Consider the following 144179-nt stretch of genomic DNA (forward strand, 5'->3'; position numbering starts at 1 on the left):
CCTGTGCCTTGAACTTGAAAGGGAATAACCAATGCTGAACCTGCTACTTCCTGGTTCTCGCTAATCTCACAGCCCCATGGGGGGCCCTCTCAAGTGCGAGAACATTCTACGATCTACTAGAACAGCCCAGAGTTTTGCACTCTGGTGAATAAATTAGACTGTTGTACCTGCATTCACCAAAAGGGGTCACTGTTCAGCTCAACACACAGTGTGACCAAGCCTTCAACCACACATATTCAAGGGAATACGTGGAGCATGGCCCACTCTGGAAGCCACACCCCCTAGTTACTGAATAAGTCAGCTTTTTGCAGCATGCATACTGTACAAGTGAGTACAGTTACCAAAGATTTTGAACAATGTCTTTATGAAGAGCATGACAGCGGATTACCAGTCCAAGGAGATGGACCACGCCCTGCACCTGCCATCAACGGCCAGTGCTACAGCTGCTCGTCACAAAAGACAAGGATGCAGAACTAATGTCAACTATGTGGCCCCACTCACAGAACCACATGACATTACATCCCAAGCTAGCTGCATCCTGGGCTACACAGGACACCACCTACAAGGTTCGTGAAATGTTAAAAGAACTGCCCACTCATGTAAACGAGCGCTCAAGACGGTGCCATGTACACACCAAATGGCACCTGCGCTTCACCACATGCCTGATTTACCCTTGCTGAACGGAGTTCCATCTGAAAGCTGGACTTGCCAAACACTGCCTTAAACACTGGTCTAAACTGACAGCGTGACCAGAACGAAAGGAGGGTAACCAAGCACCAGCAGAACATGGCTCTTACCACAGCCTGAGTTCAGACGGCACCACCACAACATCGCCAGGGCCAGCAATGAGACCCCAACCTTGTCCTACACCGCTCACCAGTACTTCAATGAAAGACCCCGGAGTGTGACACCAGCCTTTGCCCAGCAATCACTGCAGAACATGTGAAGGCCAGAGAGCATGCTGCACCCGGCAAGATTCACAACAGGAAAGTGAAGTGAGTAACAAGATTTGGTATCATAACTTTGCCCAGCTACTTGAGACGGTTGGGGATATGTAGACAACACCCCTCCCCATGACACAGGACTACAGGCATTTGCGTGGAAGCCAACATTCCATCCCACCTGCTGCTTCATCCATGACTGCTGCGGTGCATCTCTGTGGAGACAGGACCCACCCTAACCAACCTGTTGCCAGAACCAGCAAACAGGTGCAGGGGTGCTCTCCCTTGATGTCTAAGCAGGATCGAAAAGATGAAAGGTACCCAATAAAAAGACAATGCCTGACCACTCGGGAGCATTCTCTGCCTGTATGTCGAGATCCTGTGGACCAATAGGAACCTCCAGTGATCCCACCATCATGATCCAACTATCCATCGTCAGCTGAAGTTTACATTCGCACTTCCTCTTCCGAAAGGGGGGATATGTAGTGTCTGGATCAAGCCATTCAACCTCTCACTCCCTTTTGTCTAGGTATTAAGATAACATCTTCAAAGACCATAGCAGACCTAGCTCCATGGGGTCTGGTTTTAGGGTTTAAACTCTCAAAGATAGTGTGATAACCATTTGGTTTCCCTGTAGGATGTTTACGACTCATAGACTTCAAAGCGTAAGTAATTAAGTCTGTGTATCATCTCTAACTTACCATCTGAGGCTAACCAGAGAAATTTCTATGACAAATAGGAACTTATGTGATTTAAACTATCCTTTTTGTAAATCTATCTAAATGTCTAGGTTGTGTGTTGTCGCTCGTGCTATTTTATATACTCTGTATTTGTTAGATATGCAAGTTTTGATTCAGGGTTCATTTGACGTATTCATACGTTCACAGTTCAATGCCTTGCATGTTTCATATGTAACTACACATCTTTGAATTCCCTATATGATGAGCTATGTTATAAAAAACATAGCACACATCATACTATGCCCATAACTAAGTTTAGGTATTAAACGCAAACTGACCAAACTGTCAGAGCTATGCAAATGAGGTGCCATGAGAAACAAAGGATCTTTCTTAGGCCCCCTTTTCACTTTCATGGCATTGGCCCGCAGACCATCTGGGGGCAGGGCAGGTATGCATTTAAAACACCATCACCGAACCATGTTTCAGTGGACTTTTTGGAATCAACAAAGGAAAAGAAAGAGGACGAGAAGACACTCCAAGGGACTCCCCTCTGGGGAGTCCGTTTAGGCCATGGAACTTTGGACTCAGAACCCAAACTCAGCGTTTCAACAGGACTGCATTCTGAAACCATTCAAGATTTCCATCAACGCGCATACAGATATTGGTCCAACAACAATATTGCAAGTATCCGTTTCTAAATATAGATTAGCTGCGTTAAGATCGTGCCTCTTTGTTAAAGATGATTTTAATGGTTTTCAGACATGTTTTACCTGCCTCGCGGCCATGCCCTCTCACTTTCTCTCTCTCTCTCTCTGCGCATCCTAGCGCATTTGTGTTTAATGTATTTGTTTGTCTTCATTTTGTTTACCATGTAGAGTAGAGTTTAATAAAAACCCATAAAGGCATTTGTGATGGGTTCTCTTTGTTCACGCTCACAAACTTGGTCACTTAAACTGTGTTTCGATCTATGCTACCTCTGCTCTTAAATTTTGTTTGGTAAAGTCACGTTACTTATGGTCATGAGATAACGTTAGTGTATAAATCATTGATGCATTTGCTGGACGAATACATATAGGATTTGTATCACTATACTGCTAATCAGAATTGTAAAATATGTATGTGTAATGACGATTATTATACATATTTGCCTTTGAGCTAAACTAATTCCTTGACTGAATTTGACGTTTTAACAACTCATTTCATATATGTTTGATCTTGATAGATCTGGTGGAGAATCTTATTTGATGAGTAAACTCATCCGTAATTTAACAAGCAGCTAAAAACGCTACAACAGTATTGAGTTGATTTCTTCCGATGCTTTCAGTACTTTCATTTTTGGTTGTTGTGAAAACCTTTGTTGGAAAAAAACATATAAAAAACTGTAAGTGTTGCATTGAGCTTCACAGAATGCTAACTGATGAACTGAATAAATAACAGTGAAAATGTGTGTGTATATATATATAATTATATATAACATAATTTTTATCCCGTTAAATAAAAAGCAAAAAGCCCTTCAAAATGGAAATAAAATCTCTTTATTGTTCAATAGTTAAAGGGATAGTTTAACCAAAAACGAAAGACATTTACTCGTCCCCGAGTTGTTCCAAATCTATATAAATGTCTTTGGTCTGATCATATTTAGAAGAATGTGTATAACCAAAAACTTCTTGGACCCTATTGAATACCATAGAAAGAAATTAACATTTTTGTTCTGTTGAACAATACACTGTTTGGTTACAGCATTCTTTGAAAATATATTTCTCTGTGTTCAGTCAAACAAAGAAATTTGTACAAGTTTGGAAAAACCGGAGAGTGATTAATACATGATCAAGCTTTCAATATAGGGCGAACTCTCTCTAAGAGCAACATTTGTTTTTTAAATTGAAAAATAAATCGTACAGACATGTACAGACATGTACAGACATGTACAGACATGTACAGACATGTACGGACAGCAATGACACACACAAGACAATGAAACATAAGGACTCTTTAAAGGGAACAAACACAGGATAATTGTTAGGGACCAGGTGCTGAGGATTAAACACTAATGGGAAGGTAACAAGGAAACGAGATGGCGGGAAATACTGACGAGACATGGAGAGAGAGTGAGAGGATTTCTAACGTCAAACCTCTAACTCCACGAGGTACCTTAGACTATGTCATGGCTCCCCCCCAGGACCAAGAATAAACAAGACAAGATGGCAAAACCATGACACAGAGTAACAGATTCATCTAGTGAAGCAGTTTTCACTGAAGGATTTTGAGTTACTGTGATCTGGGATTTACAGACTGAAAATAAATCAGATTTAAATGTGAAATCCATTTTTTTTTAAGATTCAGATGTGATGTACAGTTAATAAAAACAAACATTTTCAGTCATGTTTTGTAAATGCATACTGTTGAAAAATACACTATTTGGTTACAGCATTCTTCGAAAATATATTTCTCTGTGTTCAGTCGAACAAAGAAATTTGTACAAGTTTAGAAAACCTAGAGAGTGAGTAATAAAAGCTGTTGTGAGTTGAATGAATATATAGTGTGTTTGCACTAGAGGTCAGTATAAAGCAGATAAACTCATCACATCATGCGAGAAGATGGTCTGAAACACTGTTACACAGATATTATGATACAATATAGTTCAGAGAAACATCTTTTGAGACTATACACACGCGGTGAAAACAAACAGGTACAGAACACTTCAAGGTCTTTAATATGAATGTATTTAATAGAAAGCACAGCATCAGATACTGTAAACCATCTCAGAGACTTTCTGGGACACATTTCATCACACATGTGTTGTGTCATGTACATTCAGATCAGTGAAGAGAACAGATATGACACAGAGGAACACTGACAGCTGTTCTCAGAACAGCCCGATATTGAGTCTCAGTTTACATCACACAGAGTCACGGGGTCAGTTCTGACATACATCATACAGCAGACGAAGAAAATATCAAATCTGATGCTGCTGTACAGTACATACTACTGGACAGATACATACGTCCATCACTCCAAAATATATACAAGAGTCCATGCGTCCACAATATACATATAATACAATAAATATCATTGAAAACATCCAGAAAGCATTCGCAATACAGCACTGATGGGCAACATCTGCAAACTAAACACGTGTTTGTTCTCTCATTGCTGGACTACAGAATTATATTTATTTATATCTATTGGGATAAAAACACTACATTCATATTAAAGCATCATTTATTTACGCATAATTTACTCAAATAATTGAAGAGAACTTAAATTAGATATTGGTTTGTCATGAGGGGGTTTATTTTCTCGTCTGGATACAACATTCCAACAAGATCACCATAGTTACACACCAGACAATACAAGTAACCAGTAACTAAACTGGGACTTACTCTACAGGTGATCAAATCTTCACATCATTTATCCATTAGGAGTTCATTGTGAAATTGAGATTTATAAACTGTATTTATGTTCTGATGGTCACATACAGAATGACAGAGATCAGGAGTGGTCTTTGTTTAATGTTTAAGATGGTTGGGTTTGGTTTTGTGGTTGCTAGGATACAGGCTGAGGGTCAAAAGCAGGTCCACCTCTTGATATGATATGGTCTATTATTCAATGACAGGCAACTGTCTTAAAGTTTACGAGGAATGGTGATGGGAGTAAGATTAAAGGGTCACATTCACCCTAAAGTAATATTTAAAAAGACAAACTATTTGTATTTTGAATGAAGTAATTGAACTTTACTATTACTTTAAGACAATGATGTAAACCATCCAATATCAAAAGAATGCATTTAGAAATCTGCATGAAGTAAAAGCAGCAGCAGAAATACTGATTTATCGCTTTCTAAACGTTAAGAATAAAATAAAAGACCATGAGAATATTTCTCTGTATAGGCAATTAAGAAGTGATGAAATATCCTCCAAAAAATTATTGTATTTTGCTAAAAAAAAAAAATTCAACAGCCCTGAAATGTTTTCTTTTTTTTGCAAAGCATATATTTTTATTTCATGGATTTGAAATATCAGCCAGACATTCTGTGAATTTCCGTGATATAGTAAATAATTATGTTTATTAGCATTTCTTAAGAGTTTTAATTGATTAAACTTCCATCAAAGTTTAAAGTGAAAGTTTACATTAAATCCACAGCATCACACATTCAAGACATTTGTTTTTAATATCGTCATTCTTCTTACAAACATGTGTGTCTGCACACGCTGCCCAACAGCTAAAAAAAGAAACTCCGATACATGAACAAGAAAAGTCATTTCCATTTATAACATATTTTCCAGTTTTATGTTAGATAATGAAATAATTTTGTTCAGTTACAAGCAAGTTAAACATCAGCAGTTGAGTTTGTCCATGTTAAATCAGTGATGAATCGTCTCAAATTCCACCATAGCTTCCTCTTCACATCTGGAAGTTTTTAAAACATAATAAAGATCCTGAAACATCATTCATTCACACTGAGTAACACCATAAAATCATCTCAAAATCTAAATACAGAAATAAAAGAAGAAATTTAACAAAAGATTTAATATATTTATTTGATTTTGAGATGACACCCACAGGAAAGACGTTCAATCGAACAACTTAATACAAAGACTGCTTATGAGAGATACAAAACAAAAAAAACCGACACAAACTACCAGATTTCATTTCACGAAATCATTGGAAACATCAGAATCTGCCACAATAAAATAAATATTGTATGAAACTTACAAATATCTGTTTAGATGGTAATCTAAACTCAATTATTAAAACTTTGAACTCAATTATTCTCAAGTTTTACTCTCCTTGTACATGCATCTCAAACCTTTCGGAGGGAATCAGGACAGTTCTGTTGGACTCTTTGTGACATCACTTCCTGAAGAAGCTTAACATTTAAAAGCATCTTATTCCTGTTTCAAAACAAACACTTCCTGAAACATTCAAGATATAATAAATACATCCATACACTGCATACGGCATGTTTACAGTAATGTTCAGCAGGTGTTTTTATAAGCAGCACAAAAAATACTTAAAATATACAACCATGACAAAAAAATAACAAACATATCAAGTAATAATTCTCTAAAGTCTTTTGTCATAAAGCTGCCGAAGAGCCGTCATGACACAGTGAGCAGATCCACAGTGATTCTAAAGGCATGAACGACAGCAAACACGTTGAGATGTTACACGCACTAAACTGATTTTAGTCAACATTTCCAGCCGGATGGAGCTCAGAAAACATCTTGTTTATACATTTACAGAATATGACTTGCAGGTCAGTTATCACCATTTTTATCAACATATCTGTCGATGCACAAATACCAAAAAAATTCAGGATTGAATTTAAAATCCAGTTCTTCCATGCATCATATGTTCAGAATGACTCCAGACATATTCACATGACGTTCCTTTAGCATGTGTGAAATATATGTTTCACAATAAATCTGCATGAAATACAGTTGTGGCTAGAAGGGATACAGCTACGGCCGGAAGTGATGCAAAATCTGGCCATAAAATGACATTAACTAACGCCTTCACCTCCCTCAATCCTAAACCTAACCTTACAATAAGAATGAAATAGTAATTAACTGTTGTCAGCGAGATAAATATTATGCGGTATTGAAGTGAGCATGCCCAGTGGATGTACCTGTATCGCTTTCAGCCACAAGCATTAAAATAGCCCTTGAGGAACTGCAACGTTCTGAAACAGTCAAAAACAACAGCTCACATCTGCTAGTCTGACAACCAAACCAAAGGAAAATAATTCAAACTGCAAAAAATAAATGTTGTTAAGCAGGTCGTGCATAAATGTGATGGAATACACTTGTTGTCTCCAATGTCTTTACTGGAAATGTTAAAAGCCGACTACATAAACAACATCAAATAAACACATCAACATCTGAGTCAATCATGATTTTACTGTCAGTTTCCAGTGAGGATCTGTGACGTTTGTCTCTCTATCGCCATCTGTGCTTGAAAAAAAAATTGCAGACTACTTTGTGTAGTCAAAAGACATCAAACTGACTTTTCCAACAAAATCCCACACAACAGCTCAGAGCATAAATCATTATCATACGCTTACTGTGGTTTTTATATATACTTGCTCAATATCTGATTTTGTTTAATTTAATTCTCTCAAAATCCTACTTTTTTGCATGTTTAATGTTTGACTCAAAGGAGATATTTGTTTATCTTTGCACGATACTGCAAAACAATTATGGTTAACTTTTCTGCTCAGTTGAATGTAAAATCTCGGTCCTAAATCAAAACCATTTGAAAAGCAACCGGTCTAAGGTGGATCAGACAGAGCTCACGTGATACTGGTCCACATCATCAAATCTTATTCCAATGACTATAAACTATAGTACACTTACACTTGTAATAAACAAAATGACTTATTGCAGCTATACAGTTTGAACGATACTGAAGCGATATTCTTGTGTTTCGTGTTTTTGACAAAGCAGATTTCATGCATGTTATCGGTCGACTGCTGGAGTTCATGTGAATACATTATATGCTCAACATGCTAACACAAGCGCACTAGAGGAGAGCTCAAGACGAACATTGTGTAGCGTTAAACTGAACCTACAATGAACAGCACAACTTATTTAGCACGTTAGCACGCAGCTCTGTGAATACAAGTGTCACGGGAACGAAGACCTTATGTAACACCAAAGTATGATGTTGTGTTGCTTTTCACAGGCAGATTATTGCATACGCTAAGAGGTCTAACAGCCACACAATGCACTTGTAACCAGACAAACACACGTTACAAAAACACCCATCAGATGAAGTCCACACGACAAGAAAAGGCGAATGGATTCACTGTCAGCAGGTGTGTGGATGTTGGGTATCAGTCTTGCGTATACAAATAAAACTAACGTTTGCAGTTCTAATCCATTTGTGTGACTGACTTTCACCTCTGGATTTGTACACAAAATGTGCAACTTTACTAGCGCTTTGCATTTCACTAGATCCAGTGAGGTGCATTAGCAGTAAAGCGACATCCTGCTGCGCCGCATGGCCTCGCTGATCAGGTAGGCGGGGCTAACCTCCGGTTCCTCCGTCATAACCACGATGTTCTGCCACTCACCACACTGATTGGACTTTTTAATGGTGTCCACCACACAAAGAGCGTAAAGACAATCCTCAAATGTGGCGGCCATCGTAAGTGGCCGGCCATCCCACGTGCGCCTGTCATCCTGATCCTGGAAGGCCTGCCGTATCGCCTGAACCATGCAGATGGTGCCGGTGAGGTACGGAGATGGAATATCTCGGAACGCCTTGTCCGGTAAAGATGCGTTTCCCACAGGAGTGTCGTCTTTTAGCAAGAGCACCTTCCCACTCTCACCGTCATTCTTTTGACCGTACAAGTCCGTCCCAGACACCGTCAGCCTGCCGGCTGTTCCCACGACCACCACCTCCTGTCTGAACTCACCCGGGACGTTAAAGTTGAGCGTGACGGTGCAGCAGGCGCCTCCGTCCAACACCATCTGAAAGGTGCAGAAGTCGTCGCTGGTGATCTGCCGGATGCCTTGGATGTGGTCAGTCTGCTTGACGAAAGTCTTAAGGAAGCCGTGAACTTTGGCCGCTCGCCGTCCGGTCACAAACGTCAGCAGGTCGATGATGTAGCTGCCCACCGAGTGAAGGCCTCCTCCGCCCATCAGGTCGTCACAGCTCCAGTTATATTTCTTGCCGAGAAGGCTGCCGGCATGCACCTGTGCCTCGCACACCAACAGCTCCCCCACGTAACCTTCCTCCAACAACTCCTTCATGCGGACGAAGGCGGGAAGGAAGCGCAGCACGTTACCCATGATGCTGAGCAGTTTAGGGTAGTACTGCGCCGCTGACATCATGCGGAAGGCGTCCAACGGTGTGGCCGTCCGGTCACATATGACATTTTTTCCAATACCTAGGAGAGTGAAAGAGAGTTAGATGTGGCGTTCATATATCAGTTTATTTTCCACTATGACAAAGCTAAGATTACAGACATCTGTCAGCAGAGGCAAGATATGATTTATTTTTTTAACAGGTCACAGCAGGAGAAGAAGTGGTGTTTTCTCTCTCATCGCACTTCTTCTACAGCCCTGTAGATGGCAAACTTTTACACAATATGAATTACTAGTTTCATAAGTGATGGTTCACTGAAAAATAGGAAAACAACATATTAAGAATGTGACAGATGAGCTCTCATGATAAATAAATATAACTTATGTTGTTGGATATAATCAAACTGCATGAGGTGCATATATTTGCAACAAACTGCATTAGATACACATTTATAACTGTGGAGAGTTGAGACACTGCCAGTTCAATTAAACTGGTTTAACTGGTTTATAAATGACCAGTAGTGGGTCTGGAATGTCTCTTATTCCACATAACCTGTTCCTGAAGGGCCTGATCGATGAAGAATCCAGAGATAATATCTCACACTTAACTCTCAAAGACAGCACCAGTGTCTGAAAATAAATCTATCTGACCCATTTATAGTAAATCATGTCTGCTCCAGTAGAGATAACATTTTTAGTTCAAGACAAACATCTTCAGTATTTATCTGATGTGTTTACAAGTACAATTTCAAATGTTTAATACATGATAGATAAATACAGAATACATCTCAGCCTATGAGCAATTTTAATATATTCGTGTTTGAATGATTGTTTATTTATCATTGGTCGATGTATCTTAGATGCCTGTTGGGCAGCTCAACACAGAGCAGAAGCAGACAGACACTTGTGATCTCACTCTCGATCTTCTTTGACAAGAGCCACTGCAGTAAAGTCTAAGTCCACACAAAGTTAGTTAATCCCCCATAAGAGAAATTTACAGAGCCCTAGATACTGAACACTACAGAAAAGCTTTGTGTTCACTATTACTGCTGACTAACTAGAAGAACATGAAAAAGTTTTAGCTTTAGTTTGAAAACAGCTTTTACATAAACAATGGTTTGTACTAGATTCGAATTTGAGGACGATAGTGAAGATAAAGATTCATAGCTATAGTCTTTTAATTGGAGTGTTTATTTGTATGATTTTCTGTAGCGGTCATGAGGTGGTACATGGAACAACTAATTTGTACTTTATCTGAAAAGTATGAGTAAGACTGTACTATAACAAATATGAACAAATTTCATAATCAAGGAAGAGTAACGCCCAACTAACAACACAATCACTCAGAGACCTCCAACCATAACAATACAGTTGGAGACGGAGAGACCGAGAGCGAGAGATTAGTGTGTGAGGATAGCAAGGCTTTGCATTTTCTCTCTCTCTGGGGATTTGAACGGTCCTACAAATGCACGTTATACTCGTACAAACACACAACACGTCCTTTACAATATTACATTAACAGAGTTCTGTACAATTTCTTTAAATAGTGAACTGGCGAAGACTGCATGAGCTGCGTTTCAATATTTGATATTTGACAAGTCAATACTGCACATTTGCTTTGTATTTTTACTGGTGTTTGCATGCAATCATTTCTAAAATAAACATTTGAAATTTTAAGAATCTGTTACACATCTCATCCTGCACTCTTTATACTTCAGATGCGAGAGAGATGCAAGACAGAGATTTGGTTCAGGACTCAGACTTATAAACATCACACTAGCATCCCCCAGCAACCAGTGCACCCCTAGCAACCATTGCAGTAAAAACACAACACTTTAGCAACCATATAGCAACATCCTGCCAACTAATAAAGACAAACATATTTCAAACATAAAATTCAACACAAAATTGTATTATTAATATTTACAAAGATTACATCTTTAAACAGTAGCATTCAACATTTATATAACCTTTGTAATTAAATGGAAATGAATTTGAAGACAATTGCCTGGTTATTTTTAAGGAGACCTAAATCATTGTTTGAAATGAACATTTAAGGAAATTAATTAAACTGATAAATAAACAGATGAAATGTGGTTAGAAAAATAGGCTGTCATAAAAGTAAAATATTGTCCCTAAAGATACATTTCAGCAGGTCAATACTGGCTCTTAATAAAATAAGTTGCTTATCAAGTTCCATTCCATTTTCTACCGCTTATCCGAACTACCTCGGGTCACGGGGAGCCTGTGCCTATCTCAGGAGTGCTTATCAAGTTAACAAATTTAAATATTGCTTTCTGCAGAGATGTGGATGAATCAGGTATGATTGAGAATCCTGTGCATCACTGAGTGATAAACCTTTGAGTGGTGATTCATTCATTCACAATGTAAGAGCATCACATCAGAGTTTACAGTAGAGAGACGTCTCTTCTGAAAGCCATTACTGAGACTGAATTACAAATCACTGGAGAGACTGTACACCAACCCAAACTATCCATCACACGCGCGCGCGTGCGCGCAAACAAACACACACACGCACACAAACGTTCACTCGGTTCAGCTTGTATTCCATTCCATGTAGTTAGTGAGACACAGTCTAGTTTGTTTTCCTCGTGACACACAAAACAATAAACTGAATCTACGTCATATAAATAAAGTCAAACAACAAAAATATCACGATATCCATCTGTGATGTTATCAATCACAATACTCCACACATAGGCCAGAACAAACACCTCTCAAACAACAACAACAATACAACAATAAATCCACTGTTTACCTGCTCACTCCTTTATATACACAAACGACACAGAGGTTTTTTTCAGTGGAACACAAAAGAAGATATTTTGAGAAGTGTCTCTGCGGTTTTGTGTTCATACAATGAAAGTCAACGGGGTTCAGAGTTGTTTGATTATCGACATTCTTCCAAATAACATCATTTGTGTTCCCGACAGAAGAAAGAAACTCATACACAGAGTTGAAATGACACGAGAATAAATAAATAATGATAGATATCTCATTTTTAGCTTAACTACCCCTTTAAATCTTTCAAACTACTTGCAACAGAGCGGAGAGATGTGGACGTTTCTGCTGACTGAAGCTCGGAGTCAATCAACATCCGAGAGTCTGTCTCCATCACTACACAACACAGAAACCACACACTTTTACACACATCATAACTATGTTAAGTGTTCTCTGTCACTTAACTACATGTAAAAACATTCATTTGTGTGTAATCCTGGAGATGAAAAACACAAGAAAATTATTTGGTTGGCATTCATCTCACAGTGTCTGGAATGTTTACCACAGTCTAACCTTCATCTTAATTAAACAACACGCCGATTATACAGCATTAAAACACACGCCAGGCATACAGAGAGACGTGCAGATATATTCATAAATCATACAAATTCAGCGTTCCTTTGTAGCCCTTTATCATGCAAATGCACAGATGGTGGGCGGACACAATTAACTGCGTGTGCATTCACTGTGAACCGTCCCTTTCTAATTCATCCACCATTATACCTGTCAAAACAATTACAAGATGTCTTATGGGGATTTGATGAATATGACTCCATCATTCTGCCTCTTAAATGTGTTGTTTTGTTATTGTAAGAATAGGAAACATGTCTTATAATAACCAGGCAATAATTGAGACACACAGAAATAATATTCATCTCGTCTTCAATCAAGTAGATGATGATGTTTTCATACAGGATCCTTGATTCAATAGATGCATTTTCTCTTGGTGCAGCTCTGGTACAGATAATTATTCATTAATCAAACATCATGTGTGTTTTCATGCAAACCTTCATCTTATCTCTGGTCAAAGGTCACTGTGAGCCTGAATGTTGTCTTTAGATTGGCAGCTCTAAACTTTATTGCAAAGTGCCTAAATTCAAAACTCTAGGCTTAGGAAGTGTGTTTTAGGTCTTGACTAAAGAAATCATACACCTTTTGTTATCATTTCAATTTTTGATCTAGTTTGGAATATTCTTTGTTGGGTATAACAGCACACGGTAGATTTTAGACACGTCTGGAAAGTTTGTACAAGACTTATTTCGGGGAACCATCTCCCGGTCCCAGTCTGCTGACAATGGTGAAATAACATATAACCTGTTTACAAGAAAGACCCGGAAGAGCACATATCCCACAATGCAAACTGCTTCATACTTATTAACTGGAATAGTTGTATAGGGTCGAAAAAGCTAAATCAAAACATTTACTCCCAAGAAATAAAAAACATGCGAATTGATTTAAATTTCTACACTATAAAGAGGTGTTAACTCTTCTACTCTGAACCAGGGACTGCATTGCATGAACGGAGATCTTATAATATTAAAAAAAAAAATTTTTTACTTGTTCCCCATTGAATAAAACTTGAAAGTAACAGAATAAAACAAAAATGTTTCTCATATTGGCTGCTGTGTCATTGTGTCATTTTTATTGGCACGTCGTGTTAAAACTGGCCGACCAATGAGATTGGCGTTTTTGTTCACTTTCCTGGTGCTGCTGAAGTTACAGAAAAACACGACTTGGTGGCACTCGAACACAAAACGGTCTTGCCGAGCACACATTGACGAAGAGGAAACAAGACGAATTCTTCTTCTGTATGACAAGCGAGTGTCAGAAGCATAAGGTTTCACAGTGCCACCTTGTGTACCGGGGCATCTATGATTTTCATTAAGGGTCATCTATGTCATGGAGTTTGCATGTTCACTCAGCTCATTTCTAGCGAATATTGTTTGTGTATGAACGCCGGAAAACGTCTGGAAAAACCCTGGCAACAAGCGTATGCGATTATCGTCCCGGTGTGTACGAGCTTTTAGGCTCATAAATATATTGATGTTGTTCTAAAATCATAGGCCGTCACAAACATTTGTATGATATTTTATCTATTAGTGCACATGACCCTTTCCGTTGACTTGTTGTAAATGTCAGGGACGTTTGGTCTGTTCATACACCTCAGATCGGAAGTAATGTAAGGCTGATGTAGAGATCCGCCAGCTGCTCTTTTACCGCAAAGCCCCGCTCGCTTTAAAATAGTATTATAGTATTATTTTATTTTAGTTTTTGTTGCTCTAGTCGAACCACCGCGGATGTATGTCATTATATATAGTTCCCGCCTACTATTGATAGAATTGCGAGAACTTCACTCTTCTCCCCCAAACAATGTACCTTGTGTGCGCTGTTCGCGGTAGACCGATCGCTGCAGACTAGACCATCTGACCAATCAGATTAGAGTAGGCTGCCAGGAAGGAAGGGATTAGACAGATGATTCGCTAAACCAATCATTTGAGAGTCAGTTAAGAAGTAAGGTAAGAAAAACTGCCTATTATATCAAAATAATAGTGTTTGTACACCTATATATACACATTAACTTGTTGTTGGACACTCCATAAACAAAAATAGGACCTTAAAAATAAACATACAAACAAAAAGAATCTAAACCCTAACAAACTCAAGGCAGTGCAATAATGCTTTTCCGAATGAATGAAACATATTGAAACGTATTATTATTTTACATAAAACAAACTAAAAAGTATAACGCCCATATACGGTTAGAGTGAGAAGAGGAAGGATGTTATCAGATGTTGTGGGGTGAATGAGGTTTGACCGTCTTGCCATATTAAGACAATGAAAGCAAAACAAGGCTTGACTCACTGCCTGCAGATTGCATTAGCATCACCGAACACTTCCTGTCTCCCATATCCTGTGACATCATCACACTACAGAGAACAGGATGTAGTAGTCACAGACCACAGGAAGTGAGAATGTACTTGGCTTTTCTAACGAAGTAAGAATACGATTAAAAATACACCACTCTTTCAGCAATTACATTCTCATCTCATAAAGCCACCTAAAACAGATGAGAATCACATGAAGATGAAAGCTGAAGCATCACAGATCCTGTTTAACTCAGGAATGCTCACTTGTCAAAGTTAGGAGACATCAGACTGAAAGAGCTCCGCCAAGCGATTCATTTGAGCCAACAAAGAGAATTTCACAGAACCTCCGAGACTCTCTCTCTCTCTCTCTCTCTCTCGCAAGCCATTAGCATGTAAATAGTGATTTGGAAGGTTAAGCGTGGTGTCCGTGGACTTCCTGAACAAATGCTGGCATTCAGGGGCCATATAGAAAGAGAAGCATCACTCAGTCTCCGGAGTCCTCAGACGGGCTGTCAGCTCTGGTTTTCAAACAATCAACCGTAGCGTGAAGGTCTCTGCCCTTTTAAAACCAAAGACATTGACTGATTTACATTATGGTGTGTCAAGTTCGAAACCAAACTTTCCATGTGTATGTTTATGTATTTTACTGTTGATTCTACTGCAGGGTTTTTCATGCATAGAGAAATTGGACCCGACTTCGTCAAATGTCGTGCCGCCTCAGACTCTCGCCAAATTTTGTTGGGTGTCTTCACAAGAAATGCTGCGTGCATTTTCAGACTGTCATTTGTAACTGCAGTTGCACCATTATGCTGTTTTGTTATCAGCACACTGAGGCGCTAAAAAGAGTTGCAGAACAAGAGCTTTTGTTTTGCATCCAAGTACATCATTGAAATGTCTTTAGCTGTGCAGTTGGATTGTTAAATCAGATATACTGTACACAGCAAATTCACCAGTATGAACGCACATTGCGTTAAGAAAGACCGCAAAGGAATCATTCATTTAAACAGATTACACAAGGACTTTTCAGTCCCCAGAGAATATAAGAGATGATTGAATCATTTAAAGTGAACCACAGAGAACGCAAGATGTCAATGAGCTAGTTAGACTGGTTAATTCAGTTGGCTATAGTGGGCTGAAAAGGATTTTTTGGCAAATGACTGTTTGCTTGAATAAAATTAATGTTTTATATAACTTATAATTGTTATTTTCATCTAGTTTTACTAGAACTTTTAATGTGTCAAAGTCACTTTGGTTAAGCCACTTTAAGGTACAGTAGGCCTACGTGTGTATACAAGATCAGGATGGCACCACCACCGCCTCATTTTGAGCCAGCAAAAACACTGTACTATCAGTGTATTTATGTATATATCTATCGCTTATGAATATTGCACGCTGCATTATTTATATAAGGTATACCGTTTTAAAGTGTTTTGTGTATTATATTTGCAGAAATTGGAAAAAAGTATTGTTCTTAAATGTGCAAGGTCCGGAACACGCACCTAAGCTTTATAAAAAATATTCACCTGTAGTCACAGTAAAAGTTAAGTTCCAAAACCAAACCAAATGCATTTCATGTACATTCATTTACTGTACTCTAAAATAAGAGAAAAGCATAACAAAACAAAACAAGTATTTAGAATTCTCTTTTATTTAACAGTCACTGTATTGTGCACATTTATATAACAGCATGTCTATGTTTGGTTAGAACAACAACAAAATATCTAAACTTGATCTGTTTCAGTCTGATCTGTTTTCCTTCTCGTTTAAAAACAAACCCGTCCATACGAAAAAACAAAAAAACCCTTTAAAGCGCTGTCAAAAGCATACTTAACCAACGGGTGGCGATAAAACCCTAACCATGAAGCAGTGTTGGCCAATCAGAAGCCTGGGATCTGTCGTCAAACAAAGGAGATAGTGGCACACATTCCAATGTCATACGCCATATCTCTGGTTTCATCGTCTACACGACAAACACTGAAACAGGAGTTTCTAAAAATCTTCACCCTCAGAAGAGTTTTCATAAAAGTGTGGTTTCAGTGACCGAGTACTGGGTTTGTGTGTCTGGACAGTCAGACCAGTTTTGGAAAATACATGTGTTTGTGTGGATATTTTGCTCCTGTATGACATACCACTTTATTGCTCCCTGAACTCTCTGCTAGTTTCTTTGGATACAAGCGTCTGCTAAATTAATAAATGTTATAAGTTCACCGCTGTGAATCGGTTTTGGATGTAAAATAACAGATTTTCGTTACATTAAACCAAAGACCATCTACAAACCAATTTCATTACAGCATTCCATAGCTGTACATAAAAGAAACTGCTTAAGGTTTGAGTAAGAACAATTCCAAGGATGACAGCGCTCCAGTTGCTCAAATGCAGTCCAGCAGGACAAACAGGAACATCATACTGTGACCGCACGTGTCACATGAATCTCCAATCATTACTTTAAAAACACTTCTGTCACAACGGCCAGTCTCATTAGTTCTGATCGATCCGAGATCACCACAAACTCACATTCCAGCTCCGGGCAGCACATTATCTCTACCAACACACCATACAAAGTAAACAGACTGTGATAACAGCCGCCTGGCACCTTCAGATGAGCTAGAGTGGTGTGTCATGATACTTTCATTTCTACAAGTGCCTCATGATTTTCATTGAGAAAGAGCCATCGCACATCTCTTTAAAAGGACAGTTCACCCAAAAATGAATGACTCAATTTCTAGTTGTTCCAAACACATATACATTTCTTTGTTTGATTGAAGACAGAGAAAGATATTTGGACGAATGCTTGTAACCAAACAGTTCTCTGAACTCATTTTACTGCTATAGAAGAAAAAGGACATCGGTAGTTAAAAGTGACCCAGAATTGTCTGCTGTCCTATATTCTACAAAATATCTTCTTTTGTGTTCAACAGAACAAAATCATAAAGTCATTTTTCCTACAATGATAGTCAATGGGGTCCAAGAACTGTTTAGTTAGAAGCATATTTGCAATTTCCCATATGTGATATTTCTCCTGAGAAAGGATGGCAAAAACCTCACAAATATCTCCATCAGTTTCAGAAGACATCTAATCAATGTCTCAAAAATAATTTGCAGCTAAAGTTTACATGTTTACTTAAAGCCAAAGACTAACAACAGTCTTTTACCACGTTTATTGACATTATACAACACGAGCAATGTAAACTTTGGTCTGTTTATCATATTTAGTTACAGATTAAATAACATTCACCAAGAACAATCACGTTTAGTCTGTTTTACAAGAAGGTGTTAAAAATACAAGGTAAACAGGTTGTGTTTTCATCAGAGGCGTGTGGAAACTCGTGTGACGTGTGTATTTCGACACCCTACACACATACAAGAACATTTACATTTATGGACTGGGCAAACACTTTTGACTCATAGTGTATTTAAGCCATCTTTCAACATCACAAAGTGGATGATGCCATTGTCTGAGTAAACTTCATAGTTTAGGAAAATTAAGTTTAATACAAATTCTGGACCAATTTTTCCCCCCGGCCTCATATGATTCATTACTTTTTCTTCCATGGAACACAAAAGAAGATATTTTGAGAAATGTCTCAGTGGGTCAATGGGGTTCAGTTTGTGTTCTACTGAAAAAACTCATAAAGGTTTGAAATGACATTAGGTTGTTTAAACAATAAATCTTTTTCCATTTTTGCTACTTATAAAAATATCTGTATTCATAAAGAAAAGCTACATAAGAATGTATTAAATACACTGATGTTCTGATTTGGGTCAATAAGTAGTCACCTAGCAACACCCTAGCAACCACCCAGAACTGCTATCAATTGCTCAGCAACATGCTTAAAAGGAATACTTCCCAAAAATGAGAAGGCTGTTACCATTTTCCCCCCACAAAATCGTTCCAAACCTCCAAACACACAGGAAGAAATTTGGAAGAATGTCAGTTCTCACCCACAATTTAGTGCCATGGCAGGGAAAATAATTACTATGGGAGTCAATGAGGGGTGAGATTTGACAATCTTCCAGATATCTTCCTCTGTGTTCAACAGAACAAAGACATTTTTACACGTTTGGAACAATATGAGGGAGAGTAAATGATGGCAGATTTTTTTATTTTCGGATGAATTATCCCTTTGGGGCCACCATTACACATAACATCATAGAAACACATGGCAAGTAGTCACCAAAGGAAGCTGACAGGAACGTCCTGACAGAGAGGATAATGATCCAGTCACATGATGAGCTTATTTTAGGATCATGTTCTTGAACCTCAACAGTGAATAATTCTCATACTCACGGGTTATTTTTGACTGTTATTAGACACCTGCATGTTTCAGTCTGTGTGTGCGTCTCTACTGACACGACAACAGACCCAGACACACAAACAAGAAGACAAACCTGAGATGTTTACATTCAGCCTAAAGATTAACCAGATTAGATGAAGGGTGTAGATATCAATCACTGCTTTACCTTGCAGACGTTTCTCCTGTAATTCCTTAAAAATGAGTCTGTGAGAGTTCAGTGGTGTATGTCGACCAAACCTGAGCACAGTCTGAATCTTTTCTCAGGAGAGACGTCTGAGACACCAACAAAACCTCGATTTAATCTCTCAAATGTCTTTCGCTTCATGTCTCAGCAGGACTGTGTATGATGATGAGGTTTTCTCACTGTGCTGGGCTTCGACCAGTCGCATGTTTTTGGGTTAGTGAATCATGAGAAGATAATGCAATAGTGTGCACGCTGATGCACGTCAGTCTGTGTTCTGATGCTGCGCTCGGATCTGAAGCCGCACCTAAAACCTGCAGCTGACAGCAACAAGCCAACACAAGACAAGATGCATCTGTGTGTGTCTATGTGTGCAAGCGTATCTGTGTGTCATCGCATGCATGAAATGTATGTTTGTGCTTGCAAGCATGCGAGTGTGGATGCATGAAAGTGAGTGTGTGTGCGTGTGTCTATGTAACTCACCCAATGTCTTGACGGCGATCTGTTTCGTGAGCGGCGGTGGCAGGTTTATACACACCAGGTCCACGTCCTGATGCAGCAGCACGTCATCGATGCGGTTAGTGTAGAAGGGCACGTTCATCTCGCGCGCGAGCTCCTCCGCCTCTTCCTGCGTGCGACCCCACAGCGCTTTCACCGCGAAGCCCTCACTCTTCAGCAGGGGAATGATGACCCGAGCCGTCAGACTGGTACCGAACACACCCACCCCGGGTAACATTTCTGCCACGGCCTAACGGTTACACACCTGATGTCACCCTACGGCTGCGGGTTCGAACCCCTCGAGGGCGGATCCATCGCATCCCTGATCGAAACACCTCAAGTCGACCCAGAACCCGTCATGCATGCAGTCTACGTCTGACCAACGTCAAATTAATATGACTGATTTGATAAGTGTATACTCAAATAAAAGCACATTCACGTCATTATCATCATCATCCACCTGCAGAGACGCTCGTCTCTAAACGACTCCGGTCTGTGAACACGCGACAATATAAAATCACACTCACAAAATCATTCCTGTCCGCATCACAATCTGTGCGACGCGCGACCCTCGCGTCGCGTCGCCTCCGTATCATCCAGATGGACGCGAGCGCATTTCTCCTGAGGTAAACCGATGATGTGACGTGTCCACAGAAGCGCGAAAAACGGCCCCGTCGCGTTATATATCCTAATGATGTTTTCAAAAGGGTCGCTTTGGTGTCTCCGAGGAGCGTCGTAGCATCTCAGCACCGCTCGATATCAATATATCGCAATCATCTACTGCGGCCGGTGCACGAGTTCCGCCCTCCCCGTTAACTCCTTCACGACCGTAGAGCGAAGCGGCCAATCGTACTATGGCAACGGCATCGCGCATGAATTTTAATAGCGTGTCGTGACGTAGGGTCAATAGATGTGTCTGATTTGCGATGGTAAATGGGCGCTGGGTCAGCTAGTAAATCATTCGTTGGTGAAGGCGTGGCTTATGAATATTAATTAGGGGACGTCCAATAGGGTTACGTAGCGATGAATGAGGAAATAAATATTTTCAGGCGAGCCTTTGCTGTAGTAGGATTCGATGGAGCAGCTCGTTCGATCGTAGCAAGTGACCGCAGTGAAATTACTCTTTATTTTAAATAAAAATAAAAGTTTTATAATGAAGTGGATGATAACTAAAGACACACAGTCGATGTATCAAATTGAATAATAAATGAAACTGCAGTGATGAGTTATATGGTGAACACTGACGGTAACACACACTGAACAGCATTACAAATTAAAGTACATTTTTAGTTATTGCTTTTTTTCGGATTGTAATACAAGTTTATATAGAATATTTCTTTGATCTGTTTTTCCTAAGGATAGTTTTAACTAACACTGTAGGGAATCTGTAGTGAAAACTGGTGTGAGTCAACGATCGGATGGAAAATGCAATAACAGCGAGTCAATAACTGTCCAGTATCTGCTGCTGGTGTTGTGTTTGTGGCTCATGGCAGTGATGAGGATGATGAAGATTATTGATCACCTGACGGACTGTTTGCATTTCACATTGATTCTAAAACTCACTGCGATGCACTTTAGCCCTTGAACCCTCTAATATTGACTCACCAAATAGTTGAAAGTCCTTCAGGGTTTGATTATAGATTAGACGATTCTTTACTGAAACCCTTACATTCAGCTACAAACACTACGGTCAGAACGTAAGACACACTTTGTTTTAATGATACAAAACATATGTAGGATTTGAATTAGCCAGCAGCTGTAAAACATACATTAAATCTCTTTCAATACTTTCATAGAAAAAATGATTTACTATATTCTGATCATTGCGCGATTCGGTTTCTCACAGTGATGTATATTTCATATAGCTTTGATTAGCGGTGGTAAATAGTAATAAAACAGTGGTGTTAGTGATATGTGCGGATATGCATAGGCTTCTCTCTCTCTCTCTCTCTCTCTCTCTCTCTCTCTCGCTCTCTCTCTCGCAATCTCTCTCTCTCTCTCTCTCTCTCTCTCTCTCTCGCTCTCGCAATCTCTCTCTCTCTCTCTCTCTCTCTCTCTCTCTCTCTCTCTCTCTCTCTCTCTCTCTCTCTCTCTCTCTCTCTCTCTCTGTGTGTTTATAATGATTTAATGAGACCCTCGTGGTGCTGATGTTGACCGTGTTGTGGATCATGTGATGTGCGTGTGGAGCAGACTGTAAACACACAGGGAACAGATTCAGATGCTATAACAAATTTGTTCTCTGGACTAAATTAATCTTTTCCCACAGCGTTCACAAACAATTTGAATTTTAACACACTTCAGTGTGATTTTACACTAGATGACACTGGATTTTAAACAGGAGGGAGTCTCTCACACACATTAAAATACATCAAACAATATGAGCCAGTAAAGGAAAGAAGGTTGTGTGTAAGTTCTGGGCCGGGTTCACATTACTTGTTCATGTGTGGTGAAAGCAAACGAACTAAAGAACAAATATTGACTTGATTTATGATCCTTGACTTCATGCTATCAACAGTCAATACATGGATTTGAATAGAAAGTCTTTACATTGGAGACAGTGACATCTGCTGTGTGTAAACTGTGGGAAATGATCAGATTTAGCGCCACCTTCTGTTGCAAAGCTCAAATCAAAATATTGTTCAGTTTAAACAAAACACTCAGAGGCTCAGATTTAATGCAGCACTTTTATTTAAATGACTCGGAGGCACAATTTTAACTTCAATGGAGATCTTTCACTACACACTCATGAGTAACATCCACCCACAGTCTGTGTTTAAAACTGTAAAGTGTCCTATACTGTGACCACGGGTAAAGTGCTTTTCATACAGGGCAGATCCCAGATCAGTTTCCCTTTAACAAAACCTGACCCGACACCAGACTTACAGCACTCAATTATCAGACATTTCCCACACATACGGGACACATGACGTGTATTCCCACCCAATACAATGTGAGGTTTTTACACAACGTGGGGACTTTCCATACACATGACTAGACTCTGACTTTAACGCTTTTCAATGGTATTTTCTATTTCTTAACCCACATAAACATTTCTGAATTCTTACATTTTCAAATAAGGACCATTAGCAGTCCCCACAATGTACAATATAGTGTCTATACATGCACGCAAGTACACACATGTATGTTTCATTATCTCCGTGGGGACAGTCCATAGGTGTAATAAGTTGTATACTGTACAAACTGTATATTTCATACCTTAAACCAACAATCATAGAAAACTTTTTGCATTTTTAGATTTTTTAAAATGATCGTTCTGTACAATTTATTTGCTTTTGTGCCCGTGGGGACCTCAATTTTGGTCCCCACAGTGACATGGGTCCCCATGAGTTGGTGTGCATTCAGGTTTAGGTCCCCACTAACATATAAAAAACCAAGTCCACAAACACATGGTCTTTCTAAAAAAACACGTGGCATTGTGAAATAGTTTAAACTCTCATTTCAAAACACGATGTGGGCCTGTCACACAAATCATCGTGAAGTAAGACGTGTTTGTTTCTTTACAACAAACTTGTCTTGGTTTAAATGACACTCTGATGACTATAAGATCATCCTATCTGCACATCTACAGGCAAATGAAGGTCATCTATCACCGATCAAACAAAACATTGCTGGACACGATACGGTCAAAAGCATTTGGACATCCAACCACTAGATTTTTAAGGTGATTCATTTGATGAATCGGTGTTGTGTATGAGGCATTATCTTACTGGAACACAACAGAGTTCATCATCTCCACAGAACTCTCTAGACATTCACTGTCTGACATCAAAGATTTGTTTTCTCTGACATCAGGAGACCTGATCAAACGTATCAGAAGATGACGTCCACCCGCTTGAGGCCGTAGTGCATATTTAATGATTTACAGTTTAAATTGTAAAAAGGAAGAGATTTAAACAAATGAGTCAGACAGCTCCTTTTACAACTTGAATGATGTAAATAAAGAAGAACGGAACGTAAAATGTACAGAATAAACAACAAACATGTCATACATTTCACAATATCTTTTAAAGGGCAACACTTACATTCAATAATAGCAGGACAGCATAGAAACTACACCCATAAACACCACATCCTGTAATCTAACCGTCTGAAGAATCACTCCTATGTCTGTGATGTTACACACACAAAACACAATGTTGAGGTAAGAGAACACTGCACTGCTCACAGGGGTTTCAAGGAAACTCTCTCCAACATGAGGTTGGATTGCATCTGAACCCTGAGGGCATCTGTCAGACCCCAACAGAAATCTGAATATTTTTAAAACGGACTGTATGTGAAAAATATGAGCGCTACGTGTATTCAAACAGCTCTTAGCTGGCTGTGTATCAATTTCTCAGTGCATTTATTTTTGGCACCCACCTCCCTGTGAGTTATCAGATGAAGATGAGGATGTTGAGGGTTGATCTAGTTTTACTTTCATTACTGATACTGATACCTGATACGTCTTACAGACGTTCTGTACATAAAATGTTGAAGGATTTTTCTGCCAATATAAATTAATCTCCATCTAAAAATTATAATGTAGTGTGTGTGTGCTACCCCACACATGTCAGCTTCATCTCAGTTTTACACTGACAGTTGTTTTTGATCGATGCTTTACAATATCATGCCTGGTTGGGACACGCCAGGACTAAAAAACATAAAAGGTTTTTATTTTTCTAAAAGTGTGCTACATTGTCATTATAAACTTGTTTCTTATTAATGTGGTTTGCACTTAATATTATGATTCCATGCTAATATTTGTCATTGAGTGCACTGTACATAGTGTTTATAGATTACAGAGTGTGGTAGTTCATTTCTTTAGCCAACATGAAAAATAGACTAAAGTGCATATAAAATTAATAAGATTTCAAGTGGACTAAAGCCCTAAATCACCTGCAGGTCACCTGCAGAGGTCATCAGTGGGTTACGTGCAGAGGTCATGTGTGGGTCACGTGCAGAGATTATGTTGGGTCACCTGCAGAGGTCATATAGGAGTCACCTGAAGAGGTCATGTGTGGGTCACGTGCAGAGATTATGTTGGGTCACCTGCAGAGGTCATATAGGGGTCACCTGAAGAGGTCATGTGTGGGTCACGTGTAGAGATTATGTTGGGTCACCTGCAGAGGTCATATAGGGGTCACTTGAAGAGGTCATGTGTGGGTCACGTGCAGAGATTATGTTGGGTCACCTGCAGAGGTCATATAGGGGTCACCTGAAGAGGTCATGTGTGGGTCACGTGCAGAGATTATGTTGGGTCACCTGCAGAGGTCATATAGGGGTCACCTGAAGAGGTCATGTGTGGGTCACGTGTAGAGATTATGTTGGGTCACCTGCAGAGGTCTTTCTGGGTCACGTGCAGAGATTATGTTGGGTCCCCTGCAGAGGTCATATAGGGGTCACCTGCAGAGGCCATGTGTGGGTCACATGCAGAGATTATGTTGGGTCCCCTGCAGAGGTCATATAGGGGTCACTTGAAGAGGTCATGTGTGGGTCACGTGCAGAGATTATGTTGGGTCACCTGCAGAGGTCATATAGGGGTCACCTGAAGAGGTCATGTGTGGGTCACGTGCAGAGATTATGTTGGGTCACCTGCAGAGGTTGCTGGGTTCACCAGATGAGGAGATGTGTTGGGTTCACATGCAGAGGTCATTAAATTCTGTATGCAGATCAATACAGACAGTAAATGTTGTTCGAGCTGATGGGGAAAAACACATTTATTGCTGTGAGGATGAGACGATGTTCAGTGCTGGTCAATCATACACACTACAGCTGTGCCCTCGCCTCTTATGATACAATTTTCAAAACAAACAAATAAATGTGCAAATCCAGCTGAACTCAAAAAGACAAACTTATCTCTGTGATTTCTCTGAACACAGTAAATGTTTTTTGATAAGACAACAGCATGTGAAATGTGATGGCTTTTATCCTTTTGTTAAACAGTTCAGCTAATATAATACAAAACTCTCGATTTTTTACTGTAGGTCAGCGAAGCCTTCATAACATTTCAAGTTATTGCACATTTCATATAATTGAGTATATTCAGTAACGTAACACATTCAGCATCTTCACAAAAGACTATGAGCCAAAACTTTCCCTTCTGAACAAGAACCAAGTCTTTCACATCTGGTATATGAATCAGTCATTTTGCAAAAAAAAAGAAAGATAGAACATTATTGAGAATAGATATAGTGGATGTAGAACATGGGGAACCGTATGCAAATAAAAATGAGGGACAGGTTCTTAATGGAGACCTGCCCAGGATGTTTTATGGATAAGTCGGGTATCATAGTTGTGATGTTTATCATCAGACGTGATGAACAGATGAAATGGCTTTTAAAACAATCCTGCGAGTGTGACTCGGCACAGCAGCTGTTAAAAACATTGTGAACTGAATTTCAGCCCAATAAAACAAACTTTGGATATAAAACTAAAACCAGCAAATTGTGTGTGCATTGTGCAGAGTTATCGACATCTTCGTAAAACCAACCAGACAGTATGTGGACATATTGCCACGTGCAGATTTTACACAATGAACAGACATAAAAACCTAGCATAGACTGTACAAACAAACAACAGAAAACAAAAGGAAACTGAGTCAATGAGCATAAATGAGCGGTTCGGTACGTGGCGTTTTGCGGGCTTCTCAACACGCGTGTGCACAGTCTCCGTTTCCACACGAGCTTCACGTTCTCCTCCCCAGGGCCAAAAAACGCCATCGTCCTCTATTAAACTCACAGCCGGGCGTAATGCCACTATAAAAGCCAGCATTGGGATTTCCACCACGCCCGAAAAAAGAAACAGAATTCCTGCCAGTACTGCGCTGGGCATCACGTGACTTTATGAATATATGGTGATGACCTCTTGGCCACCTCCACGCACCAACAGGACCCGGTTGAGACCCTCCATCATCACCTCCAGGAACTCCATGTCTGAGACGCAGCAGTCAAAGATCAACAACATACAAACACTTCAGAGTAACGCTCTGTCTATTGGGCACAAACTCATCTTAGCATTTGACACATGTGTATATCTGTTTGCGATGTGAAGGATACAGTTCTCATCTCCTTCTTGGTTTTTCGGAGGTCCGGGCATGTTGAGGAGCACCAGGTGAGCGTCCTGTGACTTACACACCACCACTTCATTCAGTTTCACAGCGGTGTGCATGCAACGCACGTTAGACTGCTTTCTGTTTCACAGACACACAAGACAACACACATTACAACAGTTTCAATTCAACATTACTGAAGATTTATAGGCTCTACTTTTCTATGGATTACTCACTTGTGTGTTCAACATAACTTACTACATGAACAACACAACTATAGTAATGACATCACCGCTATAAGATGCTTAACAGCTTTTTTATGAAATGTAAGCTTTGCCATGCTCTTTTTTTATAATATTTACAGATGATAATTATAGCGAAGTTTTAATTCAAGCATAATTAACATGATACAATGGTTATAAAATGAAGCATTTATGAAGTTAGTGTGACAAGACATGCACGGCAGTATTCACACATGCCTGTAACAAAAGCACAAATAACAAAAACAACTCAATGTAAACTTGTGCTTTACAGCGCCACCTGCTGCCACTTTGACTTCATTACACACATCCACCCTTCAGTGCGGTCATAAACAAATTATAAAGAAAATGGAACACAGAATAAACTCACTTAATTGTCAATGTGTTATGATCAAATAAAATATGTTTTTGATGTTGCACAACAGGTGAAACGCTCTTGACAGCACAAGCTTTGCTGCGTGAGATGCCCCACATATACTGGACAAACACACAAATTTATACAAACACACAAACATATGCATGAATAATCCATCGGTATAAAGGGTTAACTGGACAGTTACATTTACACAGACACACGCACACGCAGGCAAAGACACGTGCACATCTACGCACACACACACAGCGACACACACACAGCGACACACACACAGCGACACACACACAGCGACACACACACAGCGACACACACACAGCGACACACACACAGCGACACACACACAGCGACACACACCTGCGACACACACACAGCGACACACACACAGCGACACACACACAGCGACACGGCTACAATACAGAGAAATGTGACTTACAGACTCTCCCACTCACTAGAAGGAGAAAAACAAGACAGAACAACAGAGACGAGCTTAGATGCTTCTTCAGACTGACCAACACACTAACATTGTGAACATGAAACACAAAATACTGCAGTATACTTTGTATATACTAAAGTATACTGATAGCAAAATTACTAGATAGTATAATATTTCTTGACTTTACTAAAAGAAAATATTGAAGTATACTACAGTATTTACTACAGTGTAATAACTTAGTATATTACTTCACTAATTCAATAGTGTTTTTTTTTACGTGATTTTTATACAGCCAGAGAAGAAGAGACCATTCCCAATTTTCATTTCAAATCATCATTGCTAGATGTATTGTGGTCATTTCAGTCCAGTGTATGTTGAATTTCAACAAAATCAAACCTCAGGAGTGACAAAGTCATCCAGCAGCAATGTGAAAGACAGTATGACAAGACACTTGAAAACTGTGATCAAAATAGGTGTTATCACATAAAATATACTTAATAAACTTTTCTTAATACATGTTGAAATATGACGTATGTGTTAAAAGTGAATCTGAACTTGTTCTCTTTGCAATTTTTGAGGTCTGAAAAAACACAGAGGATCCTCTGTAGTTTCTCAAGCTGACATTTTCTCCAAACGTATGCAAATAGAAGCAATATTTTTATTTGAAATTTGGTTAAAAATATTGTTTGTAGTTCTCAGAATGAAACAATAATGATCATTTTACCTTAACACATAACAATAAATAGAAGATTCTGAAACACTGGAATGGTGCTCTAAAGTGGTCTCTTCCTTAATTCCGCGGCTGTATACAGATAGATTTCATTTTCATATAATAAAAGTACAATTAAATAAATTCACAATGCAAAAAATATTAGTCAATTGTAAAACACATGTACTTTCTTCATGCCGAATAAAATTATGGTTTAAATTGTTTTCATGTATGAGTAGTCACATGATGTAGACGTGACTGTTAGTGATGATGATGATGTACTGTGATCATGCCTCACTGTCACATCAACATTATCATTATCACAGCACACACATGCACAAGGTGTCTAAATACCCAGCAGCCTCTGGGGTTTCATCTGAACATGCACACTATAATACACATCCCACACAAACTGAATCAAGACTTTGTGTAGAAATAAAATCTTGTTTTTAAACTCGTATTCAACAGAACCTCTAATACCATCTACAGTGTGTAGACTTACGGCTTCATGTTGAAAAGGTCCCGGACTGCCATGCTTGCAATGGCCTCTCGGTTTCGGTTGCGTTCGGTGAAGTACTTCTCTTTGGTCCAGGTCATTTGGACACGTTCAGGCGTCGTGTCAGCCTTGTCGTTCAACGCTGAGTGAGACGCTGTGTTTCTGTCATGTATGAGCTGGGCCTGTGGTCATCAGACACAAATCAATTTTCTTACTCTATATTAAAAGCACCCCATGATGGTCAGGTGCACATATATATCAAATGACATTTTAATGATAAAAATACAATTATTTAATACATTTAAAGAAGGTTTCAAAACATCTGGAGGTCGACATATTAGAGAACATGTCCAGTTAATGTTTTAGTTTGTGTACTTTACATGCAACTCTATTAGTCTACATGCATGATGAAGCATTCATTCACAAATAAACCGTATGGCTGTTAAACTACGTCAGATGAAGGTGGGGTCACGTAGGGTCACAGAGGTCACATGACACATGCATGATGGGAGGAGGTTTCTGGAACACACCAGTACAGGTACAGAGCTAAAACATCAGTGTGATACACAGGAATGACTCTGTACGTGTAGGTGTGAAATTCAGTCCGCTGGTCTTGAGTTCTCTACCTCATCTGGGCTAGCGTCATCTAGCTGGCTGCTCTGGTTATGAACGCCCGAGCTGTGAGCGTCGCTTTGCTTCTTCCGTCGAATGGAGCTACGCGATTCATCGGTGATGCTTTGAATCTGAGAGGTTTGTCCCCAATAGCAGCAGAAATAAAAGAGGGACCACACGTCACAAACCCGTAGTGCTGGATCAGGGGTCCGCGGCCCTTTCACAGTCCTAACAATTGATCTCATGCTTTCTTTGAAATAAATAACGAGTAATGCCAAAGGTCTGAATGATGATGGTTGATTTTAAAACATGAACATTTCAATTTTCTGTTGAAATTTGTATCACTATTTTGTATTAATAAAGATGCTGTAGACACACATCATGACTCCAGATGGATTGCAAACATCATCCCCATGAACTTGATGATTTATTATCAACATTAAAATAACAATATTTTAACTTCAAACTAAATGTTTTGAACTAAATAGATTTACACAGAAAACATTGACATATATAAACAAGATGCACACATGAGTTCCTAAAAACTACACGTGTGAGAGAAATACTGGTTTAAAACACAGCAGTCTCTCATTAAAACTTCATGCCATTCATGTGCAGAGTAAAGCAATGAATGTGAATGTAAAGCACACGTCACCTCTCGTTCTCTCTCCGTCCGCGACAGCTGCATCTGTTTGAGCATCTGTGAGCGCTGCTCCATCACCAGAGTCTTCTCATATGTGAATGCTGAGATGTCACTTTCGTGCTGGACACACAGATGACACATGACTTGACCGTAAAACAAACTCATGACATCATTACACAACACATGACATCGCAGCTCACCATCTCCACCACCTCCACCTCAGCATTCAGCCGGAGGTGATAGAGGAACATCTGCAGGTCTTTCTTCATCTGGATGCTGTTGTCGTCCATCTGAGCCACTGTGAAGATGCGCATCTTACATTTCTTCCACACCTGCGAGACAAGAAATATAGTTTTGAAAGTTTTAAGATTTGGTTAAATGCTCCACATTAATCAGTACATGGAAACTAAACTAAAGCGTAATGATCAATGACATAACACACCTTGTGTTGCCGCAGCAGGAACGGAAGCAGCATTAACATTCCCCCGTCATGGACGATCCACCAGACGTCGATGGTTCCCTCTGTGAGACGCTCTTGATGAGGAAAACTGTCTATGTTTTTGGCCACCAGCAGGGCCTGATGGGCAGCCGTGGTCTCTCGAATCGTCTCTAATAGAACAAGAAGTTCATATTAAAATCCTTTCCAAGATACAGCCTTTTATTTTCAGGTGAGATTCGAACCTATGAAGCTCTTCCATGATTGCGGGTCATTAGACTGTTTCCAGGACGCAGGCCAAGCCATCAGAACGCTGTTGTGTTTCATCCCCCCGAGACCGGCTGATTGGATGAGATGAGAGATGCCGTCACGCAGGTTGGACGACGCCACGACGTGACAGAAACCTTTGGTCTTCTCGGCCGTCATGGCAGATTTAATGTTCTGTGGTGGTGGAATCAATTTAAACATTCCATTAATTAACATAATTGAGATTCTAAACTGTAGTTCGTATTGGTGCCACTAGATGTCAGTGTGACATTAATAACTGCATTGAGCTCATTTATATCTCAGTGTTTTGGGGAATATGAAGTACACTACTGACGAGTTTGACTCTTTATTTAGAATAACTTTTATTATTTAACTATCTTTAATTTTTAAAGATAGTTTATAATAGATTAAAATAGCTTCTTTATCACTTTTCTTCAATTGTAAACGGTTTACGAGTCTATATGCACCACGCATATTAAGATTATTTTGTCAATTTCTTACTTGTTCTGCTCTTTTGGCCTCCGTCTCTTTGGTCAGGTAAGTTCCCTCCAGCACTGAGCCCACGATGGTCAAACCTTTACCAGCCTTCAGTTGTGTGGTGAAGGACAGAAGACGTGGATGTTTCACAGAGAGCTCAGAGTCCAGATTCAGCAGAACCAACAGCTGAGGCCTGCAAACACAACAACACAACCTTAACATGACAGAACCTCAGATTCTCAAAACCTTACACTCTTAAAAAAGGCTTCACATTACCATTGAAGTACAGTGAATTGTTCCGTAAAGAACCTTTAACATGTTTCACAAATGTCCTCTTTCCTTCTTTGTTGGGTTCTAAAAATGAAACCGTTGGTACTTTGGGAAACCAAACATTTTCTATTGGTGCACCTTTAATTAAGAGTGTAGAACCTCATAACATCAAAATCTCAGAACCTCAGGACAAGATCCCCTCAAAAAATATCATTCTTACTAAGCGCTCTGTCTTCTTTTTAGCAAAAATATCTAAAACTTCTCAAATCATTATACAATAACTTGACAAGAAAAGTGACCTCAGATATATATAGTCTTGTTTTATGAAAAACAATATACAAATTAAGTACGTTTATGGTAAAAACAAGCTAAAAAATCTGCCAATGGGGAGGGGAAAAATGAAGTTTATTTAGTTTGACCTTTTTCTCAAGTATTCAAGGTACCTAATTTTTCTCACCCCATTGACAGATTTAGTTTTTACCATAAACTTACTTCATTCTTATGTTTTTTTCCTTAACAACAGACTAAATATCTTAAGTCACTTTTCTTGATTTCTGCATCTTGATATTTGTAGTACCAAACAAGATACAAACACTTAGTAAGAATGATATCTTTTGCAGTGATTATCAGATTGGATTGAATTAAAAAAAATTGTCATATATGTTCATTTGTTTAAAGAAACATACATTAAACAATAATAAGAGCAGTTCTTTCAGAAAACTAAAGACGGTAATGTTTAATGCTTTAAGACTGAAGCTGATAAAGAGATTCTCCTTTCTGAAATGAAACTGTCAGTGTATTTTTGAGGATTAAAGGATTAAACACAACAGTGATAAGTGAGATGCTTTTATGTGAATGATGTTAACCTGACTATAAAGTTCAGATCAGGATCACCATCATCATCATCATTGTTTAACAGAGGTTATTCCAATACACTCACGATCTGTTTATATAAACTCACACTGAGAAATTTAATGAGACGTGACACAAACACTATCACTGAACATCGATCGATTACCAAAAATCACAGATGAACTTTAAACCCCTTTCAGAAGATTAAAAAAGATCAACTACTGATGATACTCTCTCTGGATGATCCCGCTGGTAAAAGATGGCAGTATTTAAAGACACACACGGAGACGACTAAAGCTAGCCAACGATGATATAAACGTGAGGATTTTGTATCACGTGAATATATTACTGTGAATCTTCTGTGTTTATCTGCATTTCTGAATAATGTTTGTGTGTTAAGATCAGACACAGAAATGCTCCTCACCTCCAGTTTTTGGTGTGTGGCGGCGCCTCCTCCAGTCGTATGAGAGCATAGCGAGCGGCATTGAGAGACACACCCCGGATCCCATCACCCCATTCCTTCTCCGCCCTGCACACGTCACACATTCAGTGAGTGAGATTAAAGCTGATCTGTAATCCGCTTAACAGACAGCTCTTACCCGCGGTACTCGATGTATTTGTAGATGCATCCAGCGATGAGCATGGCCACCAGAGCGTAGTACCAGGACGAGATGAACATCAGAGCCAGACATAAACTCATGCCCAGAAACGACAGAGCCCTGTGAGAACAGCAAGAGTACAGTTTACTGATGCGCAAACCAAAAAAAGGTTCATTTTGATTTCATCTTGACTTTAAGAAGCTCTTGTTGAGTTAGTGAGAAACACAGTGAGGAGACACAGATGAGAGGAGATTTCTGAGCCTGGAACTCAGCGTCTTTGTATCATGTTTCCTCCGAGACATTCAGGACTCTATATTGAATCTGTTCAGTTAAAGGGGTGATATGGGTCATACAAGGGTTTTTCTGTGTCTTAGGTGTGTTAGAAATTGCCCATGCATGTATTGGACAAGTAAAATTGCAAAAATTAAAACGTTGGAACAAAAGATGCATTCTATCCAGTGTTGGGTAAGTTACTCTGAAAAAGAAATGAATTACTAGTTACTAATGACAAATACTTTCTATATCCTACATCATCCTTGATCGTCACATTAAGTGATTCAAGGATGGACATGAAATGGCTTATTTACTTTATTCAAATAAATATTATTAAACTGCATTTATTATTACTATTATTTACTGGCCAAAGTATTACAAATGTGAGAATTATATATTAAAGCACGGATTTTAAAGTTAGACTTTGAATTTTGATGTCAATTCCACTATTGCACTCACATACTGTATATTACACAAAGTATTTTGTTTAATTACATCAAAATTAACTGTAATTAAATTACAGCAACTATTTACTTAGTTACTAGTGGAAAATACCGCGCTTTTGAACCTTAAATTGTGTTTACACATTGAATTACATCTAAAACAATCAAATATATTCATTTTAGCCGTGTCATATGACCTCTTTAAAGTCCCACACACGCTCCAGAGAGTTACTCCAGCAACACGATCAGATGAAATGAGCCGTAACAGATCACAGGTTCACATAAGATCAGACTCCATTTGTATTATTAAACTGTCAAAATGCTTCATCTTTACAAATAAAAGTTTGCTTAACCATCCGATTTGATCTACTTTAGGTTTTGTAAACAATAATTTTAACAATTTAATACAATTTGTAAGAGATCTCTTTAAAATCTCAATTATTTCTTTTTAGACATCAATGAGATTAAATGAAGAGCAAAATGCAAGTCTCATCTGCGTCTCACATATATCTCCAGAGTAAAAGAGTCCGAAATCTGACAAATGTCTCTGTTGGCATCTCTTGTGAAACTTTAATGAAAAATGTGTCAAACTGAGCTCAGATGTGTCAAATCTGCAATCCAAAATCAATATTATTTAAGAACTCAATATCAACTCAAACATTTCTCATCAGATTTACTCAAATCCAGATTATTTCACTTCTACATTCTACATTCATTTACACCTCCAGACGTGAGCAATTTTATAAGAAACATCTGAGACTAAAGTGAGACTTTAAAAAACAAGGAAAGAACCATCCCGTTATACTCGGAGATAACAAAGTCAGACATAAGAATGGATCATAATGAGAGCAGGAATGTGTTTCAGGAAAGTGTATCGCTTCATTTTGTCAAAGTACTCTGTATATCTCACCAGTGATAGTATTTGAAGCGTGGTCTCCAGTTTGGTGTCCTCAACAGCGTCTGCAGAGCACACGCCAGGTTCACAAACAGATAACACATCAGAAAAAACCTGAAGAGAGAGAAGAATCCCATGAACACAGTGTGTTTCACCACGGTGAGTGTAAAACAGCATCACATGAGTCTTACATTGAGAGGATGGGAGCGACGGCATCTAGAGAGGCTATGAGAATCCCGCTCTCACAGATGAGAGCCGTCAGGAGAAGAGCCCAGGTGGGTTCTCCGTTTGCTTTACCGTGGCCAAACACCTAAGGAACGGTCACATGACAATCAGGTTATCACGGTAAAGAGATGCATGACTGAGTGATGCTTAAGTTGAGCGTTTAGATCAGACCTCCAGGAAAGGCACTATGCCGTCTCGAGCGATGGCCTGAAGCAGACGGGGGGCGCCGGTAAGACTCTGAAGCCCCGCCCCACAGCAGGAGAAGAACGAACCAATCACGATCACCCACGGCGAAGGCCAAGACAGAGTGCCGATCACCAGGTTCCCTTTCACTGAGTCTCCAAACCTAAGATGATGTGTAGAGTATGAACACAAACAAACACGCACAGCATTCCAAAACCAGGTCAACTTGCATAAAACAGACATCTTTTGTGTTTACACAACACATGCCCTCAGATATTCTATTAAGTGTTCGTTGGCTAAATCGAGGAAACTGTTGCACAATTTCATATAAATGGCCTGTAAAAGTGTTTCCACAGAAACTGAATGTTACGTAAAGTGTTTTTTCCTCAGTGTTCATTCAGGTGGAAATGAGAAACAGTGAGTGCTCACTTGTCTCGGAGCACCACACCCTCGATGCAGGCGCCAAACAACACCACACAGGAAAGATCTAAGTTACATGCTAAGGAAAACTTAATTTCATGAAGACATTTAAAGTTACATGGTTGATGTACTTAAGAAAACCTCATCTGAAATGATTGAATTAGAGTTGCATTTAAAGGTGTGATGGATGTTGAGCAGGAAGGCGTCAGGTCTGGAGGAAGGATACAGATGATGGTGGTGGTTACTATAGCGAGGATGGTTCCGATGGGGATGGAGCGCTGAGCGTCTCTCAGGTCTCCGGACCGGTTTGATCCTGCCATGATACCTACAGAGCACGAGAGGACAGAGTCAGCACATCTGTTTGCTTTCAATGAGATGAAAAACTGAAGAAGAACTTACATCAGGATTCAATCATTTGAACTTTTACTGCAGGTCTAACCAAGCTTGAAAATATACTGTACTACATGTATTAAAAAAAGTTACTAAAGCATTGAATTAAGAATAGCATTGAACAATACAATTTAGACATTGAAGAGCTATATTGTACAAATGCACAAATGCAAAGATTTATGTGTAAAGACGCTGTAAACTCTTTCTAAAGTTCACTGCCACATTATTTCACTAAAGTTCCTGACACACGCTGATAACACAGTGAACTATGAAACTCAATCGGTCTGTTTACAGAGTGTTCACACGGACCCTACTGAGCTCAATATTACAACAGATTATAAAAGATGGACAAAGAAAAACCGGGAGAGGCACAGAGGGAAAGAACATTAAGAGATCAAGAGAAAGAAAGAAACTAAAAAACAAAAACGTAAAAAACAAAGAAACAAGCCTCTGTTTACAATGTATTTTGTAATATATATATATGTTTTATATTTATTATATATAAATGTAGCTTATGTAAATTGTATGTATTACATAATATAGTATATTGTTTAAAAAAGTGAATCAGTTCATCAGTTGAATGAATGTATGAAAGAAAGAAAGAAAGAAAGAAAGAAAAAAAGAAAGAAAAAAAAAAAAGAAAAAAAGAAAGAAAAAAAGAAAAAAAGAAAGAAAAAAAAGAAAAAAAAGAAAGAAAGGAAAAAAGAAAAAGAAAGATAGATAGATAGATAGATAGAAATAATGAATGAATGAATGAAAGAACGAATGAAAGATAGATAGGATGTTGCTGTACCTGTGACGGAGGGGAAGTAGATTCCCACGAGCAGTGTGAAGAAAGTGGTGATGTCATTGACCACATACGGCATGTAGATGTCCTGTGATGTGTCACTGGCCGTCTCTGCCTCTAAGGGTTTCTCCACCAGCATCGCAGCAGGGCCGTAACTGCTCCACATGTTCTCTGTGGAACACACAACAATCTGCATTCAAACGCCACATGTATTTTCAGTTTCAGTCATATGTGTGTTTGAGACTCGTCCGACCTGAAATAACTCCGCTGGTGAGTCCAGGGATGCCCGGAATCTCTGTGACATTATTGAGAGTGAAGTATTCATTACAGCTGGCGTTGAGCTCCGGCCCTTCACAGAAGAGCGACCAGAGCTTTGTGGTCACCGTCACGTTGTTTATTATGTCTGTTTTCAAGCACTTGTCAAAGTCGTGGTTCTGAAGCGTGCGGTTGCCCAGCAAACAGACTCTGAAAAAGACAAAAGAGGATTTTGAAACATGCATAGAAGTCTGAGTTTATTGTCAGGAGAATTGTGGTGATTGAAAAGCTTTTTGCTGAGGATGTTTTGGTCCAACAAAAAGCGCTCAAAGCAAATAAAATCCATCAAGAATTTTGTTTTGTTTAAATAAGCAATATCCTGGGATATCCAGGATAACTTAAATAAGTTTTTTTAAACGTGTTAAAGAATGGCTTACAAACACTTTTCTGAACACTTTTAAAAGCAAAAGAGTGAAACGGCTGAGTAGAAATCTAATGTACTGGATTTTAAAAGGAAAGAAATTGATTTTATTTTAGTAAAAAAATACCATTTTTATACCATATATGAATATATTTTTTATACCATTTTTTATGTTTTGAAAAAAAAAAAAACTTACAGCAGCTAAAAAGTTCAACGTCTTCTCTCTGACTTACGGGAAAACGGGCGGCTCAAAGATGGTTTTGATGACACCGGCGTAGATGGCCAGGATGGAGAGCACCACGCAGGCGAGAAACACCAGAGCCAGTTTATTAACATATTTCACCCCCACAAACACCACCAGAGACATGAGCGTCAGACAACACGTGCCATAAACACGCATGTTATTCAGCATGGCCTCGGCCTGCAGCTCTTTATCTTCTGTTTTAAAGATGGCAGCGCTGGGAAATATATACGTCTGTGACACAACAGTCAAACAACGTGTTAGAAAAAAATGACCAATCATGGACAGATTGTGATCTAAGACACAACACTCACCAGCAGAATCTCAATCGTACCGAGGATGTACATGGCCCCAGCAAACGTAGTGCCCAAATAGAAACAGAGACCCACCGCACCTCCAAACTCAGGACCCAGAGATCTGGAGATCATGTAGTATGAACCTCCAGCTTCAGAGAGAACACACAAGAACATCATCATACTGTAACATAAGTGAACACATTAAACTTCCCATGAGAAGGATTTACCTGGAACAACACCGTTTGTAGCAATGGCACTCATTGATATGGCTGTTAACATTGTCTGAAAACAATACAAAATAAATTTATTAGAACAAGTGAATCTGCAAAATAAAAGTCATCTATTATAATCAAAATCATTATTTTTTATTTTATGTTTTCAAAGTGAAACAGATTACAAGGCCAATCGCAGGGTTTTTAGGTTTCTTGCATCTTTCTGTTTTTATGGTGCATGTGTCATCATATAAAAAGTCTGATTTCTGATAGGATGACTTTAGTAAGGTCAGGGAAATAAAACTCCAATAATAGTGTTTTCCTTCTCATTTTCCAGGAACGTTTGGTGTTTGTAAAGGTCAACAGCATCTGTGTGTGTGTGTTATGTAAGCCGATGGCTGTGTTTAAGTGTCCTTGAGCTTCACGTCCACAGTAAATCCCTGCGTCTCTTTCTCTGGACGCGACTCACTGTACATGTAACACTATCAGGCTCAAAATAAAGCTCAACTGAGTGATCTTTACTCACCATGACACATTATATTCCTTATTCTGAATAATCAGCCCTCATTTTATTATAACCGTAATAACTGAAAAACTTTGTAATAAAAAAGGTTTCTTTTTTAAACATTTAATAAAATTATTATTTCAACAATATAACAATATTTATTAGTAAATATGGTCATTTCTAAATTAAACAGATTAATTATACATCAATTATTGTATATACTGTAAATGTGAATAATGCAAGCATTCAATATGTACATATGTAAAAAAAAAAGCTTTTTGCAATTTTGCTTCATACATAGAAAATATTATTATAAAACCATTTGTTATATTATTATATTTATATTGTCTCCAAATTTATCTTCTGCTAAATGCCTAAATGTAAATGTGTGTTATGTAAGTATATGATCTACAATATATATATATGTATATATAAGTCCTAAAATGAATATATAAGTCCTAAAACACTTATACTGCTGTTCTTAATTTGATCTTTAAATACATATGTATAATAAACAGATAAAGATGGTGGTCCAACTTTCCTTTCATAAGTGCAACTTAACACTGAAATATTATTTCTAGTTGTATATCAAAACAGTACTATGAAGTAAAATCTTGCGCTGAAATCTCGATTCTCTTCATCTTAAAAATAAATAAAAGGAACTTCTCAATCTGTGACTGCAACACAAGAATCACAGGAATAATTGATTGACAGCAGGAAGTGAAGGTGGAGGTGAATCAGACGTCTGATCCCACGGTCGGATGTGATTTCTAAATAAGTGCCTTGTTGTAACGTCACAAACCCAAACCATTAACACATGACCATTCACATTAACACGCAAACATCAGCCAGTCTGTGTTCACAAACTCCACTTAAGATCTGATCTCTGATTATTTCAGTCGGATCTGAACTGCTTTCAAGGGTCAGAAATAATGAAACACCAAACTGAAAGAATGAAAGGACCCAAATAATGGGAAACTCACACACGAACAGCACATGGACACAATTATAAAGGACTCCAGGATTCCTGCCGTCCCCACAATCCACGTCATTCGCAGGAACAGAATCACTCCCAGGATATTTTGCAGACAGGGCAGGTAAACTCCGATAAACGTCCCCATCTGTGGACTCTGCAGATGAGAGACAAACACTGAAGCATTAGTAAAAACATCACAGAACTGCATATTTGACAGCAAAAATTCCCAATCACGGACTCTTTTCAAAAGACGATCATGATGTGCTAAAATCACTGAGATAAAAAGTACAAAACATCCATCGAAATAAAAACAAAAGCAGCTTCACACATCTTGAAAACTCATAGGTGCATACCGCTAGATGCCCACAGTACTCTGTTCATTTAATGAACTCCTGAATCCTAAGCTCCCGAGTTTCAGTAGTGATCGAGTCACTACAAGAGAACCAAATGATGTCTGCTTATAAATACTGCAGTTGAAAAAACACTATTTGAGCATCTCAGACCTGATGGAGTAATGAAAGGGCATCGCCTTCTCTCATTGGTCCGTCTCACTCACTGGCCAATCACAGATGGCCGCTGAATGATGAGTAGACATCGGAGACTGTGGTTGTTGTGGTTGCTGTTTGGCACTGGTTTAAGAAAATTCACTTACTGTCAGCAATAACCACAAAATATAATGTAGAAGACGTCCTCTGGGCTTACAATAGAAATCTTCTGCATTTAAAATGTGTCAATGTTTTCAGAGGGCACTACTTTATGGATCCAATTATATTTATATTCATACTAAAACCCACAGAACTTCAGTTCTGATGTCACAGGGGACCTTTAAATATTGAATAATCCTTGTTTAATATCTATTGTTTTCTCTGACAACTGTTATGGAACATTGGCAAAGGATTGGGACTTCTATTCTGAAATGGTTTCAGATCATAATGAAACATTCCAAAGATTATAACCTGCATTCATTTCCTCTATAGACGGACAACACAAGCCAGAGGAACGTAAAGAACGCAGTTTGTTTTAGATGAAAGTGCCGAGATATTGCCACAAGCATCACACAGACAAACATGTCTTATATTACGATATCATCATGTCTGTCTTCAAGATCTCTTCACTATAGCCATTCATTTCTTTATATATACCCCGCTACCTTGACAGTTTTCTTCTTGGCACCCTCGTCGTCATCAGCTTCCTCGTGTTCTCTGACACCCTGCGTGAGGTTTGTGTAGTTGGCCAGTTTGTTGAGGAGCGACGACACCATGGGATTGCTGTCCATCTCCTCCTGAAAGAGTAAAAGGTAACCTGGGTCACTAAAAACTGCCAATAAAAATGTGTGTCACAGCAAAAATACAACATAAAAGGACATAATAACAGTTCAGTCTGAACAGACTTGATACAAACATAGATTCTGTGATTCTGAAATGCATTCATGTGTGGTCAAGAGAACAGAGTTGAGCTATGCTTTAAAAAATAGGTTGAAAATAACAACACATTCGGTTGAGTTTAAGAGCATTTTTGAAAACTTGAAGAATAAATAGAAGTGTAGAAAAAAGAAAACATATATAGAAAAGTAGAAAAGTTTCACCAGGTCATGATGAGAGTTATTATAGTTTTGATTTAAGTTTTATTTATATTTTAAAGGGGCTTTTATTTTTAGATTTTTTGTGAATCTTTTAGCAATTTTGGTAAGATTTTGTCCTTTTATAAATTATCGGTTTCGTGTTTTGTGTTGCTACAGAAGATTAATACATTTTTATTTTATTTATTTTTATTTATTAATATAATTGTAGTGCTTTAAACTTTTTGACAATTGTTTGCTTTAGATCAAATCATTTTTAAGGTCAATATTTTTTTATTTAAATAAACACTAACATTGTAGTAAACTAAAATGACCTTATGTAAAACAAAAACTGTACACATAAGTTTGTACATATCTATTTTTGTTTTCTTTCAAAACTTCCATGGCGATTTTAAAAGAAACAGAATGTACCTCAAAAAGTGCCATGTTTTTCCCATCATAGAGGTTTCCTTTCTCATCATCAGTGTTATTGATGAAGGGACTGCTTTCCCTCGGGTTTCCAGCACCTACACAGACAACAAGGCACAGTGAGAAACACATCAACCCCTACAAACATCCACCATGGCCTTACTGCAGTTATTGTTGAATGTTTTTTAAGTAGCACAACCAAAAATGTACAACAATTTCACTGTAGTAGCAATCAGATAATCAGTCTGCCAACTCTTTTACTATAATAAACCATGGTCAAATGTTCTAAGTGAATAGACAGATCGAGCGATGGATAAACTGATAAAGTGATGGAGGATAACTGAAGGACAGTGAATAAAAGACAAATGGATGTGTAAGATGTTTATGATTCATTGTTCATTTCTGGCTAAATTAGAAGTCTGGTTGTTTCAGATGGAGTTAAGCTACAGTTTCATCAGTCGTAATGATTTTTCTATATTTGGAACAAAGTGGAATCAATATGGTCTCTTTGGTTCATCGGTTAAACCCCAGTGATGTTCAGAGTGTCCAGGAGAATCAGATTCAGACCTGCTAGAAAACCTAAAGAGTACAGCTTCACATTTGCTTATAATAGAAGTAAAATTACAGTGTTTTTAAATAAACGCAGCTCCAGAAGACCTGCTGTTTATCTTCATATGGCAGTCCTTATTCACCACTTTAGTCCTGTCATTTCAGCAGTAAAATTCATCAACTCATGTTCCAAAAGCATAAACAAAACATTGTTGAGTAAAGTCCAAGGGTACATGAGATGGGCCATTTTAAAAGGCCGGCAACTCTAAATCAATGATGTGAGCGTTCACATGTGTGCACTAACACGGTCATACAAACACAGTAACACATTCGTCTTTCTTTATGACGGATACATGCTGCTAATAAACCGTAAAGGAGACGTCACAGATTTCACAGATATATAAACACAGATGCCTCCTTAGCGGCTGTTTGTTTGGTCGTTATACGCAAGTCGGTTTAACTCTAGCTCTACACATGTGTAAACAAAATATCAAATAATACATGATATTGTCTTGACACAAACATAACACAATACAAGACAAGGGTGTTTGACAGACACTGGTTGAAATCTCACCACTCAATGGTTTTTATTCTCTTTTATTTTGGGTGTCGACAGCAATGAACACGATTTGCTAGTGCGTTCAAATATGACATCTACAAATATATATCTATGAAGCTTTTCACTTAAAAACATCAAACTGAGACACAAGCTGTGTGTTCTAAAAGCCTTGAGCAAACATTTCCAGTATTAGAGTTTCAATCTGTTGAAGAGTCACAGGTCAGCCAAACCTGAACTACATCAACTTTTGCAGCTAAATTGACATGCAGTATTTCCCAATATTGCACAATATTACAAAATGAACAACAGTCAGCGGGTTAAGGAGTCATGAGATGAGGATGAGACAAAACACTTATGAGACAATCCCCCAGAAACGAAAAATACATTCAGATATAGCATATTCAAGCATCCCTGTAGAAAAGAGAGCTCATGTTGACATACACTGATTTGGTTTCAAAAAAGAATCTTGATAGACCCGCTCATGAAAGTCTGGACATTTCAAAATGGAAATAAGACATTATAGAATATCATTGACATGTACATGTGTGAGATGGCGATACAGTACAGTGAAATCTCCGGAGACGTGATCCACTTTCATGTACACGGGACAGAAAATGACCTGAATTACAGCGCTGCTTATATCATGCTCGCATCATTTAACTGTTCAACACAAAGCGTTCACTTCGAGAGGAGAGCTAGTGAATGCAACACTGAATATTTGGCTACAGTTTTTTGCTGACATCTTCACATTACTCTGCCAATCGCTCTGAAAATATGTGCAGCCGTGCCATTATCTGATCTGACAGAACAGCCATTTCATTCATCACTGACCAAAACACACATCACAACATCCAGCAATAACAGACACATGCTGTGCTTTATCTCTTCAGTGTGAAATCAATGCAGGAAAGAGAGAAAAGTTGAGGATCACTCTGTTTCAAAGACGGCAGGAGCAGATGGATATCACAGCACCAGCCAAACTTCCCAACAAGACCAGAGTTCATCCAATAAGCAGTGGCACTGCTGTCCTTGACCTTTCCATGTATAAACTCCAGCCAGTGTTACAAACGGTCTAATTGTAGACATCATGTCAAGATCAAACAAAGCTATAATCTCACCAATGACTGCTAACTGTCGAGCTGAACCAGACGCCACACCATTGGTTTAATACCAATGAAGTGTTTTAAAAGGATTCCTCTCTTTTAAAATCATGTACAGACAAAAATCTATAGATAGACGTGTGATGGGAAATCATGTTCTCAAACAGGACCGACTCCAGACAGTGTGAACATACCAGAAAACACTCTACTATAGTAAATACCAAAGTATACTAAACTGTAGTGTAAAATAGCATAAAGTGGATGTCCTTCCGAAACCTCGGATGTCCAAACTTGCTTTTTTTTCAGGAAATGGAAAAAACACTGGACTTTTTAAATGATTAAACGCGGTGTCCTCAAAGTTGACAAGCACTTCTTAATACGTTTTATTGGTTAAAAATGTGCGCAAAACCCAGTGACAAACATGAAGGGTGACTAATAATAATGATTTATACTTGTTAGACTTATTACTACACTTTAGTATTCTGCAATGTTAACTGTGCTGACTGTTGTATTGTACTTTAATATTGACTATAGTGAGGTTCAAAGACACTACATCATAAAGTTGACTACAGATTACAAAAGTATCCGAAATCCTCAAAAATATCCCATGGTTGGTTTTGGAAATTAAAAGGAAAATAACTTCCAATCCAATATTTCTGGACCTGACAGACAGAAATGTGCAGGTGCTTAAAACACACTTTACTATTCACACATCAGATAAGGGACTATATCAGCCATTTCCTTCCTAGGAAAATAAACCATCTCATGTTGAAGACCTGAGAGTGAAAGGTTTTAAATGAACGCTTCAGGTAGGGCATTAACAGGTATGTACTGTCTCTATGGTAATAAATGGACACATACTCTATTTATATCAGTTAATCTCTCTCTTGTCTCTCTCTCTCTCGCTCGCTCGCTCTGATCTGTAAGCTGACTACAGTAGCCGTGTTTTAGCACGACAAGAGACGGAGGCACAGAGAGTCACTTCAATCCCTTTATCCAAGAACGGATGTCAAGAAATTAAAAGAACCAAAGTCAGACAAAGCAAATAAGGCCTGACATGAGCAAATGCAACACAGCTGTTCGCAGACCTCAAAAATTCACAAGAGCTCAGATCAGAACAGTTATTTTTTGTTTGCATTTCATCTAGAATATTGCTTTTAGAGTAACAATATTAAAAACCCAAATCATCTCATCCCAGCTGTTCCATAATCTCTGACAAAATGTGCCGTTCATGTCGATGATGATGAAACAACTGCTTACATTCTTTTAAACATCACTTACAGTGTGTGGAACTCAGGTAATATAACAGAAAGACAAACACAGATGAGATCTCAATTATTTCTAGACTGAGATTAAATGAAGAGCAAATGGAAATTTTTCCTGTGTCGCTGTATTTCTCCTGAGATAAAAAAATAAGCAAACTAAACTCAGATATGTTAAATCTACACTCCAAAGTCAATATTATTGAAGACCTCAATATGAACTCAAACATTTCTGATCGAAAGTACTCAAATCCAGATTATTTGACGTCTACAATCTGCATTCATTTAGACCTCCAGACTCTTCATGTGTTACAACAATCCCACTCTCATTTGTTTCTCTTTTCACCTCTCCTGAAAAAACATCTGAGACTAAGCTGATACTTAAATGAAACACAACAGAGAACTCCAATCTCCCGTAGCTACGAAAAAGCAATAACATCTGAGCAATAACATTCTCCTCCAGGTGAGAACATTACAATTACAAAGTATTGAATTTCAGCCACCTGTGAAGTTCCAGAAAGTTTTAGAACCGAACAAAAGCCAACAATTAAAACTGCAAAATAAAGTTCCATCAAAGCATCTATTAAAAAACAAAGCTCTTCCTGTAGCCACCGTGAATCAAAAACCACAAATCCAGGACACCCAGCATCCCTCCAGACCCTTACCCTGTGGACGGGAGTTTGTCCCCGGCTCCATGCTGATGGAGAGAGAGAGGGTGAGGCGCTCGACGGGGGTCTCCCCTGGTACCTGAGGCAGAGACCACACTACGCTAGCGTGCGCTCTGACGATCAGCGTCTGTGACAGTGCCAATGAAACGACACACAGACGTCAGTCCCTGAGCGCTTGATCCCTACACTAAACCTCTCACCCGCACGAGGGGGAGGAGAGAGAGAGAGAGAGAGAGAGAGAGAGAGAGAGATATTAAGGTGTTTGAATGGACTGATGAAGACAATGAGATAAAGCAGAGACCCAATCACGTGCAAATGAGAGAAATACCAAAACAGACAGAATGATGAAAAATATTTTGAGTGATAATGAAAATCATTTTATTTGCTTTAGAGTTTTACATTGGACATCAAGTCTGGTGTCCAAACGCAGGTATACTTTAATTGTCATTTATTAGCTGTAATTGACCAATCACAATGGAGCTCCACACAGCTGTTTTATAGTGAACAGGTTGGACAAAATTTACTGCACAAAATGAAGATTCAAAACATCTCGAAGTGCACAATTTCTTTAATTCCACTCTGATCATTAATGTATTGACTATTGATAGTTTAGTGTCTCTTCTCTAGCACGTGAACCAGACAGTAATCACTTAACCAGATTAACCAAATCCCGTCCTTTTATACTACAGACGTAGCAGAACCGGTAGTACAGCCAACGGGGGACAAAAAACTAAAACTGACCAACAAACAGACCCAAATATAGTCTGTTCATGTATAAGATGTGTCATGAGAAATTGAACATACAGTGTACGATATTTCAGAGGCAAAACAAAATTTGTTTTTAAATATTGTAGTCAGAGTTGTAATACCATGTTTCATTTTCCTTCCAAGCGGTAGAATGGGAGTGAATGGGCGTCAACTTTTTGAAGCTCCAAAAAGGACATCCATCCATCAAAGCACGGCTCCATGGTCTTATAGTTCTTCTGAAGAGAATCCATGCAAAATATCCCTTTTGACAGCGCTTTGTTGATATCTAGCTTCCGTTATGTTTTCCCTCGGCTGTGCGTGAGCCAGAGGCTTGTTTTTCCCTCAAATAATGTGAAGAAAGCTCCCGCACAGAGGAGACAGCATCCTATTAGAACAAAACGGAAAATGCCGCGTTCATCACCGGATCTCACCTCATTTGCCGAAAAAAAAACAAGCCTCTTGTCTCTGAAACAAACGCATGGATTCGCTTCAGAAGACCTTTGTTAAAACCACAGAGCCGTGTCGAGCCGTTCTTTGATGGATGGATGCACTTTTTGGAGCAAAAAAAATTGCCCCCATTCTACTGCTTGGAAGAAAAACCATATGTGGAATTAAAACTTTCGAGAATAAAGTCATATTCAATCAGAATGCCTTGAGGGTGAGTAAAACATGGGGAAATTGTGTTTTGCCACTGAAATATCCCTTTAAACCCAGAGCCCTAAAACAATGTCAAGTAATATAGTCTGACACAAATCTGTATATAAACTTAGATTTTTTCCTGCTAGCAGTGCTAAAACTGAGTGATGCTCTGCTGTGTGATGCTGAGCGACGTTAAAGCCTTTGTGCTCAAGAAGTGCTCATTATGTAACAGAGCATTCTGGGATTGCGGGGGCAGAGTGGGGGGGTTAAGCAATCTGACACACTCACTTAAGAACACTTAAAACACGCAATGACTGACGTATTATAAATGTAAAGTGATGCACGTGTGATAAGGTTTCTAATGCCGACAGGACATTGTGTAGTACCACCCCAAAACATCAATATCTGTAAAACTCTCATTAATAATTTGTACTTTCCATAGATACTTCGCAGAAAATATTTCTTAATATGTTTTATCTTTTTTAGTAGTACAATTATTATCTAAAAAGTCTGAGAAACAACATGACTGGGGATACGGGCTTATTGCCTCTTTACCAGGAAAAAAAACAGGAAGGAATTTCTGTCACACACTGATGTGATTTCTGAAGAGAACGCTGGGAAATGCAGGGCAGGCAATGGTCATCATCAAGGGGATTTAGCCTGAGGACAAGCGCCGAGAGTTCGATCGGTCTAGAAATCATTATTTCTATTGGTCACAAGCTCTCCATCACTCTCACTTCCTCTGACCGAGCAGAGAAACAGGAAGCAGGAAGTCATTTAATGCAAAGTCTACATAATACAAATCAGTCACAGTCTCATAGAAAGGCTTTATGACACTTCTTAGCATTTTAACGACCAGGGTTCAATGAAAGCCAAAACAACAACATTGTGTCTCATCAAGAGTTTCACCAGCAGAGGGGGCCGGTGAGTCAATGACATCTGGTATACATCATCTAAAGTACTCTACTTTAAGTAGTACACAGGAATTCCTTATACACTCAAAAAATGCTGCGTTGTTTTCAACCCAGCGTTGGGTCAAAAAGGGACAAACCCGACCGTTGGGTTAAATTAACCCAGAAAATCGTTCTATTTGACCCAAAAATGGGGTAAAACAAGCCAACATGAGTTAATTCATAACACAACCGTTGTGTTCATCCACTTTGAAAGCAGCGCTGGGTTTAAAATAACCCACATTTTTTTAAATGTAAAGCTTGGACGTTCCATACTACAAAATCAAACGTCTCTTAGAAGAACCAAGCATATCAATCCAAATGCAAGACTGGCATAAAGTGAGTTTTCTTTTCTTCCCGATCATTCAGAAGCAGGTAAGAGAGTTTTTAATTGAGTCCAGAAGCAGCTGTTTCTCATGGTGTGAATTCTGTGCGTCAGCCAGACCTATAAAACACTTTTCATCTTGATGTAATGGGAGCAGTGAATCAGCACAGCGGGACTAACAAGAAGATTAAAACACAGGCTACTGACAGAGAATGAGAAAATTACCAAGAACAACGTCAACTTTATGAGTGATTTACTGAGTTGAGAGCTTCAACTTTAGCGCTCAGTTTCTGGGGAGTTCAGGGTTAAAAATGACATACGTGTTCACAAAAATGCTGTTAATCTCAGCACGACCGGCCATGACCAGGACTAAGATGCATTGTATATAAACAAAAACACTTAACTTTACAAAACAATGATGCTTTGTGAGCGCAGTACATTACAAACAATAGATCAATAGACCAGTTCAATTATTAAACAACTACTAATATGTGATAATATCAATTATTAATGGATCCACAAGCTTCATAATCACTCATGCCAAATATTTGGGGTTTCTTAACAATTTGTGCTCCAGACATGAATAATACAAGTCAGGTGAAGAGTTAAGCACCACTCACATCATCTTCATAAACGTGACGACAAAACCTGTCTTAAGTAGTACAGGAACATTTTTAGAAATAGCCAAAAATAGAATATAAGGGTCAAAATTACAGGAACATTTTTTTCTATTATGTCAAAAATCATAAGGATATTAAATAAAGATTGTGTTCCATGAAGATATTTTGTAAATTTCCTACCCTAAATATATCCAAACTTTATTTTTGCGAGTAATATGCTATGCTAAGGACTTCATTTGGACAACTTTAAAGGCTATTTTCTAAATATTTTGATTGTTTTGCACACTCAGATTCCAGATTTTCAAATAGTTGTAGTGATTTATAAATATTCACACATGTAATTTGGTTTGCTTGTTTTTTTTTGGTAAGGCTCAAGAAAATAAAATATTCAGGAAGCTACCATTAGGAAAAAAAACTATTAATTTAAAATTCATTTATTTCATGCTATGTGTAGTTTAAATGTATTAACATATTTCCTGAAATGACTTACAGATATACAATTATAATTTCTTTTATTTGGAGAACTATTTATACACAATGCACATTTCTTCACATTAAGCCTGTTTAAATAAAAATGTGTTCTAGTGTCACTTTTGATATCGACTTTATGATTCTTTAATTAAAATCAATCTTTCAATGCAAGATATTTAAAGTTTACCTAAAGCATGCTTGCAATAGCTCCACTTTAGCACAACCAAATACACTTAAATACATTTTAAGATGGACTTCAGCAATATTTCTGCACATTTAGAGTATATTACGTTTAGCAGACTTTAAGTATACCAATTAAGTATACCACAAATACAATCTTGTGTATTTTCATTAAGTACGTAAGATGTAAATAGATTTGCAGTTTACATAGCATGAAATATATGTATTTCTGTAGTAGAGTAGGCGGGGCGAGACCGTGGTTCGATACCGGTGAGTAATTGTGAATTAGCGCCAGCTGTGCGCACACCGGTCTCGAATCACGTAGGAGATTGGGAGCATATAAAAGGAACGAGCGACCGGACCGTCGAAGAGAGAGGACCGGGCCCGAACTTATGTTAAGTTTATATTTATGTTCTTGTGTTTTGTATTTATGTTTTGTTCGCCGGCTGTTATTGTTTCGGTTATTAAATGTTTAAAATGTCTTCCGGTTCCCGACTCCTTCCTTCCCTTTTATGGAGATTTGTTACATTGACCAATTGTGCGAACAGATGGCGCTAATTCACAATTACTCACCGGACTCGAACCACGGTCTCGCCCCGCCTACTCTACTACAATTTCAAATAAACTTTATTATATTTATTTTTCACTAGGGACATCACAAAACATTCATCATAAAGCTGACCAATCAATGTTGTGATGTTATCATTACGGTCAGTGTTAAAATGCCATTATTGTTAAGTTAACGCTAAACAAACAAGGAGAAAATGCATAATTGTTTTGTTTCCGGACCAAGAGAATCAAACTTGAAACTGTAAAACACACAACAGAGCACATTATAACCAAACTCAGATGATTAACACAATGAAAATTTGGGTCGGTACAGACAGAAGACTTCATCAAATGACCCTTGAGCAGAAACAGAGGTCAAATTCAACATGTCTTATTTATAGGTTTATTGTGCACCGTTGTTAAGCTTAAGCTCTCACAAATTAAGTCATTCTAGCATCTCAATGGAATGTTTAACTATTTCTTTGAGCGGATTCAAGAGAAAGAACACCAGAAAAAGAGAAAGTGGTGCTACGGGATGTGGAGTCATCAGGTCACTGTGCCAGAATGAAAGGGAAACACACACACAGCGTCTTATCAACCGTAGCACATGTTGGGCCGAGCAGAGGACACAGCCGTGACAGGAAACAGGAAGTTTAATGTATGAAGAGTGACAACAGATGTAAGAGCTCCACATCAAATCTCCTGTACGCTTTTCATTTACTTGAAGAATACATTCATCTTTGCTGTTTGGCCATGTGAACAGGGTGTGCTGATAAAGTCCACACACCGGTGTATTTTTACATGTTTCACATCTGGTTGAGGTTACAGGGAACGGGGGAGTGATCGACATTTCTGTGACATGATGAGGAGGTGTATGGATCTATTAATGTTGTAATGAAGCCAGAAAACAAAACTCACCATACAAAATCAAGCAGGATAAAAAACTTAAGAACAAGAATCATGCCACCAACAATGATGTTGAATATCAACAGGGTCATTTCTGCTCAAATTTCACAAAACTTCACAATTTCATTTAGAAAACCTGCAGGATTTAAATAATAATATGATAAGTGATCATGATGTTTGCCATATTAATGTCAGATTTAAAACTGATTTTGAATATGTGTCGAGCACCTGACAATTCAAATACATGCAAATTATTAAAAGCCTAACATTGACGATAGTCTCGTCACAATTCATCTGCTCTATTACATAACAAGTGATTATTCTTTCTTTCAAAGGTAAGAATCTTATTTATGCACAAATGAAGATTAAACATCTATACTTGGTAGATCACATTACTTCAGGTACATACGATTTAAGGTATACAGTGTACGATTTAACAATGTATCTTTCTAAATATAATTATTTCCTCAAACAGCAAACTCTGTCTTTTTCAATTTCTATATGACTAACACACATTTGCTAGAAAGCAAGAATTCACAGAGTGGTTTGTCCATTCTTTTCATCACGGACGGTAGGCTGCTCGATCATGGGTAAAATGATAATCACGATTATTTAGCTCAAACTTTTGATCACTATTATTTAATTTGACTTCAGCATATTTATAAGGCCTATACTTCACAGCCAACGAATAATCTGCTGCCATTGAACTTCTTCAGCAGTTTTTTTCAAAGCACGCAATAAATTATCTAAACACTCAACCACAAAAATGAACATTTGTGACCTTAGGAATGAAATCTTGCTACTCCATTTTTGATTTCTTGTTCTTTTGTTTATAAATCATTGGTCACCCTCATGTTTGTCTTTAGGTTTTGTAAAAAAAGTAGAAAAATAGTAGAAATGCAGTGAAACATGATGTGTTTTGTTTGTCCTGTAAAGTGGCAGGGCAAGATAAAAGCTCGGGAGTTTTGTGCTTGCTTTTATATCACACCGATTATGCTCAATTAATTGTGGGAAACATAAATCGTTATCACAATTAAATCACGATTAATAGTGCAGCACCAACAGATGGTCATGGATCAGTAACAGGGAGGACATGTGTAAAAAATGAAGCACGCTTCATCTGTCTATGGGAAACTGACCTTTGGGTTGAAAAGACAATATGACTTTCTCTTCCACTGCCCAAAACTCACATTTAGATACAAAACATCTGAATCGTAAAATATAAAGGGGTTTTAAAGATACAGTGTTTCATTTTTGTGCCATTTAAAGCTGAAAGCAAAAATAGACTGGTGTCTAGTTACATTTCAGAGAACATGCCAGTAACAAAAACTGTACAAACATCCATAATCAAGCAGTTTTTGGAGGGATAAAACGAAAAATCACTGTTTTGAAGTCATAAGAAACAATCTTTTAGTGACTCTCACAGACTGTTGTGTTCTTTGTGTAAATACTGAATCACTCAAAAAGGGGATGTTTTTAATAAACTTCACTCCTGCTGCTGAATCAGCGAAAAGTTCTACAGAAAGCAATCTTCTCAAACCAGTTTTTCTGCTATAAGCCAATATCAGTTCAGATGCCAACTTGGCCACTGGCATTGTTTTCTACTGCGTTGCCATCTCCCTTTCTTCTTCGATTTGCTTGCAATTCTGAACATAGCGTTTCAATCAAACTCTATTTACTGATGAACTCTATAATCCAAACAAAAGTCCACGCAAGTGTGTTTATTCAGTTCGACTCTAACAAGAGCTAAAAGCTTTGAGCACATACAGCAGATGCCGAGACGGTTTACAGTTACCCTGTTATTCGATTTCAGCTCGTCTTTTTCATGGGTGGAGCTGTGGAATAATTGAATACAGCTGTCAGACTCAGCGCTTTATCCCAGTAATATGTAATCAGGCAGAAACTCAAGCAGTGCAAGACCTTTTCTTATCTTTAAGGAGGCTTTTGTGGTTACGGTGTGGACGGCAGTTTCCCAGCAACCCTTTCGTCTGAAATCCGTTTTATTTGGACACCACCGACTGCGGTCTGTAAAGTACAGAACGAAATAACTACAACAAACTACTCCTTTCCTAAGATTTGGATGAATTTCAAGGGTGGGGTCTCAACTCCCACCATAGGGGACCAACAGGAAGGCAGGAACAGGACGGATCAATATCATTGACTGGAATCTCATTCTCTCTACAAGTCGCTGGAGAGAGCGGGCAGAAAAACAGCCATTTCACAACTTACAGCTTACATAAGCTTTTCTGTTTTCTGTTCCTATACAGAGTCTGTCAAGTTTCAGCTTTCCTGTAGCGCAGTAGTAAGAGCATTGCGTTATAAACGCAAGGTTGTGGGTTCCATCACAGGGGATTACACTTATTTCGAAAACAAAATGTATAGGAAAAATGCAATGCAAGTCGAATAAAAGCGTCTGTCAAATGCATAAATGTGAATGTAGATGTAAATTTTGGCCGTAATTGCAAACCATGGAAGAAATTAGCAGGAGAAAAGAGTGTCAGAGAGAAACTACAACAGTGAGAAATGGCTGTTGGAACGCTCACTTGGAGAAGTTCATTGGCTGATGAGCTCATCGACCTGTTATCAATAAACTGCAAACTACTCTAGATCTGACTGATAGTCTATTATATTTAACATATTTCTTTCTTCTAAACTGTTTCAATTACAGTACAGTTAAAACACTGCATAACAGCAGACCCCCAAAAATGACGCGTTGTTAAAAAAGGACAAATCGGACCATTGGTTTAAATTAACCTACTATAAGAGTGATTTCAAATGGTAAATTCAAAATATTGAATGTAAGGGATACAAACAAAGGTGTAAGTGACGCTCATATAACGTCTGTCTGATGGAGATAATGAAATTCAACAGTGTCAATAAACTCAGAAATAACCACATTATAAGTATCACACATGTAATAAACAGACAACTGCTGACTGCATTAAGTGTTTCCAAAAATGTGTCAAATAACCGGCATGTGAATGCGAGCAGAAGCAAAGAACAAAATGAATCACTCCCACATTAGTTTGTCTTCATGCTTCGATCACACGTGTGTGAAAAGAGAAAAGAATGAGAGGGCGTGTTCACAGCGTGCAGACGGAAAGAGAGATAAAGACAAACTACAGACTGCTTTGGTTAACCCGAGGCACAACACTACACATCCAGCTGGATTGTTTGGATACACACACCAGATTCCCAAATATACCCTGAGGACACAGCAGCTCACCTACGGCTTGTTCATCCTCCTCCTTCAGAACGCTGTTTTCATCCGCGTCTTCTTGAGCGCACCTTCTAACATCATCAACGGGAACCACAGTGAAGCTGGTGGGCATTTTCTCACCATGCGTCTCAGAGCGAGACCAGTTCTTATCTCTGTCTGTCTCACCCTCCCGCCGTGGCTTGTTCGAGTTGAGGTTCGAAGTTCTCAGTCGCGCTGATATCTCACAGACACCGGCTTGCACATGTGACCAGACCTGCTCCAAATAAGGAGGCAGCACCGCCCCTGTGGGCCGGCCTCAGCCGTCTCCTCCTCTCGCCTGAGGCTGTATGATCCTCCACAGACACAACAAGACACCAGATAAAGGAAGCTACTGATTAAAAACTTCCAGTGACTCCCTTTAAGCCTGTTTCAGAATAGTTTAAACTAGAAACGATATAGTTAGAGTAGAATACAGTTAATCCTTCTTGTTTCTACAACTAAACTAATTTCAAGAAAGAAAAACAGAGTCACATGATAAAGGGAATATATTTACAGTATTCATCCTCATGTTGTTTAAAACTTGTTTGAGTCTCTTTTTACTGTGTAACACAAAAACACAAAACGTTGGAGACAGACGGTCTCAGTCACCATTTACTTCCATGGCATTTCTTCTTTAGATAAAGAAAGTGAATGGTGACTGAGATTAGAAATCTGTGAGTAAACTGTTCCTTATTTTTTCACTTACTAAGAATAAAATATTATTGCACTTTATGTATGATAATAAAATTTATGTAACAGAAAGAATCCCATTACAAAAGAACCACTGTGTTCACGTTTCAAGAAGTCAAACCATCAATGGCTTCCTGACACAAACAATTGACTCTTCACATTAAACTTGAATATTTTAGCATGATGCTTGAAGTAACGGTGGCAGTAAACAGGTTTGACATCTGACACGCCTGTAATTGCACTCGCTCCTGTACAAAGCGCAAAAACAAGACGGAGAAGAATACAGAAGGCTTTTATCCAACAGCAAAACTTACAGACGCCTCATTTATTGAAGGAATGCACATTCAGATCAACAATGAGATGTGACATAAGATTGAGTAACCAGTGACTGTGATTGTTGTGTTACATGCAGTTCAATGACATGCCTGATGCCTGTTGCCAGCGTGAACGTTCTAGATTCACATAAGTGTCGTTCTGGATTTCACACTGGAATTCAGACATTCCTCATGTTACGCAACAGAGGTGTTTGTTTTCTTTCTTTTCCAGGGAACACCTGTAGCAGTCTTTTTGTGCATCATGTCTTTTTAAAAATGAACAATTTGTTCTCTGTAACTTTACATGTCATCTGTTCTTCATAAAGAAATATCTTAACAATGTTTCAAACTATGTTCAAATTTGCTCAAAGACACAAAAATATGCAATCCACACCCATCTTCAAATTCTAAATATCTGAAGAGCATTTATCATTGAGGATTAACCCAATTTACAATCAATGGTGTAAATGATTATCTTATCTGAAAGCAGCTTAAGGCATCGGCTGGTTCTGTCAATATGGCATGTGAAGCGGGATGCATCAATCCTGATACGACAACAACCATAGATAAACACATATCACATAATAGCTCAAGGACACATTAAGACAAATTGAATAGGTAATGAATGAAATAAAAATAGATTTTTTGCTTCATAGATAAACCTGAAGGATTGTTATTCATCTGCCAGTCTGATCTCATAGAAACTAGTCAGCCTCTCCATGTGAAAATATGTGAAATATTTTAATCGATGTTGGATGAGTTTAATAGGGTTTAGCGCCACAGAACATCAGCAGATAAGACATTTGTGTTGTTATCATTAATGTTTATTCCACATTTCTCATGGTCAACATGACATGCAGGACATTCAGTCAACCAAAGAGAAGCAGGATGCAGCAGGTTTATCTGAAAGTGCTCTCGTGAGGTAACACACACAAAGCATGCACTTGTGTCCTGCCCGGCCTTCTGGGAGTCGAGCACTTGAGATTCAATTACACCGCAGTGCTCTGAGCAGACAGACCTCTGAACACCCCCCCCCCACACCCCATCCCATCACCCTGCTAGAGGACTCACCGGTCAAAACCATCAGGTCAGAGAGATAAAAATAACAAACTGAGAAGTGAGCCAAAAACACAGGGATTACACTGATGCAGTGTTCTTTCAGCCATTATTGCTCCAAATAACACTCAAAAATGTTTAACGCCAAACAAAATGGAAAGCCCTTTTAAAGCAGCCAAGAGTTGAGTTTAAGAAATAGCCCATTGAAAAGATGCATTGATTATTTACTACCTCTAATAACCTTCCAAATCTGGATTTGAATCTGCATTAAAAGAATCGTGACAAAAGTCTTCATCAATGTCTAAAATGAAACTCCCATATGGCCTCAGAACATTTATGCATTTGACAGACATGTTTATCTAAAGCATTCAATCTATACATTTTTAGTATATGTTTGCTTTTTAATGACATTAAAACGAGTACAAATTACAGAATATTCCTTTAGTAATAGTCAAGTTTTGTGTACCTACTGGTGCTCAATGCAGGCTTCACATGCTTGGCTGAACACATTACAGCCCAAAGAAGAAAGATTTCTGCTCTGTTATCTGCATAAGACATGAGGAATTTCCAATTACGAAGGACTTTGCTTGTTGTTCTTAAATACTCTGTGTCCATCTTTTCTGATCCGAAAAGGTCCAAACAAGACCAGCCTGCTTAAGGTTAACCCCACACACAAACTGAGCAAAAAGAAGAAGTTCATTGTTTGCCATCATGATCTCAAACATAAAAATGCAGTTAGTCTGAGAATTTAAAATGCTGGAGCAGAGCTTCCCTATCCTTGCATAAAATTATTTGAATATTGTAATATAAAAAAGTTGAACTGCAGGATTTCCCTCTGTCATCAAACATGACATCACGTATATCTGCATACAGTAGGATAACTGTCATTATATGTTTTGTGTGCTTTTGAAAGCATAAAATGGACTGTTAACACACACCACAGAGCCTTGCAACACCGATACAGAGCAATCAACCAAACAACATTATTCTTAAAGTAATGACAATGATGAAATGAAAACATGCATTTTTATGCCTTAAGATATAACTCAAAATAATTCCCTCAAGTGTCCATGATCATTTAACACTAAAATGACCAAAAGGCGTTTCCAGTTCCAGCTTCCTCCAAATGAAAACAAAAACAGATCTGTAGACTGTAGACTTCCAACTGTGTTCTTATATACAGCTAAGCCTTTTGTTTCCTGTGCTTTGAAAAGCTTGATGATGCCACAAACAATTAACACACAATGCAAAAAATAAAAATCACACAATCCCTCATCACAATTCAAACATAACCGCACAAGAGGTCTTAGAGGGGTCATGACCACATTTGCAAACATGACCTATGCAAAACTGCCGGCCACAATGCTACTGTGCTAAGGTTACTAAGGCATTGGCAATGGTTGCTAGGGTGTTCTAGCTGATTGCCTTTGCAAACACCTCTAATGAAATATCAGAACAAAGTCGATTGAGCGTAACTCAAGTATTTATCAACGCCATGCAGAATGATCAAGTGAGTCATTACATAACAAGTGTATTTGATATTTAAAGTGTAACACACATTCTATCAAATATATCTTATCAAACTAATATAGTCATGAAACATTTTTAATTGAAAAATGGCAAACACAACATATACATTATACATTACTCTGCTGCCACCTTGTGATGGCGTCCGGTGAAACAAGCTGGACTCATCTCACATCTTCGAAATCATTTCTAGATGAAATTCTGTCCTTCTTCCTCAACATGACAGTTTATTACGATTGATTATATTCTGCCCTCCATGCTACAGTAACAACACTGTGGAGTGAGACTACAAAGTGGACATGAACACTCATTTCCTGGCATCATGACATAATGCTGAATCAACTTTCCACTCACTACTGTGTTTTTACACAAAGATTCTTTAGACCTGCAGTAATATTTCCACAGGAAGCTATAATGAGCAAAACAGACTCATTTGTTCCGGTTATTCTAGACACATTTAATCAGACTGGGAATGTTTGTTGGGGAGATCATATTTAACACACTTTTATAAACAGACAGCAGCAGACACAGGAGAAATCTCACAAAGGTACGCATGACACCAGAGGAATTTACAACAATCCATACAGTCGTATAAAACAATTACTGAAAACTACATCCCAGTCAACAGATGGACGCTGACATTCATTGGCAGCTTTAAGCAGGTGATGACAGATCTCAAATATCACAGCAGATGCTCAGATCAGCTGTCTGTCATTCAAGACAGGATCAGGTGACACTTTTGTTATTTTCTATAGCTAAAGACGCACAGCTCAAACGAAACATCTCCAAGAGTTTTGTCGGATCCTTGTGAATGCGAGATGTTTCTTGGGATGGTACGCTGGGAAAAAGCTGAAGGTCAAACAGCCCAACAGTGCCAACATCTAAAGCTTATCTCCATTATTGTAAAGCGTTATCACCTTAGATTTAATAACCGCAGTCAACAACAGACATGACTCACAAATCTGTTATTAGCATGGACACAAAGTATTTGGCTATGTACCAAAACCTAGTGAGCTCCCTACATAGTCATCTTCCTTCTAAGGCAACATCTTACCAGTCAGAGAATACCACAAGTGAAATGCACTAGATCAACACACTATCCTTGTAGTCTGAGAAAAGACCGTAAGTCATATGGGTTTGGGAACATCATGAGGGCGACTGAATCAGTTTTGTTTGAACAAGCCCTTTAAGAAGGAGACCTGCAGCTGATGGTGCTTCTCGAGTTTCAACAAATACAAATGAAGAAATAGTGCCAAGCAGATCTTGACAGCAAATGTTTATTTAGCAATATAACACACCACCTGTTTCTTTTAGTGCCTCAGTGATGCTTCAGAGACGGAACGTGCTGACATGAAAGAGTCATGAGCCAAGATCACGCTGCTCTTTATCACGGGTTTCACGAGTCTGGAAACTCCCCACAATGGACAAAAAGAGGAACCAGAATTGAATCTCAGTTTATTCTCACACGAGAATGAACACAGATCAGATGAGTTGACTCAATCTGTCATCCAAGGGCTCCAAACTAAAGGTGAAGAGACACAAAACACACCCAGTGGTGAAGAGATGGAGCAGTACATCTGTTCCAAAACACCATGAACACTTGTCTTTATATAGACCAAAACGTTTCAACACTGAAAACAACAAAAATCAGTGAGGTAACAAAATCACTGGACTGTTTTTTTCTAGATAAAAGTGAAAAGACAAAACTGACTTAAATTCTGGACCTTTGACCGTGAGAGGTGGGCCGTTCAAACCACCCTACAGATGTGGAAAGAGACACTGGAGTGAATGGTGAATTAGTACCCAAAAGGAATCAACAATCTGTTAAATGGGATTTGCTAGGTTTTTTTTGAGAACATAAACTAAACAATCATAATCCATGACTTTTGTGTAGTCACCAAATTACATCAATGTGCATATGCAAATACAAAAATATCTAACTAAAGTCGCCTCAAAATCATAGAAAATAAATGAATAAAACCAACCTGCAGGCAGTATAGGCTACTAATTGTCACAATAATTTTGCTTCCAACTTTTGGAACTGCTTTTGGCTCCTTTTGCCGCCTTATAATGCTGCCTATGTAAGCACTTCACTACAGTTTGAAAGAGCGCTTGAGTAAACAAAGCAACCATCTGAACACAAGCACTGGAAGAAATTTATGATGCCAATTAGAGCAATAAAGTCACAAACAACTCCTTGACTTTAAAATGATCAGCGCCGAAAGGCAAACAAACTGGATGATGTGCATCTCATTCACATGCGAGGAGAGGAAAATATTTGCAGTAAACTGGAAACGCTGTTGTGCAAGAACAGCCTGTCGCTGTTGTTATGAACAGTTTGCAGACACAAATATACGTGTTAAGGACGTGTTTGTCGAGTCAGCTGTACACAGTATCCTGATGAAGAAATGCCCTAAATAAAAATTCCCTCTTCTCGGTTTCACACTCTCAAACCCTCATTGAAGACCACCCTCCATCACACGGCCTCCATCAGGCAACAGTATAGCACATGTCAAAACAGAGGTCACACGACCACATTCATCCAACCAGACCTTCACATCTACTGAATTATATGTTGACATCATGAACTTGTTCAAACGACCCCACAGAGCAGATACCAGTAAAGCTCACATTACCTCACCAGTAACATGTGTAGCCTGAGAAAATGAACATAACACACTTTCAAGAATATCTTCTCTGCCGGGTTTTGCTAAATCAGCACTATGAAGCCTGAGAAAATATATCATGATGTGATATTTACTTAAAGTACAAGAGCAGTGTCATATGGCCAACAAAACAATTTTGTGTACTTTAATACATCAAACCAAACCTGTACAACTTTCTTCTGTAAAACACAAAAGAAGATGTTTTGAAGAATGTTGATAACCAAACAACACTAAACCCAACTAATTTCCATTGAACACAAACCCACTGATACAGTCTCAAAATATCTTCTTTTGTGATTCAGAGTCAGGTTTTGAATGACATGAGGGTTTATTATTTTTGCGTGAACTACCCTTTTCCAGACAAACTGGATTTATATTATTATTTAATATACAGTGGGCAATCTACATTTAACTTCCAAAACAATTAAAGCAATTTTTCATTTTATAAGTAAAGCTTAAACAAAGATCAGGGTTTGAGAGTAAAGTCCAAAAGTATTAATGAATAAGACAGTATTGTTCTGGGCCATGAGAGCTTTGCCACATACTGTATGAATAGTGATGTTCTTCACTCCTTTAATGAGTGTGTAACCCAATCCAATGCTTGCCATACCCAACACTCCCTGGCCCAACCATCTGGAAGACGACTCTCATTTGCACTTTTCCAACAGCGGGGCATTTCACACGCTAACGGATGACACTAATGTTTCAACAGATCTCAAAAACAACTCTATCCCATCAAACTTTGTTAAACCCATTAGAAAGATATCTTTATTAACACTAAAAATAACTATTAAACAAGATGTTGAGCTTCGATTTTTTTACTGTATTAAATTACCTGAAGTAAGTGCCAACTCCTGATCATCTTAAGACCTTCATAAGTTTAACAGGAGATCGTCTCTCACAATTACACTACTTTAGACTTCTTAACAGACTATATGAGCAGCTAATGTAGACACTCAAGAAGACACTTCGGTTTTAAGAGCGCTTCGATAAGGGCAATGCTAAATTTAATGAGGGCACATTAAAGCTTTCATATCATTCAAAGATAAAACATGACACCGGTTATTACAACCCTAAAAGACTTAATTTGGTTAGGTTTTTCCCTTCATCCACATGCATGTAGACTCATTAGTTTATATTACTCAAATTCAGACATTTTAAATAAAGAACTTTATATACAAACATGCATCCAATCCATTATTATTTCTTTTCAAAAAGTGTTTTCAGAGGCAGTCTATTAGATGTCTAACCCTGGAAACAAACAGATGTGTCATGGCTAATAATGAAGACAGCTGAGCATGGAGACCCATGAGATTCCAATCACGCAAACCCCTAAAATTATATCTGAAAAACAATATGAGCTTCATGTCCCATTACACACTGTCCTCTCATTGAGTCTGTGTAAAGATAATGAATATACAATCAATCACATAATCAAATTATAATTAGAGTAAATATCCATAAAATTTACTTGAAGGTTTAATTTTAAACATCCATAATGAATATTTGACATAGAGGAAAAAACATTTGAGGTTAACGATGTACAATCTTAATAATAGAATTTAACTGAGCGGCACAATAAGCCATCAAACAATATTTATATTCATTTTAAAACCGTCTGTCGATATATTCCTGTAAGAAAACATGTAAATCAGCTCGTATGTTAAAGGAGAGAAGAAAATTGACCTGAGAGATTTAAAGCTCCTCAGAGAGATGTAGCGCGTTAAAACAAACCGCCTGAATAAATAACACACTTCTACATTAACTTTCTAATTGATCAGATCAAATATATTTTGCTTCACGTTCTCACTGAATAAACTGACTGACAGGCGCGCGCGTCCTTCATTTACAGTGGCCTCGTGCTAGTTTTGAGCGCAATAATGAAGACTCGACAGTGTCAGTCGCGTGTCTTCCTGGTTATTTAGCGTCTCACCGAATCTGTTGGGCTCTCTGCTGTACTCGAGGATGGACACTGATCCCCGCCGTTCGTCTTTACCGGCACAGGTGTCCAAAAACACGGAATCTCCGTCAACTCTTTTTTCACCTGCGCGCGCGTCGCCGCGGTCCACCGGCACGACCATAAATCTCTCGCTCATGTCGGTCATCCGTGGGTCGGACCTGTCCGGTCTCTCTTAAACTTTAGGGATCAGACGCCTTACACCCGTGATTCATTGCCGATAATCCGTTAGTTTGTGTGAGTGTGTGTGCGCGCGTGTTATGCGCGTCCATGTACCGTAGAGCGCGCTCGTTGGCTGACATCTAAAGGGGATCATATAGATACATACAGGTAAATACTATACATTCTGTACACTATAGAAGACACAATTAAACGGTTGGAGTGAAATAATATACATAATATATCAGCTCTACTTTAATCTTATCTGTCTATCTAATCACAAACCCAATTTTTGAAGCTTAATTACGCGGCTAATTTTTGAAAGTTATTAGTGTTGTATAGGGTTAGTAATTTGACTAATGTAAACATTGAGGCCTATTCTTGAATTGACCTGTTGTTTAATGAACAGATGTGAAAGGATTTACTTGTATTTATTAGTTTTATCGAATTTCCACATGGGCCTGTGGCTTTATTAACATCCACTTTCTGTTTTCTTTTTTTCTGTTTAGTTTTTTCTCTCATAGAAACTGATGAGTAACAGATATACGATTTTGAAAAACCTATTCTCACTCTATTTAAATAGTTGCATTGGATAATTGATACTGGCTCAGATGTGTAAATCTCACACAGGACACATTATTTTCACAATGTCACATTATGCATGTCATGAATTTATGATGTTAATGAAAAGCGCTGCAAATATTTATCTCATCTCAGTCTTGAATGTTTAGCCAGTCTTATTAAACACAGCAGCTTCATCTCATTGTTAGTCAAGCAGAGATGCAGATCAGCAACAGCTCAGTTTTCTCTTCAATGGAATCAGGTAAGACACATTGTGAGATTACTTTGTTAACATTTAGATTTTTTAAAATTGTTTTGTATTTTTAAGTGTTGTTTCAATTTGTTGCAAGCTTGTTTGCATTAACTGTTCAATCTCTAAGGCTTTTGTCTCAGCTGCTGTGGGTTATTTTAAGACATGGACAAAGTGGGACGGGATGCTTCACATGCCGCCAGTGACCGAACACAAACACACATGGGGGTTGATATTATGCCTGTCTGGTTATGACACAAAATGAACCTCACTAATATAAATGTAAGGTTCAGCCTTCCTTTACGCAGTGATTTAATTTGGTTTATATTCTCAATAGGTAGCAAAACATTTTGCTTTTGTTTGTAAAAAGTCTTATAACATTGATATATAGAGAACTGTTTCTATGTGTGATTTACCTGACTGTCGTTTTGAAACAGTGAGATCACAACAGCAATGCACTAAATCAATAAATACATGAGGCCCAAAAGTGTCATGAATGATAAAGATTTAGAAGATATACTTCTGAAATCAGAAAAATGCAGTTTCTCTTCAGTCGGTCTCTCGACGTTGTGTTGAGAGACAGACTGGGGTTTGATCTTGAGAACCTATCATCTCAGAGAGGAATTTCTAAACGCCAATGGGATTGGCGAATGGCACGTCCACGCCAGTCTCCGCCCCGTACATACGGGTATAAAAGGAAGATGGCGGCGGTCATTCACTTACCTTTTTTTTCTTCGGAACCTGTGCAATTCATGTTGCAGAATTTCATTCTTCGAGAGTGTTTTTCTTCTCCTGCTGGCACGACGCAGAAGCAGCGGATCCCTTTGTGTGAAGACGGCCTTCCCCTCGACATCGTGGCAGTTTAACACAGAGCCTTACCTAAAAGAGCATTTTCCTACAGCTGTGAGCATGTCTCGCAGCTGTGTCCTTGATTGCGGCAGACTCATCCACGAGTCAGACGGCCATGAAGCCTGCGTCACATGTTTGGGTGTCAAGCATGCTGAAGCAAGTTTCGTTGATACGACATGTTCTGTCTGCGAGGATATGTCTATGTGTTGCGGTCACGGCTGGCAACGTTCTTCGGGACTGTTGCCGCCAGCCTGCTTGCTTCTCAGACAAGTTCGACTGCCGCTTCGGCGCAATCGACCGCCTCGACGAGCAGTGGGGGTGATATGGGGACCGCTATGGATGTCGCTCCACCAGCTCCGGCTCGGTGGACCGCCCATACCCCAGTTCGCTCACCTGGTGTGTCCCCGATGGACGGCGGTAGACCGTTCCATAGCGGGAAGGCACGTAAGCGGGATGAGGATAAAATCTCTGTCGTGGCATCAGACAGCTGCCTACTGGCATCTGACGCGGACGATCTCTCCGAGCTCCCGCCCACAAGCGGTAGAGCTTGTGATGGGATCGACCCGGAGATGTCGGCCATGCTAGCCCGGGCAGACTTGAGCATCGGGTTGCAGTGCGTTACACCGCCCTCTCCGAAGCGCTCCCAGCTGGATGAATGGTTTCAGGGGTTGGGTCACGGTGAAAAACCGCGAGCCACCCCGGTGCCGTTCTTCCCGGAGGTGCATGAGGAGCTCACGAGGTTGTGGAATGTACCCTTTAAGGCATGTTCCACACTCATGAGCTCTACAGCTGTGACTTCCCGGAATGGCGGAGCGGCCCAAGGCTGTGATGGGGATTGACTTAGACTCCTGTCCAGAGCGTGTAGGCTCTCTTCGACACTAGTTTCGAAGGCTTATAACGCTGCTGGACAGGCTGCTTCGTCCCTGCACGCCTTGGCGATCCTCCAGGTCTTTCAGGCTAAAGTCGTGGGTGAGATGCGCACTGCCGCTGACCTTGCGCTCCGGCGACGAAGGGGCACTGGGTCGGTCGATGTCCACTATGGTGGCCCAAGAGAGGCATCTGTGGCTGAACCTTGCGCAGATGAGCGAGGTGGACGCGCCCATCTCGCAAGCAGGGCTGTTCGGTGCAGAAGCAGACAGAGGCAATACAGCAGATATTGCCTCGCCGCGGCGTTACCACCCACAGGGCGTCACGTTAACAAGCGCCGCCTGCTTCCCAGCAGCCCCGCCCCTCTGCAGTAGTCCCTCCGGTTCCAGGGTTCCTCCATCCCAGAGGACGGCCCGCCCGAGACGCAGACCTACGCGGAGGAGAGCGACCTCCCCGTCAGCAGTCCGCAAGGAAGGACTCCCAGCGGCCCTGAGGGGACAAATCCTGGGGAAACATCGGGCCCGACTTCGACCATTCCATCGCCGAGTGAACGAGACGCTGCCTGCCGTGTCTCCACCAAGTCCGAGCCCTTTTCAGGGCCCGGCCCCCACCTCCTCATTGAGTTGTTTTCCCTGGGTTTCCCTCTTCCACAGCACCCTCAGGCACGCAGGGGTGTGGATGGATTGCACGGATGACCACAACCTCCACACGACGTTGCGTCGACCAGCGCCACAAGACAGGTACGTCAGCAGAGCCGTCAACCTCCCAGGGACCTCCCCCGGTGCAAGGTGACCGCTCTGCCAGCCACCGAACCAACCCTCCCAGGTGCGGTGAAGGAGAACGTCCCTCTAACACCGCTGGCAAGGTTCTTGGGTGCGTGAACGAACACCAGCCCTTCACGGTGGTTAAACCGGACGATCCGTCTCTGTTATGCGATCCATTTCGCCAAGCACCCCCCGAAGTTCCGGGGCATTCTGTACTCCTCAGTACGGGTAGAGAATGCCCCCGTACTTCGGAGAGAGGCGGCGAAACGTGCGATCGAGGCCGTCCCCATGGCCGAGATGTCCTCCGGGTTCTACAGCCCGTACTTCATCGTGCCCAAAAAAGGAGGAGGATTGCGCCCTATTCTGGATCTACCCGTCCTGAACAGGTACTTGCTCAAGCTATTCATCATTAAGATTGGTTCGTGGCAATCGACCTGAAGAATGCGTACTTTCACGTCTCTATTCTTCCTCGACACCGACTGTGTCTACGGCTCGCGTTCGAGGGGAAGGCGTATCAGTACAGAGTCCTGCCCTTCGGTCTGGCCCTGACTAGAACTAGACTCTGTCCGCATGTCGGCGCAGCTCACTACAGTAGGTGCTACACGGTCTGACACTGGTCAGGCAGGCTACAGCGGTCCCACTGAAACTTTTTCAGAGGCTCCTGGGGCACATAGCGTCCTCGGCCGAGGTAACCCCGCTCGGGTTGATGCACATGCGACCGCTACAGCACTGGCTTCAGAGTCAGGTTCCGAGGACGGCGTGGCACCTCAGCACAAGGCGGATTACGATCACGCCTCAGTGCCGACGTACCCTCATCCCCTGGGCAAGTCTGTCATTTTTACGAGCTGTAATTCTGCTCGGGCAGGTGTCGAGATTCGTCGTGATTACGACAGACCCTGCGGGGATGGGGGGGCAGTGTGCAACTGGCACGCAAAAGCGGGGCGGTGGACGGGCCCCCGACTGCGATGGCATATAAATTGCATAGAGTTGCTGGAAGTCCTTCTAGCGCTAAGGAGGTTACAGCCCCTAGTGCAGGACAGACACCTGCTAGTCCGGTCGGACAGCACGTCTGCCGTGGCGTACATCAATCACCAGGGCAGCAGGCTAGAGAGTCATCTCTCCCCATCCACTATTAAAGTGTATGTAGCCACTATTGCCGCTCATCACGATCTTATGGAGAGTAAGTCTCTTGGTCAGCACGACCTGGTCATTAGGTTCCTCAAGGGCGCGAGAAGAGTGAATCCACCTCGACTGCGCTCTATACCCTCTTGGGACCTTAATGTGGTCTTACAGGGCCTAGGAATGGCCCCGCTTGAGCCCCTCTGAGATGCCTCTCTTTTTCATCTAATGATGAAGACGGCGCTCCTGATGGCGCTCGCGTCTATCAAGAGGGTCGGGGACCTCCAGGGCTTTTCGGTGTACCCGGGATGCCTAGAATTTGGAACTGGTAACTCTCACGTAATCCTGAGACCCAGGCCAGATTACGTGCCCAATGTTCCCTCCACTCCCTTCCGGGATCAGGTGGTGAACCTGCAGGCCCAACCTCAGATGTGTTGTGTCCAGTACGCGCATTGTGTTTCTATATAGACCGCACATAGAACTTTAGGAGTTTTGAAGCAGCTCCTTGTCTGTTTTGGGGGACAGCACCAGGGGAGAGCTGTCTCCAAACAGAGGCTGGCGCACTGGATTGTGGACACCATTTCCTTGGCATACCAATCCGCGGGCCAACCATGCCCACTTGCAGTGAGAGCCCATTCCACACGGAGCGTGGCCTCCTCATGGGCATTGGCCCAGGGCGCCACTCTGGCAGACATATGTAGTGCTGCGGGTTGGACTACGCCCAGTACCTTCGTGAGGTTTAACGACCTCCGAGTGGAACGGGTGTCAGCCCGGCATCTGGCCTGGACATACGCCTGCGAAAGCGCCATCTCCCCTCTTCAGGTGAGGATAGTGCGCTATCAGCCTCCCTACTATTCCCCCCTTAAATTAGAAATCAAACTTAATTATGGTAAAAAGGAGTTATTTTAAAATACAAGTTATATAAATGATTACATTAATTGTTACAGATTATATAGCTGTATATTATATTTAAGGACACATTTTTCAAGAAGCAGTTAAAATAGTGGGAGAAACTAAGAAAATAATTTTTGAACCAATGATTGGCTGAACGCTTCTTAAGCGAAGAAACTGACTTGCTCATGCTCGAAGTTAAAGCGCACAAGCAGATCATACGGGACAAGCAGGCATCGACCAAAGCTGCCTGAGGTGAAGAAGCAGTGGTTGAAAGTAATGAACTACAAATACTCAAATTACTGTAAATTAATAGTTTTTTTCTGGAATTTTACTTTTTAAGTAGTTTAAAAACAGTGTACTTTTACTTTTAATTGATTACATGTTTAGTACTCTTCTCATCAACTGCACTCACTTTATACAACACCATTACTGACACCTAGTGGTCAAATACATAAAATCAGTTCATTATACTCATTAAGTCCCTTTTCCTTAAATAATATAACATTACACCACATTATTAAACCATGCACCATACCTCCTTCATTTATCATATACAAAAATATTTATATAAAAAAAATATAAATCCAATCTAAGATGTGGTTTTCTCACCCGATTAGATCTCCGCGAGATTGAACAACCAGTCTTTTCATTCATTTGAATGTCACTTGAAGGGGACACAACCACAGAAAAAGGCACAGCAACAGGGACTTCTGAAGACTTGTCTGAGGAGGAGGGCATATCCATAGGTGATCCATCCAAAGAAAACGACTCTACATTTAACTGGTCCTTGCTTGTATCTACAGACTTACGTTTTCCTATTTCTCCGTAATATTTGTCCTTCTATTAATATTATATCTTCTGTTTGATTCAGGTTGGATCTTGGATTCACTTCCTCTAGAACCACAGCTTTCTTTCTCCATGACGTGGGCTCTTCCACTCTGACAACATCTTGCTCTGAAAGAGATTTTAATAGCCGAGCTCTCTGTTTATAATATTCCTTCTGCTTCCTTTTCTGATGTTCCAGCTCTTGCGATATTGAACTTTGATTCTCACTTTTCAGGGATAATTTTGGTAAGGTATGACAGGGCTTATGATTCATTAATAGTTCAGAAGGAGATAATCCAATGGCCAGAGGTGAATAATGATAACTCAACAGAGCTAGGTGTTCATCTGAATTACTTACAGCTTGCCTCCTTTAATCATTTTTTACAATTTGCACTCCTTTTTCTGCTTTTCCATTTGCTAGGAAAAGCTAAAGATAAAAGATAAGAGGGGCTAGATACAGTATGCTTAACCATACTGTGCTGCGAACTGTCTGAATTCATGGATACTGTACTTAGGGCCATTGTCACTCTGGACACTGAGGGGAATTCCATGCCTTGCAAAAATACCTTTCTATTATGAATCACATCAGCCGTTGTGGTAGACCGAAGTTTTTCAACTTTGGGATAATTTGGAATAGTAATTAATAACCACCAAAAAATTCTTCCCATTCAACTGGAACAGATCAGCTCCTACTTTTTGCCACGGTTGAGTATATACTTCAGCAATCAGCATTGGTTCTGTAGGCAGCTTATAATGATAACTCAAACAAGACTCCGCTACGACTGGTGCTCGAGACAATGCATCAGCCACAATACGATACTTTCCAGGCGTATAAACCAGATTCAAATCATATCATTGTAATTTCATCATCATAAATTTGTGAGGTGACATATCATTTAATTTCTTTTGAATTATAGAAATCAGTGGTTTATGGTCCGTCTCTACTGTAAAGGTAGGTAAATCCATAAATATGTCCATGAAATCACTCACAGCCAAATACTAACCCCAGAGTCTCTTTTTCAATTTGAGAGTAACTTTTTTCAGTTTCTGTCATCGGTCGAGAAGCATAAGCAATAGGTTTCCAGGAGTCACCATCCTCCTGAAGAAGCACAGCACATAGCCCCTTCTGAGAGGCATCTGTAGAGATTTTAATAGGACACCTGAGAAAAAAAATTAAAGGACAGGTTGCTTAGTCAAAAGCCGTTTCAATCTCTTCCATTCTAGATCATGTACCGAAGACCAAACAAAATCTTTCTTGATGTGTAGCAACTCTCGCAAGTGTATAGTTTTGTCTGGTAGATTTGGCAGAAATTTTCTTAGAAAATTAACCATACAAAGACTCCCTTCTTATCATCAGGAGGTGGCATATCCAACAAAGCTTGTACTTTATGGACTTGGTTTCACACCTGTTGCCGTCAGTTTGAAAAGCCGTTGAGTATGTTGTTCCACAGTAGACCCCCACACTACAAGATAGTCAATATAAACTCAAACACCTTCAAGACCTTTAATAGCGTCCATGATGCTGTTCCATCCCCACTCCTGATACCCTGTAATGTTCAATAGACTTCAAAGAAACAGAGACAAAGGATTGCTGGTGCTGGCATTTTTATTCCACGTGCCACATGTTGCTTCACGTTATAATTCCTCCTCTTCTCATGAACTGCACTCACTTTATTTAACACCAATACTGACACCTAGTGGTCAAATACATAAGATCAATACATTATACTCAAAACATGAACCATAAAAAACCATGGACCACACCTCTTTAAAAATCTTTATCATTCTACCCAGAGCCATTGAGAGAGAGAGAGTTCTGCCAACCATAGTTCTAAGAAGTAACATTTACTCTTTAAATGCTTTATTTCTTTCATTGTTTTATTCATTAAATTGAATAGAAGTTACCTCAGTTGTTCTGTTTAGTCGCAGCTCCATGAGTAACTAGTAACTTCTGGGAACTATTGAGAGCCCATGCCACGTGATTCATGGAGCCTTCAGATAGTTGCATGAAGTTATGTTTTCTCTTTAAATGCTTTATTTCTTTATTTTTTTATTCATTAAATGGCTTTCGTCTTTAAATTGGTTAGAAGTTTTCCTCAGTTGTTATTAAATTACTTTTTTAACACCAGTACTTGTACTTGTAATTGAGTACAATTTCAGCAATATAACAGTAGTTGTACTTCAGAACAAATTTCCAGTACTCTTTCCACAACTATGAAGAAGGTGTGGGAGGAAGAAGAGGACCAGTTTAGCCTGTTAACTGTCACCTGTTCCGTATACGGGACAACTAAGTTTGCGTCAATACTGTGCATTTAAATTTCTAATCGAATTATGACAAACTTTATATCATTGGAAAAGTCCAAGCCTCTAGACTACAGATTTCTTTTGTGTTTTTTAAAAATAATTTATGTAGGGAGAATAATTAATTCTATTTTATAAAGAGTGTACTTAGACTTTTTGTTATCCTTTTGTGAATACATATTTTCAATGTATTTTTTAATCAAGGAAAAACATAAACTTTTTTAATTATTTTTTTACAATAAACCTAACAACATACCTTTATTTATTTTTGTGTGTGTGTGTGGGATTTCTTTTTTTAGCAATAATCAGCTACTTTTCTTTATTCAAACGGGACCAACCGCAAGTCTGTATTACAAAGAATTCATTAGTAACCGTCATTTTAGTTCCGACATGTGTAGGCTCCAAAAAGGGCTCTGACAGTTAATTTAACTTAAGGATTAAGGCTGTGATAGAAACGTTGCCCAATAGAGGGAGTAATTGGATAAGGAACCGTTTAAACTTTTAAGAGATAAATATTCAATATGTGAAATATCTAAGGCTATTTTCAAAAATCAAATAGTGTCTCATATTTAGCAGGCGGTAATTTCAGTAAATCTGATAGTAGGCTTTGAACTTTGAAAGTAATAATACAATTAATAAACTTCCCTCCAACAATGTGCATTTGGTAGCTAGTTTAGGTGTTTGATTAAAGTTGAAGCTACACTTTGCAGGAAAGTGACCATCCAGAAGCACACCAGAATAACCTTTTTTTGTCTTAATGGTTCCATAAAGAACTTCTGTTTCACAAAAGGTTCTGTGTGGCCAAAACGGATCTTAAAATGGCAAGAAAGGGATGGTGAAACCAGAATGGTTCTTGAACGGCAGGGATCTCCAAGCCTGCTCCTCTTCAGAGACCGTCCTGCAGACTGTAGCTCCAACTCTGTTTCAGCACACCTGTCTGTAATAGTAAAGCAACCCTGAACACCTTGATTATGAATGAATGTCCAGGTGGCCATTATACAAAGAAGGTTTAGTGATACCAAGTATAATAACCATGAAATGAGGGAAACTCTGGGTTTTCCGTTTCAAAATGTGAGGTATGTCAAACACGAGAGAGCGGATTAACTCGAGCCTGTTTCTTAAAGAGTTTACTAATACTCAGAGTCAGTAACCGTAGTAACTTACTGTGTGAACCCAACCTGGTCGGGAGCAGGTTTTCTTTGGTTAACCCGGAGTTCCCTTTCTGTCGGTCTCTCGACGTTGTGTCGAGAACGACAGATGGGGTTCGCCCTAGAGAACCAATCAACTCTGACTACTATAGAAAAGGCCAATGAAATTTGGCGAATGAAATTTGCATGCCGGGCTCCGCCCCCGGATATCCGGTATAAAAGGAAGCCGGCGTGCAGCATTCATTTACCTTTTGTTCTTCAGAGCCTTCGCTCATGACTACGAACAGAACGAATTCTATGAATTCTTCTTCTTCTTCTTCTACATTGCCGGATCTACGACGTGTAGCAGCGGATCGTCCCTACCTGCAGCGACCTTCCCCTGGGCGTCTCGGCAGTTCTGAGGTGTGTGAGATTTTATCTAAAAGTCCTTTTTAGGACTGACTGAGCATTCTCCAGCGCGGCTGTTCTCTTTGGTGCGGCAGAGAATGGACACGATCGCTGCATTAGGTGTGTGGGCGTCCAGCACACTGAAGCAGCGTTCGTTGACACATTGTCATTCAGAAATTGCGGTCACGGGTGGCTGTCTTCCTACGGGAACCAGCCACCATTTCGTCTGCTACCCGGGCTGTGACATCTGTGGCTACGGCCCCGATGACCACCCAGGTTAGCAGCGTTAGTGCTATGGGGAACTCTGCGAACGTAAACCCGCCAGCAGAGTGCTCAGGGGCCGATCGCACCCCGATTCGCTTTTCTGAATGTTCCCCAACCGGCGGTGGCATACCGTCCGGATTCTCACGCACACACATCGGGAACGGTGTGTGAGTAGATGAAATGTCGCTCGCAGCATCGGAGGGAGACTGACATCCGACTCTGACGAATCCGAGCTCCACCCCCAGCGGTCGAGTTAGGAGGAAGCAGAAATGATGTCATTCATGCTAACCCGGGTTCCGGAGGTGCATGAGGAGCTGTGTAAAACTTGGAGCGCTCCACTCACGGACCGCTCCAGTGAAAACCAGCTCCACCTCCCTTACTTCCCTCGATGGTGGGGCAGCCAAGGCTGCCTCCTCTCTTCGCCAGAAGGCGTTGAGAGAGCCCCACGAGGGTAAGGGGTGGGGTGGGGTGCAGTGGACGGGCCCCCGTCTGCGCTGGATTACCTAGAGTTGAAGGCTCCGGCCTCTAGTGCAGAGCCAGCACGTGTTGGTCCTCCGGGACAGCACGACAGCCGTGGTGTACATCGCCAGGGTGGCGTACGCTCACGGCAGCTAACACAACTTGCCCGACGCCTCCTCCTGTGGAGTTAGCAGGTGATCCGCTCCCTGCGTGCCACACACATCCCAGGCAAACTGAACCAGACAGCCGACGCGCTCTCTCGTCAGTATACGCCTTGCGGAGAGTGGCGACTCCACCCCCGGTCCAGCTCATTTGGGTGCTGTTCGGAAAGGCACAGATAGATCTTTGCCTCCCGCGACACCACCCATTGTCTGCATTGGTACTCCCTGACCGAGGTCCCCCTCGACACGGATGCCCTGGCGCACAGCTGACCACGGGACGGGCGGAAACACACCTTCCCCCCCATCGGGGAGGAAGACCCAACCCCATCCGTGTTGTGTCCTGGACCGCACGCAGAGCTTCAATAGCTCTGACCAGCTCCTTGTTTGTGTTGGAGGACAGCAGAAGGGGAAGGCTGTCTCCAAGCAGAGGATGGCGCACTGGGTCGTGGATGCCGTTACGACGACAATCCGATCTCAGAATCTCCCATGCCCTGTGGCAGTGAGGGCTCACTCCACGGAGTTTAGCCCCCTCCTAGGCACTGGCAGAAGCGCCTCTCTAGCAGACATCTGTAGAGCTGCGGGTTGAGCTACGCCCAAACACCCTCGCAAGGGTTAACAACCTTCGCGTAAACCCGGTGTCAGCCCACGTCCTGCGTGGCGACATGTAGGACTGGCATCCGGGGGGGCGTATGCCTATCTACCCTTTTCTTCTTACCCAAACACTTGGCTAAGAAAATTGGCACCTCACCAACCTTCCTTCTTACCCAGACACTGGTTAAGAACAGGCATTCCATCCATCACTAAGCAAGCACCTCCTGGGGGTTGGCTGGGCAGAGCAGCCTTCCTCCTTAGGCCGGGATACCTTTTGACCTATCACAGATAGTTCTAACCGGACCTGTGCTATCGGACGCAGTAACACCCCCACCGTGGGCTGTTCCGTCTGTTATACCCTCATGACTATGGTTCCCACACCTGGTAACCCATGAACTTCCCCAGGTGGACCTCCACCTCGCGGTTAACTATCCAGTCCGCACGTTCCATGCGTTCTCCTCCTAGGACGAGACCATATCATATCTCCACCATATTCCTCCCCACGGGTAGGAGGTGGCCTCTGCAGCGCATCTCTGATTAAGAGTTGCGCTTTCCCGGTGTAAACCGAGTCGGACGGCCTCTCGCCTGTAGAGAGCTAAGGCCCCGTCCGTGATAGGTTACCGGTCAGGGCTGTACCCATCTTTCTCCAGAAAGCTCTGGAACCCCCCGACCATCACACTGGAAGGTTACAAGTTTCACGAAAGCTTCGAGCTGACACGCCAAGGCTTGTTACCATCGCTTCGTTGAGATTGTGACGCGATACAGTGTTTGTGGCGTTTTCCATAGATAACCCCATCTGTCGTTCTTGACACAACGTCGAGAGACCGACAGAAAGGGAACGTCTTGGTTACGTATGTAACCTCAGTTCCCTGATGGAGGGAACGAGACGTTGTGTCCCTTATGCCACAAACACGTATCGTATTCTGCTGCAGTCGTGAGAGGCTCTCAGGCTCTTCAGAACAAGAGGTAAATGAATGATGCACGCCGGCTTCTTTTTATACCGGGGGATATCCGGGGGCGGAGCCCGGCATGCAAATTTCATTCGCCAAATTTCATTGGCCTTTTCTATAGTAGTCAGAGTTGATTGGTTCTCTAGGGCGAACCCCATCTGTCGTTCTCGACACAACGTCTCGTTCCCTCCATCAGGGAACTGAGGTTACATACGTAACAAAGACGTTTCTTTCGATTTCCTCTCCCTTTTTAATGCCTCTGTAGGTCTTTCATTCATTCATTAAAACAGAAATTCATGGCACACATTTTGATCACAAATAAAAAAACATAAATTTAGTCATTTTGGCAGACGCTTTTATCCAAAGCGACTTACAGTGTTCTTATTACAGGGACAATCCACCTGGAGCAACATGGAGTAAAGTGTCTTGCTCAAGAACACACTGGTGGTGGCTGCTGGGATCGAACCAGCAACTTTTGATTTACCAGTTCAGTGGTTTAACCCACTAGACCACCATCCCCTGTAAATGTAGACAAATACAGTAATAAGGTAATAAACAATGAATTTAGACGTGCAGCCATTCCCACCCCAAACTGCTCTGAGCAGGATTTGAACCGATCATCACTCTGACTTTGACTCTGTTAACAAAAAACGACTAACAAGTGTACCATACACTATGGCGTCTCACAGGAAATACTAGAGTACTCCAGTCGAGAGTGAGATAGATTTATTTCAGTTTTTTCATTAACTTACGGATTAATTTGATTGTTTATTGGTACATTTATCTTTTTAAGCACATCAGTAATTCCACTGTACACTCTAAAAAATGCTGGGTTATTTGTTTAACCCAACAGCTGGGTTGAGCCTGTTGGGTCATTTTGTTGGGTTATTTTCTCAGTGTTGGGTCATTTTTTGAGTAACCCAAACGCTGGGTTACCAGTCTGGTCCAATTGAGTGACAGTTGAGAGAGTAAACCCCTCCCACTCCTCTACGCATCAGACAAACTTTACCTTCGCGGGCATTTTGATCCACTTCATCTCGGAAAGTTGTTATTCGGAGAATAAAAGGTATGTTTTACGAGTTTTTAATGTATAAAACTATTACTGTAAAAAAAATGCAAAAGCATGCAAAATTCGGCTGTTCGCATTATGTTTGAAAGTAACGTTACAATCTAGCTTCGTTAGCTTTGGATAGCTAGTCTGTAACGTTATGCCCACGTTGTTCTAATTTACAGCTTTTTAATCATTTAAACTTCCTTTTTGGTGAACATTTCCTCTGAAATGTGTGACTTGTGTGAGGAATTTAGTTCAGTAACTTACGCATCTTGATATTAGTTTAAGGTCGACACGAGAGCGTCGTGTCAAAAGCAAACATCCAGCTCATTTTTTTTTATAAATACCGCTAATGTTCGGTGACGGAACGTAGTTTTAAGAGTCTTTTAGACGAGAATGTAGTTGTTAAGAACACAAATACGTGATTTATATATAAACATAACGCCTCTTTGAGATTTTGTTAAGACGCTGTCGGAGGTGTGAGCTTCAGGCTGTCAGCGGTCGTGGCTCCGTGGAGAGCAGCTCTATCTCGGCCATTGCTTCGGGAATAGCCGCTGGCTCATATAACGTTAGTGGTTAACAATGCGATATAGTTAATTTTGGGTATATGAGACGAACAATTGTTGCTCTTTTTAGACTTATACTTATTCCCGAGTGTGTCGAATTAGTGAAGGGTTGTTTTAACGTTTATAATATTATTTTTTAAGACTGTATTTCGCTTTCTGTACTAGATCCCACTCTTCTTTTTCCCCCCACTGACAGGTTGCAGAATAACAGCTAATATTAATGGATCATTCTATTCAAGAGAATGTCAACTGGAACTTGGATGTTTTCATAACAGGCTTAAAGGTAAACATTATTTAGGTAAAATGTTAATGTACTTCTTTATATGTTTATTATAATCCATTGTGCTCTGGGTAGGCCAGTTTCCTTACATTCTTCTCTTGTCTCTTCTCTTGTCTCTTTTCTTGTCTCTTTATAGATGAACAAATTGATAAAGAAACCCTCCTGCTGGACATCCACTTCCAAAAGTGCACGCCACACTGTTGTCTACAACTCCCAGGAAAAGAATCCTCTTCAGTAAGACTGCTCCGTGGATATGTCAGGTTAAGCAGTGCTGAAACCGAAAGAACTAACACTATTTAAAATGTTTTGTGAGTTTATATGAAGAGGAAAGTTACGGTGTCCCTTTTTCACATCCATAACGCTTGTTTATTTCTTTTTTTATAGAAAACTTGTGCATATATTTTAACATATAAATGCGGTTCTATTAACAAGGGTTTAGTAAAATACTTTTTATAGTGTTTTGAAGTGTTAAGTTGTCTAACTATTTATATTTACTTGTGCCACTTTAATAACCTTGTTAAATGTATATGTTAAAATCTAAACTAATGTAATTTATTGAAATTAATTTTCTTTAAATATGTATAAACATACATTTCATCAAAGTGTTTTATATGCCATTTTATTGTTCATTGAGCATAACATATTGCATGTTTTTATGAATTCCTTTTGTCTTGCATTTTGATCCTTAATAAAACTTTTGATTCTTACTGATGCCTCGAGTATTTCTCTGTGATTTTGTTATTATTATTTTTAAACATTTCGGGTTTGTTTAAAACCAGCAATGTAATTTTTAAGCAAAAGTTGACTTGAATAAAACAACCCAGCATGTTAGGTCAAAGATTTAACCCAACTGGCTGGGATGAAATAACCCAACGCTGGGTTTGTCCATATTTGACCCAATGTTGGGTTACCAAAATAACCCAAATTGGGTTGTTTTAACCCAGCCTTTTTTTAGAGTGTATGCAGAGCTGAAAGTGTGCTTCGCTCTCAAGCGCTTTCTGCCGCCATGATGCCATGGTGAATTGTAATATCGGAGCTCAATTGATCATGGCTTGTAGTCGTTGTGGTGCAAGAGCTTAACTCAAGGTAAGTCTACAGAGAGTTGATAGAACGAACACAAATAAGCTGTTCTGTAACAAAAAACTCAAAGTTTTGCATCTCGGTTTTAAAGGAGTAGTTCACTTTCAAAATACATTTTCATGATCATAAACTTACCCCCATGTCATTCAAGATGTTTATGTATTTGTTTCTTTAGTTGAAAACTAAATTGAAAACTGATTGTTTAGTCGAAAAGAAATGAAGGTTTTTGAATAAAACATTTCAGGATTATTCTCCATATAGTGGACTTCAATGGACTCCAAACGTTTGAAGGTCAAAATGACAGTTTCAGTCCAGCTTCAAAGGGCTTTTAACGAGACCAGACGATGAACAAAGGTCTTATCTAGTGAAAACGAATGCAATTTCGCATCTAAAAGACAAGGCCGTCCAAACATAGCCCTGGCGTCTAGACTATAACAAGGCTAAATTTGGGCTGTCAGTGAAAATTTATGGCCGGGCTCAGATTACAGGATTCTCGGCCAGATTCTACACAGATTTCCCCTCCCGAGAATCTTTGAAACTTCGGGTCCAGAACCTTAATATCACAATTGGGGATGTGCAAGACTACTGATACAATGATGACTGTTGACTTGTCTTGTCCTCATTTAAATCACTCATAGGGGTGTTGGACAGCCTAAAATTCCTTAAGAGCTTAAATGTGCTTCATATGATATGGTTAGTTCATATTATAGAGGTCTGCTTTTTCAGGCTGAATAGTTGGCTCCTGGATCATGTAAGAATCAGTGTGCAGTGCACACAAATGATGAAGCAATTTCACTTATGTGGATAAGATCAAAATGTAGATAAGAGATAGTTAAAAAAACTTGTACGCACCTCTTTCAAACCTCTAATTATTGTTTACTCAAGAACACAAATTAATGAATCCTGACGCAGAATTGGGATGTATGCAAAAACTTAGTTCAACATTGACTGTAGATCTTTGAAAACAATCATGTCACTTGGTATAGTAAATTTGTATTTTCTAGGACCACATTCTTCGACCACACAAGGAGATGAAGACCATGCCTCTCCTTTTACCAAAGCCAGACATGGACTAAAGTGCCACAGAGGAGATCCAGATATTATTGAGCAACAAAAGATTAAATTGTTAAAAAGATGTCTGCCTCCGTTCTGACAGCTACATATCAATACAGTTCTTTCCGAAAACAGGATTCGGTGGATTTATGCATTCAAACCAAGGTAAAAAAACAAATAATGAATGCGTTGTTTGAGGGCCAGGAGGCTGACCAGTCCATCCGATCATCATCATCTCACATGCCACCATCCACATACTCATCTCTCACACCTACACACATATCCACATCACTCTCTCTATATGCACAATCACAACCTCACCTCTACTATCGGCATCTTCCTCCTCAGGGCCCTTTTCAGCCTCAAAATTATAGAAACATTCTACGAGACTTGGAGGAGTAGTTATAGTAACAGCAAAACTGTTAATATTGTAAATTTGATTGTTTAAATTAATGTTGGTTTTAAAATATTGTAAACATATATTTATATTGTATTTATTACATATTATTGTATGTAGCGGTTATAGCTGCATTTTAAAATAAGGATGAGTTCAACTCACCAAATATGATTCTCCACCAGATCTATCAAGATCACATCCATGAAATATGTTATTTAAAATGTCAATTTCAGTCAAGGAATTTGTTTAGCTCAAAGGAAAATACGTATAATAGTCGTCATTAACCATTCATATTTTACAAGTTATGATTAGCAGTATGGTAATAAAAATCCTATATGTATTCGTCCAGCAAATGCATACACTAACGTTATCTCATGACCATAAGTAACGTGACTTTACCAAACAGAATTTAGAGCAGAGGTAGCATAGATCGAAACACAGTTTAAGTGACCGAATCCTATAAGAGAAAGCCAATGAACCATCATGAGCGCAACCTCTCCCCAGCTGTCAGTAACAGAGACATTTTTTAAAGCATCAACCCTACTGCAAGGACAGTAAGAAGCATAAAGAAATATCAGATTATCAGATAAAATAATGTAATAAATTTGCTTTGATCGTGGCCACTTTATATTGTGGAAGACAAAAGGTTTCTGGGACTCATGTCGCATGCTGCTATGTTTTATGAAAATATGTGGTAACACTTTCCTTGAAGCATGTATGTTTAATTTATTGTAAAAGTAGTTTTCAAGCAGTGTAATGCACATTTTAATGCATTGTAATGTCTAATAGATAATTGTTATTACAGTTAATACATTATAACACTAAGCAATTCATTGTAACACGACACATTTTAAATTGGTTATAATTATTTACAACTACATATAATGCATTACAACACACATTATGAATATTAATAATGCATTTTACCTTTTAATAACTCTTTATAATGCATTATACATAAATGCCTCAAGGAAAGTGTTACCAAATATGTAACTAACTAATATTCATTAGTTAATTCATGACACTTTCTCTTTTGGTACTCAGAAAGCTTCAAATAGTTCCTATAATCGGTGATCGGTATCGGTATCGGCCAATACAGCTTTCAGTGATCGAGGATCGGTGATCGGCTAAAAAAACCCTGATCGGAGCACCCCTAATTTATATAGTTGTACAACAATACTACGGTTAAACTGTGCTTACTGTAGCAAAACAGTGTCATTTTTCAGTCTAACATTATGAATTTGCTTGTATTCATCTTTGTACATACAGTATCTCAATCATTTTTCTTGTAATACTTATGACAAATAATATTCAGGAATAATAACCTTTAAAAATCATCCTTTAAGACCTGATGTAGGGTTGCATATGTGTGATTTACTATTTCAGACACAGTAATGGCCCCAATTCTGAATTGGAAACATCTCGGTTATGTATGTAACCTCAGATCCCTGATGGAGGTAACGAGACGTTTTGTCAAGAACGACAGATGGGGTTCGCCCTTGAGAACCAATCAACTCTGACTGCTATAGAAAAGGCCAATGATATTTGGCCAATGAAATTTGAATGCCGGTCTCCGCCCCCGGATGTCCGGTATAAAAGGAAGCCAGCGTGCAGCATTCATTTACCTCTTGTTCTGAAGAGCCTGAGAGCCTCTCACAACTGTAGCAGCATACGATACGTGTTTGTGGCATAAGGGACACAACGTCTCGTTCCCTCCATCAGGGAACTGAGGTTACATACGTAACCAAGACGTTCCCTTTCTGTCGATCTCTCGACGTTGTGTTGAAAACGACAGATGGGGTTGCCTATGGAAAACGCCACAACGCTGTATCGCCTCACAATCTCAGCAAAGCGACGGTAACAAGCCTGGGTATGTCAGCTCGAAGCTTCGTGAAACTGTAACCTTCCAGTGTGGTGGTCGGGGGGTTCCAGAGCTTTCTTGGAGAAAGATGGGTACAGCCCTGACCGGTAACCTGAGAGGCCGTCCGGCTCAGTTTACACAGGGTGAGCGCGACTCTTAATCAGAGAAGCGCTGCAGAGGCCACCTCCTACCCGTGGAGAGGAATCTGGTGGATATATGTATGGTCTCGTCCTTGGAGGAGAACGCATGGAACGTGCGGACTGGGTAGTTAACCGCGAGGTGGAGGTCCACCTGGGAAAGCTTATGGGTTACCATGTGTGGTAACCATTGTCATGAGGGTATGGCAGACGGAACAGCCCACGGTGGGGGTGTTATTGCGTCTGATAGCACCAGGTCCAGTAAGAACTATCTGTGATAGGTCATATGGTGTCCCGGCCTAAGGCGAAGGCTGCTCTGCCCAGCCGACCCCAGGGGGTGCTTGCTTAGTGATGGATGGAATGCCTATTCTTAACCAGTGTCTGAGTAAGAAGGAAGGTTGGTGAGGTACCAATTTCTTAGCCATGTGTTTGACCCAACTTCTTGGAGGGTGGGAAGGTGCTTTCGCAGGCATACGCCCCCCCGGATGCCAGTCCTACATGTCCTACATGTAGATGTTAGTCTCCAGTCTCGTAAGAAGGACAACACAATCCTGATCAAGCACCTCAGTGGGTCTTTCTCACTAAGAGAGACACCAGGACAAGTAAAGGGCACCGTCTAGAGGCGTGGGTGATGGTCTCTGCTGTAGAGGGGGAGTAGCCATCTCAGGATCTTCTCATCCTGTCTAGAGACCAGACATGGGTGTTCCAGAGGTCTGATCTTCCCCTGTGATCTTCCCCGTGTCCTTCCCCTGAGAGAGCAGGTCCTATGTCAGGGGAATGGTTCAGGGGGAGTCGCTGTCCAGAGCATCAACTCTGAAGCCAAGTGTGGTTAAACCAGTGCGGTGTATCCAATAACACTTGGTGCTCCTCTTGGTCAGCTGAGCGCCAGGGCATCCGTGCTGAGGGGGGCCTCGGTCAGGGAGTACCAAAGCAGACAATGGGTGGTGTCGCGGGAGGCAAAGAGGTTTATCTGTGCCTGTCCGAACAGCACCCAAATGAGCTGGAGCGGGTGTGGAGTCGCCACTCTCCGCAAGGCGTATACTGACGAGAGAGCGCGTCGCCTGTCTGGTTCAGTTTGCGGCCCGCAGGGAGCAGATCACCTGCTAACTCCACAGGAAGAGGCGTTGGGCAAGTTGTGTTAGCTGCCGTGAGCGTATGCCACCCTGGCGATGTACGCTACGGCTGTCCTGCTGTCCCAGAGGACCAACACGTCCTGGCCCTGCACTAGAGACCAGAGCCTTCTCAGCGCAAGCCGCACAGCCCACAACTCTAGGCAATTGCATGCCAACGCAGACGGGGGCCTGTCCAGCGCCCTGCTACTGCGTGCCCGTTGCACACTGCACCCCACCCCTGCAGCGAAGCGTCCGTCGTCACCACGACGTGCCTCGTAACCTGCCCGAGGGGAACCCCGCCCGGAGGAAGGTCATGGAAGACCAAGGGGTTAGGGTGCGTCGGCAGCAGGGCGACATCACCATGCGCCTGCTGTCGGTGTGCCACGATGTCCTAGGAACTCGACTCTGTAGCCAGTGTGTCAGTCTCCCTCTGATGCTGCGAGCGACATCTCATCTAAGTCACACATCGTTTCCGAGTGTGTGCGTGAGGATCCGGACGGAATGCCACCGCCGGTTGGGGAACGTTTAGAAGAGCGAATCGGGGTGCGATCGGCCCGTGAGCACTTGGCTGGCGGGTTTACGTTTGCAGAGTTCCCCATATCACTAACGGTGCTAACATGGGTGGTCATCAGGGCCGTAGCCACAGATGTCACAACCCAGGTAGCAGACGAAAATGGTGGCTGGTTCCCGTAGGAAGACAGCCACCCGTGACCGCAACTTCTGAATGACGCAGTGCGGGCAGATGTGTCAATGAACGCTGCTTCAGCGTGTTGAACGTCAGACGCCTAACACAGCGATCGTGTCCATCCCCCCCTCGATGAGGGTGCCGCACCCAAGAGAACAGCGGGACATGCCGCGCTGGAGAATGCTCAGTCAGTCCTGAAAAAGACTTTTTAGAAAAAATCTCTAACACCTCCCGAACTGCCGAGACGCCCAGGGGAAGGTTTCTGCAGGTAAGGACAATCCGCTGCTCTACGTCGTAGATCCGGCAATGTAGAAGAATTCATTGAATTCGTTCTGTTCGTAGTTATGAGCGAAGGCTCTTCAGAACAAAAGGTAAATGAATGCTGCACGCCGGCTTCCTTTTATACCGGACATCCGGGGGTTTGCTACAGTCTCACAAAGCTTTGTGCTGACACGCCCAGGCTTGTTACCATCGCTTTGCTGAGATTGTGAGGCGATACAGCGTTTTGGCGTTTTCCATAGGCAACCCCATCTGTCGTTTTCGACACAACGTCGAGAGATCGACAGAAAGGGAACGTCTTGGTTACGTATGTAACCTCAGTTCCCTGATGGAGGGAACGAGACGTTGTGTCCCTTATCCCACAAACAAGTATCATATGCTGCTACAGTCGTGAGAGGCTCTCAGGCTCTTCAGAACAAAAGGTAAATGAATGCTGCACGCCGGCTTCATTTAATACCGGACATCCGGGGGCGGAGACCGGCATGCAAATTTCATTGGCCAAATTTCATTGGCCTTTTCTATAGTAGTCAGAGTTGATTGGTTCTCAAGGGCGAACCCCATCTGTCGTTCTCGACACAACGTCGAGAGACCGACAGAAAGGGAACTTAATGATTTGTAGGTTTACCCTTTAACAAAAAGGTAACATTACTGCAAAATGTAAACACATAACTCAAACATTTTAGATATCTATACAAATCTGTTGCCAAGAATCTGAGGGTCAAGGAGAGCCTCTCCCTGGCTGTAATTGCCCTCATTTTGGTGTCCTGACTGTTGATTGGTTCAACTCTCCCTATAGCAAAATGTCAAACTCATCTTAGGTCATTTGGAGCAGCTCATTAATGCTTCCCCTGTACTCCAAAACAGAATTTGTATAAATTACTCATATTTTAATCAATAAGGTTTAAATAAATAGAATATTCTGTTTCAAAGTGAAATAAAATAAAATAGAAATGTTCAACTAACTGCCAACGCAACGCGCAGCTGGTAGTTTCATTCGACAGATTGTTATTTGGCTATAGTCATTAATAGAAAATGCTTTTATGTGTTTGTTTTTATGCTGTATCTATAACCACATTTGCAGTCATCTTTTTTCTCAGCAGTGACAATTTTTTCTTCCATTCTTTATTAACAAAAAAGCATTATAGCACCCCCTGCTCAATATACATTCCCGAGTCATTGGCGTCCTATGGTAATTTAATCTTAATATTATCCTGTATTTGGGTGTCTTAGAATGTCTTTTGATGTGCAATTATGAAATAAAAAAACTTCCAATCAAACTTTCAAATAAAAAATGTTTCACTTGCTACCTTTAGTATTACTTTTAAACACAATTTTACGCCCCAAAGTTTTCTTATCTGGACATGTCACATTCATAAATGCTAGTTTACAAAGGGCAAACCTATTTTTGTAGTGCTTGAAAAAGAGATTCAACTGTAGATGTAATGTCAACTTCTTATAATAGTAAACCCATTAAAACGGTTACTATTAGCTCCTTTTACAAAACTGCATTGTAAGATCCTATGGATATGTAATATATGTGTAGTATATATTTAGTTGTACACTGATGAGTGTGAGCTTGTTTCAATAAATTTAATAAAATAATTTCAATAAAATAATCTTTCAAGATTCTTTTTATGTGTGTTCTGCAATCAGATTTTTAAACTTTCAAGATTTTAAATCTCCTGTAGTCTGAGCCAGGTTTAAGATTTTAAATAAGAGAATCTGTCAAGATTCTCCTTATGTGTGTGCTGCAACCACAATTAAAAATCTGTCAGGATTTTAAAACTCCTATAGTCTGAGCCAGGTTTAAGAATAGAGTAGTTTTCAATTAGACATCTATTAAACGACTATATGTATACGTCTAATAAACAGTGAATATTGGTCTAGGCTAAGAGTAGGCTTGAATTGGGCTGTCAATAAAAATCTAACATACGTCTAACCATAGCCCAAGAATAGACTATAATAGACTACATCAAACCGTCAAAAAAAGCTTTTATTAAATAAAATACAATACAGAAAATTGAAAAACAAAGCAGTTAAACAGTAAATGAAAATTAAAAGGCAATATACAAATATTAAAATAAAAATATATTAAAAAAGTTATTTAAAATATGAATTAGCCAGTCTGAAGGTTTACACTGTTGAATTCAGGAAAAAGTACAAAGGAAACCGATTGAGGGCACAAAGAAACACAGGTGTTATAGTAACAGTTACACAAGCACGTAAGTTAAGTTAGCATTCAACATGGCGTATACTGTTACAATGATATCCGCTTAAACGTTACCGTTCACATAATAACAAATAATCCCATGTTTACACATAACTTATTTTTTGAGAAGAAAAAGTTGAGCAAGTCGTTTTTAAGTAAATAAAAACGCTGGCAGCGTATGGCTACAAACGGGCGCAGAACTCCATGACTTCGTCGTCGGCGTTGGTGCATGGAGGCAGCTCAGAGAAACAGATTTGGATTACAAACAAAGAGCGTCTTTCCAATAACTAATCACATATTTAAAAACTAGAATACTTATTTCTCGTTAGAAATGCAATCAGAAGTTGTTGATGAGAAAATTAAACTTACATTTATACAAAACTATGCTCCAACGGGTGTTTCAAATGCAATTTAATTTTTTCGAGCTGGAGCCTTCTCAATCAATTATGTCCATGGCATGTTGTTATGGAAACGACAGGTTTCAGTCATTGGTTAGCTGGGGTAAGGAGCTTCATGTAGGGTGTGCTTTTTTCAGAAAAGTTGAACATTTTTCAAAGACGCTCTGAGCTGCAGAAAAAGTCGCAGGAGCTGGTGTTTAAAAAAAGCGCTCAGGACTCTTTGAAAAAACGATTTACTCAATAGGATTATACAAACGCTAGCAACTTCAAAAAATAAGTCAAATGTGAACATAGGCTAACGTAGATAAATAATGAACACATGTGAAATCGAAAACACAGATAGATACTAGATAAAATCAAACGTTCTTGTTTTAGGGATAGTCAACTGGCGGCCCGCGGGCTGAATGCGGCCTCCCAATCATCTTTACCTGGCCCACCTTTACATTTCAAATAAGTTGAGAAACTTTAAGACTGGTTTGCTTTAGGAAATAGACATCCTGAGACGGCACGCATTTGAAAGTCCAAAACGCTGCTACATTCATTACAAAAGTAATTCCCGCGGCTCATAACGATTGACTTCTTATAAAGCCATTTGATCGGTCTGTACAAGAAACTTTATGTTATTTGCATTGTTATAATCGGCATGGCGTAACATTGGTTGATCACTAACGGCAAATCTTTATAACATCATACTTTAAAGGTAAAACATTTTTTATACTTAAAGTTTTTAACTATTTAGCATAATATATATTTAAAAAACCTTACAAAGCCTTTACATCCTGCTCAAGACACGCCGGCAAAGTTGATGTATCGGCTTCATCATCTTCATTTTCTGGTTCAGATTCGGGTTCGAATTGATAATGAAAGTACCGATGGATGTTTATCACCTGTCAGTACAATTGCTTGGGAACATAATGTTCCAAATATGGTAAGAGGCGTAATATTTCAGTCACACGCTTGAAGTATTCTACCAATCACTATGCACTGGCTAACTGGCCAATGATAGCACACCTCGCTTTTCAGAGAGGCGGGTCAAAGAGGAGAGACAAACATGCACTGTATGTGGAAAATACTTTGTTTTTTTTAACCTTAAATCGTGTATACACATTGCATTACATCTAAAACAAACATTAATATATGTTTATGCAATGTCATTTGACCCCTTTAATGAGCTTTAATCTTGTTTATTTCTTTGTAATCTTTTTCATATTTGCAAGTGATTCTTGATTTGTTATCTTCTTGATGTTCTCAAGATGTTCAGCTTTTTCAGGCTCTTTGATTTCTTTCAACTTCTCAATGAGAAAGTCAATGTGCTGAAGTATGAACAGAGAACCAGTGTTCAGAGCGATCATCTCCAGAGACTCCACACTGTGATAAGCTTCAATCAGCAGCTTTAATTTGTCTTTCTCTAATTCATGTACTTCATCCTTCAGCTTGTTGACCAAAGACTCATAATCACTCATTTTGTTTTCATATTTCTTCTTTAAATCTTCATAGGTCATCTTCTCTTCTCTAGACTTTACTGCATATATTTTACCTTCTTTGACATGTTTGCTGTAGTGGCATTTATTTGTACACACTGTGCAGTATTTTTTTCTCATCACTTCACACCAGGCGAGATTTGTAACCCACCAGCATCCTGGATAGTGACAGTTCTCCTCACAGACGGTGCACAACAATGCCTTTTTAGCTGCAGCACGATTGATATCAATCTTTACTTTGTAGGGCACTTGAACTGTGTACTCAAAGTTATCCTTTTCTTCAACATCTTGCTTGTGTTTCTCCAGAGCTTCTTTAGTCTGCTTCAGCTCATTTTGTTTCAGTTCTATCTCTTGAACACGTGATTGGAGATTAGCGATGTTTGCCTCCAGCTGTTTTCGATGTTTCAGCACTTGTTGAGTCAAATTTAAGGTTTTTGTATTGATTTTGTCAAGAAACTTAAAAAACTGTGCCACTCCTCTATTACTGAGATTCCATGATTGTTCCTGGGTTGTTTGATATTCTTCTTCAAGAGTCTCTGACTGACAGTTGTCAAACAGAAAATAGATGGGCTGGTTCTTCTCATTTACAGCACACTTGACTTTAGCTTCTTTGACGGCTGTCAGAGCTTTGTTAGGAGGAAGCCCATTTGAGTGTGTGAAGAGTAACACAATGTTTTCTTTAATATCTTTACCAAATAAAGACTGAACAGCATCAAATATGTACTGTTGTCTGTCAGTGAGTCGAGTTTGATCTGCTTTAATCACAAGACAAACAGCATTGATTTGCTGGACCAAATGATCAGATTTACATAAATGCTGTAAACTCCTGGCGATCTCTTTATCATGACCAGTACCACGAGTATCTCCATATCCTGGTGTGTCAATGATTGTTAGGTCGACTGAACTCTCTGGTATATAAACACCATAGACAGTGATGATGGAGGTCTGACTGTGAGCTGATGTTCTGTCACTCTGATCATCTGTGATCTCAATCCAGATCTTGTCTTCTCTCTGAACACCACACGTGTAGTTGATCATAGTGTTGATGAGGGTTGTTTTTCCAGTGCCTGTTTCTCCCACAATCAGAATGATTTGATGAGCTTTCTCTGGGTCTCTTTTACCAATGATGATTTTTCTGTATGACTCAGATTGATTCTGATTATCTGTTGTTGTTTGCAGACGATATCGAGCAGGATTTCCATCTTCAATTAGGATGCTTTTCTTGATGAGCTCATCCGTTTTGCACAGTTCTCCAGAAGTATTTGCTCTGTAGTGTTAAATCAAAAACATACACAATTTTCTTAACAAAGCTCATCAGATCGTAATTTATGTGTTTATAACCTCATAATCATATACAGTTGCAGTCAAAAGCTTAAATACACTGCAGAATCTTGAAAATGTTGCAAATTTAGAAAAAATAAAAGGATTATGTTTTTAATTAGGCACTGCCCTCAACAAGTTATTTACATAAAATATGTTTACATATAATATCACCAACTAATAACTATATTTGCAAAAATATGCCAATTCAAAAATAAAAAAAAAACATTTATTTCATACTGACATCTTCCCATTTAAAATTCTTAGATTTTTGTAAAATATTTCAATAAAAAGTCCAAAGGATAAACGATGCAGATAAATCTTCACAGCCTTCCTTGATCATATTTAGTTGAATCATTTTAAGCACAAATAGATATTTTTGCGCTCTCTTTTTATAATTCAAATATAATTATGTTACACTGTGTATGAAGCCTGTTCGAATTTGTTTCCCGTAGCTGCCAGCTTTAGGCACAAATGCTGCCTCCGAAATAATTGCCTATTGCCTTTCAGGACCAATAAAATATTTAAAAACGACAATATTTTTTATGTATAGCTATCAAAAGCTATGAAAATAAAATGGGTTGTATTTACCACCATCCAGAATAATGTTATACTGCGAGGTTCTGACCCTTTATAAGGGACCCCCCATAAGAAGCAAAGAATAGACTTGGGGATCCCTCAGATACATTTATTTCAGAAAATATACTTCAATAATGAAAATCAGATGGGTTTTGTGCTGATAAAATTGTGTAAACTGTTTACTAATTATTTTCTGTTACATTTTTGTGTTTTTGATGTGTTATGGAGTCTAATATTTTTACATTTGTGCAATAAAAACTATTCAAAGTTTGCTTTCAAGACATTTTTTTTAATCTCGTGCTGGGGACCCCCATAGAATTGACTCAATTTGAGCATTTCACTTTAGCCTACACTGTAACTTGTGTTCTATCAAACTTTTCATAAAACAAACAATGCGTAAATAATTATTTTTAAAGATCTATCAATAAATAGTAATTTCTTTTGTTACATTTGAAATGAAATGTTACAAATGTATTTTATTTACTTTATTTTCAGCATTCTCCTTTTTTACTTTGGAGAGATCAATTGAGGTCAGAGAAGACATAAAAATGAACACAGTCCAACTGCGGTCAAATCAGCGAGCTCCACACACAGCACAAAGCAAACTAACTGCTGTGCAACTTTGCTTCTAACCACAGGTGCAGAGCTGCTGTTCTAACCACACACTCGTTTGTAAAGCAGTTTGCAGATGTTTGTTTCAGCTATGGTTTTGGTAAACACTGAGTTGTTGTACTATGGTGGAAACATTGGAACTTAAGATCGTATTTATCTGAAGGTGTTTTTGGAAATGCAAAAATCATGTTCTCAAAAAGAAAAATGCAAAGAAAACTTTAAAATAAATCATGGGGCTGTGCTATAAACAAACACAAATTCTTATCAAAATAAAATGAGTATTTTTGTATAATATTACAAATATATAGTAATAAACCATTAAGTTTAGAATACATTGTTATCAAATTCTCTCTGGGCTTCAGCGTATAGATAATGACACTTGATAATTTGACAATCTGAGATGTAACATTTCAGTATGTTTCTATTTTAACAATCTTTTCAGTTCAGTGAATCAATCAAAACCTACTCAAGAGATACAATGTATATAAATACTACAATATATTTGCTATAGACATGCTTCATAATTTGGTTCATAATTCAACGACTTAGGTCTACTTACGACATTTGTGTTTTTTAAAAGTCCTTCCTCTCTGGCTGACAAGCAACTGGATCATAAGGTGCATTTATATAGTGAAGACACATCCGTTTTCTGAAGGTCATGTGATTTCGCATAAAACTCAGCAAGCTGAAACTGTAAAGTTACCATCTCATTATCATATTTTGGCTGAGCTTGATATGTTTCTACCACAACACTCAGGTGTAATGTGAAACTTTGGAAGAAGAAACACTGATCTAACATCTATAACACCTCTAAATCAATTCAATGGATTTCATTCTCAAGAAGGGATATGTCATAAACTTTCTGTGATCTACATAACGTAACAAGATCTACAGCCCCGCGAACAGGTGTAAATATGTGAATAAGTCTTTTAGATTGGGGAGAACCCTCCAACACACCTTAAGATGCATTAAAATTAAATCATATATGTCTTATGACAAGATAAAAGTAATATTACAATCAATAAAAAAACTTATAGCAGTTGTCTTCCTCTAAATCACATGATCTTCAGAAAACGCTTCTGGTCTTCAGCATATAAATGCACCTCCGGATCTAGCGGTTTGTCATTTGGAGTAGAACAGAACGGAAATAAAAACAAATAATATTGTAAGTAGATTCACTTTATTGAATTGTGAATTTAATTATTATCTTAAACTGAATAATGTCTGTTCACAAAACATTTAGATTTTGAGAGAAAATAAATGAATTGAGGACATATCATTGTATGCAAAATAAAGTGTCTCATTGTGGACATATAATATTGTATAAAATTGAATTTTATGATATAAAAATACAAATGTATATTTTATTCACAAAAAAATTGCAGATGGCTGATGCATTGCACTGACATGACTATCATCCAATATCATATTGTTTGTTTTCAAAGGGCTTTTCTTTATGATTTTGTTAAATTAGTCTCCCAATAAAGCTTACTTACAAACATGATTGATGATAATTATTCATAAACATGACTTATTTAAATTAAACAATCAAGTAAATACCCTTAACAGGCCAGTGGGTCTTGTTTTGTTTCTGAACAAATGTGTCACAAATGTCCTTGAAACCACAAAACTTTCTTTTTATTATTATTCACCCAACAAATTGCACAAAATACTGTGAATAGCAAATGCAAGTGAACCTGTGTGTGATGTATTCTGAGTCAAGTTTCTACCTAGTGATGTGACCTATAAATGTTCTCTAAATGTACTATAATGTATTATCTATAAATCATTTTCAACAAAACACCACAAATACACAGTTTGATACTATCGCTGGAGTAGGAAATGATATAGTGATCTTATATCCGTGGCTGAGATTGCCTGCGGCCTCGTGTCTGAGATTGTGCGTGAGGTTCAGAGATTCCGACTAGAGACAGTCGGGATCACCTCTACGCACAGCTTGGGCTCTGGAACCACACTCCTCGAGGGAGGATGGACCCTTCATCACTCTGGAGTTGCCCAGGGTGAGAGGCGGCGGGCTGGTGTGGGTTTGCTTATAGCCCCCCAGCTCAGCCACCATGTGTTGGAGTTTACCCCGGTGAACGAGAGGGTCGCTTCCCTGCGCCTTTGGGTCGGGGATAGGTCTCTCACTGTCGTGTGCTCCGGGAGTATGTGATTAGGGTCCCTTTGCTAAAGGCTATCCGGTCCCTGTACGACCGGAGCAGGAGCTTGGTTCGCATTGCCGGCAGTAAGTCAGACTTGTTTCCGGTGCATGTTGGACTCCGGCAGGGCTGCCCTTTGTCGCCGGTTCTGTTCATAGTTTTTATGGACAGAATTTCTAGGCGCAGCCAGGGGCGGAGGGCGTCGGGTTTGGGGACCACATGATTTCAGCTCTGCTCTTTGCGGATGATGTCTTCATGCTGGCCCCATCAGACCAGGACCTTCAGCATGCACTGGGACGGTTTGCAGCCGAGTGTGAAGCGGCTCTGATGAGAATCAGCACCTCCAAATCTGAGACCATGGTTCTCAGTCGGAAAACGGTGGCTTGCCCACTTCAGGTAGGTGGAGAGTTCGTGCCTCAATAGGAGGAGTTCAAGTATCTGGGGGTCTTGTTAACGAGTGAGGGAAGGATGGAACGGGAGATTGACAGACGGATCGGTGCAGCTTCTGCAGTAATGCGGTCGCTGTACCGGTCTGTCGTGGTGAAGAAGGAGCTGAGCCGCAAGGCGAAGCTCTTGATTTACCGGTCAGTCTACGTTCCTATTCTCACCTATGGTCATGAGCTGTGGGTCATGACCGAAAGGACAAGATCCCGGAGACAGGCGGCCGAAATGAGCTTTCTCCGCAGGGTGGCTGGGCGATCCCTTAGAGATAGGGTGAGAAGCTCGGTCAATCGGGAGGAGCTCAGAGTAGATCCGCTGCTCCTCCACATCGAGAGGGGCCAGCTGAGGTGGCTCGGGCATCTTTTCCGGATGCCCCCTGGACGCCTTCCCGGGAAGGTTTTCCGGGCATGTCCCACCGGGAGGAGACCCCAGGGAAGACCTAGGACATGCTGGAGGGACTATGTCTCCCGGCTGGCCTGGGAACGCCTCGGTGTCCCCCCGGAAGATCTGGAGAAAGTGTCTAGGGAGAGGGAAGTCTGGGCATCCCTGCTTAGACTGCTGCCCCCGCGACCCGGCCCAGGATAAGCGGAAGAAAACGAACGAACGAATGATAACTATTTTCTTCTGCCACGAATTCCAGCAAAGCTTAGTTAAACAAACCTCCTCTACTAATTCCAAACCGTCACTTTTATTAAATGTGCGCTGTGCTGCTTGTGAGAAATAACGAGGCAGGACGTGCGTTTGAATGAAAGAGAGAGACTTTTAAAATGAACAATCTTTGCCTTGGAGAAAGATGTGTCTGTAAGTTTATTTACTATCTGTAATCGTTCATATCAAATGACAGAATGTACATGTACAGAATACAGTGCACGCGTTTATATGTAAGGCTATACCGAATGAATTAATGTCTAGTATGTAATTTCATATATTGCGTATATGTCAGTTTTACAAAAAATGAGAAAGCATCACAAAAGTAAACATTCTGGAATGTATATACTGCTTTGTGTGTGTGTGTGTGTGTGTGTGTGTGTGTTTGCTCGTTAGGTAGCTCTCTAACTCCTTAAGAGTGATGCAGTTGCAAGGACAGTTTATAGAGTTAGTTTAGTGCATGGCGGAGTGATGCAAACAGTTAGTGAAATGGTTCCACAGTCGGTTTCTGTGGTGATCCAGGTGGAAATTTGCATGGCTCTCAGCCAATCAGATTTAACGTTTTACTATCACAAATAGCAATGTTTTTAGTAACACTGTTTTTGTTATTGACAGGAAAACATGGTGAGTAGAGGCAAAGAATTGTCCAAAATTTCAGAACTCATCATGAAGAGCATCTTAATTGAAGATGGAAATCCTGCTCGATATCGTCTGCAAACAACAACAGATAATCTGAATCAATCTGAGTCATACAGAAAAATCATCATTGGTAAAAGAGACCCAGAGAAAGCTCATAAAATCATTCTGATGGTGGGAGAAACAGGCACTGGAAAAACAACCCTCATCAACACTATGATCAACTACACGTGTGGTGTTCAGAGAGAAGACAAGATCTGGATTGAGATCACAGATGATCAGAGTGACAGAACATCAGCTCACAGTCAGACCTCCATCATCACTGTCTATGGTGTTTATATACCAGAGAGTTCAATCGACCTAACAATCATTGACTCACCACCATATGGAGACACTCGAGAAACTGAGTGTGATAATGAGATCGGCAGGAGTTTCCTGCTTTTATGTAAATCTGATAATTTGGTCCAGCAAATCGATGCTGTTTGTCTTGTGATTAAAGCAGATCAAACTCGACTCACTGACAGACAACAGTACATATTTGATGCTGTTCAGTCTTTATTTGGTAAAGATATTAAAGAAAACATTGTGTTACTCTTCACACACTCAAATGGGCTTCCTCCTAACAAAGCTCTGATAGCCGTCAAAGAAGCTAAAGTCAAGTGTGCTGTAAATGAGAAGAACCAGCCCATCTATTTTCTGTTTGACAACTGTCAGTCAGAGACTCTTGAAGAAGAATATCAAACAACCCAGAAACAATCATGGGATCTCAGTTATAAAGGACTGGCACAGTTTTTTAAGTTTCTTGACAAAATCAATACAAAAACCTTAAAAAATGCTCAATACGCTTTGGAAAAATCAAATCAGTTGGAGGCAAACATCTCTAATCTTCAATCACGTGTTCAAGAGATAGAACTGAAACAAAATGAGCTGAAGCAGACTGAAGAAGCTCTGGAGAAACACAAGCAAGATGTTGAAGAAAAGGATAACTTTGAGTACACAGTTCAAGTGCCCTACAATGTAAAGGTTGATATTGATCCTGCTGTAGCTAAAAAGGCATTGTTGTGCACCGTCTGTGAGGAGAACTGTCACTATCCAGGATGCTGGTGGGTTACAAATCTCGCCTGGTGTGAAGTGATGAGAAAAAATCACTGCACAGTGTGTACAAATAAATGCCACTACAGCAAACATGTCAAAGAAGGTAAAATATATGCAGTAAAGTCTAGAGAAGAGAAGATGACCCATGAAGATTTAAAGAAGAAATATGAAAACAAAATGAGTGATTATGAGTCTTTGGTCAACAAGCTGAAGGATGAAGTACATGAATTAGAGAAAGACAAATTAAAGCTGCTGATTGAAGCTTATCACAGTGTGGAGTCTCTGGAGAAGATCGCTCTGAACACTGGTTCTCTGTTCATACTTCAGCACATTGACTTTCTCATTGAGACGTTGAAAGAAATGAATGAGCCTGAAAAAGCTGAACATCTTGAAAACATCAAGACAAGGGCAGGAGGTACTGGAGCGCTGGCATAAATAACAAGAGATAGAGAACAGTGCAATTTTGACAAACCCTTTGTAAGATTTTGTTTTATCGAGCTCTTCTTACAATGGGACCGCCTGCTGAACTAAATTAACTTCTCTTCATTCTGAAGTTTTTAAAGCCACAACAGTCATGTGAAATGTCATCCCTCTGGAGCTGCTGGAAATTATGTCATTCTGACTGCTGCCATGAGAAAACAAATATAATTCCTGGAGCTCAGTGGTCAGAGGATATTGCCAGCAACACCAAGATCATGGGTTCATTCCCAGGGATTGCACCTACTCAGAATTTTTTTTACAGCGTAATGCAATGTAAGATGCATTGATTTAAGCATCTGCCAAATGCATAAATGTAAATATCACACCCTCTTCACTATAGTTCATCCTGAACTAGATCTCAAAGACAGGGACTAATCCCATTTCATGTTCTTAAGAACTCTTCAAAACAACAACATTACACTGTAATGGCATATAGGTGACGTCGCTTACGAAAAATAATCACTCTGGCGTGTAATGCATCTTGAAAAAGAAGCTTAGTTAGTCTACTGTTTCCCCAAATCACAGCACAGATGATGTAGTTATAGGATATGCAAGCTTCAGTTGAGCGCAAGTTCTGCCGGGAAGACTCGACCTTGACCATTCACTACCAATCGTCATCTATCCAATCACCATCTAACATGGAATATATAAAACATTGCCACCTACCCTCATTTTGCGTCCTTAGTCGAAGCGGCAGAGATTAACCCCCATCCTCCCCACCACCACAATGAGGTCCCTGTCCATTTAACCCCAGGGGGGTTGGCAAGACCCCCGCCTTAACCTCCAGGCGGGAAGTGTAGGAATGCTTGGCCTTCTGGATGCGAGCCACGGACAGGGCCTACACCAAAGAACTATACATTCACCATACTCATATACTGTCACCTATCAGTTGTATAATAAATGTTCATTGCCAAGCATTTTGCCTCCTGAGTCTTTCTGGTAGAACTAACAGCAGAGATCATCAGAGTCACAGACTAAATTAGATATTGATTCAAACATTCAGACATGTGACCGACTTCTGAACTGGTACATATCAATTTATGTGGCTTTTTAAAAATGGAATTGTTTTGTTTTGTTGATGTGCAAAGAGTTCCAAAGACATTTGACTGCATCTTTTGACTGAACCCTCTTTATATGCCTAAAGCATAAGAATGACTATGTTACACACACACAAACACTGTCTGTTTTGTGCAAGTTCTTGATTCTGTAAAATTAAAAATCATTGAAATGAATTCTATTTACATGAATTAAAATGATTAAAATCAAAGCAGAATGAATTGTTTTCTGTCACATTGATTTACAATTCAAGCACTTAATCTTAAAGTCTATACGCTGTATGACACATTTACACAGAACTATGATTAAGTATTTTTAACAACTTTAGATGATTGTGTCGCATTGTGTCTAGTTTGCTTAACAGGTGTAACATGCTGGAAAAATATTTTCGGGTGAACTGTCCCTTTAAAGGAGAAAACTTGATACAATAAAAACAGTATAGAGTAACATTAACAGTACACTTTGTATAACTAATAACTAAATCAATCTCCTGTATCATTTAACGTGAAAATGGTAGAAGGTAAAGCAAAGTTTATACTAAGATCACACATGTGTGGGCCTGAATGTGATTTTATTGTAGGATGTCTGGAAGAAAGCCCTAAAACTGGTATTTTTTATATAACCATAGTGATTGTTGGCTTTCAGTTAAAAAATGAGTTTCCCCTTTTTTTCTGCTGTCTTGATGATATTCCACAGAACTTCAGCTTTTTCAGACTCTTTGATATCCTTTATCTTCTTAATGAGAGCATCAATGTGGTAAAACATTATTAGAGAATGAGTGTTCAGTATGATCATCTATAATGCTTCAATAACCAGCTGAATTGTCATGTTCTCTAACTCTTGTTGTGTGCTGAACAAAGACAAACTATCTCCAAAACTAAGTTCTTATGAGACCCGGTTTAAACTTTTGTCTTCTTTTTTAAACATAGTTTTGCATTTTTTCCAGAGCTTCTTGGGTCGATTTTAGCTCGTTTGCATTAGTTTTATCATTTGAACAAGTGATTGTAGATTAGATGTTTGTCTTTCCAAAACATTTTGAGCAATAATAAGGTTTTTGGATTGATTATGTTAGTAAACTTGAAAGTGACAAGAACACCCCTGATTTTAAGATTTTAAGATATTATGATGAACTTTAACATGTTTAAAAACATCTCAAACTGAACACACTTCACCTCAGGCTTCAAAACACATGCAGGACAGGAAAGTAGTCCCACAGTAAACTCAAACTCAGCCCTAAAAGTATTGTTTGACATGTGTTTATTGTTTCAGGAGGAACTGTATGAGCTGCTCTCACAGGAAGATCCCAACACAACACATGTTTTATTGTAAAAAACCTCCTGAAAACAATTTACAGTATATTAACTTTAATACTGTACATTAGTCAAATGTAAGCAGACAACTTATCGTCTTGGTAACGTCTGTAACCTCAGTTCCCTGATGGAGGGAACGAGATGTTGTGTCGAGCGACATTTGGGGTTCGCCCTTGAGAACCAATCAACTCTGACTACTATAGAAAAGGCCAATGACATTTGGCGAATGAAATTTGCATGCCAGTCTCCGCCCCCGGATGTCCGGTATAAAAGGAAGCCGGCGTGCAGCATTCATTTACCTCTTGTTCTGAAGAGCCTGAGATCCTCTCACGACTGCAGCAGAATACTATACGTGTTTGTGGCATAAGGGACACAACGTCTCATTCCCTCCATCAGGGATCCGAGGTTACAGACGTAACCAAGACGTTCCGTTTCTGTCGGTCTCTCGACGTTGTGTCGCGAACGACAGTTGGGGTTACCTATGGTAAACGGCACAACACTGTATCGCGTCACAGTCTCTAGCGAAGTGACGGTAACAGGCCTGGGCGTGTCAGTTTGAAGCTTTTGCGAAACTGTAACCTTCCAGTGTGGTGGTCGGGGGTTCCCAGAGCTTTCTTGGGGAAAGATGGTTACAGCCCTGACCGGTAACCTTTCACGGACGGAGGCCTTAGCTCTCTACTGGCAAGAGGCCGTCCGACTCGGGTTTACACCGGGTAAGCGCAACGTCCTTAATAAGGGATGCGCTGCAGAGGCCACCTCCTACCCGTTGACATAGGTATGGTCTCGTCCTTGGAGGAGAACGCATGGAACGTGCGGACTGAGTAGTTAACCGCGAGGTGGAGGTCCACCTTGGGAAGCTCATGGGTTACCAGGAGTGGGAACCATTCTCATGAGGATACATCAGACGGAACAGCCCACGGAGGGGTGTTACAGACGTCCGGTAGCACTAGGTCCGGCTAGAGCTATCTGTGATAGTTCATGATAAACTAGTGTCATTTTGCACTCAAATTCCATGTTCGTCCAGGGTCCTAATTATTGACAGTTCTTATTTAAAAGGACATGTTTTCATTACAAAAATTCACAACAAAACTAACTCGAATCCTGGACCTTTGACAGTGAGAGGTGGACCGTTCGAACGACCTGAACCCACTGGCCCAGGCCCTACAGATGTGGAAAGAGACACTGGAGTGAATGGTGAATTAGTACCCAAAAGGAATAAACAATCTGTTAAATGGGATTTGCTAGGTTTTTTTTGAGAACATAAACTATACAAAAACAATCATAATCCATGACTTTTGTGTTGTCACCAAATTAAATCAATGTGCATATGTAGACACTCAAGAAGACACTTCAGTTTTAAGAGCGCTTCGATAAGGGCAATGCTAAATTTAATGAGGGCACATTAAAGCTTTAATATCATTCAAAGATAAAACATGACACCGGTTATTACAACCCTAAAAGACTTAATTTGGTTAGGTTTTTCCCTTCATCCACATGCATGTAGACTCTCTTTAGTTTATATTACTCAAATTCAGACATTTTAAATAAAGACCTTCATATACAAACATGCATCCAATCCATTATTATTTCCTATTCAAAAAGTGTTTTCAGAGACAGTCTATTAGATGTCTAACCCTGGAAACAAACAGATGTGTCATGGCTAATAATGAAGACAGCTGAGCATGGAGACCCATGAGATTCCAATCACGCAAACCCCTAAAATGATATCTGAAAAACAATATGAGCTTCATGTCCCATTAAACACTGTCCTCTCATTGAGTCTGTGTAAAGATAATGAATATACAATCAATCACATAATCAAATTATAATAAGAGTAAATATTGCAAAATCCTGCGCTTGATTTGTCCATAAAATTTACTTGAAGGTTTAATTTTAAACATCCATAATGAATATTTGACATAGAGGAAAAAACATTTGAGGTTAACTAAATTAATACAATTTAACTGAACGGCACAATAAGCCATCAAACAATATTTATATTCATTTTAAAACCGTCTGTCGACATATTCCTGTAAGAAAACATGTAAATCATCTCTTATGTTAAAGGAGAGAAGAAAATTGACCTGAGAGATTTAAAGCTCCTCAGAGAGATCAAAACAAACCGCCTGAATAAATAACACACTTCTCCATTAACTTTCTAATTGATCAAAATAAATATATTTTGCTTATATTTTTACACGACTCGAAGTTAAAACGCACTAGCAGATCATACGGGACAAGCAGGAATCGACCAAAGCTGCCTCAGGTGAAGAAGCAGTGGTGGAAAGTAACAAACTAAAAATACTCAAATTACTGCAATTTACTAGTTTTTTTCTGGAATTTTACTTTTTAAGTAGTTTAAAAACAGTGTACTTTTACTTTTAATTGAGTACATGTTTAGTGCTCTTCTCATTAACTGCACTCACTTTATACAACACCATTACTGACACCTAGTGGTCAAATACATAAGATCAGTTTATTATACTCATTAAATCCATTCCATTCCATTGCATTTTCTACCGCTTATCCGAACTACCTCGGGTCATGGGGAGCCTGTGCCTATCTCAGGAAACCCCCCTCAGTAAATCCCTTTTCCTTAAATAATATAACATTATAACACCACATTATTAAACCATGCACCGTACCTCCTTCATTTATCATATACAAAAATATTTATATAAAAAAATATAAATCCAATCTAAGATGTGGTTTTCTCACCCGATTAGATCTCCGCGAGATTGAACAACCAGTCTTTTCATTCATTTGAATGTCACTTGAAGGGGACACAACCACAGAAAAAGGCACAGCAACAGGGACTTCTGAAGACTTGTCTGAGGAGGAGGGCATATCCATAGGTGATCCATCCAAAGAAAACGACTCTACATTTAACTGGTCCTTGCTTGTATCTACAGACTTACGTTTTCCTATTTCTCCGTAATATTTGTCCTTCTATTAATATTATATCTTCTGTTTGATTCAGGTTGGATCTTGGATTCACTTCCTCTAGAACCACAGCTTTCTTTCTCCATGACGTGGGCTCTTCCACTCTGACAACATCTTGCTCTGAAAGAGATTTTAATAGCCGAGCTCTCTGTTCATAATATTCCTTCTGCTTCCTTTTCTGATGTTCCAGCCCTTGCAATATTGAACTTTGATTCTCACTTTTCAGGGATAATTTTGGTAAGGTATGACAGGGCTTATGATTCATTAATAGTTCAGAAGGAGATAATCCACAGGCCAGAGGTGAATAATGATAACTCAACAGAGCTAGGTGTTCATCTGAATTACTTACAGCTTGCCTCCTTTAATCATTTTTTACAATTTGCACTCCTTTTTCTGCTTTTCCATTTGCTAGGAAAAGATAAAGATAAAAGATAAGAGGGGCTAGATACAGTATGCTTAACCATACTGTGCTGCGAACTGTCTGAATTCATGGATACTGTACTTAGGGCCATTGTCACTCTGGACACTGAGGGGAATTCCATGCCTTGCAAAAATACCTTTCTATCATGAATCACATCAGCCGTTGTGGTAGACCGAAGTTTTTCAACTTTGGGATAATTTGGAAAAGTAATTAATAACCACCAAAAAATTCTTCCCATTCAACTGGAACAGATCAGCTCCTACTTTTTGCCACGGTTGAGTATATACTTCAGCAATCAGCATTGGTTCTGTAGGCAGCTTATAATGATAACTCAAACAAGACTCCGCTACGACTGGTGCTCGAGACAATGCATCAGCCACAATACGATACTTTCCAGGCGTATAAACCAGATTCAAATCATATCATTGTAATTTCATAATCATACATTTGTGAGGTGACATATCATTTAATTTCTTTTGAATTATAGAAATCAGTGGTTTATGGTCCGTCTCTACTGTAAAGGTAGGTAAATCCATAAATATATCCATGAAATCACTCACAGCCAAATACTAACCCCAGAGTCTCTTTTTCAATTTGAGAGTAACTTTTTTCAGTTTCTGTCATCGGTCGAGAAGCATAAGCAATAGGTTTCCAGGAGTCACCATCCTCCTGAAGAAGCACAGCACATAGCCCCTTCTGAGAGGCATCTGTAGAGATTTTAATAGGACACCTGTGAAAAAAAAAAATACAAGGACAGGTTGCTTAGTCAAAAGCCGTTTCAATCTCTTCCATTCTAGATCATGTACCGAAGACCAAACAAAATCTTTGTTGATGTGTAGCAACTCTCGCAAGTGTATAGTTTTGTCTGGTAGATTTGGCAGAAATTTTCTTAGAAAATTAACCATACAAAGACTCCCTTCTTATCATCAGGAGGTGGCATATCCAACAAAGCTTGTACTTTATGGACTTGGTTTCACACCTGTTGCCGTCAGTTTGAAAAGCCGTTGAGTATATTGTTCCACAGTAGACCCCCACACTACAAGATAGTCAATATAAACTCAAACACCTTCAAGACCTTTAATAGCGTCCATGATGCTGTTCCATGCCCACTCCTGATACCCTGTAATGACGACATGTGTAGGCTCCAAAAAGGGCTCTGACAGTTAATTTAACTTAAGGATTAAGGCTGTGATAGAAACGTTGCCCAATAGAGGGAGTAATTGGATAAGGAACCGTTTAAACTTTTAAGAGATAAATATTCAATATGTGAAATATCTAAGGCTATTTTCAAAAATCAAATAGTGTCTCATATTTAGCAGGCGGTAATTTCAGTAAATCTGATAGTAGGCTTTGAACTTTGAAAGTAATAATACAATTAATAAACTTCCCTCCAACAATGTGCATTTGGTAGCTAGTTTAGGTGTTTGATTAAGGTTGAAGCTACACTTTGCAGGAAAGTGACCATCCAGAAGCACACCAGAATAACCTTTTTTTTGTCTAAATGGTTCCATAAAGAACTTCTGTTTCACAAAAGGTTCTGTGTGGCCAAAACGGATCTTAAAATGCCAAGAAAGGGATGGTGAAACCAGAATGGTTCTTGAACGGCAGGGATCTCCAAGCCTGCTCCTCTTCAGAGACCGTCCTGCAGACTGTAGCTCCAACTCTGTTTCAGCACACCTGTCTGTAATAGTAAAGCAACCCTGAACACCTTGATTATGAATGAATGTCCAGGTGGCCATTATACAAAGAAGGTTTAGTGATACCAAGTATAATAACCATGAAATGAGGGAAACTCTGGGTTTTCCGTTTCAAAATGTGAGGTATGTCAAACACGAGAGAGCGGATTAACTCGAGCCTGTTTCTTAAAGAGTTTACAAATACTCAGAGTCAGTAACCGTAGTAACTTACTGTGTGAACCCAACCTGGTCGGGAGCAGGTTTTCTTTGGTTAACCCGGAGTTCCCTTTCTGTCGGTCTCTCGACGTTGTGTCGAGAACGACAGATGGGGTTCGCCCTAGAGAACCAATCAACTCTGACTACTATAGAAAAGGCCAATGAAATTTGCCGAATGAAATTTGCATGCCGGGCTCCGCCCCCGGATATCCGGTATAAAAGGAAGCCGGCGTGCAGCATTCATTTACCTTTTGTTCTTCAGAGCCTTCGCTCATGACTACGAACAGAACGAATTCTATGAATTCTTCTTCTTCTACATTGCCGGATCTACGACGTGTAGCAGCGGATCGTCCCTACCTGCAGCGACCTTCCCCTGGGCGTCTCGGCAGTTCTGAGGTGTGTGAGATTTTATCTAAAAGTCCTTTTTAGGACTGACTGAGCATTCTCCAGCGCGGCTGTTCTCTTTGGTGCGGCAGAGAATGGACACGATCGCTGCATTAGGTGTGTGGGCGTCCAGCACACTGCGGGCAGATTGTCATTCAGAAATTGCGGTCACGGGTGGCTGTCTTCCTACGGGAACCAGCCACCATTTCGTCTGCTACCCGGGCTGTGACATCTGTGGCTACGGCCCCGATGACCACGCAGGTTAGCAGCGTTAGTGCTATGGGGAACTCTGCGAACGTAAACCCGCCAGCAGAGTGCTCAGGGGCCGATCGCACCCCGATTCGCTTTTCTGAATGTTCCCCAACCGGCGGTGGCATACCGTCCGGATTCTCACGCACACACATCGGGAACGGTGTGTGAGTAGATGAAATGTCGCTCGCAGCATCGGAGGGAGACTGACATCCGACTCTGACGAATCCGAGCTCCACCCCCAGCGGTCGAGTTAGGAGGAAGCAGAAATGATGTCATTCATGCTAACCCGGGTTCCGGAGGTGCATGAGGAGCTGTGTAAAACTTGGAGCGCTCCACTCACGGACCGCTCCAGTGAAAACCAGCTCCACCTCCCTTACTTCCCTCGATGGTGGGGCAGCCAAGGCTGCCTCCTCTCTTCGCCAGAAGGCGTTGAGTGAGCCCCACGAGGGTAAGGGGTGGGGTGGGGTACAGTGGACGGGCCCCCGTCTGCGCTGGATTGCCTAGAGTTGTGGGCTGTGCTGCTTGCGCTGAGAAGGCTCCGGCCTCTAGTGCAGAGCCAGCACGTGTTGGTCCTCCGGGACAGCACGACAGCCGTGGTGTACATCGCCAGGGTGGCGTACGCTCACGGCAGCTAACACAACTTGCCCGACGCCTCCTCCTGTGGAGTTAGCAGGTGATCCGCTCCCTGCGGGCCACACACATCCCAGGCAAACTGAACCAGACAGCCGACGCGCTCTCTCGTCAGTATACACCTTGCGGAGAGTGGCGACTCCACCCCCGGTCCAGCTCATTTGGGTGCTGTTCGGACAGGCACAGATAGATCTTTGCCTCCCGCGACACCACCCATTGTCTGCTTTCCCGGTGTAAACCGAGTCGGACGGCCTCTCGCCTGTAGAGAGCTAAGGCCCCGTCCGTGATAGGTTACCGGTCAGGGCTGTACCCATCTTTCTCCCAGAAAGCTCTGGAACCCCCCGACCATCACACTGGAAGGTTACAAGTTTCACGAAAGCTTCGAGCTGACACGCCAAGGCTTGTTACCATCGCTTCGTTGAGATTGTGACGCGATACAGTGTTTTTGGCCGTTTTCCATAGATAACCCCATCTGTCGTTCTCGATACAACGACGAGAGACCCACAGAAAGGGAACATCTTGGTTACGTATGTAACCTCAGTTCCCTGATGGAGGGAACGAGACTTTGGGTCCCTTATGCCACAAACACGTATCGTATTCTGCTGCAGTCGTGAGAGGCTCTCAGGCTCTTCAGAACAAGAGGTAAATGAATGATGCACGCCGGCTTTCTTTAATACCGGGGGATATCCGGGGGCGGAGCCCGGCATGCAAATTTCATTCGCCAAATTTCATTGGCCTTTTCTATAGTAGTCAGAGTTGATTGGTTCTCTATGGCGAACCCCATCTGTCGTTCTCGACACAACGTCTCGTTCCCTCCATCAGGGAACTGAGGTTACATACGTAACAAAGACGTTTCTTTCGATTTCCTCTCCCTTTTTAATGCCTCTGTAGGTCTTTCATTCATTCATTAAAACAGAAATTCATGGCACACATTTTGATCACAAATAAAAAAACATAAATTTAGTCATTTTGGCAGACGCTTTTATCCAAAGCGACTTACAGTGTTCTTATTACAGGGACAATCCACCTGGAGCAACATGGAGTAAAGTGTCTTGCTCAAGAACACACTGGTGGTGGCTGCTGGGATCGAACCAGCAACTTTTGATTTACCAGTTCAGTGGTTTAACCCACTAGACCACCATCCCCTGTAAATGTAGACAAATACAGTAATAAGGTAATAAACAATGAATTTAGACGTGCAGCCATTCCCACCCCAAACTGCTCTGAGCAGGATTTGAACCGATCATCACTCTGACTTTGACTCTGTTAACAAAAAACGACTAACAAGTGTACCATACACTATGGCGTCTCACAGGAAATACTAGAGTACTCCAGTCGAGAGTGAGATAGATTTATTTCAGTTTTTTCATTAACTTACGGATTAATTTGATTGTTTATTGGTACATTTATCTTTTTAAGCACATCAGTAATTCCACTGTACACTCTAAAAAATGCTGGGTTATTTGTTTAACCCAACAGCTGGGTTGAGCCTGTTGGGTCATTTTGTTGGGTTATTTTCTCAGTGTTGGGTCATTTTTTGAGTAACCCAAACGCTGGGTTACCAGTCTGGTCCAATTGAGTGACAGTTGAGAGAGTAAACCCCTCCCACTCCTCTACGCATCAGACAAACTTTACCTTCGCGGGCATTTTGATCCACTTCATCTCGGAAAGTTGTTATTCGGAGAAGAAAAGGTATGTTTTACGAGTTTTTAATGTATAAAACTATTACTGTAAAAAAATGCAAAAGTATGCAAAATTCGGCTGTTCGCATTATGTTTGAAAGTAACGTTACAATCTAGCTTCGTTAGCTTTGGATAGCTAGTCTGTAACGTTATGCCCACGTTGTTCTAATTTACAGCTTTTTAATCATTTAAACTTCCCTTTTGGTGAACATTTCCTCTGAAATGTGTGACTTGTGTGAGGAATTTAGTTCAGTAACTTACGCATCTTGATATTAGTTTAAGGTCGACACGAGAGCGTCGTGTCAAAAGCAAACATCCAGCTCATTTTTTTTTATAAATACCGCTAATGTTCGGTGACGGAACGTAGTTTTAAGAGTCTTTTAGACGAGAATGTTGTTGTCAGTGGTGGACGAAGTACACAAACCATGTACTTGAGTAAAAGTAGAGATACCCAAGGAAAAATATTACTCAAGTAAAAGTAGAAGTGCTGCCTTTAAACTTTTACTTGAGTAAAAGTACAAAAGTATTTGCCTTCAAATGTACTTAAGTATCCAAGTACTACTATTTTGATTAAATAAAATAATAAAATATATTTTATGTGCTTTTCTTTTAACATGTCATAGGTATATACAGAGTATATTATTTTCAGCATAGGCTTAGTTAGATCAGTCTTTGGAAGCTTTTGAAAATAACAATACCTGTTAATAAGGAGATCTCCACTCCACCAGTCAACTGTTTTAGCATCATACATGCACCAATGCAACATTTTCTTATAATATAATCATTGTGTTCCTAACTTGTAATAATTACTTTAATTAGCTCATTTTTTCCTTATTTAAATTATTACACGATGTAAGCTATAACAGCATGGTTTGTATTATCTTAAAGACAGTCACCTCTCATAACAGATCACTCAAAATATTTATGTAGACAAATTCAAGCTGCTTTGAAACTATATGTATTGTGAAAAACGCTTATACAAATAAATGTGAATTGAATCGGTGCAGCCTAGTCAAAATATAATTAATTTAAATTCCAACATAAAATGTTAAATTCGATTGATTCCCATTTCACAATAACAGAGCACTCAGCTTGAAAAGTTTCAAATTAAAATATGAAATAAGGTGAAACAGCTTAGTTTACTTGGCTGACGACGTGTACAATGTTCATGGTAGCGTAACAGTCTATATTTGTTCTGCAAGCTACTGTTAGATTTATATCTCTTTATTTTAAATGAGTGAAATTAAAATGGCTTACCTCTATGTGTTCCCTTATTGGAAGGAGAATTCTTGTATGAAGAAATTGTACAGGACCGAGGCAGGCAGAGAAGGCACTTATAAATGAAAGACTCGTTCTTCTTTTCAACGATTTTTCAAAAAAATCGCGTAAATAAGTCCATGGGTTTTGTGGCAAGTTCGATTCTTCAGTTTCTTCCATGATTTCACTAAAGATATTAGCAGTCGAAATGTTATGTTGTTGCAGACAGTTGCACTGAATCTGATGTGTTTAATCGTATTTTCGCGCTAAGTAGATAACGTGACCAAGGCGACAACAGGGCAAAACAAAACAAATTCAAAATAAAGCGCGCGATGTACTGTGATTGGTGGCTCGTTTTACCAGTTAAGTTTTTACTGACTTATAAATAAAAAGGAACGACTGATTTTGAAAATGTAGTAGAGTAAAAAGTAAGATATTTGACTTTGAAATGTAGTGGAGTTAAAGTAAAAGTCTCCCAAAATTGAAGTACTTGAGTAAAGTACAGATACACAAAAAAACTACTTAAGTACAGTAACGAATTACATTTACTTCGTTACTGTCCACCACTGGTTGTTGTTAAGAACACAAATACGTGATTTATATATAAACATAACGCCTCTTTGAGATTTTGTTAAGACGCTGTCGGAGGTGTGAGCTTCAGGCTGTCAGCGGTCGTGTCTCCGTGGAGAGCAGCTCTATCTCGGCCATTGCTTCGGGAATAGCCGCTGGCTCATATAACGTTAGTGGTTAACAATGCGATATAGTTAATTTTGGGTATATGAGACGAACAATTGTTGCTCTTTTTAGACTTATACTTATTCCCGAGTGTGTCGAATTAGTGAAGGGTTGTTTTAACGTTTATAATATTATTTTTTAAGACTGTATTTCGCTTTAAGTACTAGATCCCACTCTTCTTTTTTCCCCCACTGACAGCGTGCAGAATAACAGCTAATATTAATGGATCATTCTATTCAAGAGAAAGTCAACTGGAACGTGGATGTTTTCATAACAGGCTTAAAGGTAAACATTATTTAGGTAAAATGTTAATGTACTTCTTTATATGTTTATTATAATCCATTGTGCTCTGGGTAGGCCAGTTTCCTTACATTCTTCTCTTGTCTCTTCTCTTGTCTCTTTTCTTGTCTCTTTATAGATGAACAAATTGATAAAGAAACCCTCCTGCTGGACATCCACTTCCAAAAGTGCACGCCACACTGTTGTCTACAACTCCCAGGAAAAGAATCCTCTTCAGTAAGACTGCTCCGTGGATATGTCAGGTTAAGCAGTGCTGAAACCGAAAGAACTAACACTATTTAAAATGTTTTGTGAGTTTATATGAAGAGGAAAGTTACGGTGTCCCTTTTTCACATCCATAACGCTTGTTTATTTCTTTTTTTATAGAAAACTTGTGCATAGACTTATATTTTAACATATAAATGCGGTTCTATTAACAAGGTTTTAGTAAAATACTTTTTATAGTGTTTTGAAGTGTTAAGTTGTCTAACTATTTATATTTACTTGTGCCACTTTAATAACCTTGTTAAATGTATATGTTAAAATCTAAACTAATGTAATTTATTGAAATTAATTTTCTTTAAATATGTATAAACATACATTTCATCAAAGTGTTTTATATGCCATTTTATTGTTCATTGAGCATAACATATTGCATGTTTTTATGAATTCCTTTTGTCTTGCATTTTGATCCTTAATAAAACTATTGATTGTTACTGATGCCTCGAGTATTTCTCTGTGATTTTGTTATTATTATTTTTAAACATTTCGGGTTTGTTTTAAACCATCAATGTAATTTTTAAGCAAAAGTTGATTTAAATAAAACAACCCAGCATGTTAGGTCAAAGATTTAACCCAACTGGCTGGGTTAAAATAACCCAACGCTGGGTTTGTCCATATTTGACCCAATGTTGGGTTACCAAAATAACCCAAATTGGGTTGTTTTAACCCAGCCTTTTTTTAGAGTGTATGCAGAGCTGAAAGTGTGCTTCGCTCTCAAGCGCTTTCTGCCGCCATGATGCCATGGTGAATTGTAATATCGGAGCTCAATTGATCATGGCTTGTAGTCGTTGTGGTGCAAGAGCTTAACTCAAGGTAAGTCTACAGAGAGTTGATAGAACGAACACAAATAAGCTGTTCTGTAACAAAAAACTCAAAGTTTTGCATCTCGGTTTTAAAGGAGTAGTTCACTTTCAAAATAAATTTTCATGATCATAAACTTACCCCCATGTCATTCAAGATGTTTATGTATTTGTTTCTTTAGTTGAAAACTAAATTGAAAACTGATTGTTTAGTCGAAAAGAAATGAAGGTTTTTGAATAAAACATTTCAGGATTATTCTCCATATAGTGGACTTCAATGGACTCCAAACGGTTGAAGGTCAAAATGACAGTTTCAGTCCAGCTTCAAAGGGCTTTTAACGAGATCAGACGATGAACAAAGGTCTTATCTAGTGAAAACGAATGCAATTTCGCATCTAAAAGACAAGGCCGTCCAAACATAGCCCTGGCGTCTAGACTATAACAAGGCTAAATTTGGGCTGTCAGTGAAAATTTATGGCCGGGCTCAGATTACAGGATTCTCGGCCAGATTCTACACAGATTTCCCCTCCCGAGAATCTTTGAAACTTCGGGTCCAGAACCTTAATATCACAATTGGGGATGTGCAAGACTACTGATACAATGATGACTGTTGACTTGTCTTGTCCTCATTTAAATCACTCATAGGGGTGTTGGACAGCCTAAAATTCCTTAAGAGCTTAAATGTGCTTCATATGATATTGTTAGTTCATATTATAGAGGTCTGCTTTTTCAGGCTGAATAGTTGGCTCCTGGATCATGTAAGAATCAGTGTGCAGTGCACACAAATGATGAAGCAATTCCACTTATGTGGATAAGATCAAAATGTAGATAAGAGATAGTTAAAAAAACTTGTACGCACCTCTTTCAAACCTCTAATTATTGTTTACTCAAGAACACAAATTAATGAATCCTGACGCAGAATTGGGATGTATGCAAAAACTTAGTTCAACATTGACTGTAGATCTTTGAAAACAATCATGTCACTTGGTATAGTAAATTTGTATTTTCTAGGACCACATTCTTCGACCACACAAGGAGATGAAGACCATGCCTCTCCTTTTATCAAAGCCAGACATGGACTAAAGTGCCACAGAGGAGATCCAGATATTATTGAGCAACAAAAGATTAAATTGTTAAAAAGATGTCTGCCTCCGTTCTGACAGCTACATATCAATACAGTTCTTTCCGAAAACAGGATTCGGTGGATTTATGCATTCAAACCAAGGTAAAAAAACAAATAATGAATGCGTTGTTTGAGGGCCAGGAGGCTGACCAGTCCATCCGATCATCATCATCTCACATGCCACCATCCACATACTCATCTCTCACACCTACACACATATCCACATCACTCTCTCTATATGCACAATCACAACCTCACCTCTACTATCAGCATCTTCCTCCTCAGGGCCCTTTTCAGCCTCAAAATTATAGAAACATTCTACGAGACTTGGAGGAGTAGTTATAGTAACAGCAAAACTGTTAATATTGTAAATTTGTTGGTTCATTGTTAAGCTTTCATAATTGTTTAAATTAATGTTGGTTTTAAAATATTGTAAACATATATTTATATTGTATTTATTACATATTATTGTATGTAGCGGTTATAGCTGCATTTTAAAATAAGGATGAGTTCAACTCACCAAATATGATTCTCCACCAGATCTATCAAGATCACATCCATGAAATATGTTATTTAAAATGTCAATTTCAGTCAAGGAATTTGTTTAGCTCAAAGGAAAATACGTATAATAGTCGTCATTAACCATTCATATTTTACAAGTTATGATTAGCAGTATGGTAATAAAAATCCTATATGTATTCGTCCAGCAAATGCATACACTAACGTTATCTCATGACCATAAGTAACGTGACTTTACCAAACAGAATTTAGAGCAGAGGTAGCATAGATCGAAACACAGTTTAAGTGACCGAATCCTATAAGAGAAAGCCAATGAACCATCATGAGCGCAACCTCTCCTCAGCTGTCAGTAACTGAGACATTTTTTAAAGCATCAACCCTACTGCAAGGACAGTAAGAAGCATAAAGAAATATCAGATTATCAGATAAAATAATGTAATAAATTTGCTTTGATCGTGGCCACTTTATATTGTGGAAGACAAAAGGTTTCTGGGACTCATGTCGCATGCTGCTATGTTTTATGAAAATATGTGGTAACACTTTCCTTGAAGCATGTATGTTTAATTTATTGTAAAAGTAGTTTTCAAGCAGTGTAATGCACATTTTAATGCATTGTAATGTCTAATAGATAATTGTTATTACAGTTAATACATTATAACACTAAGCAATTCATTGTAACACGACACATTTTAAATTGGTTATAATTATTTACAACTACATATAATGCATTACAACACACATTATGAATATTAATAATGCATTTTACCCTTTAATAACTCTTTATAATGCATTATACATAAATGCCTCAAGGAAAGTGTTACCAAATATGTAACTTACTAATATTCATTAGTTAATTCATGACACTTTCTCTTTTGGTACTCAGAAAGCTTCAAATAGTTCCTATAATCGGTGATCGGTATCGGCCAATACAGCTTTCAGTGATCGAGGATCGGTGATCGGCTAAAAAAACCCTGATCGGAGCACCCCTAATTTATATAGTTGTACAACAATACTACGGTTAAACTGTGCTTACTGTAGCAAAACAGTGTCATTTTTCAGTCTAACAATATGAATTTGCTTGTATTCATCTTTGTACATACAGTATCTCAATCATTTTTCTTGTAATACTTATGACAAATAATATTCAGGAATAATAACCTTTAAAAATCATCCTTTAAGACCTGATGTAGGGTTGCATATGTGTGATTTACTATTTCAGACACAGTAATGGCCCCAATTCTGAATTGGAAACATCTCGGTTATGTATGTAACCTCAGATCCCTGATGGAGGTAACGAGACGTTTTGTCAAGAACGACAGATGGGGTTCGCCCTTGAGAACCAATCAACTCTGACTGCTATAGAAAAGGCCAATGATATTTGGCCAATGAAATTTGCATGCCGGTCTCCGCCCCCGGATGTCCGGTATAAAAGGAAGCCAGCGTGCAGCATTCATTTACCTCTTGTTCTGAAGAGCCTGAGAGCCTCTCACAACTGTAGCAGCATACGATACGTGTTTGTGGCAAAAGGGACACAACGTCTCGTTCCCTCCATCAGGGAACTGAGGTTACATACGTAACCAAGACGTTCCCTTTCTGCCGGTCTCTCGACGTTGTGTTGAAAACGACAGATGGGGTTGCCTATGGAAAACGCCACAACACTGTATCGCCTCACAATCTCAGCAAAGCGACGGTAACAAGCCTGGGTATGTCAGCTCGAAGCTTCGTGAAACTGTAACCTTCCAGTGTGGTGGTCGGGGGGTTCCAGAGCTTTCTTGGAGAAAGATGGGTACAGCCCTGACCGGTAACCTGAGAGGCCGTCCGGCTCAGTTTACACAGGGTGAGCGCGACTCTTAATCAGAGAAGCGCTGCAGAGGCCACCTCCTACCCGTGGAGAGGAATCTGGTGGATATATGTAGGGTCTCGTCCTTGGAGGAGAACGCATGGAACGTGCGGACTGGGTAGTTAACCGCGAGGTGGAGGTCCACCTGGGAAAGCTTATGGGTTACCATGTGTGGTAACCATTATCATGAGGGTATGGCAGACGGAACAGCCCACGGTGGGGGTGTTATTGCGTCTGATAGCACCAGGTCCAGTAAGAACTATCTGTGATAGGTCATATGGTGTCCCGGCCTAAGGCGAAGGCTGCTCTGCCCAGCCGACCCCAGGGGGTGCTTGCTTAGTGATGGATGGAATGCCTATTCTTAACCAGTGTCTGAGTAAGAAGGAAGGTTGGTGAGGTACCAATTTCTCAGCCATGTGTTTGACCCAACTTCTTGGAGGGTGGGAAGGTGCTTTCGCAGGCATACGCCCCCCCGGATGCCAGTCCTACATGTCCTACATGTAGATGTTAGTCTCCAGTCTCGTAAGAAGGACAACACAATCCTGATCAAGCACCTCAGTGGTTCTTTCTCACTAAGAGAGACACCAGGACGAGTAAAGGGCACCGTCTAGAGGCATGGGTGATGGTCTCTGCTGTAGAGGGGGAGTAGCCATCTTAGGATCTTCTCATCCAGTTTTCAATTAGACATCAATTAAACGACTATATGTATACGTCTAATAAACAGTGAATATTGGTCTAGGCTAAGAGTAGGCTTGAATTGGGCTGTCAATAAAAATCTAACATACGTCTAACCATAGCCCAAGAATAGACTATAATAGACTACATCAAACCGTCAAAAAAAGCTTTTATTAAATAAAGTACAATACAGAAAATTGAAAAACAAAGCAGTTAAACAGTAAATGAAAATTAAAAGGCAATATACAAATATTAAAATAAAAATATATTAAAAAAGTTATTTAAAATATGAATTAGCCAGTCTGAAGGTTTACACTGTTGAATTCAGGAAAAAGTACAAAGGACACCGATTGAGGGCACAAAGAAACACAGGTGTTATAGTAACAGTTACACAAGCACGTAAGTTAAGTTAGCATTCAACATGGCGTATACTGTTACAATGATATCCGCTTAAACGTTACCGTTCACATAATAACAAATAATCCCATGTTTACACATAACTTATTTTTTGAGAAGAAAAAGTTGAGCAAGTCGTTTTTAAGTAAATAAAAACGCTGGCAGCGTATGGCTACAAACGGGCGCAGAACTCCATGACTTCGTCGTCGGCGTTGGTGCATGGAGGCAGCCCAGAGAAACAGATTTGGATTACAAACAAAGAGCGTCTTTCCAATAACTAATCACATATTTAAAAACTAGAATACTTATTTCTCGTTAGAAATGCAATCAGAAGTTGTTGATGAGAAAATTAAACTTACATTTACACAAAACTATGCTCCAACGGGTGTTTCAAATGCAATTAAATTTTTTCGAGCTGGAGCCTTCTCAATCAATTATGTCCATGGCATGTTGTTATAGAAACGACAGGTTTCAGTCATTGGTTAGCTGGGGTAAGGAGCTTCATGTAGGGTGTGCTTTTTTCAGAAAAGTTGAACATTTTTCAAAGACGCTCTGAGCTGCAGAAAAAGTCGCAGGAGCTGGTGTTTAAAAAAAGCGCTCAGGACTCTTTGAAAAAACAATTTACTCAATAGGATTATACAAACGCTAGCAACTTCAAAAAATAAGTCAAACGTGAACATAGGCTAACGTAGATAAATAATGAACACATGTGAAATCGAAAACACAGATAGATACTAGATAAAATCAAACGTTCTTGTTTTAGGGATAGTCAACTGGCGGCCCGCCGGCTGAATGCGGCCTCCCAATCATCTTTACCTGGCCCACCTTTACATTTCAAATAAGTTGAGAAACTTTAAGACTGGTTTGCTTTAGGAAATGCACATCCTGAGACGGCACGCATTTGAAAGTCCAAAACGCTGCTACATTCATTACAAAAGTAATTCCCGCGGCTCATAACGATTGACTTCTTATAAAGCCATTAGATCGGTCTGTACAAGAAACTTTATGTTATTTGCATTGTTATAATCGGCATGGCGTAACATTGGTTGATCACTAACGGCAAATCTTTATAACATCATACTTTAAAGGTAAAACATTTTTTATACTTAAAGTTTTTAACTATTTAGCATAATATATATTTAAAAAACCTTACAAAGCCTTTACATCCTGCTCAAGACACGCCGGCAAAGTTGATGTATCGGCTTGATCATCTTCATTTTCTGGTTCAGATTCGGGTTCGAATTGATAATGAAAGTACCGATGGATGTTTATCACCTGTCAGTACAATTGCTTGGGAACATAATGTTCCAAATATGGTAAGAGGCGTAATATTTCAGTCACACGCTTGAAGTATTCTACCAATCACTATGCACTGGCTAACTGGCCAATGATAGCACACCTCGCTTTTCAGAGAGGCGGGTCAAAGAGGAGAGACAAACATGCACTGTATGTGGAAAATACTTTGTTTTTTTTAACCTTAAATCGTGTATACACATTGCATTACATCTAAAACAAACATTAATATATGTTTCTGCAATGTCATTTGACCCCTTTAATGAGCTTTAATCTTGTTTATTTCTTTGTAATCTTTTTCATATTTGCAAGTGATTCTTGATTTGTTATCTTCTTGATGTTCTCAAGATGTTCAGCTTTTTCAGGCTCTTTGATTTCTTTCAACTTCTCAATGAGAAAGTCAATGTGCTGAAGTATGAACAGAGAACCAGTGTTCAGAGCGATCATCTCCAGAGACTCCACACTGTGATAAGCTTCAATCAGCAGCTTTAATTTGTCTTTCTCTAATTCATGTACTTCATCCTTCAGCTTGTTGACCAAAGACTCATAATCACTCATTTTGTTTTCATATTTCTTCTTTAAATCTTCATAGGTCATCTTCTCTTCTCTAGACTTTACTGCATATATTTTACCTTCTTTGACATGTTTGCTGTAGTGGCATTTATTTGTACACACTGTGCAGTATTTTTTTCTCATCACTTCACACCAGGCGAGATTTGTAACCCACCAGCATCCTGGATAGTGACAGTTCTCCTCACAGACGGTGCACAACAATGCCTTTTTAGCTACAGCAGGATCAATATCAACCTTTACATTGTAGGGCACTTGAACTGTGTACTCAAAGTTATCCTTTTCTTCAACATCTTGCTTGTGTTTCTCCAGAGCTTCTTTAGTCTGCTTCAGCTCATTTTGTTTCAGTTCTATCTCTTGAACACGTGATTGGAGATTACAGATGTTTGCCTCCAGCTGTTTTCGATGTTTCAGCACTTGTTGAGTCAAATTTAAGGTTTTTGAATTGATTTTGTCAAGAAACTTAAAAAACTGTGCCACTCCTTTATAACTGAGATCCCATGATTGTTTCTGGGTTGTTTGATATTCTTCTTCAAGAGTCTCTGACTGACAGTTGTCAAACAGAAAATAGATGGGCTGGTTCTCCTCATTTACAGCACACTTGACTTTAGCTTCTTTGACGGCTGTCAGAGCTTTGTTAGGAGGAAGCCCATTTGAGTGTGTGAAGAGTAACACAATGTTTTCTTCAATATCTTCAACAAATAATGACTGAACAGCATCAAATATGTACTGTTGTCTGTCAGTGAGTCGAGTTTGATCTGCTTTAATCACAAGACAAAGAGCATCGATTTGCTGGACCAAATGATCAGATTTACATAAATGCTGTAAACTCCTGGCGATCTCTTTTTCATGACCAGTACCACGACTGTCTCCACATCCTGATGTGTCAATGATTGTTAGGTCGACTGAACTCTCTGGTATATAAACACCATAGACAGTGATGATGGAGGTCTGACTGTGAGCTGATGTTCTGTCACTCTGATCATCTGTGATCTCAATCCAGATCTTGTCTTCTCTCTGAACACCACACGTGTAGTTGATCATAGTGTTGATGAGGGTTGTTTTTCCAGTGCCTGTTACTCCCACAATCAGAATGATTTTATGAGCTTTCTCTGGGTCTCTTTTACCAATGATGATTTTTCTGTATGACTCAGATTGATTCTGATTATCTGTTGTTGTTTGCAGACGATATCGAGCAGGATTTCCATCTTCAATTAGGATGCTTTTCTTGATGAGTTTATCCGTTTTGCACAGTTCTCCAGAAGTATTTGCTCTGTAGTGTTAAATCAAAAACATACACAATTTTCTTAACAAAGCTCATCAGATCGTAATTTATGTGTTTATAACCTCATAATCATATACAGGTGCAGTCAAAAGCTTAAATACACTGCAGAATCTTGAAAATGTTGCAAATTTAGAAAAAATAAAAGGATTATGCTTTTAATTAGGCACTGCCCTCAACAAGTTATTTACATAAAATATGTTTACATATAATATCACCAACTAATAACTATATTTGCAAAAATATGCCAATTAAAAAATAAAAAAAAAACATTTATTTCATACTGACATCTTCCCATTTAAAATTCTTAGATTTTTGTAAAATATTTCAATAAAAAGTCCAAAGGATAAACGATGCAGATAAATCTTCACAGCCTTCCTTGATCATATTTAGTTGAATCATTTTAAGCACAAATAGATATTTTTGCGCTCTCTTTTTATAATTCAAATATAATTATGTTACACTGTGTATGAAGCCTGTTCGAATTTGTTTCCCGTAGCTGCCAGCTTTAGGCACAAATGCTGCCTCCGAAATAATTGCCTATTGCCTTTCAGGACCAATAAAATATTTAAAAACGACAATATTTTTTATGTATAGCTATCAAAAGCTATGAAAATAAAATGGGTTGTATTTACCACCATCCAGAATAATGTTATACTGCGAGGTTCCGACCCTTCATAAGGGACCCCCCATAAGAAGCAAAGAATAGACTTGGGGATCCCTCAGATACATTTATTTCAGAAAATATACTTCAATAATGAAAATCAGATGGGTTTTGTGCTGATAAAATTGTGTAAACTGTTTACTAATTATTTTCTGTTACATTTTTGTGTTTTTGATGTGTTATGGAGTCTAATATTTTTACATTTGTGCAATAAAAACTAGTCAAAGTGCTGGGGACCCCCATAGAATTGACTCAATTTGAGCATTTCACTTTAGCCTACACTGTAACTTGTGTTCTATCAAACTTTTCATAAAACAAACAATGCGTAAATAATTATTTTTAAAGATCTATCAATAAATAGTAATTTCTTTTGTTACATTTGAAATGAAATGTTACAAATGTATTTTATTTACTTTATTTTCAGCATTCTCCTTTTTTACTTTGAAGAGATCAATTGAGGTCAGAGAAGACATAAAAATGAACACAGTCCAACTGCGGTCAAATCAGCGAGCTCCACACACAGCACAAAGCAAACTAACTGCTGTGCAACTTTGCTTCTAACCACAGGTGCAGAGCTGCTGTTCTAACCACACACTCGTTTGTAAAGCAGTTTGCAGATGTTTGTTTCAGCTATGGTTTTGGTAAACACTGAGTTGTTGTACTATGGTGGAAACATTGGAACTTAAGATCGTATTTATCTGAAGGTGTTTTTGGAAATGCAAAAATCATGTTCTCAAAAAGAAAAATGCAAAGAAAACTTTAAAATAAATCATGGGGCTGTGCTATAAACAAACACAAATTCTTATCAAAATAAAATGAGTATTTTTGTATAATATTACAAATATATAGTAATAAACCATTAAGTTTAGAATACATTGTTATCAAATTCTCTCTGGGCTTCAGCGTATAGATAATGACACTTGATAATTTGACAATCTGAGATGTAACATTTCAGTATGTTTCTATTTTAACAATCTTTTCAGTTCAGTGAATCAATCAAAACCTACTCAAGAGATACAATGTATATAAATACTACAATATATTTGCTATAGACATGCTTCATAATTTGGTTCATAATTCAACGACTTAGGTCTACTTACGACATTTGTGTTTTTTAAAAGTCCTTCCTCTCTGGCTGACAAGCAACTGGATCATAAGGTGCATTTATATAGTGAAGACACATCCGTTTTCTGAAGGTCATGTGATTTCGCATAAAACTCAGCAAGCTGAAACTGTAAAGTTACCATCTCATTATCATATTTTGGCTGAGCTTGATATGTTTCTACCACAACACTCAGGTGTAATGTGAAACTTTGGAAGAAGAAACACTGATCTAACATCTATAACACCTCTAAATCAATTCAATGGATTTCATTCTCAAGAAGGGATATGTCATAAACTTTCTGTGATCTACATAACGTAACAAGATCTACAGCCCCGCGAACAGGTGTAAATATGTGAATAAGTCTTTTAGATTGGGGAGAACCCTCCAACACACCTTAAGATGCATTAAAATTAAATCATATATGTCTTATGACAAGATAAAAGTAATATTACAATCAATAAAAAAACTTATAGCAGTTGTCTTCCTCTAAATCACATGATCTTCAGAAAACGCTTCTGGTCTTCAGCATATAAATGCACCTCCGGATCTAGCGGTTTGTCATTTGGAGTACAACAGAATGGAAATAAAAACAAATAATATTGTAAGTAGATTCACTTTATTGAATTGTGAATTTAATTATTATCTTAAACTGAATAATGTCTGTTCACAAAACATTTAGATTTTGAGAGAAAATAAATGAACTGAGGACATATCATTGTATGCAAAATAAAGTGTCTCATTGTGGACATATAATATTGTATGAAATTGAATTTTATGATATAAAAATACAAATGTATATTTTATTCACAAATAAAATTGCAGATGGCTGATGCATTGCACTGACATGACTATCATCCAATATCATATTGTTTGTTTTCAAAGGGCTTTTCTTTATGATTTTGTTAAATTAGTCTCCCAATAAAGCTTACTTACAAACATGATTGATGATAATTATTCATAAACATGACTTATTTAAATTAAACAATCAAGTAAATACCCTTAACAGGCCAGTGGGTCTTGTTTTGTTTCTGAAAAAATGTGTCACAAATGTCCTTGAAACCACAAAACTTTCTTTTTATTATTATTCACCCAACAAATTGCACAAAATACTGTGAATAGCAAATGCAAGTGAACCTGTGTGTGATGTATTCTGAGTCAAGTTTCTACCTAGTGATGTGACCTATAAATGTTCTCTAAATGTACTATAATGTATTATCTATAAATCATTTTCAACAAAACACCACAAATACACAGTTTGATACTATCGCTGGAGTAGGAAATGATATAGTGATCTTATATCCGTGGCTGAGATTGCCTGCGGCCTCGTGTCTGAGATTGTGCGTGAGGTTCAGAGATTCCGACTAGAGACAGTCGGGATCACCTCTACGCACAGCTTGGGCTCTGGAACCACACTCCTCGAGGGAGGATGGACCCTTCATCACTCTGGAGTTGCCCAGGGTGAGAGGCGGCGGGCTGGTGTGGGTTTGCTTATAGCCCCCCAGCTCAGCCACCATGTGTTGGAGTTTACCCCGGTGAACGAGAGGGTCGCTTCCCTGCGCCTTTGGGTCGGGGATAGGTCTCTCACTGTCGTGTGCTCCGGGAGTATGTGATTAGGGTCCCTTTGCTAAAGGCTATCCGGTCCCTGTACGACCGGAGCAGGAGCTTGGTTCGCATTGCCGGCAGTAAGTCAGACTTGTTTCCGGTGCATGTTGGACTCCGGCAGGGCTGCCCTTTGTCGCCGGTTCTGTTCATAGTTTTTATGGACAGAATTTCTAGGCGCAGCCAGGGGCGGAGGGCGTCGGGTTTGGGGACCACATGATTTCAGCTCTGCTCTTTGCGGATGATGTCTTCATGCTGGCCCCATCAGACCAGGACCTTCAGCATGCACTGGGACGGTTTGCAGCCGAGTGTGAAGCGGCTCTGACGAGAATCAGCACCTCCAAATCTGAGACCATGGTTCTCAGTCGGAAAACGGTGGCTTGCCCACTTCAGGTAGGTGGAGAGTTCGTGCCTCAATAGGAGGAGTTCAAGTATCTGGGGGTCTTGTTAACGAGTGAGGGAAGGATGGAACGGGAGATTGACAGACGGATCGGTGCAGCTTCTGCAGTTATGCGGTCGCTGTACCGGTCTGTCGTGGTGAAGAAGGAGCTGAGCCGCAAGGCGAAGCTCTTGATTTACCGGTCAGTCTACGTTCCTATTCTCACCTATGGTCATGAGCTGTCATGACCGAAAGGACAAGATCCCGGAGACAGGCGGCCGAAATGAGCTTTCTCCGCAGGGTGGCTGGGCGATCCCTTAGAGATAGGGTGAGAAGCTCGGTCAATCGGGAGGAGCTCAGAGTAGATCCGCTGCTCCTCCACATCGAGAGGGGCCAGCTGAGGTGGCTCGGGCATCTTTTCCGGATGCCCCCTGGACGCCTTCCCGGGAAGGTTTTCCGGGCATGTCCCACCGGGAGGAGGTGCTGTGCAAATCACAGCACAGATGATGTAGTTATAGGATATGCAAGCTTCAGTTGAGCGCAAGTTCTGCCGGGAAGACTCGACCTTGACCATTCACTACCAATCGTCATCTATCCAATCACCATCTAACATGGAATATATAAAACATTGCCACCTACCCTCATTTTGCGTCCTTAGTCGAAGCGGCAGAGATTAACCCCCATCCTCCCCACCACCACAATGAGGTCCCTGTCCATTTAACCCCAGGGGGGTTGGCAAGACCCCCGCCTTAACCTCCAGGCGGGAAGTGTAGGAATGCTTGGCCTTCTGGATGCGAGCCACGGACAGGGCCTACACCAAAGAACTATACATTCACCATACTCATATACTGTCACCTATCAGTTGTATAATAAATGTTCATTGCCAAGCATTTTGCCTCCTGAGTCTTTCTGGTAGAACTAACAGCAGAGATCATCAGAGTCACAGACTAAATTAGATATTGATTCAAACATTCAGACATGTGACCGACTTCTGAACTGGTACATATCAATTTATGTGGCTTTTTAAAAATGGAATTGTTTTGTTTTGTTGATGTGCAAAGAGTTCCAAAGACATTTGACTGCATCTTTTGACTGAACCCTCTTTATATGCCTAAAGCATAAGAATGACTATGTTACACACACACAAACACTGTCTGTTTTGTGCAAGTTCTTGATTCTGTAAAATTAAAAATCATTGAAATGAATTCTATTTACATGAATTAAAATGATTAAAATCAAAGCAGAATGAATTGTTTTCTGTCACATTGATTTACAATTCAAGCACTTAATCTTAAAGTCTATACGCTGTATGACACATTTACACAGAACTATGATTAAGTATTTTTAACAACTTTAGATGATTGTGTCGCATTGTGTCTAGTTTGCTTAACAGGTGTAACATGCTGGAAAAATATTTTCGGGTGAACTGTCCCTTTAAAGGAGAAAACTTGATACAATAAAAACAGTATAGAGTAACATTAACAGTACACTTTGTATAACTAATAACTAAATCAATCTCCTGTATCATTTAACGTGAAAATGGTAGAAGGTAAAGCAAAGTTTATACTAAGATCACACATGTGTGGGCCTGAATGTGATTTTATTGTAGGATGTCTGGAAGAAAGCCCTAAAACTGGTATTTTTTATATAACCATAGTGATTGTTGGCTTTCAGTTAAAAAATGAGTTTCCCCTTTTTTTCTGCTGTCTTGATGATATTCCACAGAACTTCAGCTTTTTCAGACTCTTTGATATCCTTTATCTTCTTAATGAGAGCATCAATGTGGTAAAACATTATTAGAGAATGAGTGTTCAGTATGATCATCTATAATGCTTCAATAACCAGCTGAATTGTCATGTTCTCTAACTCTTGTTGTGTGCTGAACAAAGACAAACTATCTCCAAAACTAAGTTCTTATGAGACCCGGTTTAAACTTTTGTCTTCTTTTTTAAACATAGTTTTGCATTTTTTCCAGAGCTTCTTGGGTCGATTTTAGCTCGTTTGCATTAGTTTTATCATTTGAACAAGTGATTGTAGATTAGATGTTTGTCTTTCCAAAACATTTTGAGCAATAATAAGGTTTTTGGATTGATTATGTTAGTAAACTTGAAAGTGACAAGAACACCCCTGATTTTAAGATTTTAAGATATTATGATGAACTTTAACATGTTTAAAAACATCTCAAACTGAACACACTTCACCTCAGGCTTCAAAACACATGCAGGACAGGAAAGTAGTCCCACAGTAAACTCAAACTCAGCCCTAAAAGTATTGTTTGACATGTGTTTATTGTTTCAGGAGGAACTGTATGAGCTGCTCTCACAGGAAGATCCCAACACAACACATGTTTTATTGTAAAAAACCTCCTGAAAACAATTTACAGTATATTAACTTTAATACTGTACATTAGTCAAATGTAAGCAGACAACTTATCGTCTTGGTAACGTCTGTAACCTCAGTTCCCTGATGGAGGGAACGAGATGTTGTGTCGAGCGACATTTGGGGTTCGCCCTTGAGAACCAATCAACTCTGACTACTATAGAAAAGGCCAATGACATTTGGCGAATGAAATTTGCATGCCAGTCTCCGCCCCCGGATGTCCGGTATAAAAGGAAGCCGGCGTGCAGCATTCATTTACCTCTTGTTCTGAAGAGCCTGAGATCCTCTCACGACTGCAGCAGAATACTATACGTGTTTGTGGCATAAGGGACACAACGTCTCATTCCCTCCATCAGGGATCCGAGGTTACAGACGTAACCAAGACGTTCCGTTTCTGTCGGTCTCTCGACGTTGTGTCGCGAACGACAGTTGGGGTTACCTATGGTAAACGGCACAACACTGTATCGCGTCACAGTCTCTAGCGAAGTGACGGTAACAGGCCTGGGAGGAGTGGGAACCATTCTCATGAGGATACATCAGACGGAACAGCCCACGGAGGGGTGTTACAGACGTCCGGTAGCACTAGGTCCGGTTAGAGCTATCTGTGATAGTTCATGATAAACTAGTGTCATTTTGCACTCAAATTCCATGTTCGTCCAGGGTCCTAATTATTGACAGTTCTTATTTAAAAGGACATGTTTTCATTACAAAAATTCACAACAAAACTAACTCGAATCCTGGACCTTTGACAGTGAGAGGTGGACCGTTCGAACGACCTGAACCCACTGGCCCAGGCCCTACAGATGTGGAAAGAGACACTGGAGTGAATGGTGAATTAGTACCCAAAAGGAATAAACAATCTGTTAAATGGGATTTGCTAGGTTTTTTTTGAGAACATAAACTATACAAAAACAATCATAATCCATGACTTTTGTGTTGTCACCAAATTAAATCAATGTGCATATGTAGACACTCAAGAAGACACTTCAGTTTTAAGAGCGCTTCGATAAGGGCAATGCTAAATTTAATGAGGGCACATTAAAGCTTTAATATCATTCAAAGATAAAACATGACACCGGTTATTACAACCCTAAAAGACTTAATTTGGTTAGGCTTTTCCTTTCATCCACATGCATGTAGACTCTCTTTAGTTTATATTACTCAAATTCAGACATTTTAAATAAAGACCTTCATATACAAACATGCATCCAATCCATTATTATTTCCTATTCAAAAAGTGTTTTCAGAGACAGTCTATTAGATGTCTAACCCTGGAAACAAACACATGTGTCATGGCTAATAATGAAGACAGCTGAGCATGGAGACCCATGAGATTCCAGTCACGCAAACCCCTAAAATTATATCTGAAAAACAAAATGAGCTTCATGTCCCATTAAACACTGTCCTCTCATTGAGTCTGTGTAAAGATAATGAATATACAATCAATCACATAATCAAATTATAATAAGAGTAAATATTGCAGAATCCTGCGCTTGATTTGTCCATAAAATTTACTTGAAGGTTTAATTTTAAACATCCATAATGAATATTTGACATAGAGGAAAAAACATTTGAGGTTAACTAAATTAATACAATTTAACTGAACGGCACAATAAGCCATCAAAAAATATTTATATTCATTTTAAAACCGTCTGTCGACATATTCCTGTAAGAAAACATGTAAATCATCTCTTATGTTAAAGTAGAGTAGAAAATTGACCTGAGAGATTTAAAGCTCCTCAGAGAGATCAAAACAAACCGCCTGAATAAATAACACACTTCTCCATTAACTTTCTAATTGATCAAAATAAATATATTTTGCTTATATTTTTACACGACTCGAAGTTAAAACGCACTAGCAGATCATACGGGACAAGCAGGAATCGACCAAAGCTGCCTCAGGTGAAGAAGCAGTGGTGGAAAGTAACAAACTAAAAATACTCAAATTACTGCAATTTACTAGTTTTTTTCTGGAATTTTACTTTTTAAGTAGTTTAAAAACAGTGTACTTTTACTTTTAATTGAGTACATGTTTAGTGCTCTTCTCATTAACTGCACTCACTTTATACAACACCATTACTGACACCTAGTGGTCAAATACATAAGATCAGTTTATTATACTCATTAAATCCATTCCATTCCATTGCATTTTCTACCGCTTATCCGAACTACCTCGGGTCATGGGGAGCCTGTGCCTATCTCAGGAAACCCCCCTCAGTAAATCCCTTTTCCTTAAATAATATAACATTATAACACCACATTATTAAACCATGCACCGTACCTCCTTCATTTATCATATACAAAAATATTTATATAAAAAAATATAAATCCAATCTAAGATGTGGTTTTCTCACCCGATTAGATCTCCGCGAGATTGAACAACCAGTCTTTTCATTCATTTGAATGTCACTTGAAGGGGACACAACCACAGAAAAAGGCACAGCAACAGGGACTTCTGAAGACTTGTCTGAGGAGGAGGGCATATCCATAGGTGATCCATCCAAAGAAAACGACTCTACATTTAACTGGTCCTTGCTTGTATCTACAGACTTACGTTTTCCTATTTCTCCGTAATATTTGTCCTTCTATTAATATTATATCTTCTGTTTGATTCAGGTTGGATCTTGGATTCACTTCCTCTAGAACCACAGCTTTCTTTCTCCATGACGTGGGCTCTTCCACTCTGACAACATCTTGCTCTGAAAGAGATTTTAATAGCCGAGCTCTCTGTTCATAATATTCCTTCTGCTTCCTTTTCTGATGTTCCAGCCCTTGCAATATTGAACTTTGATTCTCACTTTTCAGGGATAATTTTGGTAAGGTATGACAGGGCTTATGATTCATTAATAGTTCAGAAGGAGATAATCCACAGGCCAGAGGTGAATAATGATAACTCAACAGAGCTAGGTGTTCATCTGAATTACTTACAGCTTGCCTCCTTTAATCATTTTTTACAATTTGCACTCCTTTTTCTGCTTTTCCATTTGCTAGGAAAAGCTAAAGATAAAAGATAAGAGGGGCTAGATACAGTATGCTTAACCATACTGTGCTGCGAACTGTCTGAATTCATGGATACTGTACTTAGGGCCATTGTCACTCTGGACACTGAGGGGAATTCCATGCCTTGCAAAAATACCTTTCTATTATGAATCACATCAGCCGTTGTGGTAGACCGAAGTTTTTCAACTTTGGGATAATTTGGAATAGTAATTAATAACCACCAAAAAATTCTTCCCATTCAACTGGAACAGATCAGCTCCTACTTTTTGCCACGGTTGAGTATATACTTCGGCAATCAGCATTGGTTCTGTAGGCAGCTTATAATGATAACTCAAACAAGACTCCGCTACGACTGGTGCTCGAGACAATGCATCAGCCACAATACGATACTTTCCAGGCGTATAAACCAGATTCAAATCATATCATTGTAATTTCATAATCATACATTTGTGAGGTGACATATCATTTAATTTCTTTTGAATTATAGAAATCAGTGGTTTATGGTCCATCTAAAGCTTGTACTTTAGATGGACTCTGTTTCACACCTGTTGCCGTCAGTTTGAAAAGCCGTTGAGTATGTTGTTCCACAGTAGACCCCCACACTACAAGATAGTCAATATAAACTCAAACACCTTCAAGACCTTTAATAGCGTCCATGATGCTGTTCCATCCCCACTCCTGATACCCTGTAATGTTCAATAGACTTCAAAGAAACAGAGACAAAGGATTGCTGGTGCTGGCATTTTTGACGTAAGTCTGTATTACAAAGAATTCATGAGTTACCGCCAGTTTTGTTCCAACATGTGTTTTCATGTGTAAGCTCCAAAAAGGGCTCTGACAGTTAATTTAACTTAAGGATTAAGGCTGTGATAGAAACGTTGCCCAATAGAGGGAGTAATTGGATAAGGAACCGTTTAAACTTTTAAGAGATAAATATTCAATATGTGAAATATCTAAGGCTATTTTCAAAAATCAAATAGTGTCTCATATTTAGCAGGCGGTAATTTCAGTAAATCTGATAGTAGGCTTTGAACTTTGAAAGTAATAATACAATTAATAAACTTCCCTCCAACAATGTGCATTTGGTAGCTAGTTTAGGTGTTTGATTAAGGTTGAAGCTACACTTTGCAGGAAAGTGACCATCCAGAAGCACACCAGAATAACCTTTTTTTGTCTAAATGGTTCCATAAAGAACTTCTGTTTCACAAAAGGTTCTGTGTGGCCAAAACGGATCTTAAAATGGCAAGAAAGGGATGGTGAAACCAGAATGGTTCTTGTACGGCAGGGATCTCCAAGCCTGCTCCTCTTCAGAGACCGTCCTGCAGACTGTAGCTCCAACTCTGTTTCAGCACACCTGTCTGTAATAGTAAAGCAACCCTGAACACCTTGATTAGATTGTCCAGGTGGCCATTATACAAAGAAGGTTTAGTGAAAACCAAGTATCTTAACCATGAAATGAGGGAAACTCTGGGTTTTCCGTTTCAGAATGTGAGGTATGTCAAACACGAGAGAGCGGATTAACTCGAGCCTGTTTCTTAAAGAGTTTACTAATACTCAGAGTCAGTAACCGTAGTAACTTACTGTGTGAACCCAACCTGGTCGGGAGCAGGTTTTCTTTGGTTAACCCAGAGTTTCTTTCGATTTCCTCCCCCTTTTTAATGCCTCTGTAGCTCTTTCATTCATTCATTAAAACAGACATTCATGGCACACATTTTGATCACACAGAGACCATCTCAGTGACAAAATCGTCATAAATACTTTTATAGAGGATCCTGTATGTGAAGAGGTTGCATTAATTTTGGATGTTCTTTGATTTCAGTAGAAGAGTTTAGGACCCGAGTGGAATTTTGTCATTTCCCTGTGCATTTTTATGAAAACTGTGCCATTTTTCTTTACAGTGAAGTAGATACAGTATGTCTCATCCATCTTTACGTCAATAAACTCAGGAATCTTGGCAGTGTATTGTATCAGAACAGATTCTTTCCCTTAAATGTTCTCACAAATGTTAATTTTCTGTTGAGGATAAGTGTGAACAAATAAAATGCATGAATAAAAAAATCATAAATGTAGACAAATACAGTAATAAGGTAATAAACAATGAATTTAGACGTGCAGCCATTCCCACCCCAAACTGCTCTGAGCAGGATTTGAACCGATCATCACTCTGACTTTGACTCTGTTAACAAAAAACGACTAACAAGTGTACCATACACTATGGCGTCTCACAGGAAATACTAGAGTACTCCAGTCGAGAGTGAGATAGATTTATTTCATTTATTTCATTCGTGTTTTCATTAAATTACGGATTAATTTGATTGTTTATTGGTACATTTATCTTTTTAAGCACATCAGTAATTCCACTGTATGCAGAGCTGAAAGTGTGCTTCGCTCTCAAGCGCTTTCTGCCGCTATGATGCCATGGTGAATTGTAATATCGGAGCTCAATTGATCATGGCTTGTAGTCGTTGTGGTGCAAGAGCTTAACTCAAAGTAAACATAAACTTACCCCCATGTCATTCAAGATGTTTATGTATTTGTTTCTTTAGTCGAAAAGAAATGAAGGTTTTTGAATAAAACATTTCAGGATTCCATTCCATATAGTGGATTTCAATCGACTCCAAAGGGTTGAAGGTAAAAATGACAGTTTCAGTCCAGCTTCAAAGGGCTTTTAACGAGACCAGACGATGAATAAAGGTCTTATCTAGCGAAACGAAAGGGTCAAGAAGGTTCCCAGCATGCAATTTCGCATCTAAAAGACGAAGCCGTCCAAACATAGCCCTGGCGTCTAGGCTAAAACAAAGCTAAATTTGGGCTGTCAGTGAAAATTTACGGCCGGGCTCAGATTACAGGATTCTCGGCCAGATTTTACACAGATTTCCCCTCCCGAGAATCTTTGAAACTTCGGGTCCAGAACCTTAATATCACAATTGGGGATGTGCAAGACTACTGATACAATGATGACTGTTGATTTGTCTTGTCCTCATTTAAATCACTCATAGGGGTGTTGGACAGCCTAAAATTCTTTAAGAGCTTAAATGTGCTTCATATGATATTGTTAGTTCATATTATAGAGATCGTCTCGGTTACGTCTGTAACCTTCGTTCCCTGATGGAGGGAACGAGACGTTGTTGAGAGACAGACTGGGGTTTGATTCTGAGAACCTATCATCTCCGAGATAAAACTAGAACGCCAATGGTGATTGGCGAATGGCCCGAGCACGCCAGTCTCCGCCCCGTACATACGGGTATAAAAGGAAGATGGCGGCGGTCATTCATCACCCTTTGTGCTGAGGAACCTGAGCTCCTTGCAGCGGATCGGCAAAGCGTTGTGGCATGAAGACACAACGTCTCGTTCCCTCCATCAGGGAACGAAGGTTACAGACGTAACCGAGACGTTCCCCTTCAGTCGGTCTCTCGACGTTGTTGAGAGACAGACTGGGGACCTATCTTAACATGCCACGGCGCTGAGCCGTATTACGACCTCAAGCTGGGCGACACTGACTAGGTTAGTGAGTCGAGTGAGCGGTGCAGCGAGATGTAATCTTCCAGTGAATAGTAGTGGACATACTGCGAAGCCTGTACTGACAGACATATCGGACAGGGCGTTAGCCTTGTAAGTGAGGCGCTATCCGAAGCTGTCGCACTGGGAAGAACACTGCTCTCCTCTTGGAGAGTGTGTACGGAGACCACACCCTGCCGTACGGGAGGTAACGTGTGGAATGACATGGTCTCCGGAAGGAGATTAACATGCAAGTAGCCGGCCGTAGGAGGCCAGCCTCGGTGTTACACCGGAGGGGAGGTTACAAATTCGCCAGCAGGGGAATCACAATGAGAAAACATCATACGAGACTACCCATCGGGGGAGTCACTACGTATGGAGCAGTAGTTCCAGTATAGGGGTCCACCTAATTAGGGTTGACTCTGCCAGTACTGGACTTGGTTCCAACAGACCGCTCCGCCCGGTCCGTTACCAACTGCTTAGTGATGGATGGAATGCCTATACTTCACCCAAGAGAGGGGGAAGTAGGGAGGCAAGGTATAGCGCACTTTACCTACCTGAGGAGGCAGGACGGCGCTGTGCAGGCGTACGCCCAGACCAGATGCCTGTTTTACACGGGAGGGTGTAAGACATGGGCTGAGACTGGTTCCACACAGAGGTTATAGAACTTCGCGAAGGTGTTGGGTGTAGCCCAACCCGCAGCTTGACAGATGTCTGCCAGAGAGGCACCTTTGGCCAGTGCCCAGGAGGAGGCCACACTCCTAGTGGAGTGGGCTCTCACTGCAAGCGGGCACGGGAGATTTTGGGATCGGTATGCGGTAGAGATGGCATCCACGATCCAGTGTGCCAACCTCTGTTTTGAGACAGCCCTCCCCTGGTGCTGTCTTCCAAAACAGACAAAAAGCTGCTCGGACTTTCTCAAGTCCTGTGTGCGGTCCAGGTAGAGGCGAAGTGCGCGTACCGGACACAGCACATCGGAGGTAGGGTCTTCCTCCCCAGAGGGGAGCGCCTGCAGGTTCACCACCTGGTCCCTGAAGGGAGTGGTGGGAACCTTGGGCACGTAGCCGGGCCTGGGTCTCAGGAAAACGTGAGAGTAGCCAGGCCCAAATTCTAGGCAACCCTGGGACACGGAGAATGCCTGGAGGTTAGATTAGATTAGATTCAACTTTATTGTCATTACACATATACAAGTACAGTGTAACGAAATGTAGTTTAGGTCTAACCAGAAGTGCAATTAGCAAGTGCAGATATACAGTGTGAATAAATACAGAATACAATATTAGGAAAATAATTTACGATGGGCATGTACTATGAAAATATGACAATCGGTATTGTACTATGAAAAATATATACAGAAGGCTATCTACTGTGAACATTAGTGTACAGGAGGTTATGAGCAGATAACAATATTGACTATACAATAGTGCAAGTGATTTGAGTGTGCATTAGTTACAGACATTAGCTATTAAAGTTACAGTGCAGAAGATGAGTTAATGTGGTTATTAAAGGTACGGTGCAATACATGAGTAGATGCAGAAATACAGTTACAGTGCAGTAGATGAGTTAGTGCAGTTATTGAAGCTATAGTGCAATAGATGAGTAGATGCAGTTAGTTATGCGATAGATGCAATAATGTAATAGATGAGTTACAGTGCAGTAGATGAGTTAATGCAGTTATTAAGGTTACAGTGCAGTAGATGAGTTAATGCAGTTATGAAAGTAGTCCATTAGTGCAAATGAGCATTCAGTGTAATATTCCTGGTGTGCAAGTGAGCAGTATAGAGTGCAAATGATGCTGTGTGTGTGTAAACAGTCCGGTAGAGCAGATACATGAAGTACTGGTGGGTACAGTTCAGTCATGCATGGCAGCCCTGTAGTGCAAGGTAAACATTGTAATAGCAGCATTAAGATAAAGTTATGAGAGGTAGTGAAATCAGTGGGGGCAGAGTTCAATAATGAAACAGCTCTGGGAAAAAAGCTGTTTCCAAGTCTGCTGGTTCTTGTCCGGAGGCACCTGAAGCGCCTACCGGAAGGCAGGAGAGTAAACAGTCTATGAGCGGGGTGAGAGGAGTCCTTGAGAATGCTGCGAGCTCGACGCAGACAGCGTTTCTTCTGGGTGTCCTCAATGGAAGGGAGTGTAGTTCCTGTGATGCGCTGGGCTGTTTTCACCACCCGCTGCAGTGCCTTGCGCTCAGCAACAGAACAGTTCCCGTACCATACTGTGACACAGTTGGTTAGGATGCTCTCTATCGTGCAGCGATAGAAGTTCACCAGGATAGTTGAAGACAGTTGGTTCTTCTTCAGTGTCCTCAGAAAGAAGAGACGCTGGTGAGCCTTCTTGACCAGGCATGAGGTGTTGGTGGTCCAGGACAGGTCCTCCGAAATGTGGGTCCCCAGGAACTTAAAACTGGAAACACATTCAACAGCCGCCCCGTTAATGTGGATGGGGTCGTGTGTACCTCCTTTCGCCTTCCTGAAGCCCACGATGATCTCCTTTGTCTTGGAGGTGTTAAGGAGCAGGTTGTTGTTTGAGCACCATGTGGCCAGGTGCCGTACCTCCTCCCTGTAAGCAGTCTCATCGTTGTTGGTGATGAGACCAATCACTGTTGTGTCGTCTGCGAACTTGATGAAGGAGTTAGATCCATTCACAGGCCTGCAGTCGAGTGTGAAAAGGGAGTAGAGAAAGGGGCTCAGTATGCAGCCCTGTGGTACACCAGTGTTGAGGGTGGTTGTGGTGGAGCAGATGTTGCCTAACCTAACAAGCTGAGGCCTGTTTGTCAGGAAATCCATAATCCAGTTGCAGGTTGAATTGTTAATGCCTAGGTTTCCAAGTTTGATGATTGGCTTGGAGGGGATTACGGTATTGAATGCAGAGCTGAAGTCTACAAACAGCATGCGTGCATAAGTGTCCTTATTGTCCAGATGTGTGAGCACGGAGTGCAGCGCCATGGACACTGCATCATCTGTGCTCCTATTGCTACGGTAGGCAAATTGGTATGGGTCCAGTGTGGATGGTAAAGAGTCTTTTAGGTGTGACAGGACTAGCCGCTCAAAGCACTTCATAACAATGGGTGTGAGTGCTACAGGGCGGTAGTCGTTCAGGCATGTTGGGCTGGAATGTTTTGGAATGGGCACAATGGAGGTGGATTTGAAACATGCTGGAACCACTGCTTGGGCGAGGGACAGGTTGAAGATGTCCGTGAAGACCCCAGCGAGCTGCTCCGCACATGCCCTGAGTACGCGACCAGGGATGCCATCAGGGCCAGCAGCCTTGCGCGCGTTTATCCGGCTTAGTGCAGTGAAAACATCTGTGGAATTTACTGTGATGATTGGGTGGTCAGTGGAAGGTGTGAGCCTGGTGGCAGGTTCCTTATTGTCTCTCTCAAAGCGTGCATAAAAGTCATTAAGCTCGTTCAGAAATGCAGCATCTGTGGTTATGGGGATGGAGTGGTTGGGTTTATAGTCACTAATGGCCTGGATGCCCTGCCACATGCGTCGAGGGTCAGAATAGGTAAAATGCTCCTCTAGCTTCAACTTGTAGCAGTGCTTGGCCTTTTTGATGCCCCTCTTCAGATTTGCCCTTGAAGTACTATAGGCCTGTGCATCACCTGATCTGAAGGCGGTGTTGCGTGCTTTCAACAGGAGGCGCACTTCCTTGTTCATCCATGGCTTCTGATTAGGGTATATGGTGATCTGCTTTTGAGTTGTGACACTATCAATGGTGGTATTGATGTAGTCCAATACAGAGGAGGTGTAGCTGTCTATATCCGTGTGAGAGCCACTGGTGGCCTGAGATGCAAACATACTCCAGTCTGTGTGTAGAAACCTTTCCTGGAGTGTGAAGTCTGCCCCCGCAGGCCACACCTTGATGGTCTTCAATGATGGCTTCACACGATTAATGAGAGGTGAATACTTGGGGGTGAGGAACAAAGAAAGGTGATCAGATTGACCCAGGTGGGGGAGGGGTGTCGCGGCGTAAGCTTCAGCCATGTTTGTATAGACATGGTCTAAAGTTTTGTTTCCTCTTGTGTGGCAGGAAACATGCTGATGAAATTTAGGGAGCACTGTCTTTAAGTTAGAGTGATTAAAATCTCCCGCAACAATAAATGCAGCCTCCGGGTGAGCAGTCTGTTGTTTACTGATGGCTGCATGAAGTTCTTTCATAGCACGCTTGGCATCAGCATCCGGTGGAATATAAGCTGCCGTTATAATGGTTGAAGTGAATTCCCGTGGCAGATAAAACGGTCTACATTTAACCATGAGAAACTCAAGGTTAGCCGAGCAGTGTCTCCCGACAATAACAGAGTTTGTGCACCAAGCTTTATTGACATAAATGCACAGTCCACCTCCTCTTGTCTTACCGGATTCCTCTGCCGTTCTATCCGCGCGGTGTGTGTTGTAGCCCGCTAACTCAATAGCGTTGTCCGGTATGCCGCTGTGTAGCCATGTTTCCGTGAAGATTATGACATTGCAGTTGAAAAGTTTTTTGTTGTCGATGATGCGGAGTCGAACCTCATCCATTTTGTTCACTATTGATCGTACATTAGCAAGGAAAATGCTGGGTAAAGAGAGCCGGTGTGGTGTTAGCTGTAGCTTAGCTCTTAGCCCTCCGCGTTTTCCCGGCCTCTGTTTACGATCTCGACGCCGCCGGCGAGCACTTCCGCCCGGCCGTGTGGGGTGCGTAGCATCGGGTGTTTTGGCGATCTCAGGGACGAGTTGAATGTTGTTGATATAACTTCCGGGAATGCGCAAGCCGATATCCAAAAGCTCATGCCGGGTGTACGTTGTAAATGCACAACTGTTCTTAACGAACAGGCCCGAGATGAGCAAGAAAAACACTATATAATTGCTAAAACTGGAGAGACGCTGAGCCTCGCGATGTTCACGCGCCGCCATCTTGGTCTTATGACCCTCTTGATGGAAGCGAGCGCCAACAGGAGCGCAGTCTTCATAGAAATAAAAGGAAGAGCAGCGTCTCCAAGGGGCTCGAAAGGGGCCGTACCAAGGCCCCGGAGGACCACATTAAGGTCCCAAGAGGGTACGGAGCGCGGTCGGGGTGGGTTCACCCTTCTCGCACCCCTAAGGAACCTGGTGACCAGGTCATGCCGACCTAAAGACTTACCCTCCACGAGATCGTGATGTGCGGCAATAGCGGCAACATACACTTTCAGCGTGGATGGGGAGAGGTTGCTCTCTAGTCTTTGCTGTAAAAAGGCCAGCACGGACCCGATCTGGCAATTCCGTGGGTTCTCACCGTGGGAAGAACACCAGGACGAAAAAAGACGCCACTTATATGCGTACAACAGCCTAGTGGAAGGGGCTCTAGCCTGCAGGACGGTAACTCTGACCGCCTGGGGCAAGCCACTCAAGGTCTCTTCGTCCCGTCCAGAGGCCAGGCATGGAGATTCCAGAGGCCTGGCTGTGGGTGCCATAACGTGCCCTTCCCCTGCGAGAGAAGGTCCTTCGTCAGGGGAATCGGCCAAGGGGGGGCAGTAGTCAGAGCCATGAGGTCTGAGAGCCAGGTCCGGGTGGGCCAAAAAGGCGCAACCAACAGCACCTGATGCCCCTCTTCCCTGACCTTGCACAGGACCTGTGCAAGGAGGCTCACTGGGGGGAAGGCATACTTCCGCTTGTCCCGCGGCCAGCTGTGTGCTAAGGCATCCGTGCCGAGGGGACCCTCGGTCAGGGAAAACCAAAGCGGGCAATGGGTGTATTCTGGGAGGCAAACAGGTCCACCTGTGCCTCGCCGAACCGCTCCCATAAGAGCTGGACTGCGCGGGGATGGAGCCGCCACTCTCCCCGAGGCGTGCTCTGACGAGAGAGTATGTCGGCTGTCTGGTTCAGATGGCCCGGGATAAATGTGGCTCGCAGGGATTTGCTCACCTGCTGACTCCATAGGTGGAGGCGTCGGGAGAGTTGTGACAACTGCCGTGAACGTATGCCGCCCTGGCTATTGATGTACGCCACGGCAGTTGTGCTGTCCGACCGGACTAGCACGTGGTGGTCCCGCACTAGAGGAAGAAGCCTCTTCAGTGCCAGGTGGACCGCTAACAACTCTAGGCAGTTGATGTGCCAACGCAGCTGGGAACCCGTCCAACGTCCCGCTACTGCGTGCCCGTTGCACACCGCACCCCAACCCTGCAGGGAGGCATCTGTCGTAACCACGACGTGCCTCAAGACCTGCCCGAGCGGGACTCCCGCACGTAAAAAGGTCAGTAGTGACCAGGGTGTAAGGGTGCGCCGGCACTGAGGCGTGATCGTAATCAGCCTGGTGCCGGTGTGCCACGCCGTTGGTGAGACGTGCCGACATAAGAACAGAGTCTAGTTCCATACCGAGATAAGAGGAGCTCTGCGCTGGGGAGAGCTTGCTCTTCTCTAGGTTGACCCGTAGGCCCAAGCGGTCTAGGTGCCGTAGCACAAAGTCCCTTTGCGTACACAGCACATCTCGCGAGTGTGCCAAGATAAGCCAGTCGATATAGTATATAGTATATAGTTGAGAATACGCACGCCTTGCTCTCTGATGGGAGCAAAGGCGGTCTCCACGAGCTTTGTAAAAACCCGTGGAGACAGGGCCAGACCGAAGGGCAGGACCTTGTACTGGTACGCCCTGCCCTCGAATGCGAACCGCAGGAACGGTCGGTGTCGAGGGAGAATAGAGACGTGAAAGTACGCGTCCTTCAGGTCGATTACCACGAACCAATCCTGGTGACGAATGGACTCCAGGATGCGCTTTTGCGTCAACATTCTGAACGGCAGCTTGTGCAGGTGCCGGTTCAGTAGACTCAGATCCAGAAAGGGGCGCAACCCTCCGCCTTTCTTGGGCACTATGAAGTACGGGCTGTACAGCCCCGAAGACATCTCGGTTACAAGGACGGGTTCGATCGCTCCTTTCGGCAGAAGGGCGGCAACCTCCTCCCGAAGTAAGGGTGCATTCTCTCTTCGCACCGAGGTGTAGAGAACGCCCCGAAACCTGGGCGGGCGCTTGGCGAACTGGATCGCGTAACCGAGACGGATCGTCCTCTCTAGCCACCGTGACGGGCTGGTGCACTGAATCCAAGCGCCCAAGAACCGCGACAGAGGAACCAGAGGGACGATCTCCTTCACTGTGCCCCGGAGGGTTGGATCGGTGGTGGACAGGGCGGTCATCTCGCACAGGGCAGGACCCCGGGGAGATTGACGGCTCTGTTGACTTACCTGCTTTGGGAGGCTCACGGACGCAGCATCTAATGGAGGTTGCAGCCGGTGGCCCGATCCATCCAAGACACTGTCGAGCCAAGAGTGCTGTGGAGGACAACCCAGGGAAAACGTGTCTCTTAACGAGAAAGTGGGCGCAGCAGGCAGCGTCCCTCTCCGACCTGGCGCTAGTATGGCTGGAGTCGGGCCCGATGGTGTTTTCCCTGGGTTCGTCCCGTCAGGGCCGCTTAGAGGTCTTCTTCGCGGGCTGCTGACGAGGGACAGTTGTCCTCTTCCGCGATGTTCTGCGCCTCGGGTGGGCCGTCCTGTGGGAGGGTCCTGATACCAGAGGGGGCATCGCAGTTGGACGGGGCTGATGGGGTGCAGGCTGTGCACGGGACCGTGTCGACCTATAGGTGGCCACGTCGCGGCGAGGCAATATCTGCTTTATTGCCTCAGTCTGCTTCTGAACTGCGGAGAACTGTTGTGACACGTCCTCCACAGTATCACCAAACAGCCCAGCTTGCGAAATGGGTGCATCCAGAAGGCGGACCTTCTGGACGTCACTCATTTGCGCAAGGTTGAGCCACAAATGTCTCTCCTGGGCCACCATGGTGGACATCGACCGACCCAAGGCGCGGCCTCTGGTCGCGCCCCGATCCCAGAAACCAAGAATCCAGCCGCGAGCGCTTGGGTGAAGTCGGCGTACCGCACGACAGCCCAATGCTCACGGCCGCTCGGTTGAGCATGGTTGACATCTCAGATTCCTCGTGACCTCGACCGACCGAAGACGGGAGATCGGAGGAATCTTCAGCATCCGATGCCAAGAGGTAGCTGTCCGATGCATAGACAGAGACTTCGTCCTCATCCCTTTTACGAGTCTGCCCGCTATGGGACGGTCGACCGCCGCCCATCGGGGACGCACCAGGTGAGCGTCTCGGGGTATGGGTGGTCTGCAGAGCCGGAGCTGGCAGAACAACATCCATAGGAGCCCCCGAATCAGCCCCGTCGCTCGCCACAGACGTTGACGCCGCCGTAGCGTGACCGCAACACCTTGATCGCCGTGTTCTCGCAGATAGAACACGAGGGATCAGAGAGACCGGCCTCAGCGTGTTTGATCCCCAAACACATGAGGCAGGTATCATGGCCGTCTGACTCAGGGATTAGTCTGTCACAACCCAGGGCACAGCTACGAGACATGCCCGCAGCTGTGGGAAAATTGGCCCTAAAAAGGGCCTTTTTTCTCTCTTAGAATTTGTAGCTCTCTGCCGAAACGCCCAGGGAAAGTCCGCTCTCAGAGGGGGGAGGTCCGCTGCTCCGCGTTGAATATCCGGCAGTAGAAGTCTCGAAGAGAATGATACTTTAAGCCAAGTAGCCGTCAGCATCAGGTTCCGAAGAACAAAGGATGATGAATGACCGCCGCCATCTTCCTTTTATACCCGTATGTACGGGGCGGAGACTGGCGTGCTCGGGCCATTCGCCAATCACCATTGGCGTTTTAGTTTTATCTCGGAGATGATAGGTTCTCAGAATCAAACCCCAGTCTGTCTCTCAACAACGTCGAGAGACCGACTGAGGGGGAACTGCTTTTTCAGGCTGAATAGTTGGCTCCTGGATCATGTAAGAATCAGTGTGCAGTGCACACAAATGATGAAGCAATTTCACTTATGTGGATAAGATCAAAATGTAGATAAGAGATAGTTAAAAAAAACTTGTACTCACCTCTTTCAAACCTCCAATTATTGTTTACTCAAGAACACAAATTAATGAATCCTGACGCAGAATTGGGATGTATGCAAAAACTTAGTTCAACATTGACTGTAGATCTTTAAAAACAATCATGTCACTTGGTATAGTAAATTTTTATTTTTTTAGGACCACATTCTTCCAACACTCAAGGAGATGAAGACCATGCCTCTCCTTTTACCAAAGCCAGACATAGACTAAAGCGCCACAGAGGAGATCCAGATACTATTGAGCAACAAAAGCTTAAACTGTTAGAAAAGATGTTTGTCTCCGTTCTTACAGCTACAGATCAATACAGTTCTTTCGGAAAACAGGTTTCGGTGGATTAATGCATTCAAACCAAGGCAACTGTTAATATTGTTAATTTGTTGCTTCATTGTTAAGCTTTCATAATTGTTTAAATGAATTGTTTTTTTAAAATATTGTAAACATATTTATTATTTTATGTAGCGGTTTTAGCTGGATGTTAAAATAAGGATGAGTTTAACTCAACAAATATGATTCTCCACCAGATCTTTTAAGATCAAATCCATGAAATGAGTTATTTAAAATGAATGATAATATTAACGAATTAATAATCGTCATTACACATACATATTTTACAATTTTTAATTAGCAGTATAGTGATAAAAATCCTATATGTGTTCGTCCAGCAAATGCATCAATGATTTTATACACTAACTGTGAGAATCTGGATTTCGTCCTGTCCTCTACAAATATTGCATCTGTGTTTAATACAAAGTTCATGTATCATATGTATTCATTCGTATTCATTCCTATTAATATTAGCTTCTATTCATATTAGATGTGCCTTTCATTCTTGTTGTTTAACCTCGTTGAAAGTTCTATCATGTCATGCTGTCTTATGTTGATATAAGCATCTGTTGTTCTCCATATCAAGGTTCTTAATGATGCCTATGGACGATTGTTCTGTTATTGTAATATTGAATATGTAATCATATCTGATTGTTCAGGAGGAAAGACTAAACATAAAGTCTGGTGATTTTCCACTGTTTTGGTGGTTTTATATGACGCCTCCTGAGGCAAACTTATAAGTATTAGTCCTAAAATAATAAACTTTGGACTCTGATTGAACAAGCACTTGTGTCTGTGTCAAACTTTGTCTCCAGGATCCTGTATACTCTGTGTGTTCCGTCGACTAGACTCTTCAACCGTAGAATATTGTTAGACAAGGGGACATAAGAAGTTTACATTCTTTCAGTTGGGGGCTCGTCTGAGGGGAGACTCTTCTCTCATTGAACCAAAGAGAACAAAAGACCTCTGGCGCACTGACGATCGGTCACAGACCTACATTAAAAGGGGTAAGTGTTTTTCTATACAGTTTTTTATGACTTACAGAAATCTAACGCTTACCCTGTAGGATTCTTGTGTGTTTAAATTCATGTTAGTGGGAGTTGATTCTCCCATTGTTGTACCAGTGAGGCTGTCGACAGTAATTAATAAAATAATTATTAACGAATATGAATAGGTTTCAATTCATGTTAGTGGGATTCGACTTCCCATTGTTGTGACAGCGAGGCTGGCAACAGTAATTAATAAAATAATTATTAACACACGAATATGAATGGTATATGCAGTCCTGATCACACTGTAATTTGGGATCGAAGTGTTAGCTTTGAGGTAAAGGCTTTGTTACTCACAAAAATAAATAAAAATAAATAAAATCTGTTTAATGGTTATTCTAAAAGATAACATTCTTACAGTTAAAATTGAAAATATTATTGATATCACTGTTACTGCATGTATTGAAATATTGGTGTCAGAAAAGGACGGTGAATATAATATCCCCCTCTGAACACAATATAATACATGCAGCACTGTTGAAACTGTTGGTCGATTGAACACAAGGGTTTTTCTTTGTTTTGTCTGTACTGTACTGTTTATCACCGCCAGGTATATATAGAGTGTAAGATGGGAAATTCTGTTTCGAGGCCACTGCCGGGGGAAACGCCAGTCTGTCATGATAGAGCACAGAAGAACCCAAGCGCAGGCAGCAGTGCAGACGAGAATAACAAAACTTTATTTAAACACAAAACAAAGACCCACGATGGGGTAAAATAAACAAACAAGATAAACTGGAGAGGACTAAACTGACACTAAACTGAACTAAACATCACGTTACATAAACTGAACTTAAACACTTACTAGGATAAGACAGGAACTAGAAAAACAGGAACAATGAGCGCAGGCAATAACTTAAAGGTACTAGACAAGAGATTCAGGCAAACATCAAAGGTACATGAAATCCAAGGACTACGAAGTACATACATGAAACTCACGGTAGTACATTCAACGAACCAGCACAAGACAATGGAACATGAGAGGTATATATAGGGGAAACAGACAAAGGTTAATCACAAGAAACAGGTGCTGGGGATTAAGCACTCGGGGAAAGCTGACGAGACAGAAAGTGCGGGAAAAGACGAGACTCGGGGAGAGAGTATGGAAGGCCAAAAGGCCGAAAACTTCTCTCCCCACATAAAACAGGGAGTTCTGTTTTGGTTCTGCCTCAAGACCAAGAATTAGCCAAACATGATAGGCAGAACCGTGACACAGTCGCATTTATGTATAGAAATAATCAAGGATTTTATACAGATCCATATGTTAACAATATCGCAGGATGGTCGGAGGGAATAAAACCGAAAATTGATTTTCCCTATCCGAGGAAAGGTTCATTTGCTGATGAGTGTATGTTACTGGCAGGGGGCATGTCAACGGGAGGTTGGGGAGAACCAACATGGGATTATCCATACATGAATAAAGCTTATGCAGTATGGAAAGACATGAAAAAGGTTTGGTACCAGGGTCCGGAAAAATCTAAAATTATTGCGTATGCAAATCAAAACCAGTGGCCATTTGAAAAGCCACCGGGATATACGAACCCTTGCCAGACACAGTTTTCTCCCTCTGCACCATCACTGCCGATAAAACCAAAAGAGATAAGAGCGGAAAAGTTAATTGATAAACCTAATGTAAATACGAACCCTCAAAATTCAATGGTTTGGGTAAGAGCTGGAAACACGCTAAATGAAAGACCGTTAAGAATGTCCGATATAGAGGCGATCTGTAAAAGCTTGCCTTCTCCACAGGATGCGGGTAAATATGTATCAATTTTGCAAACGCATACAAAATATGGGCATTTTACAGGAAGAGATTTCAGAGCGGTGTTGTTAAGAACACTAGAGAAAGATGTAACAGAGGAAATGCTGATTGAAAAATGTCCCGCATTATTACTTGACAATGATAAAATCACAAATAGCGGTACAGCTGCAAACCCACACGAGATGTTTTGGGAGACGGCTGCTCATGTTGAAACATTTTTCAAACAGCTGAGAGAGTTTCTTGATGAACGCTTAGGGAATCAACAGGACTTATCATATGCTGCAGGCACTAAGCAGGCAGCGAAGGAATCAGCTGCTCAATTTTTTGTGCGTTTTAAGAAAGCATGGGTCGAAGATTCTAAATTGCCTATGAATAATGATATAAAGCCTCTATTTGTCAATACTCTGTTAAATAACATGAATCCGAAACAAGCGCAGTTAATCGGAATAACAACTTCAAACTTGCATGATATGATTTTAGAGAATGCCATGTTTATAGGCTATCCAGGAAAAAGGAACATTGAACAAACGTCTGTAAATCCGCAATTGCCGCATCCTAGTCAAAGGAAGAAGTCAGAAATAATCTGCTTTCATTGCAAAGGAGGGGCCATTACAAACGAGAGTGCAGAGAGTTGTACAAGTTTCGCACACACACACCACAGAGCAGACATGAGAACACGGGTGCTTCATATCCTACTGAGTGGCATTCAAATCAAGCATAGGGATACTCAAAGAGAGATGTCGGTTCTAATTTATGTGAGATAACCCTAACATTTTCGAGTAATGTGGAGGCCAATCGTCTTAAACCATTTTTCCACAAATTTACAATTATTCCAGGTGCTCCACTAAATCTTTTATGTCGTGATATGATGCATAAATTAGGCATGGACATTAAGTTTACTGATAACAAGGTTGTTATTTCCTTTCTGTCCAGTTTACAGGCATCCGTCGATCCTCTGCCTACAAGTGGACTGATAAGGGGCTCAAGGGTAACTCCCTCCGGTAGCAGCATATCTATAGGGGCGGACACCATGATTAACCCTTTGTTATGGTCTCAGTTCAGGGATGAAACTGGTTTCATTGACATGGAACCTTATCAGGCTAAACTTAAAACAAACAAGCCTGTCTACATTAAACAATACCCTTTGTCTAAAGATAAGGAACAAGGCATTCAACATTTGATTGAAAACTTTGTCTAGCAGGGTGTCCTCGAACAAACACACTCACCATATAACACACCAATTAATCCTGTTATGAAAGCTGATGGGAAAACTTGGAGATTAACTCAAGATTTAAGGGCAGTTAATCAGTTAATTATACCACTCGCACCAATTGTGCCTGATGTTTTAACTGTTATGAATTCAGTGCCACATTCGCACAAGTATTTCACAGTAATTGATTTGTGTGCAGCCTTTTTCTCTGTGCCTGTACACCCAGATACTCAGCCTTTGTTAGCATTTACATTTAAGGGGCAGCAATATTCATGGAAACGCCTTGCTCAGGGCTATGTAGACTCACCCGCTGTCTTTTCTGCAGCAGTGCACAGAACTTTGGCCAAAATGACTGATTTGCCTTCAACAGTGTGTGTGCTTCAGTTTGAGGATGACATACTCGTGTCGGGGGAGACGGAGGAGGACTGTGAAAAAGCATCTATAATTGTTTGCAATGTACTTGCCGAAACAGGTTTTAAAGCCTCGAAAGAGAAACTGCAATGGGTTCAATCCAAGGTAACCTATCTGGGACATGT

At 40.4% G+C, this 144179-nt stretch overlaps 5 protein-coding genes and 2 long non-coding RNA genes across 14 annotated transcripts; 3 read left to right on the forward strand and 4 right to left on the reverse strand.

The window, feature by feature from the left end:
* Positions 1-4327: 4327 nt before the first annotated feature.
* Positions 4328-20913, reverse strand: gfod1 (glucose-fructose oxidoreductase domain containing 1). Its single transcript, XM_056738167.1, has 2 exons — positions 20064-20913; positions 4328-9518 (listed from the first exon to the last, which is right to left on the reverse strand). Exons 1-2 carry the CDS (start codon positions 20314-20316, stop codon positions 8596-8598), a joined length of 1176 nt encoding a protein of 391 aa, XP_056594145.1. The 5' UTR covers positions 20317-20913; the 3' UTR covers positions 4328-8595.
* Positions 20914-25777: 4864 nt separating this feature from the next.
* Positions 25778-63292, reverse strand: slc12a7b (solute carrier family 12 member 7b). Of its 7 annotated transcripts, XM_056737884.1 has the most exons (27): positions 53511-53601; positions 53386-53425; positions 42069-42163; positions 41229-41360; positions 40086-40232; positions 38613-38667; positions 38404-38534; positions 38082-38323; positions 37426-37637; positions 37179-37343; positions 36222-36320; positions 36005-36062; positions 35564-35738; positions 35359-35477; positions 35183-35281; positions 33557-33676; positions 33382-33486; positions 31860-32028; positions 31337-31532; positions 31098-31264; positions 30856-30987; positions 30668-30775; positions 30027-30143; positions 29407-29582; positions 28196-28210; positions 27134-27267; positions 25778-27010 (listed from the first exon to the last, which is right to left on the reverse strand). In XM_056737884.1, exons 3-27 carry the CDS (start codon positions 42081-42083, stop codon positions 26919-26921), a joined length of 3180 nt encoding a protein of 1059 aa, XP_056593862.1. In that variant the 5' UTR covers positions 42084-42163; positions 53386-53425; positions 53511-53601; the 3' UTR covers positions 25778-26918. The 7 variants fall into 7 exon arrangements, with proteins under 7 accessions (XP_056593862.1, XP_056593856.1, XP_056593859.1 ...); XM_056737878.1 differs by lacking the exons at positions 53386-53425; positions 53511-53601 and adding an exon at positions 63015-63289; XM_056737881.1 differs by lacking the exons at positions 53386-53425; positions 53511-53601 and adding an exon at positions 54817-55036.
* Positions 63293-76422: 13130 nt separating this feature from the next.
* LOC130413548 (uncharacterized) lies at positions 76423-78085 on the forward strand. Its single transcript, XR_008905504.1, has 3 exons — positions 76423-76653; positions 77401-77487; positions 77621-78085. It is a non-coding gene; the product is annotated as an uncharacterized LOC130413548 (long non-coding RNA).
* Positions 78086-86174: 8089 nt separating this feature from the next.
* LOC130412955 (uncharacterized) lies at positions 86175-91323 on the reverse strand. Its single transcript, XM_056737772.1, has 2 exons — positions 91247-91323; positions 86175-89443 (listed from the first exon to the last, which is right to left on the reverse strand). The coding sequence occupies exons 1-2, from the start codon at positions 91249-91251 to the stop codon at positions 87880-87882; spliced, it is 1569 nt and encodes a 522-aa protein (XP_056593750.1). The 5' UTR covers positions 91252-91323; the 3' UTR covers positions 86175-87879.
* Positions 91324-91791: 468 nt separating this feature from the next.
* Positions 91792-97302, forward strand: LOC130413442 (uncharacterized). The gene is made up of 2 exons (XM_056738667.1): positions 91792-91852; positions 94551-97302. Exon 2 carries the CDS (start codon positions 94557-94559, stop codon positions 96099-96101), a length of 1545 nt encoding a protein of 514 aa, XP_056594645.1. The 5' UTR covers positions 91792-91852; positions 94551-94556; the 3' UTR covers positions 96102-97302.
* Positions 97303-106496: 9194 nt separating this feature from the next.
* Positions 106497-109555, forward strand: LOC130413448 (uncharacterized). Of its 2 annotated transcripts, none has more exons than XR_008905493.1 (3): positions 106497-106726; positions 108907-108993; positions 109127-109555. It is a non-coding gene; the product is annotated as an uncharacterized LOC130413448 (long non-coding RNA). The 2 variants fall into 2 exon arrangements; XR_008905492.1 differs by lacking the exon at positions 106497-106726 and adding an exon at positions 106887-108712.
* Positions 109556-114378: 4823 nt separating this feature from the next.
* On the reverse strand, positions 114379-119612 carry LOC130413293 (uncharacterized). Its single transcript, XM_056738386.1, has 2 exons — positions 119532-119612; positions 114379-117758 (listed from the first exon to the last, which is right to left on the reverse strand). The coding sequence occupies exons 1-2, from the start codon at positions 119534-119536 to the stop codon at positions 116195-116197; spliced, it is 1569 nt and encodes a 522-aa protein (XP_056594364.1). The 5' UTR covers positions 119537-119612; the 3' UTR covers positions 114379-116194.
* Positions 119613-144179: the final 24567 nt, after the last annotated feature.

This window comes from Triplophysa dalaica, chromosome 23 (genome assembly GCF_015846415.1).
Source record: "Triplophysa dalaica isolate WHDGS20190420 chromosome 23, ASM1584641v1, whole genome shotgun sequence".
NCBI lineage: Eukaryota > Metazoa > Chordata > Actinopteri > Cypriniformes > Nemacheilidae > Triplophysa > Triplophysa dalaica.

Coding starts and splice junctions, on each gene's coding strand:
- gfod1 (XM_056738167.1), bottom strand. CDS start 20,316: ATGTTACCCGGGGTGGGTGTGTTCGGTACCAGTCTGACGGCTCGGGTC. Junction 9,519..20,063: donor GATCGCCGTCAAGACATTGG/GTGAGTTACATA, acceptor TCACTCTCCTAG/GTATTGGAAAAAATGTCATA.
- slc12a7b (XM_056737878.1), bottom strand. CDS start 63,186: ATGACCGACATGAGCGAGAGATTTATGGTCGTGCCGGTGGACCGCGGC. Junction 37,638..38,081: donor TTTGAGCCGCCCGTTTTCCC/GTAAGTCAGAGA, acceptor TGTCTTTTTCAG/AGTCTGTTTGCTGGGCAACC. Junction 31,265..31,336: donor ATCATGGAAGAGCTTCATAG/GTTCGAATCTCA, acceptor TTGTTCTATTAG/AGACGATTCGAGAGACCACG.
- LOC130413442 (XM_056738667.1), top strand. CDS start 94,557: ATGGTGAGTAGAGGCAAAGAATTGTCCAAAATTTCAGAACTCATCATG.